The sequence below is a fragment of the Periophthalmus magnuspinnatus genome, chromosome 4 (genome assembly GCF_009829125.3).
Source record: "Periophthalmus magnuspinnatus isolate fPerMag1 chromosome 4, fPerMag1.2.pri, whole genome shotgun sequence".
Lineage (NCBI taxonomy): Eukaryota > Metazoa > Chordata > Actinopteri > Gobiiformes > Gobiidae > Periophthalmus > Periophthalmus magnuspinnatus.
The window spans coordinates 18,432,445-18,551,385 of NC_047129.1; the positions used below are offsets into that span (position 1 = coordinate 18,432,445).

The window sequence follows — 118,941 nt, forward strand, 5'->3', positions numbered from 1 at the left end:
AGATAGGCTGCAGACAGTGCTGCTAAAACACTTTGCTACAAGATTTACTATGAATAAAGCTGGAGTTTTGACAGGTTCACTGTGCAGATATGACAAAGAAAAACAACTTTAAAAGTCCTATATTATGCAAAATCGACTCTTGTGAGCTTTTAGCCATGTTATAATGTAAATATAATGTAAATATAAAACATACATGGAGTTATGTTTTGTTTCATTCACACATGTTTGAGTAACCCTTTATTATTATTCTGTCTACATCTCCAAAGCTCAAAATGCTCTGTTCCACCTTGTGATGTCATGAAGTGGTAGTTTTCAAGTTAACAACTATCTTTTTACCTTTAGTTCCATAAAGATTGGCTATTCCGTGGCTGAAATTACCAAAATGATTCAAGGTTGAAAATAGAGTTTAAAAACACAGTAGGGCACTTCCTGTATTACCACATGACATCACAAGGTGGAACAGAGTGTTTTCTGTGACTAAATATGCATATGACTTTGTGTGTTAAACATGTGTGGATGAAACAAAACACAACTCCAGGTCTGTTTGTGATGAGGAAACAACATTAGAGCACAAGTCGGAAAAATAGTGGCTGTTTTTGTTGGTTTTTTTGTACAATACTAGTTTGATTTTAATGCGTGACTTGTCAAAAACTTGAGAACACGATGTCACAGTTGTTACAGTGCTGTAGTCAGAATCCAGTGGAGTCATGGACCTTAATCGATCCTGTCGCAAACAATAGAAACTGATGTTGTTCCAAAAGTGTGCACCCCTCCCCTCCACAGATCTGCCACTCTGCTTTTCTGCCCCCCATTTCAAAAAGAACACCCTGTTTCTCATGAAAACCGCTAAATTATTCATCTATTTTTAATGAGACCTTGGTGTGGAGCAGCTGTGCCACAAATTACCATACCACCAGCTAATTCTTTATTTATTTTTTGTATGAAAGGCCAGCGTACCTTTGTCTGTTTTACTTGTTTCTATAGCGTCAAGCCAAAAAATGTGAAATCTACAAAACAACTCAACAATGTTCTGGGAGAGTAAGTCAAATCTAAATGTAATTATGACAAATCATTAACCCGGTTCACCGTGCCTGATGGACCACAAGCAACCTGACTTGACTCCAGGTGAGCAGCTAGGAGCCACAGTGACCCCTAGTGTCTATCTCTCCATGTTACATCTATAAACCCAATCCTATGTCCTGGAAAGCTTTTGCAAAACAGACAACATGTAACCGCTTAGGCCTGTCACTATAAATACCTTATCGTTCAATATATGATAAATGGAACAATCATTTTTGGGAGTCAGTTTTTATCGTGGGACTTTTTCTTTGAACTAGTGGGACATTTTTGGTGACCTATGATAAGATTTGAACAGTAGAAGGTTGAATTATGCACAAAAATGAACAGAAACCAACTACTTAAAAGGGCCCATATTACACATTTTTGACCTGTTATAATGTTTCCTCATCACAAACATACCTGGAATTGTGATTTGTTTCATTCACATAAGTTTAACACACAAACCCTGCAAATTTAGGCTGAGTTCTTCTCTCAAACAGAAAAAACCCTGTTCGACCTTGTGATGTCATGTGGTGATACAGGAAGTGCTCCACTGTGTTTTAAACTCCATAAACCTTGACTAGAACCTTTTGGATCATTTCTGCTCTGGAATTGTCTCTACTGAACTAAAGGTTAAAGTAGCTGTTATATTATTTATTATTTACTTATATATCACATTTCAAAATGTTATCGTGACAGATCTAGCGATCGCAACTTATTATATGTGATTGGTTCTGTTTGTGAATAAATACTCCTATTGTCAAGTCAATTTCATTCACAAATACTGCAGCCAACCAGCGCTGTGCCATCAAACACACTTTGTCCTTGGCTATATTTCAACATTGGGCCCTGTTTTGATTCCAAAAGTCATTGACATCTCTGAACGCAAACAAGAACGAACAAACTTTGACTTTTAAACCAACTCATTTCTGTTACTGCTCCTTATCCCTCTGCCAACATGGACAGAAACATAAGTGCGTTATTACTGCTATTATGGCATATACTGCTTGTGCATGGAGAAGCTTTGGATATGATGCCGATTGAACTTGCACCTATTCCTTGTAACGACAAAGCAGTGGAGAAGCTGTCCCGGCTGGCTATGACTTACATCAATGAGGATAGATCAGAGGGCTACAAGTTCGCTCTAAACCGAATCACCAATGTCCACCTTCACGCTCAGGTAAGGACGTCAACTTTATTCTTATTCATTCAAACCTTTTAGGGATGGGAATATAAACAATATTGTTTAGCGTGATTAAAGGGGTCAACAGGAACCGTTTGTGGGACATTTTTAAATAATAGTGATAATCGCCAACAAAGACAATTGCTCTCGCAGCACCAGAATGTGCAGTTATAACAAATTCTCTCCTACAAAGTTTTGTCCAGCTGACAGATTTTATATTTTTCTTTTGGTATAAATTCTGTAACAGCCCCCAAGAGCCCGATTGCATTTGTAAAATTTTGAGGAAAATCCCAAGCAGTAAACAATAATGTGTAGACAAGAAAACAGTATAGAAAATTAGAATTCAGTGAGCTCTAATTTTGAGTGAAAACCCTGAGAAAAAATAATGAAAGACGGCTCAGTAGCGCTACCTCAAAAATCAATTTACATTGCACCAATGGGGGACCGGCCCAGAAAAATGTCATTGTTGACAAATGAAATTTAGCATCAAAAACAAGTCACATCAGGACATGTAAAAAATTATATTATGGTCCCACCCTAAACCCTACTGGAAGTTGGCCATATCGGATCAAACCTGGGATTTACAAAATCACGTATCATAATCTTTTGACATCTCCTCCAACAGTTTTCATCAAAAACAGTTCAATTTTGACCAAAAGATATAAAGCCGATGAGCAATAACAGGTTATCAGTTACATTTTAAATAAAATTTGGGCGCGGTCATGGTGAAAAAAAAAAAAAAATCCATGTTTCACAAATGTTGATAGATTTGAATGGACCCAAACTGGACGAACTCCAAACTGAGGCAGCATCATCAGGACATATCTGGGATCAGAAGTTGTTAAAACAATTTACATAAGTCCCAGGGTGTGGTCATAAAGAGCTCTTAACAAATCAGCCATTTTGAGAGCGTAAAAAACCTTGCAACTTTTGTAAACATAATCTGATTTAAACTAACCCAATGTAACGTTTGTGTATTTTGATGGCCCGGACATAATTATGAATGAATTAAAGTTATATCTTTAAAAGTTTCTCTCCAGCGCCCCCTGCAAAATCAGTCTCAGGGTGAGGTCATAACAAGCTCTTAACGAAGAGGCCATTTTGAAAGCATAAAAATCCTGGCAAGTTTTGCAAACATCATCAGATTTAAACAAATACAAAATAGCGTTTGTGTAGTTTTATGACCTAGACAAAATGATACATGAATTAAACTTATATCTCTCTAGCGCCCCCTGCGAAGTTAGAATGGTAGCAAAAAATGTATCTCAAAAGTGACAGTGGCAATTTCTTATCAGATATCAAGCCAGGGTTAACAGAAAGCCCTCCCACTGAAGCGTCCCCTTCTGCGGTTGCAAGGGTTGCAGGGGCCCTTTATCACTGCTTGCAGCTTTAATATTAAAACTGTAATTATTTATTTTTATAAAATTTTTAAACTGTCAACAACGTAAATAGTTACAGCAACAATACACCAAATTTTAATACCATCCCATGACTTTAAGTATGCTCCAAAAAAGTAAATGAATATATGTCCAACCAGTATGATTTCATAATGACATATCCTATTGTCACATTACTAATATTTCAAACTCTATTTCAATACTAAGGAACAGACAGGAACTGATAATTAAAAAGCACTCTTTCTTTAGACAATAAAATGTGATTTCCAACATTAAATGGTAGTACTTTTTTTTTTTTTTTGAAAGAAAATTATGTATTTCACTGCTGTTTGGTTGTTAAATCGTGGTATTTTGGGTTTTTTCTATCATCATCACTTTTGATATCTTGACAGCCCCACACCTATGCCCAGGGAAGTCTCCAGGCAGACTCAAAGCACTGAAATAATGCCTCAGTGTGAGATTTATTTGTGATTAACTAGAGAACTGGACCGGGAAGCTTATTTTCTCATCTGTGGTTGTGGAAAAATCAAAACATTCGTAGCAGGACAGAAACACAGTGGTGGGGTTGACCAGCTGTGACCAATCTTGCTGTCAGTGGGAACTCGTTTGATAAGATTTGGGCTCAGATCGTGAACGCAGAGCAGTCTAATCAAAAACGAATGTCACTATTTGGTAACTGCTGGGATGTAGTAATCGTATTAAGATGAGACACGACAGGTGACGCGATTTAACTAAGATCGAATAATGAAGTTTCTTGAGTAGATTACTGCGACAAAATGAAACGATATGACTGCTAATTACTACAGTGTTCTATAAGTCTACGCACTATGTACCGCAAATGTGGGACTATAAGCTGCTACTTTTTCCCACGCTTTTAACCCTACGTCCTATACAACGGTCCGACTAATTTATAGACTTTTACTGGCTAACGGCCACCGGGGGGCACTCTCTAGCAGCAAATGCAAAAGTGAGACAGACGTGGGGAAAGATTATGCGCTGAAGAATACAATAGTTTTGGTTTTGAACTGTCATTTTGCTCATCATGACCACACCCTCATCATGAAAAACACACGAAGAAATGCAAATGATGCAGCTTTTAAGATCAAGACAATGGATCTGGCCTCAAAGAAGGAAATAGAGCCACTGCATGTGAGTTTAGCACCAAAGAAGGAAATAGAGCCCCTGCATGTAAGTTTGGCATCAAAGAAGGAAATGGAGCCACTGTAAGTAAGCTCGGCATTACGGAACCGATAGTGTGACATTGGAGGCGGTAGTGGGAAGAAAAACAAAAGCTTTCAGAGGAAATAAAAGCAGATGGCTCGTGTCGGTGCTGTTTTATTTTCTAAACATACAGGTATGTTCATCTTGTGTTGATCACATGTTGGTGCCAATTTTGAGGCACAGTTTTAAAAAAAAGCATGTCTTAAAAATAATAAAAAAAACCTTCGTGTACCATCTTTCTGTGTGAATATCTCATGTTACAACATATTTGTAACATGCAGCTTATATTCAAGTGCAGCTCATATATGTACAAAATGTATTTTCTCTTCAAATTTAGCTAGTGCAGTCTATATATAGTCCGAAATTTAAGGTAATAATTATGCTACTTAAAAAAAGCTTAAGAAAACATGTTTTACAGTATTTTTTTAAGCTGTAAAACCACATATTGCTGTGTTCAGACCATGCCGCGGTCTGTGAGTGCCTTTGGATGTTTTGTTTTCCCGGTCTCTTTGTGAAAGATGTCCAGGTTGAGAGAGTGGCTTTAGTGTATTTAAGTCAGTTCTGGGGCGAGGTAAACGACAACAATGAGGCTACCCTCCATTCTTTTTGTTCTGCTGTTTGTGGCTCCCTTTCCCTTTCTCCTCTTCCTTCCAGATAATGATGTCTCTACGTCACTGGAGCATAGTATCTGAATGGTTGATGCTTCCACCATAGACTTTGCATGTAAATTCAACGCCTATGGATTATTTTGATGCTACTATGGAACATCCTAGACAAAGCAATCCACAAGGAGAGAAGCGGGCGAGCGGACATCGTAAAGTTTACATACTACCTCTTTATTTCTGCCTGTAATCTTCAAGGTACACTGTAAACATGGCGTGTGTGGATCATTATGTAAATCCTTGGGGACAGTCCTGAAGTAGACTGGGTTTGATCCTGCTCTAGAACTGATTTAGTCCTGGTCTAATCCAGGTTTAGTCCGATTTTTAGTATCATGCCTTAATCTTGTCCTTTGCCAAACAACTGGACAACATGCGGGTGAAGAATTGCAATAAACGTGCAAGCTAGACAATCAATAACCTCTTATTAACAGAGTCATGAACGCTCAAACTCATTACTTTATATGGTGAGTCATCGATGTTCCAACAAGGACCAGAGATACTGTTATTAAAGCGCAGGTCATTTCAGTGCAGCACTGGAGAGCTGGGACTTGCACAACACACATTATGAACTCCATGGCTTTAAATGAAGGCCATCACAGCATAGATCAGCATTTACAATCGCCCTGTGAGAACGTGCCGCCAAAACATGCTCGAAGTGCTACCAGCAAATCAATACACGACGCAGAGAGCCCCGTCGGCCAAATTGTTCCTTTAAGTGTGCGAATGGCTGTTAGAAACCTATTTATCCCCATTCAGTGAAAATATGCTGTTAAAATCAACAATTGTCAACAATAATGTTTTTTTAATGTTCTACAGTTCTGATTTGAAATGTAAACTGTCAAAAGTTTGGACACGCCCTCTCGTATTTTTACTACTTTTTTACATTTTAGATACGGAAATTACACAAGATATATGGAGTTACGTAGTAAAAAAAAAGTTAAATACAGTAACTACTAAATGGTAGTACAGAGGTAGAATGTTCATCCTCTGATCCAAAGGTTGGCGGTTCAAATCCCGCTCTCAAAAAAACAAAACAAAAAAAACCCAAACGCACCTGCAACACACAGGTTGCAGGTGCGATTCCAGCTCCCCCAGGTGAATGCTGTTGTTGTGTCCTTGGGCAAGACACTTAACCTCCCTCATCCCCAGTGTCTGTGTAATCATATTAAGGATGAGACAGGTGATGGGATATATTAAAATTTGACCTATTATTTATTATTAAAATATTTTTCACAAAGCAAAGCCTGGCTACTTTGAGTATTTTAATTAAAAAAAATAATTTAAAAATATTTGGTAATGTCATTAAAGGTTTATTTTTCTTTACTAGATAATTCCATATATTTTACTTAATATATTTGATGTCTTCTGTGTGTATTTAAAATGTAGAAAGTGGTAAAAAAAAACAAAAAAACTGACTGACATGGTGTGTCCAAACCTTTGGTAGTGTATGTATTCATTGGGTTTGTGTGCTTTGTGTTGTTTACTCCAGGGCCCAGCAGGCAACGTCTATTACCTGGATTTGGATGTCCTCGAGACCAAATGTCACATAGGCAGCCCGAAACCATGGAAACGCTGTGACGTCAGACCCTTCATGGAAACAGTGGGTCAACCTTCCTCCTGGTTAAATACACACAACTTTAATCACCTCAACGTTTTACCTACTCACTAAAAACAACCAGAGTACATGATTTCTGAGGACCTTTAAGCAATGTTAAATATGTATGTCTTGTTTAGCAAATCTCTGGAAACTGCAACACGACCATCCTCCACACACAAGAGGGATACTCGTACCTCTACAGCTACGACTGCACTCTGGTCCCAGGTAATGAATCACACATGCATCAATATGTGAAGGTCCTATATTACACAAAATTAACTCGTATGAGCTTTAAGCCATGTTATGATGTTGTTCCCTCCTTAAAAACATGCCTGGAGTTGTGTTTTGTTTCATTCACACATGTTTGAGCAACCCTTTATTATTAGTCTAAGCTCAAAATGCCCTGATCCACCTTGTGATGTCATGAAGTGGTAGCTTTTAAGTGAACAGCTATCTTTCACCTTTAGTTCAGTAGAGATTGGCAATTCCAGAGTTGAAATCATCCAAATGACTCTAGTGAAGGTGTATGTAGTTTAAAAACACAGTGGAGCACTTCCTGCATTACCATTTAATGACATCACAAGGTGGAACAGAGTGTTTTCTGTTTGTTTGTGATGAGGAAACAACATTAGAACATCAGAAAATAGACTAATATGGGCCTTTTAAGTTAAAGTACAGACATTTATTGGCATTATAGCACAGATTTTTTCTAACTTTGTACAAAACTCTGGACTATACTGGATGTGAGGAAACAAGTGCACCCACTAAAAACCAAAAATTTGGGTTATAACTGTAAACACAATTAAGCCATTTGAAAATAAACAAATGTACTGGCAAAAATGTACCTAATAATGAGCTCCTATACATATTTTCCACAGTTAGAATCGCAGTTTCCTCAAATCTTGTTTAATTTCCAGAGAAACAAGCAGGTGGAGGCCCTTAGATAAGAGTCAGGTTTGTGGAGATGCATGTTTTATAGTGCAATAAACACAACCAGACTTGACATTACATACTGGGGCTTTAATCATTCTAGATGTGTTAAGTCTAGGAAAAGTCACACCTAAACCTACCTAGAATGAATAAAACCCCAGTATGTACCTTTTTTGTCAGGTTTGGTGGTATTTATTGCACTGGAAAACATGCATTCTTACTCTGAGCGGGCTCACATCTCCACAAACCTGACTCTGATCTGGATGAAGGCCTTCACTGTTTATCACAGAAATAAAATGAGCAGAATGTTGTCAACTGACGTTTAAAGGGGTCTAAAGCTGGTCTTAAAACAGCTTTACTTAGTTTATAGTTTGTTTGTTCCATTCAGGGATTTTTGCAGTGGTGGAATGTAACTCAGCCTGTCACGATAATCACTAGATTGACTTACTGTTCAGTATGTGAAACATGGAACAATATTTTTGGGAGCTCAATATTTATTCTGTGTACACTTTCTTTGCAAAAGTGAGGACTTTTTTCACCATTTTTCTGTATTATGATAAGATTTGAGCTGTAGAAATTTGAATAAATCACTTCTATGGCTAAGCATTGGTTCATTCTGCTATGTATTTGCTGCAGCTCAGGCTTTTTAATGTTACTGCCTATTTAAAGATTGGTTTACTGGGTTTATCCTGCTTTGTGTCAGCGGCATAAAGTAGCTTCAATTCTCGTTCTCGTGACAGGCCTAAATGTAAAAAAGTAAAAGTAGTAAAGTACAGTACTATACATTTTAGGTATGGCTACAGGTGGATAATTTTACTTTTACTTAAATAAATTTGAGAGCAGTATCTGTACTTTCTACTCCATTACATTTTTTAACTGGACTGAAAAATATTTTTATTATTGTCTAAGACCTGCTGAAAAGGCTTCATTTTTAACATGCTCATAAATAAAGCAAAACAAAAATATACAAAAGAAAACAGCTAGAAAAAAACTGTTGATTAAATTGTTTCAGCTGAGTAAACTTCAGCTCAAATCTTTATCAAAATTACTACATTTGAAGCTTAATTCGATCTCAAAATCTGCATGAAATACTTTTACTTTTAAACAGGTACCGTATTTTCCGGACTATAAGTAGCACTTTTTTCATAGTTTGTCCGGGAGAGCAACTTATACTCAGAGGCAACTGGTGTATCAGTATGACAGCCAAACAGGATGAAGAATTAGCGCTCTATAGTGAGATCCACAGTAAACTTATGAGCTTGTTTTTTATGCTTTATTTATCTGATTAACTGTTAATATCTTCCGTTAACAAACCAAACACGTGTTCAGTTCTGTCTATGCTTCATGTAGCTGAATAAATATAAATGTGTTACATTAGCACGCTATGTTATGTTAGTGTGCTGTACTGATATTCAGCCTGTTATTGTTATTATTATAACTTCCCTTCAAAGATAAAATATCTCTTCTTGGTCTCGGATTTTGTAAAATATATTTCCTCAAAAAATGTGACTTATACATGTTTTTTCTTCATTATTATGCATTTTTTGGCTTGTGTGTCTTATATTCCGGAGCAATTTATAGTCTGGAAAATACGGCACTTTAATATCTTTACTCAAGTAGATTTTTTCATGTGATAGTTTCACTGGAATCATTTTTTGCTGTGGTATCTGTACTTTTACTTAAGTAACAACATCAAGTACTTCTTCCACCGCTGTATTTTTGTAATGGCCATAATTATAATCAAGATAAAAAGTTGATTATCTGCACAGCCGTAACCCTCCAGCCCAACAAATGTCAGGCAGAATCTGAAGTCAAAGTTGTGATTACACCATGAGAAATAGGCAAAAATGTGATGTTTTCTTTTAAGAGGAATTAATCAAGTCTTGGATGAAAAAGGTGCTATAGAAAATGAATTCTAGCAGCTAAGCGTCTCTTGGCAGTTTAAGCACTTTACACTTGGTATGATATAAAACTAGGAATATGAAGAACAGCAAGTCCCACCTGCACACTTAAACAACAACAAAAATACCTCCTGCTCCGACTCCCACACTGCCCATAACAGAGGGATTATTAATAGTTTTACAATCAGCTAGGCACTGCTCCACTTAAGGTAGACTATGAAACTTTTCTGATGAAGGTCTCTTATGCATTTATTCAAGTATGGAGGTTTTTTTTAATGGTATAAAAGATATACCTTAAATGTCCTATATTATGTTCTTGTCAGCTTTTAGGCATGTTATGTCATTATCGCGTCAAAAACAGACCTAGAGTTGTATTTTATTTCATTCACATGTTTGAGTAACACTTTATTATTAGTGCATCTCCAAAGCTCAAAATGCTCTGTTCCACCTTGTGACGTCATGAAGTGGTAGTTTTACTTCAGTAGAGATTGGCAATTCCAGGGCTAAAATTATCCAAATGATTCTAGTGAAGGTGTATGGAGCACTTCCTGTATAACTACTCAATGACATCACAAGGTGGAACAGAGTGTTTTCAGTTTGAGAGAAGAACTCAGCCTAAATATGCAGGGTTTTGTGTGTTAAACATGTGTAAATTAAACAAAACACAACTTCAGATCTGTTTGTGACGAGGAAACAACATTAGAACAGAGATCAGAAAACAACGTAACATGGGCCCTTTAATAAACATGCGTTCTTACTATGAGCGGTAAGATAAATGGGAATAGATCAATTTAATGCCATACTGTAACATATTCCAGGCACAACAATACCCTCTCTACAGAGACAAGCAACTGACAGCTCCTCCACCAGAAAAGTTACCTAGTTCACCTTTAACTCATATATTTAATTTGCATGTCCTGCTATCACTTTATATCTTCTCCATCTAGATCCACCTGAGAAGCTGCAGCAGACCTGTCCCACTTGTCCCCTCTTGCTTCCCATAGACAGCCCACAGGCCGTCACTGCTGCACAAGTCACTCTAGACTCGTATAAGAGGAAGTCCCTGCTGGGGGCTGGACTGGGAGTGAAAAAGATACTGAGAGCAGCCCAGCAGGTAACCCACATATGGAACGCTATAACTTCTAGCCTCGATGAGCTTCATTTGACTGGAGCGAACGCTGTGGGTGACATCACACTCACTCAGTACACTTTATACAGACTATGAAGTACTGGTAAATGTTTTGTTTATTTCAAATCTAAAACAAAATAATGAGGTAATTTACTTACTAATCTGTTATGGTCCATTGTAAAAGATGACATAAACTCTTTGTACTCACTTAAGAGGTAATACCAAGATTGTCAGAATAAGCTCTAGTCTATTTGTACTCATTTAATTTTATGATGATCTCCAGCTACATTGCTACTAATGAGGGATGTAAAGATTATTTGGTTAATTAATAATCAAGATTAGTAAGGTCATAATATAACCGTAAGAACAAAAACATATTAATAATAGTTACAATAGTTTACCATTTATAAAGCTATCTTATAAGAATTGAGAAGTGTTAATTTATTAGATTGATTCTTGCAATTTTCCCAACATTTTCTCCACCATCTTTTTATATTTTGTTATGTTTTAGACTAGACCAGTGAAAAGCAGCTTTGTCGAGTACACTGTCCAGCAGTGTCCAGAGGGAACCACTGAATCAGGCACCTGCCAAAGACTGACCGCTGCCTCCGACACAGAGGTAACAGCACATACAGCAGCTGTCAGGTGCACTGCTCACCTGGCCAGAGTTTATACAGAAAATCTTTAGAAATGTTCTCAATAACTGCAGTATATCTGAACAGCACATTGTATAATGCACTTTACACTTAAAGGATACATATTACACTATTCTCACTATTCGCTCCATATAAGTCACATCTGTGTATAAGTCGCATCCCCGGCCAAACTATGAAAAAAGTGCAACTTATATTCCGGAAAATACGATATATAAGTCACACTGGACTATAAGTCGAATTTTTGGGGGAATTTTGTTTTACAAAATCCGAGACCAAGAACAGACATTTTATATTTAAAGGCAAGTTATAATAATAACAATAAAATAGAGAATAACAGGCTGAATATCATTACAGCACGCTAATGTAACACATTTATATTTATTCAGCTACATGAAGCATAAACAGAACTGAACACGTGTCTGGTTTGTTAACGTAAGATTTTAACAGTTAATCAGATAAATAAAGCATAAAAAACAAGCTAACAGGTTTACTCTGGGTCTCACTCCAAATCACTAAATCCATTGAATTCTTCATCCTCGGTGTGGCTTCTGAACAACTTCGCCAACTCTGGAAATAGATGAAGCGCCACTTCCGCTTCTGCATGGTTGTCATACTGGCAAACAAGCCTAGAGCGCCCTCGCGTGGTTGTGATTGTTACAATAACGAAGATGTGAAATTATATATTTTAATCATTTCACATATAAGCCGCATCTGAGTATAACTTGCATTCCCGGCCAAACTATGAAAAAAAGTGTGACTTATAGTCCGGAAAATATGGTATTTAAACTCCATACATCTTCACTAGAATAATTTGGATAATTTCAGCCCTGGAATTACCCGTCTCTGAACTAAATGTAAACGATAGCTGTTAACTTGAAAACAACCTCTTCATGACATCACAAGGTGGAACAGAGCATTTTGAGCTTTGCAGATGTAGACAGACTAACTTTGAGGACTTTTTGAGGAGGTAACAGCATTAGAACATGTCTTAACGATCACGAGAATCCATTTTGTGTGATATAGGACCTTTAAATATTACTGATGCAATGCTGTTTAATTGTCTAAAAGTAAATACTGTTTCTTTTTGTAGATCTCATAAAACATAGCTGAGAACATGAGCTAATCTGGCCACTGTACAACAGTGGGCAAATTCACTCATAACATAAGAGATTATTAGTATGAGTCTCCTTATTCATTTTGTGTTGTTTTGTGTTTAAAAAAAATAAATGAATAAATAACACTGTTTAATGTTTTTACCTGTTCTTCTAGACGACAGGTTTTTGCTCTGGATCTGTTCATGGAGACGTCAGGACCCATCCTGAAGTCCACGTGTCCTGTGAGATGTTCAAAGTGCAGGTACCTTACAATGGCAGTGTTCGCAGTGCCACATCAAATCAATAACATCTGCAGCTTTTTACCACCTAAAGAACATTGCAAAAATCAAAGGTATACTGTCAAAGCCAGACTTAGAGAGACTTATCCATGCATTTGTCTCCAGTAGGTTAGACTAATGTAACGGCCTGCTCACTGGCCTCTCCAAATGAGCCTTAACACAGCTGCAGTACATCCAGAACACTGCTGCTCGGGTCCTGACTAGAACCAGGAAGTATGAGCACATAAGTCCTGTGCTCAGGTCTCTGCACTGGCTTACTGGAGCTCAAAGAATAGACTTTAAAGCAGCTCTGCTTGTGTATAAGTCTCTCCATGGCCTAGGTCCAAAGTATATCTCTGACATGTTAGTGCCATATGAACCATCTCGCACACTGAGGACTTCAGGGACCGGCCTCCTGCTGGTGCCCACAGTCAGGACTAAACATGGGGAATCAGCATTTAAGTTTTATACAGCTAAAACCTGTAACAGTCTTCCTGAAGATGTGAGACAGGCCTCTACTTTGACAATGTTTGAATCCAGGCTCAAAACGGTTCTGTTCAGCTGTGCATACGACTGAAAGGTTTTTATTCTGCACTCTTCTCTTATAATGGTAAATTTATGATGATTATTTGTGATTATTTATGTTTTGATTTGTGTGATTTTAATGTCTTTCTTATTCTGTAAAGCACTTTGAATTACCTTGTGTATGAATTGTGCTATACAAATAAACTTGCCTTGCCTTCACAGTTCACAATTAACTCCATATTTGTTCCTAAAATGTTCCACCGTATAACATTAAACATATCTAGCAGATAATGCCTCCAAGCCAAATTACAGTTCATGTCAGATCTGTGGAGAGGTGACCACACTTTTTCAATGTACTTTTGAGCAATAAAAACACCTGTAATTAAATAAATGTTCAAAAGTTAACTTAAATGACATACTGCGGAACATTCCAGGCAAAGCAATAACATCGCCATGGAGACAAGCAGGTGGTGCACTTTTCCCAGTGTTCCTCAAAATAATCTGTGAATCAAGACAATATACTGATACTTTAAAGCTGATATTCCCTGGTAGTGCCATGCTAACTGTAGGCACTGCTCTGTCTGAAGCTCTGTTAGTCAACTTAGACTTTAATCTGAGTTTTAACACAATCTGACCAGAAAGAACTGACTTGATACAACAGGTGAGCTGATTTGTGCTGTTAAACAAGTCCCTCTCACATAACACTACAGTCACAAGCTAGCTAGAATTAGCCAACTGCTTTTCATTTAGTCGCTCTCACCTTTTTGTGTAAAATCAAACACCTAAACAGGACCATGAACGCACGGATTGATCACAGGCTCCTGAAAATGTGTTGATTATTATATCCTTTTGTATATTTCATGTGGGCATTGTGTCACCATGGTAACAGCTGAACATTCCGCTACAGACATACACGTAGAACACCCCTGAAGTGATGTCACTGTAGTGTTAATTGTGCGTTTCAAACAAAACTGTGAATATGGCCTTGTTTTTTTCTCCTGATTTGAGCTTTTTTGAGCATTTAAAATTTTGAGGTTTGTATGCTCATTTTTCAAGCGATGACCTTTGTATAAATGTCAGTGTTTACAGAACTGCTCCTTCTACGTGTCATGGCAGGGTTTTGATCAGTGTGATCGCATGATTGTGCTTTTGGTTCACCCATGAATATAAAAGGTGGTCTCCTTTCTCTTTGTGAATCTGGTCCTAATGTCACATCCTGGAAAGTCTCTTAGCTCAAAACTGATTGGATTTGTAACCACAGACCAAGGAAAAGTACTGGACCGGTGAAAATAGTGCTGCATAGAAACAATTTGCAGCAGGAATAAAATAGGACAATTTAAAAATGAGGGAATGCATATTAGATGACTTTATACTTAGCTAGACTTAACTACATCCCGATCCATATTCTGAAAAATGCTCAAAAAAAAAAAAAAATACAGGTCTATACAAGCGGCTATGAGAGGGATGCCAATTGTACTGGTAGATAAAGACATTAGTTGTAGTAATAGTAGTAGTAGTAGTAGTAGCAGCAGGAGTAGTAATCAGGTGAGTCGATAGGGAAAGACAAAGTGATCTGTTGAATAATTTTATTTTAAATCCAAGCTGATTTTAATATTAAAATAGTTTATAACCTCTAGAGCCTCAGCCCTTGGCCCTGTCACAGTCACTGATCCTGTCACACACTCACTGCTCATGTCACACACTCACTGCTCATGTCACACACTCACTGCTCATGTCACACACTCACTGCTCCTGTCACACACTCACTGCTCCTGTCACACACTCACTGCTCCTGTCACACACTCACTGCTCATGTCACACACTCACTGCTCATGTCACACACTCACTGCTCCTGTCACACACTCGCTGCTCATGTCACACACTCACTGCTCCTGTCGGGGCTAAATGTTGTCGTTGTTTTTTCTTTCAGACTGTGGATGTACTGAGACCGCTTCAGCCACAGGGTCATGACCTGGCACCGGACCACCCTATAATCCCCTCTGACGCCCCCTTTATCACCGACCAAGACCCACCTATCGCCGAGCCTACATTTACTCCAATTATTGTCCCTGCACCTGTCGCACCTGTCGCCCCTGCCACCCCTCCCCCACCTCCACCACCAGCTCCCCCTGCCCCTCCCGTCAAACCTGCCCCACCTGCACCCCGCATAGACCTACCCTCCGACCCCCTCACCTCATCCTCTAGTGAATCTTTTGAGATCCTGGTGCCGCGTCCTGCACTTCCTGGCGGTCCGGTGCCCCCTGCTGGTCCGGTGCACATGGCTTCGTCCTCTGAGGAATTCGGTGTTCCCCTGGCTCGCCGACCGCCCCATAACTTCTGGTACAAGAAGCGGGATGATCGCAGGAGACGTCAAGCGTTACCTTTGACCCAGTCCACTCACACGCCGGTCTTCCTCACTGACTTTCCGGATGGTTCCTCTCCTTTCCGCTCATGTCCGGGCCCTTCAAGATACACCACAGTTTAATAGAAGTCAATGGAATAGTTACATGTGGAAAAAGTAACTATACTAATCAGTGAAAGGTGATTTTTATTGAAAATTACCTCCTTGGTGCTCATGTAATAATAGTGCTTCTAAAGTGGCCTATAGTCCAATTGTCTGAACAATGTAAATCAGGCTGATGATGGCGCACTTGAACAAGGCCTTGAGCTAATGCTTATGTGCTTATATTACACAATAAAACGTCCAATTTGCCTCTGCTGTACTGTATTACTGTATAGCGTTTCATTTCTTGTTGCACATTATCAAAATTAGCCATTTTAAGGGAAAATTGAAATGATATTGTGAATTGCCTTTAGCGCTTAGTCCATTTGAACAATGTAAATCAGGCTGAAAACATTTGTGCACTTGAACAAAGCCTTGAGCTACTATGTGTGCGCTCATACCACACCATAAAACGTCCAATAACTATCAAAGTTAGCCATTTTATTATGTGTGTGCTTATGTAACACTATAAAATGGCCAATTATTACTTATTACATATTATCAAAGTTAGGCATTTTAATATGTGTGTGCTTATATGACACTATAAAAAGGCCAATTATTACTTATTACATATTATCAAAGTTAGACGTTATAAGAGGAAATTGAAAAGGTGTTGTACATTGCCTTTAGCACTTGCACCTGTTGAGAAATAAATAAAGACATCAAGATATAAAGAAAGAATGAATGAAAGCAAAAGAAAGGCAAAGACACAAGACATAAATAACAAAAGATAGAAAGAAAGAAAGAAAGACAAAGACATAAAAAAGACATGAAAAAAGAAAGGCAAAGACATAAGACATAAAGAGAGAAAGAAAGAAAGAAAGAAAGACATGAATAAAGAAAGAAAGAGCGCCAACCACTGCCATTTGTCATTAATGTGTGTACATTAATGACAAATGGCAGTGGTTGGCGCTCACGCGTAATCACGAAATTTGCCCCTATTCCCCCACCGTAGAAAGGCTATTGCTAACTTTTCCAAACAAAACCAAATAAACAGTTGTAGCCTAAACACAACCAAAGTCTGTTTTTATGTTTATTACTTTCTACAAGTTCCATAACTCATGTAAAATATGAAAATAAAGCGTTCACCAGTTACAATGTTTTACGTGCTAACAGCGCGGTTTAAGCTAGCCGGTTTAAGCTAGCAAATTCACACGTATAACAAAATACTTTTATCAACTTGTGATCAGGAGACACAGCTCAAACATTTATAACATACTCACCTGTTAAGTGCTTCACAAAATATTAGCAAAAATAAAGTTTATTGCATTAATAATTTGCGTTATAATCAGGAGCCCTCCTCACTGTACGGAAGCTTTTTTGTGTTATTTTATTATTTATTTATGCGACAGTAAAACACACAATACACACTAAAAATTGAAGAAACTGTAATAGATTCTTAAACTATAACAGATGTTATATTATAAAGTTGTTGTTTTTTCTTCTTTCCAATTTTTATGCAGTTTGCACGCTGAACCAACACAAAAATCAGCGCAGAAGCAGAGCAGGAAACACAAGAGATTTGTGCACAAAAACATATTTGGAATCACAATCAAGAGTTAGTTTTTAATTAGTTTTATTATTATTGTTGTAGTGCAACATCTGTGGTTAGTTTGTCGCTTAATTGAGTTTTCACGTTTGCTTCTGTCATTTAAATAAATAGTAAAATAAATAAATAGTAAAAAGTAAAAACAAATAAATCAAATAAACAGTAACAATAAAATAAATAAACATAATAAATAGTAAAAAAAAAAAAAAAAAAAGAAGAAATTAATAATAGAAAAAACAATAGGGAAAAAAAAAATCATAAAGTCAATACAAATTTTGAACGGCTCTTTCAAGAAAACGGATTCAAAAGATTTGGATCTCTCAAACGAGTTAAAGACGCATGCAAAGGAGCCGAAAGTCCCATTATAAGCTCGTATGGCTTCGTCACAAAAGTAAAGAAACGCTACATTACCCTCTGCTGGCGAACATAGAAATTACACCCTCACATATATGAAGCAGATACAAGGAATTATGTAGCAAAGAAAAAGTGAAATAATTCAAATAAATATGTTTTATATTAAAATCCTCAAAGTATCCACCCTTTACTTTGTCGACAGCGCTGCAAACCCTTGTCCTTCTCTCAATGAGCTTCCTGAAGTCTCCCACCCCAAACTTTTTACAGATAGCTTTAACTATACTAGTGTTCCACTTACAAAATGCATCCAACAGGGGGGGCTACAGTTCCACTAATGGCGGTTCAAGGAGTTTCTTTCCACTATTTGGCACATGTGGCTGCCAGACAAGTTACACATTTTTCCCAAACGGCTCATTTCTTCAGGACAAACGTTGCTTCATCGGTGCACTCCTGTCTCTCTCTTCTATTTGCCAGATAAAGCCAGTTTGTGTCGTGTTTGTGGTATCAGTATTTTGAAGGCAGAAACCGTGGCGTCCTAATTAGAGGCAGATTTTTGGAGCGGGGCGAGGAGTGGCTTCTCCAGGCGCGTTCATCTTCTGGGGGAACAGCTGGGGAAGACAGCGACAAAGACGGGTGTGGAGGAGTTTAGGAGTGATCTGACTTCTTCTAAAAGCCACGGACATGTTTGCGGATTGATGGAACGCGCGTGTATGTTCAGGTAGGTTTGATAAAGTCTCTGTCAAGCGCGTTGTTGTTTTTCCTCACTGTGCGTCATCCTGACTTTACGCACAACCCGAGCCTGTCAAACTGAGCTTTTGTCGTCTATTTCAAACACACTTTTCTTCACTTTTCCAGCTTTTTTTTTGTTTTGTTTTTGCAGCATTAGTCTTTCCATGTGACTTTACAAAGGTGCCAGTCCACATTTTGTATATTTGTCATCATCTGGATCCTGTTGGGTGAGAGCATGTGGCTGCTTGTCCTTTTCCAAACGCTTTACTCATTTGTGAATGTGGAGAGTGACTGACTGTAAACGTCACTGTTATGGTGTTATAAAACTTTCCAGTTCTGTTCTCTTTAAAACAACAAAGCCTGCTGTTATGGGATCTATGTTGGAAAAGAGGAATAAAAAAAAAATGCAATTCCAAAAGAATTCCAAAAATAAATAAATAAATAATAAAACCCAAAACATTGACCATTGAGTATAATCACCTAATACTACTGTTGAGTTTATTTTAGGGATGCACCGATCCAGGTTTTTCAGTTCTGATACGATACTCTATGAGATGAGATGTTTTGAGTCAACATTGGCCAGTAAATCTTCTTATTACACTAATTTATCGACAAAAATGAGATATCGACTGAACCGATATCTCGAAAGCCAATGATTCTTGGGATTGCTTGAATCTTGATTTTCTTATGTGTAATAATTTGGACTTGGAAAAACTGCTTCTTGAACTAAAACTACTGTAAATTATTTGAGTCCCAAGCTGAAAAATGTGCCAAGCTCCAGGCAGTTTGGAGAGGGGTGACTGTGAGGTCTGGACTGTCACAAGAAATAGCTGTGGAATGATCGAATCGCTTCCTCTTCCATGTCGTTAAATGAACCAGACAACAAAATGACAACAGAATAGGCGTGGAACGATTATCATGGTCAAAACAATTATGATTAACGATTATATCACGATAATGATTAAAACTGTTAGGGATATGAATAATTATAACTTTCACAGAGAATATTATGGATGAGCAGGGCCGTCGACTGAAATTTGGGGTCCCGGGGGCAATAAGCCTCACAGGGGCCCCTCTCTAATACAAATTAATATGAAGACTGTCCCATTGTGGGCCCCTAAGACCCTAGGGACCTGGGCAACAGACTTCTTTGTCCCCTGTGGATAAGTCGGGGTTTTTTTCCGCACATTCTGGTGATATAACGGCGATTATATTTGTTGGCCATTATTACGATTATATAAAATGTACCATAAATGATTATTGTCGACCCTTTTCATCACGATAAACGATATTACTGTTTATTGCCCCATCCCTACAACAGAGCTTCTCATTCATTGCATTAAATATACACGTTGAATCTGTGCTCGTTCCGTTTTAATCGTATGCGGCGGCGGTGGGTTTTTTGCATAGCTCCTTTTAAAATGCACATTCTTTGGAGAGTATTATTTAATTGCGCTGGGAGGGAGAGGCTGCAGGGCGTTTACATTCTGGGTTAGCTCTGCGTTCAGACACCATGCCGAGGGTTTTATGATGACCAGATGTTGTAATTTTTGCTCAAAGCACTTTCCTTGCGGAGAATAGCGAGGCTGAGGAGTTTTAATTATTTCACTAGTTCATTTAGTGCAGTTAAAGGCAGATTGAAAGTTTTGTTCTTATAAATAAAGATTTGTGAAGGTTTTTATATGTCTGTTTTATGTAATAGGGTTAGAGTTAGAGAGGGTTGTATGTGGCACAAAAGAGGAACAGGCGAAACAGTGGAAACAAACTTAGGATTTATTACATTATCACTAAGTTTGAAAACACCAGTGTATGAAGTACTCAATGTTGTTACTTAAGTAAAAGTACAGATACAGAGGGAAAAAGTTACGTCAATACTTTTACTTATGTAGATTTTTTCATGTGATACTTTTACTTGAGTGTCTGTTTAAAAATGTACTTATCCTTAAAGTGTAAATGTAGTGATATAGATTAAAAATTAGACATATTTTGGTCACAGTAACAATATGAATCTTAACTTTTCTTATGAATTTTGTGTATTTATTTTTGTTTGCTCAAAGCTGAAGCTTGAACTCCAAAACTTTAGCCAGGATGTTTCCACAAACATGGTAAAAATAACCCCTCAGATCATATGAAAAGTACTTTTTACTTTCAGTCCTGTTCAAAAATGTAGTAGAGTAGAAAGTACAGATACTACAAATGTAGTGGAGTAAAAGTAAAAAGTATCCACTGTAAAATGTACTTGAGTAAAGTACAAATAGGGAATTTTATACATGGATTTTATATACAAATCCTCAAAGTATCCACACTTTGCTTTGTTGAAAAAGTTATTTATTTAACTTGTTTTCTTTACTACATACTTTTATACACCTTACTTCATATATTTGATGTCTTCAGTGTGTGTATAAAATGTAGAGAGTAGTCAAACTAAAGAAAAAAAAAACATGACAGAGAGAGCGTGTGCAAACTTTTGGCGTGTATGTTTATAGAGTAACTGAGTTGTTGTTTTTTTTAGTTTTTTTTTTTACATTTAGCAGGTTTCCGTTTCCGTATAAATCAACAAGGAGTTTATTTCCCTACACCTCATCCATGGGTAATGTTGGTGTCATGGTTCAGGCTCGGCTTCCAATCTGAGGACACCGGTATTAGGAGGACAAATTAGTATGTGTACTTGTAGATTGTAAGATTAGAGCTGAACTTGTAAACTCTCTAGTAGAGCGTTTCAGGATGCATACTCCAAAGGATAAAGGATAAACCAAGAAAGTTCATATTTTAACTTTTGTCCATTTGCATCTCCTCAAAGGCCTGTCTCCATAACACATTTAGTAGTTAAATATATCGCTGTGAAGTAAATATAGACAATAATGAAACTAATTTACACAAAACCCAAGAGCAGATTTAAACCACAAAAACTATTCTAAATCTGCAATATTGTTAAAAAAATATCAGATTGAAACAATTGAGTCATTAGTTTGCATCTGTAACGAGTCAGACAAGTTATTAATTCAAGCTTTTACGGCTTAAATCTCTATATAAAGCTCAAAAATAACCAAAAACTTACCAGTAGAATAAAAAAAAAGTACACATGACCCCAAAAATATATAGTTCCAACTTTTATATATAGAGCAGTAAGTTGATATAGTGATTATAATGACAGGTCTACCTCCCTATTCCCTAGTATTTATTATATCTGTTTAGCTCCTTTCTATCCTGGTCAGTTTTAAATGTAGGGATGTAACGTTATCCAAAGCTCTCAATATGATATTTTCACGATATGTGTCTCTCAGTGTGATATTTATTGCAACATTTTGTAGAGGCTAAAACAATTGTGAACATGCAATCATAGACTATATATAAATGGACATAGCTAACCTGCTAGCTGCCACGTTGCAAGTAGAAAGTGATCATGGGTGCGCCTCTGGCTCCATCGACTCTGGCTCCAATTCACTTTCTACTGAAAAACTGTGTCCCCCTCTCTCTGTAACTGCTGTTCCAGGTTTTATATACTTAAGGATAACTTACATTCGATGAGTTTTGACCCAGTGTACTACATGGTTGCTAGGTAACATTAAGGAATGTCAGACTCGTCATTTTGGTCTTAAATGTTCATATTAACCCACTCTACATGATCCTGGGGTTTTTATTTCACAATTTTTTCCCTAAATCAAGATTTGAACATTAATAACAGACGAATCAATCATGGAACTGTGCCCCAAATTGGCAGCTATAACTGCTCTAGCGTCGATGAGCTTCATTTGACTGGAGCCAAACGCTGGACTGGATATGGTCATAATCCAAACAAATACATTTTAAAAGTGTTTATTAGCAGTTATGTCTTCATGTAGATAGGACTGAAAAGAGAAAAGGGTCATGGTCTATGTAGTTCTCTTAAGAGACACGTAATTCGACGATATGACATTATTTCTGTTATTGTTACATTCGTATTTAAAGGTGCATTATGTAAGTTTCTAGAGGAGGGTCTGCCACTTGTATGATGAAGATGTTATTGATTGCCTGAAATATTCCACAGTATGGCATTAAAGTAGGGATGGATGATATGCCAAAAGATGTATATCATGATTTCGATTTGATCATGATTCATGTTTTCTTTTGTATCTTTTATACAGGCTGGAGTTCTGTTTTATTTCATTCACACATGTTTGAGTAACACTTTATTATTAGTCTGTCTACAAAGCTCAAAATGCTCTGTTCCACCTTGTGATGTCATGAAGTGGTAGTTTTCCAGTTAACATCTCCTTTTACCTTTAGTTCAGTAGAGATGAACAATTCCAGGGTTGAAATTGTCCAGATGATTCTAGGGAAGGTGTTTGGAGTTTAAAAACACAGTGGAGCACTTTCTGTATCACTATATGACATCACAAGGTGAAACAGAGTGTTTGAGAGAACTCAGCCTAAATATGCAGGGTTTGTGTGTTAAACATGTGTGAATGAAACAAAACACAACTCCAGGTCTGTTTCTGATGAGGAAACAATATAACATACATCTGAAAACTGTGTAATCTGGGCCCTTTAAGATGTAACTAAAGCTACCGTGTGTTTCTGTTCACACTTCTCTGTGATTGGTTATATCCAGCTGTCACTCAGAGCACGAGGGAGGCTGACCAATAGGAGGAGCGGGTGTCGAAAGTGCCTATTTTTAACCGTAGAGCTGCTTTAAACAAAAAAATGTTGTGAGCGGGGTCGCGTCTCCACAGCTTCACTTGTCCTCATGCGGAAATGCGTAACACTATGGAACACCAGTCAAAGCGATCTCCATGGAGACGAGTAGAAACCATAGTACACCTTCTGAACGTGGCGTAGTGTGTCAAAATATTTGTAAAAGTTTTGTGGTTTGAACTTGTTGCCTGGTTAAACTCTTCCACAGGCACAGCGTAAACGAGATGCTGTCCTGACTTGATAAACAGCTGTTCCCTGGGGGGGGGGGCTGCTCATTCTGTGATGTTTTTTTTTTTTTTTTGACTGGCAACGTGGTGTGATGCAATAGAGCCACATCACACACACACACACACACACAGAGCTGACTGGCCTTTAGTCAGAGCTCTGAGAGTGAGGTCACAGGAAAAACCTCTTCATTCTCAGCCAGTCATTCAATTGAACTTTACAAGCAGACAGACTCGGACGTACGGCACGAGAACATCACAGTGAAGATATTTACAGAAGCGTCAGTGGGTGTGGAGCGTGGAGCTGAGGGTCTAATTTGGTAAGAGATTAACTTCTGTCTGTTTTGATGCTGTATTCTATTGTCATGGGACTTTAAACCGATTTTCAAAGGTGGTTCTAATGTGAAATGGGCAGAGCAGACAATATTTTTACTGAAGCAGGACAGGCGTGACATCAAAATAATATTACTCAAGTAGAAGTACAGAGTATTATTCTGGAAGTTGCCGTGGGCGCTGCCGTCGTCATTTGGGTTGTTTTATTTTGCATGGAGCTGCTGATCTTGACAGTAAATAAGTTTTATACGGACTACAGAGCCATTTTGAAGCTTCCCAGAGAATCAGTGCAGTTTGACTTGTTGTTGCACATAAACATTGAACATTTGACACAAACCAACCTACTTTGTATAATATTTTAGCGCTGAAACTTTTCCCAAATCCTCCATTGAAAGGAACGGCATTTCCACTTCCACAAGGACAATATTGAGGATAATTTGTGTTATCAGATTTTAAATGTCGTTCAATTTCCAACTTTGAATTTTTTAATGTTGGAAAAACTTGTTTGAATTGTTTTTATTCTGAATTTCAGTTAAGTATACGATTACTTTTATTATTTTACTTTTATATCATTTATATTATTATTATTATTATTATTATTATTATTATTATTATTATTATTATTATTACATTGTATTATCGCTACATGCTTATTTTTTTTGTATTTATTTTAGTCTTTCTTGTGCATTTATTATTATTATTTTATTTTTTATTATTATTATTTTTTTTTTTTTTATTTATTTTATTTTATTTTCTGTGTATATGCCCATGGAGTGTGGGGGAGTGGGTTTTGAAAAGGGGAAAGACCTGTATAGCTTCAGATCAGATCAATATTTGAATAAAAAATTTGATCACACACAAAAAAACAAGTTACGTATACGCTTCAATGTGTCTGAAATCTGCCCCCCCAAAAATCACCTTATGTTTTGAAATTCAGCAGCTAAAAAGCAGAGGAGGTGCATAGTATAAATACAGTAATCCACAAAATACAGTAAGCGCAGAAATGACAAAAACTCACACTCGTCGCACTTAAAATGTTGTGAACGATTACATAACATAAATTTCTTAGGGTTTATATTGTGCCCTGAATAACCACAGCTGTTGAATAATTGACTCCTTCGTCACACTTGTTTTATTCACTCATATTTTCCATGAGACTATATATTTATAACACCCTAAACTGAAAATGTTCTGTTCAGTCCTGTAATTTGAAGTGTCTATAACAGGCTTGAACGATTCTCAAATCTTTACTTACTTGATAAAACCTGTTATAAACATAAATTATAGTTTTACACCAGCCAAGAAGCAATTTGTGAAGAAAAGTTTAAATATATGTTGAAAATGACAGGAAGTAGAGTCGCACACTGATGACATCACAATGGGAGAATTCTATACAAAAGTTCAGCACAATTTATACAAGAAACACATTTTTCTGAGACTTTAGACATTATTTCAACTAAGTAAAGACATTTTCTAATAATAATAATGTCTGTGTACATTAGCGTCGACCTGTCACACTAACATTTTGAAGCACGACATATCACTACAGAGAAATATCACCGCGATAAACGATAATATTGAAACTACTTTATGCCACTGACAAAACAACCACGAAGCAGAATAATCTCAGGGAACCATTGTGTTAATCAACAGACAGCAGAATGAAGCAATAATGAGTCGTTATTATTACCATTATTCCAAAGAAAATGTAGACCTATGTACTCATGATAATATTAACCCCCAAAATACCTTGTTCCAGGTTTTATATACTTAAGGATAACTTACATTCGATGAGTTTTGACCCAGTGTACTACATGGTTGCTAGGTAACATTAAGGAATTCCCTAGAGTGACGTTATGAGTCGTAACCAGGAAGTAAAATTTGAAAGCGTTTTAGTATAATCTTAAAATCTGAAATGTGCCGATCTAAAGGTTGGTTATGAAAGAGCCTCTGGCAGATTGAACGACTCATTTTACTCTAACACACTCGTCAAATCCAGTCACATTCCACTATGGTTCCTGTGGAAAGTTTTTGGATTTTCCCTCAGAAATTTCCCACCCTCCTGTGATACTATTAGGTAACACTGTAGTAGTTTTTTTTTTCTCAAAGATTTCCGCAGTCGTCTTGGGACATACGTTTTTAAGCCACAAAATAGGTGGTAAATGGAATCCCTGAATTTTTAAGTAGTTGTAGTAGGACGCTTAATCAAACCTGTTGCTCGGGGGAAAAAAGCGCCGGATTTGTCTCTTATTAATGTTTATATCTTGATTTAGGGAGAAAATTACTAAATAAAAGCCTCAGGATCATGTAGAGCGGGTTAATATGAACATTTAAGACCAAAATGATGAGAGGGGACACAGTTTTTCAATGTAAAGTGAATTGGAGCTGGAGTCGATGGATCCGAAAGCGCGCCCATGAGCACTTCCTGTTTAGAACGCGGTGGCTAGCAGGTTAGCTATGTCCATTTATATTTACAGTCTATATATAATTTGGACATATAAATCAATGTATAAGACTAATTCCTGGTTGTATTTGGCTGAGAAAGCCTCATAATGTTTGAACTTTTATTTACTCAAATTGTTCTATAGTTACTTGACAGTGTTATATGTTGTATTTTAGTTGAGTTTTAAGGAAATAAATGCTGCTTTCAGTCTCTGCTCTGATATCGAGGATTAACAGAATCGCTATCAGAACTGAAAAAGCCGCAGCTCTACCAGTTTTGCCAGTTTTGATGTGTCTTTTTTTAAACCAACAGACTGTAAAAGATGAACCATCCTGTCGTCATGTGATGGTTTTCAGTATCAAGAGTCAATGTGTTTGAGGAACAGTTTTATTGCCATTTCTGTAAATATTCCATGTGGTTTCATTTGTGCTCCTGTGACAGATATAACGTCAAATAAGTTTCTAGTATAGATTTTGTTTTTAGTATCGCTCAATATCTGGATATCGATACTTTTGACACACTTCATTCATTCAAAGACAGTACTAATGTTATATAGTCTTTGCTCATAGTTTCAAATACAGTTTTTAAAGGTCCTATATTGTGCAAACTTTAGTCTTGTGAGGTGTAAGCCATGTTCTAATGCTGTTACCTCCTCAAAAACATATCTTTGAGTTTTGTTTCATTTACACATGTTTGCGTAATCCTGCATTATTAGTCTACACCTCCAAAGCTCAAAATGCTCTGTTCCACCTTGTGATGTCATCTCGTGATAGTTTTCAAGTTAACAGCTTCTTTTACCTTCATATATACTGTCTAGGTCTATCACAATAACAACTTTTGAAGTGGATATATTGAAGTAAACTGACGATAATGAAACTAAAGTGTAAAGCAGAATTATCCCCCCAAAACAACTCTAAATTTACAATATTGTTAAAAATATGAGCTGCAAGAAAAAAAAAAGACTTGAAGTAGTTTTTTTATATATATATAATGAGTCATACAAGTTCATAATTCAAATCTCAAAAGCTCTAATCTCATCATAAGCAGAAAAATAAACCAAATTATTCTACTGGTTCAAAGAGAAAGTCCCCATGATAAATAATATAGTTCCATCTCGTATGTATTGAACCATAAGTTGACATAGTGAGTATCATGACAGGTCTATAAACAGCAGGCTCAGAGTCCAGCCTCGCCCGCTCCCGTCACCTTCCCTGCTCCCGAGAATGAGATGCCTCTTATGTACATATGATAGTGAGCTCCCATGTTTACGCTCCCTCCACTTCTCCAGTTTCACAGATAAGAGCGTCGCGGATAGCATAACGCCTGGATTCTTTCATTGTTATTCACAGCCCAGGCATGGCTTTGCTCAGTGTTTCCTGATAACGGAGCAGAGGGATGAGGAAGTTCACGGGTATGGGAAAATGTTGACGTTCCCTGGGTTGGGGCAGGTGACTCTTCTGTGGTCCTGGTTCTGGAGACTGAGGCGTCATGTTTGGGATCGTTCTGCTTCACTGCGCTTTGGACCGAGAGCTTTTACTGCGGATAAGACGCAGGTAGGCTCACGGTGTTTGGAGATATCTGGATTTTGAAAAATGCAGTTGGTTGGTTTGAATGTTTGTGGTAATATGACGTTGCAATGTTCAGTTTTGTGGTGGTCGATTTAAGTGAGTGTAACGTCACCCACGGCGTTCGGCTCCAGTCAAATGAAGCTCATCGAGGCTAGAGCAGTTATAGCGGCCAATTTGGAGCCGAGTTTCATAATTGGATTTCTGACCGCGAGTATCATAGCAACCAAAGAGCCAATCCGAAGCGAGGCTGTTGATGGTAACGCCCTTTCCTGCTCGCACCACTGGTTTAGCAGGGAACTGGCACTTAGCAACACTGTCAATCAAACCTGTTGCTAACGCTACGGGGAACGACCTCGAGGAAAGAAGGCACATGATTTGACTCTTATTCATGTTTATATCTTTAATTCAAGGACAAAATTGCTAAATAAAAACCCCAGGATCATGTAGAGCGGGTTAATACGAACATTTTAAGACCAAAAGGACGAGTCTGACAGCAGCAGTTACAGAGAGAGTCGATGGAGACAGAAAGTTTGCTATGATCACTTCCTATTTAGAACACGGTGGCTAGCAGGTTAGCTATGTCCATTTATATATAAACTCTATGGTTTTACCAACATTTTGAATACAGTCATTCCTGTGTTTTAGTGGAATGGGAGTCTGCAGACACACTGTAGACTTGGGCTGGATACTTCCTGACTGTGTTTGCTTTTACATGAAGTCAACGCCTTCTTATAATTTTACACATTTGCTGAATTCGTGAATGTCTTTTCTTCCTTTTTAAAATCTTTCTGACAGACATGACTAAGTTGTTAAGTAACTACTGCTGTGTAAGTTAAACTTTAGGATAATATGGGACTGTTTCCTTCCTCTTTGCTGTTTTTGTGAGTGCTTCCTCATATGTGAGTGTTTAAAGGTCTTATATTATGCAAAATGGACTTTTGTGAACTTTAAGCCATGTGAGAATGTTGTTCATACCTGGAGTTGTTTTGTTTAACTCACACATGTTTGAGTAATCTTTTATTGTTAGTCTGTCTACATCTCCAAAGCTCAGAATGCTCTGTTCCACTCTGTGATGTCATGAGGCTGTAGTTTTTAAGAGAGAGAACAGATCAGAACTTTTACCTTTACTTCAGTAGAGATTGGCAATTCCAGTGAAGATGTATGGAGTTTAAGAACACAGTGGAGCACTTCCTGGATTACTGCATGATATCACAAGGAGGAAACTGAGCATTTTGAGCTTTGAGCATTCCTTTATTATTAGTCTGTCTGCATCTTCAAACATGTGTAAATGAAACAAAACACAACTCCAGGTCTGTTTGTGATGAGGAAATAACATTATTACATAGATCAGAAAATGGTGTAATATGGGCCCTTTAACGTGTCTGTAAATGATCTTAGCTCGTTATAACAGTAATCTGAAACCATATTGTCCCGTGGTTAATGGTGCTGTGCAGGAGGTCTAAGGCCCCGTGTAAATATTTCACATCAGAACCAAACACTGGTGAGGATCAGGCCTGATTGCAGGTTGCCAGATGCTGTTATTATGTGGCAGATTGCTTCACTGTATTGTAATGTGAGACATTATGTACAAGCCTTGTCAAGTCAGTGAAAGTCCTCAGAGCACACAGTGACAGCCAACACTGCAGTCTGCACTGAGTTAATAGACAGACTAAAGTAAACGCTCTGTTGTTTTTTCAGGCTGGAGTTAGACAACAGGTGTGTGTGAAGAGTGTGAGCCAAACAAAGTGTGGGACATTCCAGGGGAGCTCGTAAATACTATTCACTGCTCTCTTGGGGTACCTGGTTTGACTAATCTCATGACTCTTGAGTGGGATTTGGTGAGCAGAGGGAGCAGATTTAAAGTCCTGTGACTTGTGCCAGGGTCTCATTCACCCAGAGGGCATTTGGGACCAGTCCATTCTTAGTTAATTTCAGAGAAGTGGATTTGCCCGGATCAGCCACTAAACGTAATTAGTAATTACACAAAGGCCAAATATTGAACCGGAGCTGTCTCTGTTTATTAGATTATAGCTGTATAAATTACAAACAGAATAGTTACAAATGAAAAGATGCCATTGAATTTCCATTCAGTTTGAGCAGAGGTCACCTGCACTGTCATCCTGCTTGGTTCTAAATGATTATTTCATGGAGTGTTAAGCAAAAGGCTTTAGAGTTCACGGGAGCCACTTAAAGTGGCTATAATTATCACTGAGGCCTGGACTAATTGGAATTGACACACCATCAGGTGGCTTAGGCCTGGGCTCAGGACAGAATTGCAGCTAAAGGCTAAACAAGGGGCTTGAACACTCGTCTGTTGTCACTTTCCTCTGTTTCTGCTCGGTAACCACTTGGATTAAACCTACAGTCATCTGAACAAGTGTCCTGGACACTGGCTGCTAAGGACGAGGTCACCAGAGCGGATTAAGCCTTTGTTTTGCTATTGGCGTCGGTCAAGCACATTGGAGGCGAGAGGAGGCGGCGTTTTCTTCTGTCAGATTTGGGCTCTGTGTCGCGTTGCGTTATGTGTATGTACAAGAGGGAGCGCAGGGTGAAGTTTGCCACGTTAAAGGAGCTCTGTTTACTCCAGAGAATCATCAACAAACTCAAAATGTCTGTGTATCTGTCCAAGTGCCTCCAGTGCATTCGGATGAGGAGAGGGAACAGGTACGTTACCATGGCCGCTGGCGTCGTGTGTGTTGGCATATTTAAACTGTTCTGTTTGAAAGTTAAAGTGAGACAAAGTTAAGTTACTTGGGCTAAATCTGGTGCAGAAAGTACATGGACCTCCCGGTGTAATGACGGGATAGAGCGGCCCCTCCTCCTCAGCTCTCATTAGTGCAGTTCAACGACAGTGAACAGAGGAAGTGTTCGTGACAGACTGAAATGGGACAAGAAGTGACTCTGAGAGGTCACTCCAAGGTTTTAATTATTAGAAAACAAAATAACAGCATTCAACTATGTACATACCCTCCTTATTTGTAAAACTACAAGTAGGCTTGTCACATTAACACATTGCCAAAGTAAATATAGATGATAAACAATAATTCTGCTTTAGGATTTGGTTTCAGTATTATCTCAACGTCTCAAAGTAAATGTACAATATGACAGAATAAGTAACAGAACTCAACAATTAAGTAGTTAGCTTGCATTTATAATTTGTACTGTGCATGTACATTTTCTTTGCATTACTAGGAATTTTTTAAAATTTTTTAGCTAGATGATAAGATTTAAACCATAAAAGCAGAGGCGGTGCCAGGAGGGGGGCTTGAGGGGGGCCCTACGCTCCCCAAGAAGAGCTAACGCTCCTCCATAGTTCCTCCAAAGATTTCTGCCCCACAGAGAGTTCAAAATAAAACTATAGTAAAATAAAGAATTCCATATTAGTTTTTATAACTTACTAGAGGGGCAAACTACATTTAAACTTGTTTTAAAGCTGCAAAGCAAACATGGCAGACAGAGGGGGAGCGTTTGCATGCATATAAGAGTCTAAATGAACATGTTAAGTGAGTGCCCACTATTGAAGAACTTGGCACCCCCATAGCTCCCCAAAACAAAAATGTCTGGTGCCGTTCCCGTGTAAAAGTTTGAAGTAATGACTTGTATGACTCATTACAGAAGCAAACTAAGCAGTAAAGTGTTTGATTTTGCTGTTTATTAACAATATTGTAGATTTATAATAGTTTTTGTGGTTTAAATCTGCTCTTGGGTTTTTGTGTGAGCGGCATAAATTTGTTTCAATATTATCGTTTATTGGCTATATTCACTTCAGCGATATGTCAGACTTCTAAATGTGTTATCATGACAGGCTTAACTACAAGAAAATCTAGTCTGTCTACATCTCCAAAGCTCAAAATGCTCTGTTCCACCTTGTGATTTCATGAAGTTAACAGCTCATTTTACTTTTAGTCCAGTAGAGATTGGCAGTTCCAGGGCTGAAATGATCCAAATGATTCTAGTGAAGGTGTATGGAGCTTAAAAACACAGTGAAGCACTTCCTGTATCGCCACATGATGACATCACAAGGTGGACTAGAGCAGCCCTATTACTATGTTTATACTTTAAAATTGTCAATGTTTCATTATTATCTTTGACATAATACAGTGGTTCTTAACCTTGTTGGAGGTACTGAACCCCACCAGTTTCATATGCACATTCACCAAACCCTTCTTTATTGAAAAATATGATTTTTTTAAAATTCAAGACACAGGTATGTTTTACTGGTGCACAAAATGAACCGTGCATTAACATCACTGTGTTCAAAGAATAAAACCAATACAATGCATGAACTCACAACAAATTACATAAATACCTTTTTACAAAGACTTTTTTTTTTTTTTAATACTACCACACTGAAATTATTTTAATTTTTAACCTTATGTATTATAATAATGAACTTATTGTATTTATGCTATTTATTATTTTTAACATTTTAACACACACCTTAACTCCGCAATCAATTGTGCTCTCATGTAAATTCAGTCGGCGTCTCAAAGCAGAGACATGGGGCTCTTTAAATATGTTACTATCATTACGGTAATGTGCTTATGTCGCCCTCGAAGATGTCCAATCAGAGCGCAATTGTCGCTGGGATCTTCCCAGTCAACGCTGGGGCATCACTCTGGCCGTGTCTCATGCTGTGTCTCAATTCACCAAAGAACGGCACATTTAAGTTGGGCGGGTACTTCGATAGGCACATCGAAGGGTGCATTTGTAAAATTGGGACACGGGCTTCTGGAGACACTCGCAGTTCGCAAATCATATGAGTCAGGTGCGTGTCTTGACCTCCACCGAACCCCTGAGACTGACTCACCGAACCCCTAGGGTTCGATCGAACCCAGGTTAAGAACCACTGACATAATAGAACTGATGTTTTTTTTTTTCCTTTATTTTAACCTGTTGGACTGTCTCCTTTTACATGTCGCTGGTATTACACAGACACACACAGACACACACAGACACACACAGACACACACAGACACACACAGTTAACCCTGTATTCACGCTTAAATGCACAGCACACATTTTCATTCCTGACTAATTTTGGAATTTTGGAATTCCAGGCCTCAGTGCTCCGGCAGGAAATGGGTTTTAACTTTGGAGACTTTTTTTGGTCCCACATTTTTGTTTGTAAAAGGAGTTTTCAGTTTGGGAAGTTTTATTTTTGTGCATTGCAATGTCTCCATGAGGATGTCATTTGCTTTTCCTGGATTTTTTCACAGTATAGCACAGTATTATGTCTGTGGAGAGAGGGCTGGCCAAGTCACAGGTTAGATCTGTGGAGAGGCAAGCCAGTTCACCATAAGAGCAGATTGTTTTTAAGCAATAAAATGTAATGTATGATCTATGTTTTAATGTTGTTTTCTCATCACAGTTTTGTTTCATTCACACACACCCTGCATATTTAGACCTCTTTTCGTTCTTCTCTCAAACAGAAAACACTTTGTTCCACCTTGTGATGTCATCATGTGGTAATACAGGAAGTGCTCCACTGTTTTTAAACTACACCTTCACTTGAATCATTTGGATGATTTCAGTCTTGGATTTGCCAATCTCTACTGAACTGACAGTGAAATGTAGCTGTTCACTTGAAAACTATCACTTCATGACATCACAAGGTGGAACAGAACATCTTGAGCTTTGGAGATGTAGACAGACTAATAATAAAGTGTTACTCAATCATGTGTGAATGAAACAAAACACAACTCCAGGTATATTTTGAGAAGGAAACAGCATTATAACTCACATTATAGCTCACAAGAAACAATTTTGTGTATTATCGGACTTTAACAAATGCAAGAAAGACTAATATGTTTAATGTCACACTGGGGAACATTTCAGGCAAAGTAATAATAACAGCTCCATGGAAGAGTTACAAGTTAGATCACATTTATCTGTGCTGCATTTGGGATTACTCACTACTCGGTTATGTTTTGTATCTTATAGATCTCTAAACTTGGATATTGTGGAGGTTGGATACAAGGATGAGTAAAAGTTTTAGCTTCAATAATCAAAGTATAAATTACCAGGTTGTTACCAGGCAACAGCTACTACGGAACTTACTTGTCTGTTTAAATACAGACTGATTAGCCAAGTTTAGCCAAGCGGAGCAGTTTAGTCCGTAGATTAATCCAGTCCACACACTAAAGATAGCACAGCACCTGCCCCCTGCTGGGATGGTACGTCACAGTTTTTTTCTAAGTCAGCCTCTGTCTTAGGTCTGTCTTTATTGACCCAGTAGAGATATGTCTTCTGCATTTGACCCATTCTTCAACACCGCTGGGGACCCATCTCCATGATCTTGTTGCTAGGCTTCATCAGGACCACTTTTATCTGGAGGATTGTAGCTATTCGTGATGGACCTATGTTTTTTCATGGCTGATGTTTTTTATTGTTCATAATCCGGAGGAATCAGTGGCTGGTATGATCTGCCGATATTTTGGGGCTGAGATGTAGGACCAATTTTGATTATTTTCCCCAAATTATGTATTTTTTATGAGCTACAATCTCCTCCACAGCCCAGTTTTTAGGGATTCTTCTGTACGTGAACATGAACGTGTAAAAAAATTTAATCTTCAAAGTGTCTAAAAGTTAGCTTTGTAAGATTTAACCCAGCCTTGCTCTGAGCCTGCGCTAGCTCCGCTCTAGCAGCTATCGCTCTGATTTTGATGTCACATGGTGGGAGGCGCTCGTATTGAAGAAATAATATGGAAGAGTAAATCATTTTTGGGCCCATACGCCAGTGAGCACAGGCCAATGAAAACAACACGAAGCCATCTTGGGTTCTACTTCCAGATTTTATTACACTTCTATGATAAAGACCATAGACTGTGTAAAGAAGTGGACTGCGTGGAGTGTGTGTGATGTCACCCACAGCGTCCGGCTCCAGTCAAATGAAGCTCATCGAGGCTAACAGTTCCATATTTGATATTTTTGGGCCGATAAGTAGGACTGATTTTGACTATTTTCCCCAAATTATGTATTTTAAATATACTACAAACTCACCCACAACCTATTTTTCACCACAAGCCCATAAGAGAGCTGTGTTGTTATGTTTTGTGCAGATATCTCTTCATATTAAAGTGTTAATATGAAGCTTTGTGTGTATTGTTAGGCAGCAGATCAAACCAAAACAAAATATCGGCCTGTGCTGGAGATTTAAGGCCGATATCTAATACTCTAAAAAAGTCCAAATATCGAGCCGATATTTGGACTTTTACCTGTTGAGCGTGCTTTGGGTTGGTCTGTCATGATAATTACTATATTGATTTATACATGATAGAAAATGTCCACGATAAATATTGACGGCAAAAATAACTGTTCTTTTTCTTGGCACTAGTGGGGAATGTTTGGTGGTTATTCTGTTTTACGGTGAGATTTGAGCTGTAAAAGTTTGAATTTTGAAATCCTGGGTGAAATTGGAGTGCCTAACGAAACCCACCCAGGCACAGAAGGAATATGCAAACTCCACACAGAAATACTGAAGCAGGAGTGTCATTCAGCCGCTGTACCATCTGCCATTACCCGAGTGTTTACTTTTTGGGTTGTCTTTTTATACACACTCTATTAGTTTTGCTTATAATTGTTCATGTTCTGCAGAATGGAGACCTCTTGTCTGGACCTGGCTCTAGAGGGAGAACGGCTGTGTAAATCCGGAGACTACAGAGCCGGAGTGTCGTTCTTTGAATCTGCCATTGAAGTGGGAACAGAGGACCTTCAAATCCTCAGTGCCATCTACAGTCAGCTGGGAAATGCTTATTTTCACCTTCAGGAATACAACAAGGCTCTAGAATATCACCGCCATGACCTCACTCTCACCAGGTAAGAAGACCCCCCCCCCTCTGTCCTGGGGCAAGATCGATTATTGGCCAATACAGAGATTGGGCCCAGAAAGAATCCTCCCATAGAGCGCAATGCCTTTTTGGGGAATTCAAACTACTCGTATTCTGACAGGGCATCCAGCGTTCACAAAGGGACAATTTTGTAAGGATTCTTCTCTATTTTCACAACATGAACATTTAGACACTTTGAGGATTTAAAATTTTTTCAAGTTAGCTTTGTAAGATTTAGCCTAGCCTTGCTCTGAGCCCACACTAGCTCCGCTCTAGCAGCTATCTCTGATTCTGACGTCACACGGGTGGGAGGAGCTAGCTCGTTTTGAAGAAGTAATACAGAAGAGAAAATTATTTTTGACATTTTTTTTATTTTTTTCACAACATTCGGCTCCAGTCAAATGAAGCTCATTCAGGCCAGAAGTTATAGCGGCCAATTTGGAGCTGAATTCCATGTTTTGAATTCCAACCTCGAGTATCATAGCAACCAAAGAGCCAATCCGGAGCGAGGCTGTAACGCCCCTTCCCCCCTGCGCCGCTGGTTTAGCAGGGAACGGGCGCTTAGCAACGCTGTCAATCAAACCTGTTGCTAACACTAGCGGGAGCAACCTCAGGGAAAGACGGCGCCTGATTTGTCTGTTATTAACGCTCATATCTTAATTTACGGACACAATAGTGAAATAAAAACCCCAAGATCATGTAGAGCGGGTTAATACAAACATTTTAAGACCAAAATAATGAGTCTGACAGCAGCGGTTACAGAGAGAGGGACCACAGTTTTCTAATGTAAAGTGAATTTGGAGCCAGAGTCGATGGAGCTGGAAATGTGCCCATGATCACTTCCTATTTGGAATTTGGAACTACTAGCGGGTTAGCAATGTCCATTTATATATACAGTCTATGATAAAGACACAAACTTGTTTCCATTGTTTCCATTATGTTCTGTTTCCATTATCTTTCAGGACAATTGGAGATGAACTCGGTGAAGCCAAAGCCAGCGGTAACCTTGGGAACACTTTGAAGCTTCTAGGGAGGTACGATGAAGCAGTGGTTTGTTGCCAACGACATTTGGACATAACCAGAGCCATGTACGACAAGGTACGTTCCGGTAAACCTTTAAACACTTTCTGTTTGTAGGTGAATGTGTTTTCAATCCCATGTTGACATCGTGCTCCAAAACCACATTTTGGTTACATGGAGTTGGTTATGAACAGATGCACCAACATTAGAAATAGTTTGCCAGGCCACAAGAAAACAAGTCTGCTGTCAGTGTATTTTAAGCATATAATTACCACACTGGTCACCGTGGTTTCCGTCTGCTGTGCGTGCCGTAGGTTGGCCAGGCTCGGGCGCTGTATAATTTTGGGAATGTGTACCATGCCAAGGGAAAGAGCATCTGCTGGAGTGGAGCGGAGCCGGGCGAGTTTCCGGAGGAGGCGCGTGTGGCTCTGAGGAAGGCTGCACAGTACTACGAGTGAGTTTTATATACTCTTATTTCATACACTAATAACATTGATTGATACAGTAAAAGCCAAAAGTAAAATCTGTCAACTGGACAAAAAAATGTAGGAGTGAAGACGTTTGTCTGCTCATCTAAGACGCTTCTTCAGTTCTGGTTAGATTACTTCTGGACCCTGCCTTAGTCGTCCACCTCTGATCCATAGTAAAAGCCAAAAGTAAAATCTGTCAACTGATTGAGGGATTACACAGACATTGATATGTTATTATGACTGTCAGATTAGCAAGTGATACTTTTGATACTTCACGATGGGGGTGTTCCTCATGTGCAGCAGTTACCACAGAGATACAATAACAAACACGGTCAAAACAGTTTTAAGAAGGACTCAAGCAAAAACACAAAATGGATTTAAACAACTTTGCACTTTTCAGGAGCCTATGATCAATCCGAGCTTTCATGGTCCTGTTTACGTGTTTAATTTTCAACAAAAAGGTGACAGGGATTAATTGAAAAACTGTTGGCTAATGCTAATGTTAGCTAGCTTGTGACTGTAATGTTATTTGAGAAGGACTTGCACAAATCAGCTCTTTCCGGTCAGATCATGTTTAAATAAAGCTCAGATTAAAGTCTAACACAACCTGGGGGAGGGTCTGCCCATGCCCTTTCCATGGAAATGTTGTTCCTTTGGCTTTAATGTTCCACAGTATTGCATAAGCTTATTTATCTCCATGGAGAATGTTCCTAAGTGTGGTTTTAACATTCAGTTTCTATGGAATCATGCAGGTGATGTCCCACCTCCAGAAAGTAACATAATGTCCCTTTAATGCCAATCTATAGAGTTTTGCAATGAATCTGGAGATGTTTTAACATGTCACATCGCACTTTTCCATCTTAACAGAAAACAATAGAATAAAATAGTTAGAATACAATAGTTTTTAAAGGTCCTATATTACGGTACACAAAATGACTCTTGTAAGCTTTAAGCCACATTATAATGATGTTACCTCCTCAAAAACAGACCTAGAGTTGTGTTTTGTTTCATTCACACATGTCTGAGTAATCCTGCATTATTAGTCTGTCTACATCTCCAAAGCTCTGTTCCACCTTGTGATGTCATGAAGTGGTAATTTTCAAGTTAACAGCTAGGTTTTTACTGTTTGTTCAGTAGAGATTGGAAATTCCAGGGCTAAAATTATCCAAATGATTTTATTGAAGGTGTATGGAGTTTAAAAACACAGTGGAGCACTTCCTGTATCACCACATGATGACATCACAAGGTGGAACAGAGTTTTTTCAGTTTGAGAGAAGAACTCCACCTAAATGTGGAGGGTTTTATGTGTTAAACATGTGTGAATGAAACAAAACACAACTCCAGGTCTGTTTGTGATGGGGAAAGAACATTAAAACAGATCACAAAATAGTGTAATATGGGGGAAATAATTTTACACTTCATAAAAATTGGCATTAACACACTTTAAAAAATCTTTTTGGATCAATATTTAGTTTGAAAGTAAATACAAAGAAATGGATACCTTTTAAAAATGTATTTTCTCATTTCGTACCTGTTTCCACTCTTTAAACACAGGGCAAATTTATCCATGGTGAAGGAATTAGGTGATCGACCAGCCCAGGGTCGGACATATGGTAACCTAGGCAACACATACTATCTCCTCGGAGACTTCAAATCAGCCATAGCAGCACATGAGAAGGTAAGTGACCGACGTAATCCCCAAACCCTGACTCAAAGATGAAGGTTTTTCTATTAATCCTGAGTACTTTTCTTATTTTCTAGCGTTTGCTGATTGCGAAGGAGTTTGGAGACAGGTCTGCTGAGAGAAGAGCCCACTGTAATCTTGGCAACGCTCACATATTTCTCAACCAGTTTGACGTGGCAGCTAGTCATTACAAGTAAGGATGCGATATCAGGCTTCCCAGGATAAACGTAGCCAAGCCAAGTTTTTTCTAGTGAATTTGACTCATTTTAAACCTATACACCCTGTTTCATTTGTACTATAGTTGTCCCTCACTATATCACGGTTCACCTTTCGCAGCCTCGCTGTTTCGCAGATTTCTTTATTGAAATTTTGCATACTTTTTTAGTGTATGAACGTGCATTGTGTTCTGCGTCCTGATTGGTTAACCCTATAGCGTCGGATCCTATCGTCGCAGATAGAGCACGGTTGCGGACTTTCCAGCAGCGTAACTCTGCAACCAGTCATGTGCTCATGTAAATTCAAGGGGCGTCTCAAAGCGGAGGCATGGGCCTATCTAAATATTTTACCGTCATTACGGTAATCTGCCTCTCTTGTCCCTCGAAGGTGACGAATGAGAGCGCGGGTGCTGCGGGGATTTTCCCAGTCATTTATTCGATGCGTAAAAGAAAAAATACGGATGGATATGTAAAATAGAAGTAGTTGTGTTAAAAAATGCAGTAAATTCTGATACTTCTAAGATGATTATTATGGCTAAAAAAATAATAAAAGTCTAAGGACTGAGCACACTATGGGACAGTATAGCTCACCTAAAGGGTTAAGGGACTATAGACCATTGTCCATCAGTCTCCTCTGTGCCGTGTCTCCTGTACAGTACACAATGTGTTCAGACAAATTTACATACATGTTCGATCGCAGTGTGACTCTGAAGTGCTGTATGTTTGCAAGTTTTCTCCTCGACAAAACCCACAATGTCAATGAAACGTTCTGCACCGACAAAGGCGCCTACGAAGGTTTGAACTTTGAGAGTGTTTATACACAGGCATTAACATTTTCTGACATTTCTCTCTTGTTTGTGTGTGGTGAGGGGTTTTACAGCCTTAAAACACATAGAATAATTGTAAAAATAAAGCTGACTAATTTGCGGATTTCATTTATTGCGGGTTATTTTTTTTTATGTAACCCCTGTGATAAACAAGGGACAACTGTATTACTAATTTCCACGGCCCTAAAACAGAAGTTCAAAATCAATATACTGGCTTGACTTGGAAGTTTCCAAACTGCACACTTCCTGATGACATCACCCTGTTGTCCCGGAGGGCTCATTTTGTGATTGGATGAATATACACTGTAAATCGCTTATAAATAAGTTAAAATGGTTTGGATCTGTGCTGGTTTGAGGTCCTATGTTATGCAAAACTTACTCTTGTAGCTTTAATCCATATCATAATGCAGTTCCCTCCTCAAAAATAGACCTGGAGTTGTTTTGTTTCATTCACACATGTTTGAGTAAGACTTTATTATTGGTGTATCTCCAAAAATCAAAATGCTCTGTTCCACCTTGTGATGTCATAAAGTGGTAGTTTTCAAATTGGCACCTACCTTTTACCTTTAATTCAGTAGAGTTTACGCGTAGGACTATATTGAAATTCTGTGTGACGATTATCATAGCCAAATTAACGATTATATCATGATAATGATTAAAGTTGTTATGGATATGAATAATTTAACATTTTATTTAATTTAACTTTAACAAAGAATATTATTGATGAGCAGGGCTGTTAGCTGAAATTTGGGGGCCCGGGGCAATAAACATCACATGGCCCTCCTGTAATACAAATAAATATGAAGAGGGTCCAATTCTGGGCTCCTAAGACCCTGGGGCGCTGGACAACAGACCCCTTTGTCAACTCCCCTCTGGATAAATCTTTTTTTTTCCTGCACATTTTGGTGACATAACGATGATTATCTTTGTTGGCGATTATCACGATCAATAGATCTAATTGTATTTTATTAAAGATGAGAAACTTACATTGGCACCCTTGAAATAAGGAAAAAAATGTATTCATTCACTTTCAATAATGGGAAAAACGACGCCTGTTTTTGCAAGAAATTAAAATATACTGGTATCATGATAAATCAACAAAAATAAATGTAACGTCAAAGGGCCCATGATCTTGCTGTATACAGAAACATTTGTGAAATTTTTTTTTAAACATTTTCCAGTAAATACCATATACACAGTACTCATGTGTCCTGACCTCCTGAGACGCTCTCACATGATGGAATTTGAACACAAGCAAAACCATTCACTAAAGTTCAAACTGGTGCTACATGGGTCTTTGGAATAGCGTCAGAAGCAGAGACTGTTAGACTGTATATATATGAATGGACATAGCTAACACGCTAACCACCGCGTTCCAGATAGAAATGATCATGGGCGCACTTCTGGCTCAAATATAAGGGAGCTTCATTTGACTGGAGCCGAGCGCTGTGGGTGACGTCACACTCACTTAGTCCACTTCTTTATACAAACTATGGTCATTCATGATGTTCCTTTGACCCTTAAATTAGTGGGGGATGGAGTGTTTCACTGGGTCATGATATAAAATTACACATCAGGATCTTTTTGAGTATTAAAGGCCTTGTAACTGATTTTTTCAGCCTTGTATTTGAGTAAAATGTGTCTGGCCCCAGTACTAATATCCTCTAATATACTCTATTGTATAAGCAGCTCTTGAGGTCAAAATAAGTCTGCTGCGTACTGTCTGCATCTTATCAGAAAGCATTTTATTGTCCGCTAATCAGGAAGTTGTTCTTGGCTATACTGCCACTTTTTTTTTTTTTTTTTTTTTACTCATCACAGTGATTTTTTTGAGCACCTATTTCTGTTATCTTGCTGTTCCTAAACACTGGAATTGCCCTAATAAAGCCTCTCTTCTCTTATGTTATGTAATAATTAGGACGCTCTGAATGCATTAAGTAAGACAACAGCAAACCGTTTAAAATCAGCTAGTTCTGTTTTTCATTTGGGTAAAATAAAATGCTTTCCGATAAGATGCTGACAGCACGGAGCAGACTTATTTTGACCTTAAGACCTGCTTACACAATAGAGTATATCTGTACTGGGGCCAGACACATTTTACTCAAATACATGGGGGGGAAAATCTGGAAAAGCAAAAAAGACTAAAGCAAAAGCAGAAAAACAACACAAACAAGTATGCAAGTCCATATAAAAACATTAAAACAGATAAAAATGGATAAACTTCATACAGTGCTGTTTCCGTACACTTTTCCATAGAGACACAGCGATGGGTTTAAATCCATCACCTGTAATAAAACAAAGAGTATATTTGTTTTTGTTGACTTTTATATGAAGCACTTTGGTCAGCTGACGTTGTTTTAAATGCACTATAGAAATAAATTTGAATCTTGTTGACTTGACCCTTTCTGTGTCCTTCGCTCTGTCTACAGGAGGACGCTGCAGTTGGCTCGGCTCCTGAAGGACAGAGCTGTGGAGGCGCAGGCGTGCTACAGTCTGGGAAACACGTACACGCTCCTGCACGACTATGAGCGAGCCATCGACTACCACCTCAAGCATCTGGTCATCGCGCAGGACCTTAATGACCGGTAACGTGGCCCGTGTGGTGTTTGTCGCCAGCTCTCTTCCTCCAGTGGTTTTGAAGTTAATGAGTGCGTGCTGTTGGAGTGAAGGGGGCGGGGCTTGGCTGTAGTTAGCCGTTAGCGCCCTCAGGCATAAGTAAACAGCAGAATTACACAAGGCCACTGAGGAAACAGGATATTGTTTTTACTAATGACTACTATCATTCCCTAGAAGTACTTGTACTTTATATACTCTGTCTATGGCAGTGGTTCTCAAACTGTGGTGCACGGGCGTCTTCTGGTAGTTTTCACTTTTTAGTCGAGTGTTTAATTCAATCAGTTTGGTCTGGATTTTTTTTCCATTTTTGCTGTATTATTATTATTATTTATCTTTACACGCAATGAATATGCTACTGCTAGTTCTGCTACTATTATTACTACTGCTATTACCTTTATTATTACTACTACTACTTCTACTGCTGCCTCTAGTACTACTACTTACTACTACTTCTACTGCTGCCTCTAGTACTACTACTACTACTGCTGCCTCTACTACTACTACCAGCACTACTACTACAACTACAACAACTACTGCTGCTACTACTGCTGCTGCTATTACTGCTACTAATGCTACTGCTGCTACTACTACTACTACTGCCAACACTACTACTACTACAACTACTACTACTACTGCCACCACTACTACTACTACTACTACTACTGCTGCTAGTACTACTGCTGCTGCCACTACTACTACTACTACTACTACTACTGCCACTACTATCACTATTACCACCATTATTACTATGTATGTAACGTGTCTATACAAAGATGAAACCGCAAACCTCCGATCACGTATCTGTTTTTTCCAAATGAGCTCGTCAAATACTTTAAGTTTGAGAACCACTGCTCCTGCAAAACATTCCCACCTATTTTGTTTCACCATAAGCAGATTTCAGTATTATTTTCAGTGTGATACTATGTCACGTGTAGCTGTTTAAGTGAAGTTGTTGGTCCTGTTTGTGTGTGTGTTTGCAGAGTGGGTGAAGGCAGAGCTTACTGGAGTCTCGGAAATGCCCACACGGCCCTGGGGAATCACGAACAGGCCATGTATTTTGCAGAGAAGCACTTGGAAATCGCCAAAGAGGTGATTGTTTACATGTTTACCTTTGACTGTGTGTTCAAACGCTCAACTTTGATAAGGAGACACCGCCATCTTCTGGACACTAGAGGAACAACAACAACATACACAGACATGAGAATTTAGCTTTAAAGCAGATCTATGATGCAAAATCGACTTTTCAGAAAATTTAATCATGTTATAGTTGTTTTTTCTTCTCAATTACCCACTTGAAGTTGTTTTCAGAGTGATTCATGTTTGAGTATCTTTAATCACTTATTTTCAATACGCCATATTGCAAATCAACTCCTGTTTTCACCTCCACTGTGATGTATGCACTTACTTCTACAATTTTCTTTTCTTAATCTGTGATACTCATAAGATTCGGCAGCGTTGCGTAGTCATTTTGGTACCGATTTTTTAAGATCTGCTACGCGCGAGTGTGATGTGCAGGTATCCACAGGGGGCACCGACTGCTACACGGCTCTTTGTTGTGATGACGTTTTCACAGACGTCAGCTCCCATTAGGCACCACAGTTTTCTAACGCAAAAATCAGCGGACTTGTTTCTTTTATTAAGTCGTTTTAGGTGAATACAGTGGTCCCTCGTTTATCGCGGGGTGTCATAGATTATAACTATAGAGCAACACAAGCACAATATGTCTGATTTAACTTATTTCAAATATACTGGACTCTAATGTCTGTGGTGTACTTTCTTTTCGCAGACGGGAGACAAAAGTAGTGAGGTGACGGCCAGAATGAACTTATCTGACCTGCGACTCGTTGTGGGGCTCAAGTCAAATTCCAATAATCGATTAAACATTTACCACAACACCAACACAAACAGCTCCGCTCTACCTCCACTGTGCCCGAATTACACCAACGTCCCAGGTTTTTGGACACTTTATTCTTCCATTACAAGATTCTGCTCGTTTAAATTGTATTTTCATTGTACAAATGTTCAAAATTCAACCAGGGATGTTTTTCTTTTCTTTCTTCAAGGCGTAAAAAGTCCGGAAAAGATTAAAGAAAACTTGGAAAACTCCAGTCATAGTCCGGAAAAGGCTTTAACCGAGGATTCATCTGTGCACTCAGTATGTTTTCATTTAATTTTGATTCTGAATTTTAAAGTTGATTTTCAAAACGTGAAAGGAGAAAGTAGATACTTTAATCTGTATACCCTGCAGTGATGGAAGGTAATGAAGCACAAGTAGTAAAGTACTGTACTTAAGTAGACTTTTTAGGTATTTGTACTTTACTTAAGTACATTTTACAGTGGATTCTTTTTACTTTTACTTCACTACATTTGAGAGCAGTATCTGTACTTTCTACTCCACTATATTTTTCAACAGGGCTGAACAGTAAAAAGTACTTTTGATATGATTTGAGGGGTTATTTTTACCATGTTTGTGGAAACATCTTGAGTAAAGTTTTTGAGTACAAGCTTCGGCTTTGAGCAAAACAAAAATTAATACAGAAAATTCAGAAGAAAAATTACACTACACAACAAACAAACAACAAAACAACAATTGTAATACTTTTACTTTCTACATATAAAGTACATTTTTAGCAGGTACTTAAATACTTTTACTTAAGTAGATTTTCCATGTAATACTTTTACTTTTACTCGAGTAACTTTTACCTGTGTGTCTGTACTTTTACTGAGTACTTCCTCCACCGCTGTAACCTGTTCATATCTTTCACAGTCCTTTGCTTTGGCCCATTGCTTCAATTTTACATCACTCCCTAAAATCCCAGGTTAACATCTTGTAATTTCTGAATTTCCAGGATGAAGATGTGTTTTCAAAGCCTTCCAAAGCGAACACCATCAAAGCGTCTACAAAGCTGTTCCTCTTTCAACGGTTAAAAAGTAAAAAGCAGAAAAACAACAAAACACCCGCCAAAGGTCACCCAGAGATCACGGCCGAGAACCCGCCCTCAGAAATGGACTCGCCCGTCATAACGAAGGTGTGAACGTGCACTTAAACGCACCGCTGTTGTATTTTAAAAAATGTTCTGAAGTATATAGTTTTCAGATTTTTCCCATATGCAGAGACAAAAAATACATTTTGAAATTGTAAAGAGATTATATGGACACTGTAAATCTTACCTTTTTATCCCTAATTTGGAAATTATTATTATTTACACCTTTTTATGAGTGTTTTTACAAATCTTCTGCATTTTGGGTGGAAGTTTGGACATGACTTCCTGCAGTTTTTTTTTTTTTTTTTGTCTGCTCTTCACCAACTGCAACTTGACGCATAAAAATCTGATAAATATTCACCAGATGTACAGTCCCATCAGAATTCAAACCCTCTCATATTTTAATCCATGTTCTGTTTTATTCTCATTTTCTTTGTTCCTTTTTTTCTGTCCCCTGAATAACCCTCCGTGTCCTGTTTAATTCTCATTCTCTTATATTTTTGCTGTCCCCTGAATAACCCTCGTCTTGCTGCAGAGCGCGCGGGACACCATCGGTGAGGACGGCTTCTTTGACCTGCTGTACCGTTTTCAGGGCAGCAGAATGGACGACCAAAGGTGCACTCTCCTCGATGACCACAGCCCTCCCCCTGCCCAGTCCTCCCCTCTGTCCACCCCACCTGTAGCAGAAAATAAACGTGAGTGCGCCCCCTTGTGTTTGGTCTGTGTTCACACCATTTAAAAGTCTATTGGTTTTGTTCAGTACTCTGCGTAGTTGTATGTTTTCTATTTGCCCGTGTCTATTGTGGTCTCTGTTCCCACTTCATGTGACTTTCTTTGTGAGGTTCGATGTACGATTGCACGTATTTTTATCAATTATTTTATTAAATCTTCAGCTATTTTGGATCGCGAAGCCCCCTCTCAGGATCCTGGTCATTTCCTGGAGCTGCTGGCCAGCTCCCAGGCCCGACGCCTGGACGACCAAAGAGCCAGCCTCAGCCATTTTCCTGGCTTACGGCTCAGCACCTCCAACCCGCTGCATTCACTGCACACCTCAACAGAACCAGCCCCAGCACAAGGTGAGGCTTCAGGGCACAAATATCTCTGTGGTATAGTAGTCAAAAGTCATTGGCAACACAATTTTATTTGTATAGTACAGTTCGTACACAGTAATTCAAAGTGCTTTATAGAATAAGACATTAAGATCACAATACAACAAATAAAAACATAAATAATCATAAAATGAACATTAAAAGAGAAGAGGCAGAATAAAACCCTTTTAGTCATATGCACAGCTAAACAGAACCGAACAGAGCCTGGATTTAAACATTGTCAAAGTAGAGGCCTGTCTCACATATTCAGGAAGACTGTTCCAGGTTTTAGCTACAATGCCACATCTTGCATAAAATAAAAACAAGTTATTTATTTGGGCAGATATCAATATAATGACTTTTCAGAACTCACTGTATTGATGAATTGTGCATAACAGAGGGGTGGGACCATAGACTGTGTAAAGAAATGGACCAAGTGAGTGTGAAGTCACCCACAGCGTTCGGCTAAAGTCAAATGAAGCTAATCAAAGCTAGCAGTTATAAGAGCTAATTTGGAGATGAGTTACATATTTGGAATTCCACCTGTGAGTATCATAGCAACCAAAGAGCCAATCTGGAGCGAGGCTATCGAAGGTAACGCCCCTTTCCGCCCGCACTGCTGGTTTAGTAGGGAGCGGGTGCTTCACCACACTGTCAATCAAACCTGTTGCTAACGCTACCTGGAGTGACCTCGGGGAAAGAAGGCGCCTGATTTGTCTGTTATTAATGTTCATATCTTGATTTACAGACACAATTGTGAAATCCAGGATCTAAACTACACTGAACCACAACACATTTATATATATATAAAAAAATACTGTTTGTAAAGGAGACAGGATGGACAGGTGCTTTGTATATTTATTTCTCTATAGTCATATCAAAATCAGTATCAAGTTTTATCCCTTTGCATCTAATTTGAGTTTTTACCTTTAGTATTGTGACATCTACTGACCTGTGTTTTGCTCGTCTCCTCAGTCCCCACATCGAGTGCAGATCCCCCTCACACACACTCCCTGTACGACCAGCTCGAGGCCAGTGCTGATAAACCAGAGAGCGATGAGGTCTTCTTCGACATGCTCGTCAAGTGCCAGGTAAAAAAACCCAACCCTCTGTGGTTCTTGTACATTCTTCAAAAGGCTTTAAGAACATGCACACATTTTTAAATCTAACTCCTTTTGGGCGCACATAATACTTAGATTCGGAGTCTGTCGCCCTCTATTGGTGAAGCTGTAAAGCGGGCAGAGCGTCAAATGAGCGATAAGCTAGTTGTGTCATTAGGTGAATTTAAGATCTGAAATGAGCAGAATGAATCCAGGGATTACAGGATTACTTTTTCAGATATTCTAACTTTTGTTTTTTAATCAGAAAAAGTAAATTTGATTGATTCTGTGTCTCTGTAAATATTAAAAGAAAAAAATCTGTTCTGTCAGCTGGACAAAAAGTTTTTTGAGTGAAAACGTTTTGCTGTACATCCAAACCAGGTGCTGACTTTTAGGGATGTTCTCATAAGTGACCTGCAGGGGGAGCTCTGTCAGGGAGCTGGAGGACGTGTCTGAGGTGAGGGAAGGTTGGGAGTCCTGCTTAGACTGCTGCCCCTGCAACCCGGCCTCAGATAAGCGGGAAAAAATGGATGGATGGCCCAAGAGACAGTAGAGGGAGAAAGATAAGGCAGTGTCCACTAGCAATATGACCAGTACTGAAGAAGCTGCTTGGACGAGCAGCAAAAAAACCTTTTGTCCAGGATAGGATTTTGTTTTTGCTATGGATCAGACCTGGACGACTCAGGGATTACACAGACTTCTTTAAGTATGTGTTGCTCTCTTGAGGTTTAAAATTGCGTAACAGCGAGTCTTCAATGACTCATTTGAGGAACACATGTCTCTGTGTCTATTTTGTTTGTCATGCGCTACATCTACACCATGAATGTACAAGTTTAGCATAAAGTAGTCAGTGTTATAATTCTTATGTTTCTTAAATTTTGCAAATATTAATATCTACAACTTGAAGTGCATATTTACAAGAGAGAAATGATGGTTATTCTGTGTTTAGGGCTCCAGACTGAATGACCAGAGGTGTGCCGCCCCCTCCTCCACGAACAAGGGCCCCACTGTACCAGATGAGGACTTTTTCAGTCTGATTATGCGCTCACAGTCCAACCGGATGGAAGAACAGCGGGTAACGGCGCCCCCTGCTGTCACACAACCAAAGCCAGACTGACTTCAGCATATTGACCCCATATGGATAAAATATGAAGAAAGACTGCTCACTATTTTTGGATCTAACATAACAGGATGTACTGGACAGAAATGGAAACGATTTAACAACTGTGCTGCAAGAAAATGGTGGAAAACTGCTTCAGTCCAGAGATTTTTGAATTTATTTTGATTTGTTTACATAGTCTCCTCTGAGAATGGATGACTTTTTGTAGCTCTGGTTCAGATGCCGTCTGCCTTCTCTGGAAATCAGGCTCTGAGGCTGTGGGTGGTATGTGATGTGCAGAACCGTACTGCAAAAACCAGCATCAGGAGCCAAACCAAACCAAAGATGTTTCAGTTTTATAATTATAGTCACTTTATACTTAATACTCCACTGGATCATCCAAAAGGAGGAGTGACACAAGCTACATTTTGACTGGAAATATATGACTCATCTCATAACAGTCAGTGGGAAACCTCCCTGTCTCCCTGTCCGCCTATTGACTTTTTAAACTGTTCAGTGTAAACGTTTATCGTATTTGTAAATGCCTTCAACAATGATGGGATTTTTCTTCATAAGATTGTTTAAAAAGAGTTTATTCTAGCTTTTTATATTGAATTGCTTCTCCACATTTTGGAGAAATAAAACTCATTTGTTTACATTTCATTTATTTAAATACAGTGTTGTGAACATTTTAAGTGACATGTGCATTTTATATATAACAGTCCCGCCCATTTTGAAGACGGCGCCGGGTCCAGAAGTGCATTTTCCATTTGTTTTTCCCATAGACTTCTAAAAATTCTATTAGCTAACCAGCTACGTGCTAACTAATATCCATAACACAAGATTTGGCTTTGAGGTTTAAGATTACAGGTCTTGCGGTCATTTTTTTTTCCACATAGCTGGCTATCCCTGAACTTTCAAACTTTTACTATTAATTTCTTTTGGAAAGTCGATGGGAAAAATGAACAAGATCTATTATTTGATTTAAAATCTGCTTCTGAAACTTTATAAACTGCAGAGTAATTAAAACATTTAGCTGAATCTTGTGTTTTAAATGTACTTTTTGGGTTTGGATATTAGTTAGCACGTAACTAGTTAGCCTCCGTGATATCTTTGAGCTCTTAATATTTGAATTTTTCAAAAAGTCTATGGAAAAAAATTTATGGAAAATGTACTTTCGGAACCGGGACGGACTTAGAAGTGGGCAGGACTGTGGAGTTCCATTGGCCAGTGCCATATTAAACCATGAAACTCTATTATTTAAAGCAAAACTAAGTAAGTTTCAGCAATAGAGCTTCCCCTGCAGCTCCCTTATGAAATATACGTTTTTGTTTGTTTTTTTTTAAATAAGGCAGTATAATCACTTACAAAACAACATTAACAACATTGCCAAATTTTTAAAAAGAGCCAGGATTTCCCAAGAGAACACTCTTTGGGCCTGTTTTTCCACCCAGAGCCAGCAGAGGGAGACACTGTCCTGAGAAAACATATTTACTTCCTTTGTAAATCCCATCACACTTAACCATCAGAGACTTACAAAGGCATTTAATAAGGTAAAAATGTTACTTAGTACTGCTTTAACTCCAGAAGTTGACATAAATTTGATCAATGCATATTATTATATTGAGGTACAGTGCAAATTATTTCCATAACAACAAACTCTCACTGGTCTGACACCAAACGCTCCTGAGGATTTCTGAACCTAGAGAGAAAAAATGTGCAGTTATGTTGCTTTTTCTGTAAATGTTTATGTATTTTCAACACAAAAACAAAATATTAATCTGAAAAAGATTATTAGGCTCAATATTATAACACTTTGTTAAATTGGTTATAAATGGACGCAGATAAAACCCGCACTTGCACTGAGTTATCCTGCCAATAAAGTTAAATAATTAAATAAAATTAACCAAAAACATTAAAATAAATAAACAATAAGAAAGGTAAAATGGCACATTACCATCGTCTTGGATCGGCGCAGCAGTCCACACAGCAGTTTTTATCCTCTTCAAGTCGATACACACCAGATTTTGGTAAATCATTGCACTCAGACAAAAACTTTTGAAGGTCCGACGTTGGAACTCCATTCTGTTGTTGCTAAAAAGCAACAGGCATTATTTTATTTGTACGATTTCAGAAAGAGAAATGAAACTATTATCTGACACATCCTATAGCAAGCAATTTAAGTTGTGCTTTACTTGGTACTACAGTGCAATTGGGAGCAAGTTCATTTGTTCTGTGTAAATTCAGAATTAATGGGCCGTATTTATTTTAAAACAAAATGGACTTTTCAGAGCTTTTCACCATGTTATAGTTGTTTCCTTCTCATTTACCCTCTTGAAATTGTATTTGGAGAGATTCATGTTTGAGTAATCTTTAATCGCTTATTTTCAAGACGCCATTTTGCAGATAAACCCCCTGTTTTCACCTCCACCAGCACACGCCCACTGTGACACGCCCACTGTGACACGCCCACTGTGACATATTTACTCTGTTCTCCAAGTTTATTTTCAGTGATGGTTATAGGATTCGGCATGATCGCGTAGTCATTTTGGTACAAATGAAAAAATCTGCTGTTCGCTAGTGTGAAGTGCATCTATCCACAGGGGGCGCTGACAGACACAGCTCTTTGTTGTAATGACGTCATAACTATAGAGCGATACAAACACAATAGGGCTGATTTAACACAGCACATTTTCAGCCCCTCGTGTATCTTGTACTTGAATACATTTTGCAACTTGTTTTTTCTGTTTATTTTCCTGCAAAGAAAAATACTGGACTGAACCAAAGCGTTACATCCCCAGTGACTGTTTTGTGACCAGTTTGTTCCAGGAGAAATTCCCATTAATTTATCCCACAGAATTCCCCCCAAAAATAATATTAAAGTTTGGACTCTTGCTCATCAGCCATCAGCCACCACATGGTCATGCCTCTAAACTTTGATATTTGAATGGAAAAAATGGGTAGCACTTTAAAATAGGGTCCGGGACTTACGGTACATACAGAGGTAATGAGTAGATACTTGACTGGTAATTATGATGTAGTTACAGTGGTAGTTATCGTGGTACTTTCGCTGGTAATTATACTGATACTTACCAGTACTTTGGCTCGTACTTATACAGTATGACTACTAGCGGTACGTTGAGGTACAAGAAGTGATACTTACTTTAATAATTATTGGTAGTAGTACTGGTACTTATAGTAATATGTTGTATTAAGTGAATGGTTTATTATAGTGTTAGTTATAATGGTATCTATTGAGGGATGTGGTTTAGTGGTGGTGTTATTGCAGTTAGAAAAAAAGATTTCATGCACAATATTAAAGAATATGCCAAAGTACCCCCATAAGTACCATTGTAACTACCACTATAATCTACTAAGATCTGCCGTTAAGTTCCTAGCAAGTCCCGGACTCTATAAAGTGCTACAAAAAAATAAATAGTAATAATAATCATTTCTGAACACCCAAGGACACTGTACAGAACATGGCAAAAAGACAAAAACAGGTGAATAAAAACACACAGTATAAAACAAAACTGGATGAAGATGTAAAGGTCAATGGGAAATTTCTGAAACTGCAGCAGATTTCAAAGTTGGCGCTACTGCTGAGCTCCACAGAGATCTTTTAACTAAAAAAATATAGTAGTAAAGGTAAAATGTAAAATCTGTCAATTGGACAAAATGTAGTAGGAGTGAAGACATTTCCCTGCTCATCCAAGCCGCTTCTTCAGTTCTGTTGAAATTGCTGGTGGACAATACCTTATATCTGTCTGAAGGGAGGAGCTAACTACACTGAAACTGGAAACGGATTTTTATTAGTTTCTGTTTGTGGGCTAGGTCTATTGTGCTGCGCTAAGTTTACACTGTGCCTGAGACATACTTGGCATATTCATACAACTCTTGTTTTCACACTTATTGGCATCCTGGCTAGCTCTATTGTCACTTTGCTCTTTGTTTCCTTTGTTTGCTTTGGGTTTAAGGAAGGGGTTGTAGATGGATAGATTATGTCTCAGGCCCTCATTTCTGTTCAAGGAAGGATTGTCTTTCCTAACAAAAATTGCTTCTTTAACGCCCCTCTCAAACCATTTCTTTGCATTCATTCATTCATACATTTCGATTTTGTTTCAGTGTAGTTAGCTCCTCTCTTCAGTGTCCAGCAGTAATCGGACCAGAACAGAAGATGCTTCTTGGATGAGCAGCAAAACGTCTTCACTCCTCCGTTTTGTCCAGTTGATAGATTTTACTTTTGGCTTTTACTATGCATCAGACCTGGATGACTGAGGGATGACACACACATAAAAAATACAATGTAAATGAGTACCTTGATGGTGTCGTACGTGTCTGTGATGATGGTGATGAAGAGGCTGAGGACCATGTAGATGAAGAGCGACACAAAGGTGTAGAGGTAGATTCTGCTGAAGAGCCACACCAGCTGGCTCTTATGCCCCATGTCTTTAAACGTGGGGAACATGTCGTCTCCATTGATCAGTGAGAACAGGCACTCCGACACTGTGTTCAGCGTACGGAACTGACAATTCAAGAGGAATTACATTTTTTTGGGTTTTTTTTTTTTTGCATTTTGGTGGATGATGCGCCACCTGCTGGTTTGTGTGGTGATTGCTTTGCATATGACAGGTTTTGATGATTCTCTAATTTCTACTTAATCTGGTGAAATAAATATAAATTATAGTTTTACACCAAACAAGAAGCAATTTGTGACGAAACGTTGAAAAAACTGAAAGTAGAGCGTTCTTATTTAGAGAGTCCCACAATGATGACATCACACTGGACAATTTACATAAGAAATACTGATACTTTAAACATGATTTTGAGAAAATAAATGTATTTCCTTATAATTGAATTTGTCAGATAATATTTGTGTATAGCATGGTTGCCAGGTAACAGTTATGGAATTACTTTGTGTGATGTCACGATTTTCAACCAGGAAGTAAAGTCTGAAACTTTAAATATTGCCAAAGTGGAGAAATTTTTTTTTTTTAAATGTTTTGTAAAATCTTAAAACTATGCTTTACTAAAATGCAGGGTTTTTAAGATAGTTCAGTTTCAAATGATACATGTAATGTTCCCTCTGTAATTGACATTAAACATATCAATTATGCATTTATTCAAATTGTGGAACATTCCAGGCAAAGCAGTAACTCCATGTAAACAAGCAGGTGGTGGCCCCCCTCCAGAGAAGTTAGTTACAAAGTTACAAAGTGCACCTTATGATTTAATAAACCCATTTTGGAAATAGGTTTTACCTTTTCATGATATGGACCAAGGACAATCCAGCCACAGAAACAGTAACTGATGTAGATTATACCAGCGCAACAGATGAAGCGGATCACGTTTGGAAAAGCTGCTCTTAGAGTCAAGATGAGAATCTGAAAAAGACATATGAAAAATTCAATAACTTTAATCATTAAAGCCCCTTAATATGAGGCTTGGACTAAATCTGACAAACAGATGACAGATGAAGCCAAAGTGAGGCTAACGTGAAGCCAAAATGAAGCCAAAGAGAGGCTAAAGAGAGGCTAAAGTGAAGCTTAAGTGAAGCTTAAGTGAAGCACTGCTCTCAGCTCATGGTATGTTCTGGAGTATTTGATTACTAAATTGGTTGACAATTATTTCAATAGTTATATGAAATTGTTTTTGTATAAGTGTAAAATACTAAGCCTAAATATGCATCATCAACATACACTACCAGTCAAAGGTTTGGACCCACCCTCTCATTTGGTGTTTTTTTATATTAATTTTTACAACTTTCTCCATTTTATATACTGTACACACAGAAGACATCAGATATATGAGGTGAGATGTATGGAATTATGTAGTAATGAAAAAAGGTAAATATCTCCAGTATCCACCCTTTGCTTTGTCTAAAATATTGAGTTGACTTTTTATCTTTGCTACATAATTCCATATGTCTTGCTTCATATATTTTATGTCTTCTGTGTGTGTATAAAATGGAGACAGTAGTAAAAAATAATAATAAATAAATTATAACATAGAATGAGAGGGTGTGTGCAAACTTTTGACTGGTAGTGTAAATAAATCAATCATATCACTTAATCTTAATGCTTTAAATTTTGCATCTTACATTATACTTCCTGAAATATCCCAGGTAACGGACAACACCAATCCAAACAAACATGGTTCCTGTTCCGAGGAAGATGCTGCAGACGTCATAGCTTGTAAGGACCTACAAAAACAATGTATGGAAAATTGGTTGCAGGATATCTTTTTTCTTTGTCTTTTTATTAATTAATTTTTTTAATACATTTTTTACTTATTTGTATTTATTTAATTATTTAATTATTGTATATTTTTTAGTTTTACTTATTTTCATTCATTTATTTGTATTATTTATTTATTTATATATATATATATATATATATATATATATATATATATATATATATATATATATATATATATATATATATATATATATATATATATATATATATATATATATATATATATAATAATTATTATTATTATTATTTTACCATTTACCTTGGTCTGTATCTCAATTTTAAGAATGGAGCCAATTATCACCAACGTATCACTGGCAATGATGAGAATGTACCACCCGTTCACAAACTCCATCTTGTCTGACCAGGGCACCTCCCTCAGGGTGTAGCTCCTGCAGTACTGGCGGTACTCCTGTGGGGAAATTATTAAGAAGTTACGATACAGGGTTATAAAATATGTTAATTAGGGATGCACCGATATGGTACTGGACACTTGAATTGGGTATCAATTCAATGTTATTGGTTAAGCCGATATCCTGGTTGGACCTTTAATTTGATTCATTTTGGCCTAGAACATTTCAGAATGTTTGAGCTTATCAGCAACGTTGGTGGCGGCAGCAAGAAGAACTTGATTTGTCAATGTAAAAAGACGACAAAAGCTTTCAGAGGAAATAAAAGCAGATAGCCTGTGTTGGTGCTGTTTTATTTTCTAAACATTCAGGTATGTTCATTCCGTGTTGATGACGTGTTGGTGCCGATTTTCAGGCACAGAGAAGCTAAAGTCAGGCTGGCCAAAGGGAGGCTCATTAGAATGCAACTGTTCTTAAGTAATGTCATTATCTTACCTGTTGTAGTCGAATCCCAGAGATAACCGAGCGGAGACACAGACTGAAGGAAGTGATGCATGTCATAATAATGAGGCAGTCAAACAGCACGGTCAGGGTCATGTTTCTAGCGGCTGAAGGAAGAACAAAACATTAACTTTCAACATAAAAAGAAAACAGACTCATCTAGATGCACAAACGCACTCGCTCCAGTGACTTTCCAATCTCTGCATTCTTTGATTTCCACATCTGTATCCAGGTCTATTTTTATCCTTCCACTGTGAGCTTCATTGTCAAACGTAATCTGCAAATAATACAAAGAAAACACATTTACAGTGAAACTATTAACTTATATTTAAAGAGCCCATATTAGGCTATTTTCTCATCTATGTTCCGATGTTGTTTCCTCATCAAAAACAGACCTGGATTTGTGACTCCATTCTGTGTAATATTGGACCATTAAATATGCACAGTGTTGCGCAAAATGTCAAAAGGAGATAGTGTGGAAGTTGATTTTAAAGCAGGTTCTGATGCACACAAACACAACAATGCCCCTTATTGTCACCTACACAAACAGTGAAGTCGTAGCAGTCCGGCAGTTCCCTGTGTCTCACGGTTTGTAGATTTATCGCCTTTAGGACAAAGTTAATGTTGACCGAGAGCATCCTGAAACAAATGTAAGATACAAACATATATTTCTTGATGTAAAATTAAAAGATTTACAAAACTGTTTGACCTACCGTTTAAAATACAATTTAAAACCAGGGAGATGTTCACGCAAGTTTGGATACATGGGATAAAAGTTATAGCAGTCTGCAAGAGCAACGGAAAACATGAACTCATTGAGGAGAACCAGTAGGCTATGTGCACAGTAGCACGCTAGCTAGCTCACTGTGTTTCAAAGCTAACAGTCACTTTTATTAAAATCAGAAAATATAAAATAAACACTGATTACTATTCAAATGAATTAAAATAAAGACTACCCAAATATTTTATATGTAGAATACTTCAGTTTGTGGAGCTGTTTTAATATTTATTATGCCTCACAATTAGCATTAGCATTAGCACTGAGACACAAACATGTCTCTTTCTAAACACAAAAATGTCTCTGGTGAAGTATTGATTTTATTTGTGTCGTGTTTAACATGTTGTCAGTGACATCCACCTGCAGCTCCCTGTTCACTGTCTAACCCTAACACTGTCTAACCCTAACCCCCTAACCTCTGACCCCTGACCCCTAACCCTGCAGCTCCCTGTCCACTGCCTGATCTTTAAATATAGGGTGATTCTGCAAAAACCTCAGAGATAAAACTGGACAGGAAGTAGTGACACTAACAGTGAAGTAGCCCATCGCTATTGTGCGGTGCCTATTATCCTTTTTCACTCTGGTGTGAGAGAAGGGAACAGACAATAAACAACAATTGCTAATTGTAATAAATAAAAGGAAGCTAGTAATCTTTCATGTCATGTTCTGTATAATCAACATAATGGTAATGATGCCACCAGAATGTGAAGGAAAGGCTCCTTATCCATCATATTCTCTTCCACCTATACACACTGGGGGTAAAGTGGGTCTTGCCCAAGGACACAACAACTACCGGTACATTCATCTGTGGATTTGACCACTCAACCAATGATGTTTATGTCAAGAGCGGGATTTGAACCACCAACATTCACTTCTATGGACAAACACTCTACCATCTGAGCTACTGTGGCCCACAAGTACATCCTCATAACATTTTAAACTGTTCACAATTGTAATAATGATTGAGAAAACACAAAACTTCAATATTATTTCAAGCATTATTGTTCAGACTGGGTGAAGCTCGACAGTGATGGCTCGTCTCCTGTTTCTGAAACTACATTTCTCATTCATTTTTCTCAAAGAATTTCTGAAAAAATAAAAACATTAAAAGGCTGAAATATAATAATAAATAATTTATGAAAGTATTTCACCAAATCATGCATGTCAAATGTGCTTTTTGGACGTAGCTGATTAGCCTCTTAACATTTTAATGTTTTGAAAAGTCTGTGGGAAAAATGTATGGAAAATGTACTTCTGGAACCAAAGCAGGCTGTCACTGTTGAGCTCCATTATGTAATAAAAAACATAAGAGGTTCAAGAAATAATTGTGCTCACCATTTTGCACATCTGCATCTATTTCAAAGGTCTCGTTCCCGGGGTAAATAGTGCCGTTCCTGTAATAGGCTTGACATAATTCCAGTGGGGTGTAAAGGGTGCCATTCTTCTCATACTCATGGTTTCCAACTGTTGTGTTATGCAGCAGTCTGTACTACAAAAACAAGTGTATTTTTTAGAGTTATTCATCTTTTTTATACTCTTCAAGTTAGATCTAATACACATGCTTAAATAGGAGGCGCTTAAATTTAACCTGGTGCTGGTTTGTGCCCAGTTTCACCCTGGTTAAGTCCAGGTTTACTCTCAGTTTAGTCCAGTGGTGGATGAAGTACTCGTTAGTAAAAAGTTAAAAGTATCACATGAAAAAATCTACATAGGTAAAAGTATTTAAGTACCTGTTTAAAAATTTACTTTAAGTGCTGTAAACCTGTTAAGGTGTAAATGTAGTCATACAGATAAAAAATTATTCACATTTTGGGCACAGTAACAACACAAATAAATGTATTCATGTTTCTTATGACTGTTGTGTATTTATTTTGTTTTGCTCAAAGCCGAAGCTTAAACTAAAAAACTTTAGTCAGGATGTTTCCATGAACATGGTAAAAATAACCCCTCAAATCATATCAAAAGTACTTTATACTTTTCCGTCCAGTTCAAGAATGTAGTGGAGTAGAAAGTACAGATACTGCTCTCAAATGTCGTGGAGTAAAAGTGCTCAAGTAAAGTACAGATACCTCAAAATTCTACTTAAGTTCAGCACTTTACTACGTGTACTTTGTTACCCTCCACCACTGGTTTTGATGTGGTCTAAGTGCAAGTGAGAACACATCCTATATTCACACCACATAAAGAAAAAATACCTGTTGAATAATATAGTCGATGTGCTCGTACGTATCTGCCTGTCGGTAAACTGCGTACGTGTCCATACCCCCATCCTCATAATCCTTAAGGAAAAGGTGCTTGAATGTTTGCAGGTTTTCTTCTTTGAAAGTGACAACCATCTGGTTACTGAGTCCAAATGAGACCAACTACAAAACAAGAACAAGGACTGTTAAAAATCTCTAGAGAAATCTAAGGAACCTCACTCTATTTCCAGTCATAGGGTTGAGTGTCCCGTTATAGGATAGGACTTTTCACTACTCAAAATACTGGTAGGTTTCAGATGACAGACAGATCATGACTTTCTATAGGCCTTTTGTGGAAAAATACTGTAACTCTCTTGATCTTGGTGAATAATTAATCCTTTTGTGAAGCTTTCTTGTATGAAACACAAGAAAAGGTTTATTCTTTGTCATAACAAATATGGCCTCAGACCTGCAGCCTTCCAGCATACCAACCAAGTCTCTCTCCGAATCTCTCTGAGTCTCTTCCCCAGAGCATCTGAGGTCTGAGTATTTACACCAGGATGACAAACATAATACGTTACAAAAGCAGGGCCGCATCTGTTCACAGTCATATATTAAAACAGATAAAACAACAAAGGGTTTCCTGGAGGATGCGACAGAGCCTTCACACATGTTCTCACACACGTTAGTGCCATATAAATCATCTCGCACTCTGAGGACTTCAGGGACTGGCCTCCTGCTGGTCCCAGAGTCAGGACTAAACCAGGACTAAACCAGGACTAAACCAGGACTAAACCAGGACTAAACCAGGACTAAACCAGGATGTTCATTTTATGATGATTATTTATGTTTTGATTTGTTGCATTGTGATTTTAATGTCTTTCTTATTCTGTAAAGCACTTTGAATTACTTTGTGTATGAATTGTGCTGTACAAATAAACTTGCCTTGCCTTCTTCACAACATGAATGCACGTACATTTCCATCGCAGGCCAATAACACTTAATACAGATGGGGGGTTTCTGTTGTAGTACAGTGAGTTCTTGGGTCTAGTCAGTTATAGAAATGATCAGGTTCAGCATCTGTGCGTTTACCGTTTGTATATTTCACGTCAAAGTACAATGTAATCAATAGGAAAAACTGACTCTTGCCCACATTCTGAAATCTGAAACCCACCTTTATAATATCTAGTTAATAACTGCTATGGCAACACACCTGAATCGTAATAATGACGATTTTGACGAGCTGTAGGCAAAGTTTCCAGGGTTTCCTTCCTCGAGCGTAGAACTTTTCACACGGGTTCATGAAGTAATATTTGATTTTTCGCTGGAGAGCTTGGTGCTTCTGTTGCGCCCACACGTCCCCTTCATATGTGCCTGTAGACTCCTCCATAGCAGCTGATCTGATGGTGAACCCTTAAACAAACATCATTTATCAAACTGTAACATTACATAAACTGAAGATGACTGTAAATAGAAGAATGTCACTCTACAGGTTAACAGGTCTATTTGGTTTGATTTGTTAGTGAGTCATTTAATAATAATTGCTAATAAGTGAGTTTGGTTGTTCTGCAGTAGTTACAGTTTCAGTAATAATAACAATAATAATGTCATTACAGCGTTATGCCCATACTACTCAGAGCATATGGAAAAAGAGCTATTTTGAGACCATGGGAAAGGGGAAACATGACAAAACAACCAATTTGGTCACAAGATTTGGAAAATGTAGTCTATTTCAACAGATAGGATTTGTTTTGGGTGTATTCTTAAGCACCTGGTTTGACACAGCAGATCCAAATCCTGTTTCAAAATTACACTATAATCTGAAAGAGCTTCCTTGTTTTATTTTTTTTATTTGATTTCTAGTAAAGAGGAATAAAACACATAGCTCTTGCAAAAAAAGATCACTTGACTTAACAAGGAAGTCAGGTGTGTGCAGCTACCTAAGCTTGTGTTTAATTATTTACATGAAAGATCCCGAAACTCTATAGGCTAAGTTCTTAAAAGCAATCTAAACAGCAGATTAAAACAGCACATATTCAAATTGCATAAATACAGGTAGACCTATTTCAACAGACAACACAACAAAATAAAAAGCAAAAAGGATTACACCTACTTCAAAGGAACTCTCCAACTTGTAGAATAAATGTTAATTGTAAATCATATCCGAGGCTTTAACTTCTATTTAATTTGCATTTCACATCAATAAAGGACTTCTAAAACTTCACAGCGCTGTTGTGTCCCGTCTTAAAAGTTCTCAACTCAAGTAAGAGGTAGGGCAGGTGACTTTTGCCTACGTCATTTTTTAGCTGGCTCTTGATTGGACGCTGGATGTGTCAGTCAAAGCTTTAACCCCCCCCACCCTCGTAACCCGGGGCAACCAAACACACGTGCCGCCGTCCCGAGGAGTAAGAAGTGTGGAGTTCAACAAACTATGCTTCAAAATACTGGTAAAAATAAAAATCATATATATTATTTAAAATGATGTATTTGCAGATTTAAACTGATGTAACTGCCGGTTAAATCAAATCAAATACTTTTCATGTTGTGTTTACGTACGTTTGGTGTTTGGAGTTAGCACAGTTAGCTACATTTTTTTAGCTAACGTTACTTTCGCATGCGTTTATGTGAAGCAAATATATCTTAACTAATGTATTAACTTATTAAAATATAGTCAAATGCGTTGTTTTTAAAGTTGTACGATTTGTAAATAACTATTCAGTTGTAGTAATTCTTTAACTGACCACAAGATGTCGCCACCTTCATAGACAATGCTTCCTCTTTGAGCTATTTCTGATTCTCTCTTCTCTTTTATGGGATCCGAATCTTTTGGATCCATGCATTCGTTTAAAAGACTGGATCTTTTATTATTTATTTATATGACAGAATCCAATGTCAGAACTTATTTTATCTACAAATTGATCACACAGAGAAGTGACCAAGCCTCTGTGTAAAATGGTTCTGGGAGTGGTAGAGTGTTTACTCTTTGAAATAATTGCAAATGTAAATAAAATGTTGCACTGCCATAATATGTGTTAGTTTTTTTGTGCAAAAATATCTCACTGGTGTCACCTGCTCTGCTTCTGCTCTGATTGTTATGTTAGTTTAACGTTAATCAGTGTAAAAATACATAAAAACTAGAACAAAAAAGATTCAGCTCTTTTCAAAAATGAGACCTGGTTCTCCGTGTATGCCAATGCTGCCTTCATCTGCCATGAGATTTATGGTAAAAACGGTTTGTCAAGTGGGAAATTGTACATGGAGAGGTGGCAAATAATTTTAACGCACAAGTTGCCGAGATGAAAATAACCTTTGACCTTTCAAGGACATCAGTGAAGGAAGAAAATTTGCGTTTTTTTACTTGTTAGTTGGTTGTTTGTTTATTTAATTATTTATTAATGTATTTATAAATGTATTAATGTATTTATTATCTCAGACACAAATATTCAGTCAATAGTAAAAAAAAAAAAAAAAAAAAGAAGAATTTTTTACCATCCCTGTTTAAATTATGTTGCATTTAGAGGTTTAATGTACGTCTATTCTCACTTAATTACATTAAAAGCTGTTATTGTTTTTTTTCTATATATATTTTTTTTCTTCTGCAATCTCTCGTAATTACCATTTCACAAACAGAAAGGATCGTCTTCTCCATAGGACGTGATGAAAGCAGCATTATTTTTCTTGTTTCTTGTTTCTATATTAGTTCTCATGTATTGTTTTTTGTCAGCTGTTTTTCAGGTAGGCTTCTGCTCTTCTCTTCCTCTCTCTTGGTTTGATTCAGCAGCAGCATGTCTCCCAAGAAACCCAAGGGTAACGCAGGTAGAAAGGTGAAAGGGAAAGGTCAGTGATGATGATAAAAGCACTCAGCTAATATCATTCTGTGAGTGTAGTGAGGTAAGCTAACGGCTAATGGCTTTTGCATTTAGGAAAGAAAGTGAAAACTAAGGTCCCAGAGGCAGTTGAGAAACCTGGTAGGTAAACAGCACAGTCTATGGTAAACACACAACTAATGTCATTCAGGCGTCACTCTACTTTGTAATGTCAGGGTTAGTGACACAAAACTGTGTGACGTTACAGTGAGAAAGAAAATAGTTCCTGCACAGAATTTCTGTTGTTAAGGCTTACTCGTCAACTATTCTTAGACAAGTTCTTTAGATTACAAGGATTTAAGATAACTGCAAAATAAGGATCTTTGCATGCAGGCCTGGATCTACAGTTGCGCAAAAGGGTTCATTGCATTCTCATTTAAAAGTGTTTGCAGCCCCATTTTAGGCGTGTCAAATACCAACACCTAATGTAACAGTATTTATTTTCGTTGCACCCCTTTGAATCTAATGTTTGTCTGCACCCGGGCCTGTGTGTACGCAAATATCAGGAAAAAAATGTCCATTAATGTGTGGATGATATTGACAAAATAAATATCGTGATGGTTTTTTTTTTTGTTTTTTTTTTTGTATATCCCGATAACGATATTCAGACATTTTGTTAAACCATTGGAAAAAATCCCCTTATTTGTTTTTTGCATTTTGTTTCATTTAACTCTTTCTGCAGTATTTCTGTTATACATGATATGCTGTGTATTTCAGTTTGTGTTTTTTACTTGTGTCTGTGTACAGTCTGCACACCTGGGCGAAGGGTCTCACTCTTGGTTCTTTTTTTTTTTTTGTACAATGTTTTGGTCCCTCTGACCTCTGACCATATACCTGAAGAAGGAACCGAACCTGAAGAAGGAACTGAAATGTTGTACTAATAAAAGTGAACCAAGAGTGACTTTCCCCACTCTTTACCTCATTTCACACTTTTTCAATACTTTTGCACATTACACATTGGTAATATTTGTAAAATTCACTTAATTCTTCAAGTCAAACCTGTATCTTATTAGACTTAGTACAGAAGCACACTTATTTTTGGATTTGTGTGGCCCATTTTTGCATGTAAAGCCAATATATTTAAACTTACTTGACTTTTATTTCATATTCCCCCATAATGCATTACTTACCTGCCATATTGTTCAAGTCAAAGCTATACCATGTTTGACTTAGTACAGAAACATACATATTTTTAGATTTGTGTGGCCAATTTTTTTTATATAAAGCCAACATATTTAAGCACACTTTGCGTTTATTTCATTTTCTCCCATAATGCATTGCTTATTTGCCATATTTTTCAAGTCAAATGTATATTATTTTAGAATTGGTACAGAAACACCTATTTTTTTATTTATTTATTTTTAACCAAATTTTATACCATCAAGTCATTGGAAATCACAAACTGCTCAAAATTAGCTATTATTTTGAATTTATATTAAAAAAATGCTTCAAAGTAGTTACATGCCACAAACTCACTGTCAAAATGTCAAACTTTAATGCCTTTCTCGACCGGAAAACATCCAGAATAAAAATACCTTTCAACAGCCTCTCTTCTAATTACATTCTTGAGGGTTATGGGACATTTCACATCACTGTTTGTCTCTCAAGCAAATCCTTCCCGTGAACGCGAGTCCGTGTTCAGTTGACACATAGCCCGGATGAAATGAGGGGTGTGAGTTTCCACTACAATGAACTGGCATCAGGCCTAAGTGGCGTGAGCGGGTGAGGCCGACACACCCATTTGGAAGTGGTTACTTAAGCCGTACTTGAGTCTACCCAGTGTCCCCTTTGCAACCCGGTGAAGAGGCTTTGAAGAGCTGCACCACAATCACTCATTATGCACAAGCTAATGTTTACTACACAGTATTCATGAAAGAACTTACACTACGGAGTGCAGAGACTGATTTCTTGTGCGGTTGTGGGTTGGATGGCAGAAATGTGTTGAGTAATGAGCATCTTTGATTTGTGTTTTTGCATATCAGACTATAGCAGAGGCACTTCCGCACATTTTTGGACAGTGTGTACTTTGGGAGAGCGTTTCATCTAGTGATACTGCGGTGGTGGGGTGGTCCAGACGACAGGGAGGGGCTTTGAGAGAGATCAGAGGGGCAGTGCGTTTGATGAGCAGACCGCGGGGGCATAATCATGTCTCGTGTGCTATAACGCAAGCAAAAACAGTGAATTGAATGTGTTTAGCTTCAAGTAAGGCATGGCGTTTGGAAGTTGTTGCTGCTTTTGGGTGTTTTGGATGTAAAAATTGAGTCTGTGCCTACTCAGTTTGTTAAATTATTATTACTATAGTGATGGTCTAGGCTGCAACACATATGCTGAGCTCTGTGCCGTCTCAGTAGTAACTATATCGGCTTATTGTTGGAAATCGTTTTTTGCACTAGTGGGGAACTTTTTGATATTTTTCCTGTTCTGTGATACGATTTTGAGCTGTGGAAGGTTTAATAAATAACTTTATTGGCTCTTTCTAGATATAAACAATCAACTAAAGTGTCTCATTCTGCTGTTTATTTAGTGCAGCTTGTGTTTTTTTTAACCATATTGTACATTTAGAATAGTTTTTTGGGGATAGCTCTACTTTGGGGTTAATGTGTTTGTGGTATAAATGAGTTTCAATATTATCGTTTATAGTCTATGTTTTCTTTAGTGATATATCATACTTCAAAATGTGTTATTGTGAATGTCTCTCCCCACTCTTTACCCTCATTTTACACTTTTGTCAAATCATTTTACACAGTACACATTTGTAATATTCATAAAATTTACCCAGTTGTTCAAGTCAAAGTTAAACAAGTTAAACTCATTTTGCTTTTATGTCATTTTCCCCCATAATGCATTGCTTACCTGTCATATAGTTCAAGTCAAATCTATACCATGTTAGAATTAATATAGAACCACACCTATTTTTAGATTCATGAAGCTGATTTTTTTTATTTATTTAAAGCAGCTTGGTATAACATATTTGAACACTTGTATTTTTTCCTAGTACTGAATGCATTGCACTTGTCTGCTATGGTCTTAAATTATGCAAACAAAGTAGGACTGTAGGCTTTTAGTCGTTTAGTCGATTAATCAGTTGATGGAGTCTTAGTCAAGTCAAGTAAAATTTATTTATAAAGTGCATTTAAAAACAACCACAGCTGCCCAAAATGCTGCACAAATGCGACATAAAGTGCAACCTTATAAAACATAGAACAATACAAATACAATACAAGAGTCAGCTCAGCTCGTGTTAAAACCCAAAACAAACAAATGTGTTTTCAACAAAGATTTTAAAATGTTGTTCCAGAGTCTGAGACCAGCTACAACAAAAGCCCGGTCCTCTTGAGTTTTTTTTTTTTTTTTTTTTGCTTGTCATCCAAAATTTGTAATGATGAGTAATGATTTTATTTAGATGATAAGGATTTATATGGGACAACAGCAGAAGGAGAAGTGAGTGAGCTGAAGTAGGGATGCACCGATTTGACACTGGCACTGGAAATGAAAATTTTGGTGGATTGGATATTGGCTTCCAAGAAATCGGTTCTGTCGATATCCCATTTTGGTCTATAACACACATTTGGATCATTTTTACCGTACGCTGTTTGTGTTTAAAGGACATAAATTATATAAACAGTATCTTCCCTAGTATCGGTTGATATCAGGTATCAGGTATCAGCAGATATTTATATATTAAGTATCAAGATTGGTATTGGAACAGAAAAAGATGGAATACTTTATGCCTAAAATGAAGATTTGGAAGTAAATTATGAGTTTAATCTGCTTAGTTTTTACATATAAATACACTGTTTCCTATTACTATTTCCAGTTTAAATAGCAGTTTTTGCATGAGCTCCCCCTGCAGGTGTAGTCTTGCGAGCACAGTTTGGGTCAGATACACGGAGATACACTATAGTGTTGAGAGATTTTGCCACGCCCCCTTTTTAGTAGACGAATCGATCGGCAGCACACGTCTTCAGAATTAGCAAGAATTTCTTTACTCGACTACAGCCCTAGAATTAAGTAATCCCGTTCAAAATGTAGAAACACAACAATACTAACATTTGTATTTCTGTAACTCTCCTCTTCCTCACTAAGAGCACCCCGATGACATTTTCCCACTGGTCCTGACCTCCGTGACCCAGGAGCTGTTTGGCTGTGTGGGCGATGAGGATGTGACAGGAGACAGTCCCTACAAGGTGCTGCTAAAGGACGACATCCTACGAGACATCAGGAACAGAGCGGCCGTGTCCGACTTCAGCCCCGTGAAAAAGAGCGTGCAGGTGAGGAGGGGCGCCGGTCAGACAGTGGCCTCAGGATACTGTGACGTCACTGCACAGACTGACACTTTGGGTTCAATGTGGGAACAGCAGCGAAATCGAAACAGAAGTCTAGCCAAGGCAAGGCAAGTTTATTTGTACAGCACAATTGGTACACAAAGTAATTCAAAGTGCTTTATAGAATAGGAAAGACATTAAAATCACAATACAACAAACACGCTAATACACACACACTCTCACACACGTACACACACGCAGAGTCTCACACACACACAGGCACGCACGCATGCACACACTCTCACACACACGCACACACTCACGCACTCTCACACACACACTCACATATATACTCAATCTCACACACACATACACACAAACGTCTTATTTCCTTCTGATCACTCAAATCACGTTCATCCCTGGTGTGCACAAACTTGTTTAGATTTCAGCCTCTTCTTTGTCCGATCTGCAAACATTTGAAAATTAGCAGGTGACAATCTCTGTTAGAAAATGATTCCAGAGACTCACAAAAACAGGAAAATGCTGATCAGATCGTGCGTATTTGAATAGTTTTGTTTGTCTTGATCTATATCAGGAAGAGAATAAGACCACACGAGAATATTAAGACACTGCCAATATTTTGTGTTGAATAAATGTTGTATATCGAGCCTTTTCCTCTGTCCTGAAGCCATAATATTCACATGCAACAACCTGGGCTGAATGAACATTAATGTAATGACGTAGTGAATGAATTCACTTTGTCATAAGTGGTAAACAGGATGCACCAGGAAAAGGATGTAAAACCCATTATAACACACTAAACAAATTACTGTCCACTTAAAGGAAGTATTTTCTGGAACAAGCCCAAAATATTTGATTCAACATATAAACTTCTAACATGCACGACCACTCAAAAGTTTGAACTTGTTTGGACATGTTATTTATTTATTTATTTTTACCTCTTTCTACATTTATTTTATTTTATTTACATGTTTAGGTACACACAGAAGACATCAAATATATGAAGCAAGATATATGAAGTTATACATTAAATGAAAAAAGTATCCTGCGTTTGCTTTGTCGACAGCGCTGAAAACCCTTGGTCTTTTCTCAATGAGCTTCTAGATGAAGTCTCCTGAAATGCTGTGCCACGTCAGAAAAAGTGTGTCCAAACCTTTACCTGGTCATGTTTCGTCTCTCTTTTACCAGGACTACCCAGAAGATGAGCTGCTGCTGGTGTACGACAGAGACTTCACCTACGGTCAGGGCTTCTATCTGGTTCTCACACCCGAAGCCAAGGACAGATTACTCAACGTGAGCTTTTGCTTTGCTGTGGCGTTTATGTTTATTTTGTGCAAGTTTATTTTCATTCATGTTTTCAACAAACTGAGTCCTGAAAAAAGATAAACCATGTGAAATGAATCATGCCTTTGTTTTTGTCCTGTTCAGCCTCCAAAGCCTCCTACACCAGTGGAGTCTGTTATTGAAATCCCTAAAACCCCAGAACCTAAACCCTGGGTCTCTCTTGGCAGTGAGTTAGAGATAGAAGAAGAAGCTGTCAAAGATGCAAGAGAGAAGGTACTCCAGTTTACTATTCATACATTTATTTACATTTGCTATTAAAAGTACACTATGTAAGTTTTTGGCTTGTTTCCACGGAGATGTTATTGCTTGGCATGGCCTTAAGAGTATCTTAAAGGGCCCATATTACTCTATTCTCTGATCTGTGTTCTAATGTTGTTTCCTCGTCACAAACAGACCTGGAGTTGTGTTTTGTTTCATTCACACATGTTTAACACACAAACTTTGCATATTTAGGCTGAGTTCTTCTCTTAAACAGAAAACAATCTGTTCCACTTTGTGATGTCATGTGGTAATAAAGGAAGTGCTCCACTGAGTTTTTAAACTACACACACCTTCACTAGAGTCATTTGTGTAATTTCAGTCCTGAAACTGCCAAACTTTACTGCGTAAAAGCTGTTAACTTGAAAACTACCACTTCATGACATCACAAGGTGGAACAGAGCTTTTTGAGTTTTGGAGATTTATATAGAATTAATATAGAATAATATTAAAGTGTTACTCAAACATGTGTGAATGAAACAAAACACAACTCCAGGTATATTTTTGATGAAGAAACAACATTATAACATGGCTTAAAGCTCAGAGTCCCTCACCTTAAAAGTACCATAGTGCGTCTTTAAACCATTGCACATGCCTTTTGTTACTCCCATCTCCTTCCTTTGTTGCCAGGTTCGGTTCAAGTTCTCCCGAGTGCGACGTAAGTTTGGTGCAGCGTTGTGTTTCTCTGACCGCAGCACTGCAGATGTTAAAGATGGCCACCTGGAGTGTGCTTCATACCCGGACAGCAGATTCAGCATCAAACAGATCCAGAGGGACATGGGGATGCAGGCAGTGCCCCAGCTCCACAGCAGCAGCACGCAGACACTGTGGTAAACAGCCAGATTAGAATGTACAAGCTAAACACCGCTAATGTGTCTCCTGGGGCTACAACAACATATGGATATAAACGAGAGAATTAAAAAGCCCATGTTGCTTTTCTGAGCTATGTTATAATGTTTCCTCATCACAAACAGACCTGGAGTTGTGTTTTGTTTCATTCACACATTCACACATAAACCCTGCATATTTAGGCTGAGTTCTTCTCTCAAACTGAAAACACTCTTTTCCACCTTGTGATGTCATTAAGTGGTAATACAGAAAGTGCTCCACTGTGTTTTTAAACTCAGCACACCTACACTGGAATCATTTGGCAATTCCAGAGCTGAAATGATCCTATCTGTACTAAACAAAAGTAAAAAGGAGCTGTTAACTTGAAAACTACCTCTTTATGACATCACAAGGTGGAACAGAGCATTTTGAGCTTTAGAGATGTAGACAGACTAATAATAAAGTGTTACTCAAATATATGTGTAAATGAAACAAAACACAACTCCAGGCATGTTTTTGAAGAGGTAACAGTGTTATAACATTGCGAAAAACTCACTTGAGTCAGTTTTGCCTGATATAGGACCTTTAAATTTGTAGCATTATTACATTTAAATGTGTCTGAGGCATTGTTTTCCACAGTAGCCTGCTGGAACACTGCAGTACACTGTATTGATAAACTACAGTGTTAGAGGTTACATCAGTACAACAATCGATTTCAAAATGGTGGAATAGTGCAATCATGTTGTTTGCCTATATTATGCAACATTGACTCTTGTGAGCTTTTAGACATGTTAGTTCAGAATGTCCTCAAAAACATAATTGGAGGTGTTGTTCAGAATGCTCTGTTCCACCTTGTGATGTCATGATGTGGTAGTTTTCAAGTTAACAGCTCCTTTTACATTGTTCAGTAGAGATTGGCATTTCCAGAGCTGAAATCATCCAAATAATTCTAGTGAAGATGTATGGAGTTTAAAAACACAGTGGAGCACTTCCTGTAGTATCACATGATGACATCACAAGGTGGAACAGAGTGTTTTCATTTGAGAGAAGAACTCGGCACAAAACACAACTACAGTCTGTTTGTGACGAGAAAACAACATTAGAACATGGCTCAGAAAAGAGCTTAATATGGGCTCTTTAAAGATGCACTATGTAACTTTTCTGGTGAAGGGAGCACCAGCTACTGATCTTCATGGAGATATTGTTGTTGTGTCTGAAGTGGTCCTCAATATAGCATTATACTCACTTATCTCCATGGAGACAGCCAACAGGCCAAATTATAGATCAGCTCTGTGGAGTGATGCACCCACTCACAGTTTTCACAGTATCTGTAATAAAAAAAAAAAAAAAGATACGTGAAATAGATATGCTTACATTGTTGAAAAGTTCCATAGTGTGCCTTTAACACTATAAGAAACACATAGACACATATTTGTATATTCCATGTATTTGTTATTTGATCTCAAATTTACATAGTTTAATAAATGTATTTAAATAGTAAAAATATTTTTTATATAGTGTTTTTCACCTTTAAGGCACTGAACTTTACAACAAGGAACCATTCACCCATTCACACCCATTCATACACCAGTGTACGCAGACACTGGGGGTGCGATGGCTAAAGTGTCTTGCCCAAGGACATAACTACAGTAGTCATCTGTGGGAGCTGGAATTGCACCACCAACCTGTGGGTCAGTGGATTTACCTTCGATGTTTACGTTGAGAGCGAGATTCGAACCACCAGCCTTCGGATTAGTGGACGAAAACTCACCCCTGCTGGCTTCTATTAAATGATGGATTTATAATGTCCTAAATGTATACATAGGTCAGTCTTTATTTATAACAAACCTATTTACTCCTGTTTATTTCTAAAGGAAGCATCAGAAAAACATGTGCACACAGTACGAGCCTGAGCACTTACCAAGTGAGGAAACTGAACAGCTCATCCAGTCAGAAAACATGAACAACTTTTTGGATTTAGTGACTCCGAGGTAAAGCTGGTATAAATACTATAATTAGCTTTATAGAAACAAATTTTTGTGCTAGTAAATGTGTTATGTGTTTACAGGGTCATGCACGCGCTTCAGCAGGAAACCATTATGAATGTGTTCAGAGACGACTGGAAGGATCAGGCAGGAGACAACGATGAGAGCGACTGGTCTGTGAAGGCTACGGAGGGATTAATGCTGTATCAGACGTTTACTGACCACAAGCACATTAAAGACAAGAAGATCAGCTGCATAAACTGGCACCCAGCTATCTACGGTAAACTGCAAACTGTGGCATAGATGCTAAGGTTTTTGTTTTAGTGTTCTGCAGATATGATGTTATTTTATTGTGTTTTATTTTAGGTGTTGTAGCTGTCTCTACAATAGAAAGTACTGAGAAGGAGCCCCGAAAATCAGTAACACCGTCCCACATCCTGTTCTACAGCTTTGCCGATCCTTGTACACCTCAGGTACGAAGGTGATTCAAGTAGAGATGCACCACATACACTTACAAACATACCTTATACACTATGGATTAAAGGAAGTAACACCAGATGGTAAACATAAGTATAGTAAAAAAAATTTTTTAAATCAACTGGACAAAAAGCTGTAGGAGTGAAGACGTTTCGCTTCTCATTTAAAATTTTTCTTTTACTATGGATCATACCTGGTTGACTGCGGGATTACATAGACATACATAATAAGTAGCTGTTTAATTATGAAGTAAATGTAAGGCAATACAAGTTACATTTGACAAATCTGAGCCCCTTAAGTAGTTACAATAGAGTTGGCCACTAGCGACCACTAGTGTCTCAATTACAAATGACAAACAGGGTTAACGTTAATGCAGAGACATGCAAACACAAACAAGCAAAGACGAGCTGTTCACGATGATCCAGCTGCGCCAACGGGCAGGTATGTGGCACAGACAGGTGGAGACCATGGATTAGTGGTGCGGGAGAGCGTATCGTTAACCCAGAGGGTTGAAATGGCCCACCGCTCAGGAGACAGGATCACCGCCAGCATTTTTGTATATGAAACGAAGGCACATGGATAAATAGACACAAGGGAAGCGCAGGGTATTTAACAAAAACTAAAATAAAACTGATCCGAATGTGTTATGTAGCTGTGAACTAATGAGAGAACAGTTTTGTATAAATAAAAATTCAAACATTATGAGACTTTCTGGGCCAAATACAACCAGTAAACAGAATTATTGATCAATGTGTCCAACCAGGATATCGACTGAACTGGGGTTGTGCAAAAATATTGAAATACCAATATATCATATTGTTTAATTTAATGATACTGTTTCGAGTATTGTGGGATATTGATATAAACGGAAGATAAATGCACCATTAATGTTTATTTTTTGCAAAAATGGGGCTGGTTATTAAGGTTTGCAAAAGACTATATTTTTCACTGAATCGTATCGAATTGATTTGAAATATATCATATCATACTGAATCAAATCGAAAAAGTACTGTATTGAGATATGCATTGTATCGTGGTCTATGTATCGAGGTGTGTATTGTATCGACTAAATCTTAATGATACCCAGCCTTAGACTGAACCGATATCTTCAGTATCGGTGCTGATAGCCGATACCAGTATCAGATCATCCTTCATTCTAACACAAGTGAATGAACTCGTCTGGTAAAGGTCAAAAGCCAGTGTTGTAAAAGTTATGGACAGTCACTTTTTAGGTATCCTTTGGTAGAGTTGATTTGCATTTGAAGTTGGGTTGCAGATGTTAAAACAATAAAGTTAAAATAATAAAATGAATGCAATACAAAGATAAAAGTGTGCTGGGACTATAAAAACATGAAATACCAGGAAAGATATCTGACCAACTTCCTGTTTTCAATATTATACATGCAGATGACCTCAAAAGTAACTCAGGAACAACGGGTTTTGAATTTTGTGTGGGAAAAGCAAGAATACTCCCATAATACTATACTATAACTATAATTATTAAAGCTAATTATCTGCCATCTTCACTTTTGTGCGTTGTCATTCGATAGCACTGTTTGCTCAAGGAGAATCTGAGACACTGAATTGATTTGACCCAGACACTTAATCAATAAAACTGATCTGCCTAATGTCGCCGCAGTAACGTGAGTTGTGCATGACGCATGGCTTATTAGTCACGCTTTGGTTTCACTGCTGTCTGCTGGAGTCGTCTGACAAAATAAAACACTACCCAGAGCACGCCAGGGAAAGTTTAGTAGCAATACAATAAATCCTAAAGGTAACAGCTGCGGCTCACTGGATTCAAAATGGTGACCTGGGATGACATGAGCTATCATTTACTTTCAGCGCATCATATGACAGGAAGCCTTTTTAGATATATTACAAACTGTTTTTTAGTAGTAGGATCTGGCAACCGGTTATTTGATAAAGATGAACAAAATGAACAAACGTAAAGATAAACATTTTTGAGATTATGGTATGTATTTTGTGAATAAAACCTCATTACATTTGATTTGAACATGTATATGTATATGACACAGGTTAATGTTAAAGGGCTCATATTACTCTATTTTCTGATCTATGTTATAACCCTGCATATTTAGGCTGCGTTCTCTCAAACAGAAAACACTCTGTTCCACCTTGTGATGTCATGCCTCATGTGGTAATACAGGAAGTGCTTCACTGCGTTTTTACACTGCATACACCTTCAGTAGAAACATTTGGATGATGATGATTTCAGCTCTGGAAAAGGTAAAAGGAGCTGTTAATTTGAAAACTACCACTTCATTACATCACAAAGCAGAACAGAGCATTTTCAGCTTTGAGTGACCCTTTATTATTAGTCTGTCTACATCTCCCAACATGTGTGAATGAAACAAAACACAACTCCAGGTCTGTTTTTGAGGAGATAACAGCATCACAAGAGTCAATTTAGTATAATATAGGACCTTTAATGAAAAAAACAGGAACAAATCTTTGACTTTCAGTTCAGTAGCTGTAGCTGTGACCTTTATACTTTATATTCTTTACAAATCATATGTATAAAAATCATATATAGTTTGACTTTTTGGTTTGTGTTTTGTTTCACAGTTGCTACTGGAGTCTCCTGATGACATTTTAGTCTTTGAATTTTCCCCATCTGATCCCAACATTATAGCCGGTGGCTGCGTTAATGGCCAGGTAATGATCCAACTTATACTTTTCTTTTCTACGTATGATTGGAGTCTTAGTTTAGTATAGGCCTGTCACGATAACACAATTTTAAGCACTATATATTGGCACAGAGTTATACTGCCATAAACAATAATATTGAAAGTACTTTAAGCAACTGGATAAGCATTTTTGCACCAGGCTCACGTTCGTTAGAGTTTTTGGACAACTTTAATTACAGTTCTCAGTTTGGTTGCATCAAGCAGTTTTTAGTTTTTTGCCTTTTTACACACAAAAATAATCAATATGCTCCTTGTGTATAACGTTTTTAAATTAACATGCCCCTCGTTCAATGAAAAGTACAATGAAATTTAAAAATAAAAGTTATCACTTATCAAATTAAACAGTTTTTAACTATTGAAATGAAATACACGTTTTGAAATCAAATGTCATTTTAAAACAGCATTTTTTTTCTCCATAGTTTTAACTTCTAGTTTACTACAACACGAAAACAATAATGTAAGACATTTCCAGTGAACCATTTTTAAATGGACAGAATCAGGCCTGTGCTGCAACAATAAATACAGAATGAAGCAAGGATTAGCCATAAAAGTCACACATTCAACCCTTTCCAGCTCAAATGGAAATTGAATTACAATAAAAACAGCCCAAATCTCCCCATTTTTATGAAGAAATTGTACTCACAAAAAAATTGCACCCCTAAATAGTGTCCATAAAGTCTCTCTACATTTAAAAATGTATTACAAAGGCAGTAGATCAGATATATTAATCAGACTGTTGTACACAGTGGTTTCCAAAGTGTTTGACCTCATTTAATCCACCTCTATGGGCTCCATTAGTAGTACAACGCACATCAAGACGAGACTTCTTGCCGTGTTTGCTGTAGCAGAGCCTCATCAATGGTTCAATCACATCTGTATCTTTTGCTTTAGTTCAGTAAAGTCCCGTATCTTTGTTCCATACACAATATCTTCAACACAGCCCCACAGAACCCATGATACACAATATGTTTTCTTTTGAGGAGACATTTCTAAGGGGTTCATTCAAAAAGATGCCTCTTTAATCAACAGGAAGCCTGACATACAGAAATGCAATGCAATTAAAAAAGTTTATAACCACTGAGTACAATAGAACAAGTCTAATTAATATCTCTTATCAATTGCTTTTGTAATTACATTTTAAAAACTTTGTGACACCCTGTATATTGTTGTTAAGTCGATATAGTGATTATCGTGACAGGCCTAGTTTACTACTGCTATTACATTACACCGTTATGTCATGGTGAAGTCCTTATTTCTCTGAACTCTTTGCTTTCCTTTCAGTTAGTTTTATGGGACATCTCTGCATACGTCACTCACTTACTAGGAATACAGCCTGGTGGGCGAAAAGGGTCCGTCAACACTAAAGCTTTTGTAAGTAGAAGTATCTGGACACAAAAGTGTAGTATATTGTGTCATTTTGAAGTGTACATGTGTTCTCAGTTACTCCTGAAGTCCTTTGGCAGCAGCTGGTGATGTCACTGTGGTTCATTCAAAAAACACAGGCATATTTAGAGATGATCACATGTTGACTGGGTTCGTTTTGCCTGTCTGCTCTGTCATTAAATGTGAATATGAGACCCTAATGCTGCTCTAACTATCCACGAGCTGTAATAAACTGTCAAATCTAAATCCGTAAAAGGTCTTATACAGAATACACTGCACATATGAAACCAAGATGTTGAGGCCCGTTAGCGGAACAGGCTAAAGACAACAGATTACAGATATAATAACAAAAAGGACAGCACACTGGTCGATTCAAAATAAAAAATATTGGGTTTATTGAAGAGTTACGCAAGAGAGCAGTCAAGCAGGCACCAGAATTCACTTCACAATCATGAGAGCATAACATGGACTAATCTATATACGTTTTAACATCTGAATGTCTGTCTTGTGATTTTCGTCTGTTGTCTTTAATCTGTGTTCTGTGTGTGTTAGTATTTTGTATCTCATTGATCATTAATGTCTCTGTCATGTGTATGGACCATAGACTGTATATATGAATGGACATAGCTAACCTGCTAGCCGCAACATTCCAAATAGGAAGTGATCATGGGCACGCTTCCAGCTCCATCGACTCTGGCTCCAATTCACTTTACATTGAAAAACTGTGTCCCCTCTCTCTGTAACTGCTGCTGTCAGACTCCTCATTTTGGTCTTAAAATGTTCATATTAACCCGCTCTACATGATTCTGGGGTTTATTTAGCTATTTTCTCCATAAATCAAGATATGAACATTAATAATAGACAAATCAGGCACCTTCTTTCCACAAGGTTACTCCTGCTAGTGTTAGCAACAGGTTTGATTGACAGTGTTGCTAAGCGCCCGCTCCCAGCTGAACCAGCGGTGCAGGTGGGAAGGGGCGTTACCTTCAACAGCTTCACTCTGGACTGGCTCTTTAGTTCCAAATATGGAATTCGGCTCCAAATTAGCTGCTATAACTGCTTTAGCCTCAATGAGCTTCATTTGACTGGAGCCGAACACTGAGGGTGACGTCTCACTCACTTAGTCCACTTCTTTATACAGTCTATGATATGGACTGAATGTTTTGTTCCTATGTCCTGTTTTCTGTCTTGCCATCAACTTGCCAATGGGGTTAACTCTGGCACATTTCCCTGCTGTACTAACACACGCTAATTAACGTGTGCTGTCCCATATTTGATAAACAAACATAAACACAGTCATTACACACATTACACAGTTACAACAACATGTGTCTAAATTAGATATTTCATTTTAATATTACAAATTTACCTCCAAACCCAAATAAATCTGACCCACATCATGAGCCCAACTTACCGTGCAAATACCACTAGGCCGGTCATGATAACACATTTCGAAGTACAATGTTTTCTTGAAGAAAATCTTTACGATAAACGATAATATTCAATGCCATTATGCCATAGACACAATTACCCTAAATCAGAAATATCCCCAAAAAACGAATCTGTATATACAGTATTTTTTAATGACCATGAGCTGCATTATATCAATAAAACACTTAATGAGTCATAGACATTATTTATTCAACCCTTTACTGCTCAAACCCTCAGGAAAATTAAGAAAAATGTCTCCACTAGCACAAAGAAAAACAACCCATGATAAAAACTGACACCCAAAAATAACTGTTCCATCTCTCATGTGTTAAATGATCAGTCGATATTGTAATTATTGTGACAGGCCTAAATACCACAATTTTATACCATGATTTTATATATGATATTTACAAGTTCAAAACAAGGCCAAGTACAAATGCACTTCGTTATAAAGCCAAAACAGAGTACAGATACAGTGATAAGTAAAAGTACTCAAGTAAAAGTAAAAGTGTTTAAGTACCTATTTAAAAATGTACTTTAAGAGCAAAAAGTAAAAATATTTTACACAAGTGTTGTTCATTTGTTAAAGGCATATTGTAGTCATATTGATTAAAATGAGACATATTTTGGTCACAGTAACAATACGAAGCAATGTCTCAGTACTCAACTTTGTTACTTAAATAAAACTACAGATACAGAAGTAAAAAGTTGCTAAAGTAAAAGTATTTAAGTACCAATTTAAAAATGTACTTTAAGACTAAAAAGTTAATTAAAGTTTGTAAATGTAGTGATACTGATTAAAATGAGATGTATTTGGTAACAATACAAATCAATGGCTTAGTTTTCAACTTTGTTACTCAAGTAAAAGTACAGATACAGAGGAAAAAAGTTACTCAAGTAAAAGTATCACATAAGAAAAACTACTTAAGTAAAAGTATTTAAGTAGATGCTATTAACAACTTCAGAGCAAGTACTTTGTTCTAAATCCAAAACATTAAAAACTTTTTAGTGGTGATCTCCAGAGCAGCAGTGTTTTGTGTTATATTACCCCTGTCCACAGCCTGACCCTCCGTGACGCCCTCCACTGAGCCGCCTAATTGAAACGGCCACATATGCCTCTATCATGCAGCCCTCATTTGCTTTGTGTGTTTTATGGGCTCTACAGTGGAGCAGCTGTCCCGCTCCCACTCTGCTCTATACTTCTATACTTCTTCCTCTCGTCCTCTTCCTCTCCCACCCCTCGGACCTCCCTCTATTCTCTTCACCCTTGTTTGCTCTTCATTCTCCAGAGTCAACAGCGTGGGCTCACACGGTCCAGCTGTTACACAAGCCCTCCATAGCACACATGGAAATCAGTTCAGCTTTGTGTTTGCACTGTAAACATCAGCCAATGCTATCGGCTAAAAGCTTTTTACATTGATGCATGGAGCTGAGAAAGCCACGCTCGCCTAGCACCTGCTGCTTATCAGTGAAACCACCAATTACACTGTTTCTGAGCAGATCTGAGCCGTGTTCACATGAGTCCAAGGGGTCATAAAGCTAAAGCAATGCTTCAACTATATCTATATCTGTCTGCATTGATTTTACACCAGATATGTTTTGTATTTCTTGCATTTGCCAATTTGGGTGTTTTGAACAAAAGAGACTTAACAGAAGGACACATTTGGTACAGATTCAACTTTTTATATGCAAATTGACCTAATGAAATAGGATTATTGATGCTGAATACATATATTTGACATGATAAGGATGTCTATAGAGAATCAGAATCAGAATCAGAATCAGAAGACTTTTATTGCCATAGTCTGTGAACACAGTTCACAAACTAGGAACTTGATACGGTAAAAAAGTGCAACATAAACACACTGAATAAATACAAATACAAATAAGAGCATGCACAAAGTTAAAAAGAGGCTTTATATTGCACTTGATTGGAATTTAGACCTGTCACAATTCAAATTTCCTCTGTGTGCATGTGTCTCCCTCTGTGTGTATCTGTGTGTCTCCCCCTGTGTGTATGTCTCCCTCTATGTGTGTGTGTATGTGTCTCCCTCTGTGTGTGTGTCTCCCTCTGTATGTTTATGTTTATGTTTGTGTGTGTGTGTCTCCCTCTGTGTGTGTCTCCCTTTGTGTGTGTGCGGATGTCCCCCTCTGTGTGTGTGTATCTCTGTGTGTGTATGTCTCTGTGTGTGTGTCTCCCTCTAGGACCTGTTTGACACCAAAGAGAATGAGACGCCCGTCGTGCGGCACTCTGCTGTGTCTGCTTTAGAGAACAGATACAAAGCCCCAATCACCGACGTCCACTGGGTCCCACAAACATTTGAGGTGAATATGAGCTGAGGGAACAGAGAGAGCTACTGCCAGGGGTGGAGCAAGTAGTCAACTTTCTTACTTAAGTAAAAGTGCAGATACAGAGGTAAAAAGTTACTCATGTAAAAATAAAAGTATTTAAGCACCTTTTTAAAAATGTACTTTAAGGGTAAAAAGTAAAAGTATTTCAGACAAGTGTTGTTCATTTGTTAAAGTGTAAATATACAGATATTGGTCACAGTAACAATACAAATCATGTCTTAGTACTCCACTTTTCTTACTTAAGTAAAAATACAGACACAAAGGTATCTTAAGTAGTCAGTAACAATGCAAATCAATGTCTTAATTTTCTTACAAAGTTTGTGTATTTATTTTTATTTACTCAAAGCCGAAGCTTGAACTCGAAAACTTTAGTCAGGATGTTCCTACAAACATGGTAAAAATAACCCCTCAAATCATATGAAAATTACTTTTTACTTTTCAGTCCTGTTCATAAATGTAGTGGAGTAGAAAGTACAGATACTCAAAAAAGTGAAGTAAAATTAAAAAGTATCCAATTTAAAATTTACTTAAATTGGGTTCAGATACCTAAAAAAAATCTACTGAAGTACAGTACGTTACTACTTTTACTTCATTACCTTCCACCACCTGCTACTCTGTGACCTGAGCCAGTGTAATAGAGCTGATTTTACTTACTGCAATTTATTTACTGATGGAACAAAGCACAAGTCAACTATTCTTTTCCTAATCTCATCCAGCCCACATACTTTTGATAATGTCAATGTTAGATTTTTAGATATCAAATGTACACAATCCAGCAGAGTTTCCCAGGTAGGAGGAAGTCAGGCTAATTCAATGTAGAGAGAACTCATTTGGGGAGTTATTAACAGGCCACTCCGGTTGTTCCTTATGCTAAACATTTTCAGAATGTGAATTTGGATAAAAAAGAAAAAGCTCCAAATACAATACTGTGCTTTACTAAAACATAAACACTATAACACTGTTTTAAGTATTGCTAAGTAGAAGTTTATTCCCTCTTTGATCCTGTCTCTTTAGGTGACCAAAGCAGGAGTTCCCATGGAGAACAAGTATAACATGTCAGTTCAAATCGTCACTTGTTCCCCTGACAGGTACGCTCTGTACAAACCACTGACTGTATAAAGAATTGGACTAAGTGAGTGTGATGTCACCCACAGCGTTCAGTCAAATGAATGCTCCAGTCAAATGAAGCTCAAGAAAAGAAGGCGCCTGATTTGTCTGTTATTACTGTTCATATCTTGATTTACGGACGGGTTAATACAAAAACGTTAGACCAAAATGACGAGCCTGACAGAAGCAGAGGGGCAACAGTTTTTAATAGAAAGTGAATTGGAGCCAAAGTCGATGGAGCTGGAACTACGTACATGCTCACTTTTTTTTTAACGCATTAGCTACTTATGTCCATTTATATATGCAGTCAATGGTACAAACCTAACACTTAAACATTCACTATGTAACTTTGTTGGGTCTGCTATCTGCTGTCTCCTCTATATATTGATTGTACTGGTGTTTTTATTCCTCAAAAATGCCTTGAAAAACATGCATACTGTGAGCAGCCTCACTCTCCAGAGATCTGATCTGTAGCTTGGCCTAGAGCTTGGCCTAGAAGCGGCATCTTCTTATTTTATGTAGATACGTTTAATGCCATGTCATGGAACACTCCAGGCAAAGCAATAACATCTCCATGGAGACAAGCGGGTAGTGGACTCTCCACTAGACAAGTTACATAGTACTTCTTAAATAAGTATCGTGTTTATCATTCTTAAACATTTTCTTCATATTCTACCTGTCCAGTTATGTGTTATTCTGGGACATCAGAGTAGCGACCTTGCTAACTCAACCTGTGACCGCCAAAAAGCAGAAAGTGGATCAGACGTCCCCCTACAGCGCCCCTGAAACTTTCAAACACCTGGACCGGACATGGACTCCACTGTTCCGGGTAATTCCTCCTGATTACAGCCTGTGATATCAAACCAAAACACAACGATGCTTGTTACTTAATTAGATTTTTAATAAAAGCTGCTCAGCCTTTAGACTTGATAGCGGCTCTTCCTCTGCTCTGTCATGTGTCAGGTGTCTCTGCCAAAGATCGAAGCCACTGGAGACTACGCACCTTTGAAGTTGAGCTTTGAAGACTACACCTGTAACAGTAAGAAAGGGAAGCACACAGGTGAGGAGTTCTGACCTGATGTTAACTCTCGTTATCATCTCGTTATCTCTCAGATCCTCCAAGCCTCAGTGAGTCAATGAAGAGTTTATGGGAACACTATATTACAAAATCTAAATCATGACCAAATATGTCGTTGCATAATACCAAAAATGTAGCTATTACAAAATGGAGATGATATAGCTTTGCCTGAAATGTTTCTCAGTGTGACATTAAACTTGTATCTTGCATTCATTCAACTAAAAGTGTTGTTATTGCTCAAATATACCTTGAAAACATGCATTCTTATTGTAATCTGATTCGCCTCTCCACAGATCTTGACTTTGTGGTGCCACCTACATGTCTCCATGGAGATTTAAAAAAAAATAATAATAATGTCATACTTTTAAAGATTCCAGGCAAAGCAATAGCATATCCATCAGAAAAACATTATTGTAATATATAAAAAAAGTCTTAACTTAAACAAGGATTAAAACAGCCTATCAAGTTGAATATATTTTAATGTGTTGTTTTGTCAGTTTTAATGTGTAGTATCCAAATTTTTGTATTGTTTATCCCACCAATGTCTACATATAATGTAACAGAAATATGATTTTCTGCTACTTTCATTCATGTTGTCCTTGTGCTGTTTTATGTGGTGAGCCAAAGATGAATTTCTACCTCCATAGACAATAAAGATATTCTATTCTATTTTAATTTATTTTATTTTGTTTTTATTTTTATTATTATTTTATTTAATATTTTATTTTTATGTATTTATTTTTATTTTATATATTTATTTTTTGTTGAGATTAAGATGTGGTTCTATACGAGGACTTTTCATTTCATTAGGACTTGCCCCCGGTGTCTTTATACTATACCCACATACTCCCCTGTGTCTTCCTGATCTCTCCTCCAGTTTCATAGGCCTATATTAAGTGATACATCCAAAACAAGGCCCTCATAGTCGCGGCGCATTAGGCTCACTCACTGTCAGCTCTTTGCAATATGCTGCTCCTTCTCCCTGTGCTTCAGACGACGGCAGCGTGTGTCCTGACTGGGCAAGAAGAAGCCTGTCTTTGTGCAGTGAAAGGGCGGTCTGTGTAATCATAGCTTTGGCCACTGGGGGCTGTAGAATTAATACTCTCGCTAACTACAGCAATAAATCCGTGGCTTGTTTTTTTTTTTCAGTAGCCCATAGGCACACTGTTATTATGGTTTAATCAAGTCCCCATGTGATTTAATATGGTTCGGCTGTGTAATGGGTGGGTCCTGATGAGTGAGGAAATGACTATGCTTTTTTTAGCATGTGGACATTTTGTAGTGCCATTGTATAATAATAATAATAATAATAATAATAATAATAATACTTATTATTATTATTATTATTACGTATTATTATTATTATTATTTTATTTTAATGTTATTATTTTATTGATTTTTTTATTTGATTGCATTTTGTTTTATATTGTATTTATTATTATTATTATCTTTTTTTATGACCCTTCATCCCCCTAGTAACAGAAACAGAAGTTTATGGGTACTGGTGTTTTTTTAATCATCGCAAAATCTCAGATTTGTAGTAGCTGCTCTAAACTTGCATTTTGAAGTTATTTTATTCCAATTATCTTTATCGTGGTTAAAGGCACTGTACCTGATTTTTACCATCTTCAAAATGTGAAAAACAGAACTGGACCATATTAAACAGTTTGCAATGGTTCAAAATTATTCCTCGCTCAACTTATGCATCCCGTGCATCCAAATTATTCACTGTGATGAGTTGAGAGTACTGTTAACAACAATTAGCATGCTAACATGCACTTCCTGATTATGGGACAATAAAATTGTGTATAATTAGACGCAGACACCACGCAGTGGACGTATTCTGCCCTCCAAGAGCGACTTATACGATATTGATACTTGATCTACATGTATCTCAAATAGCAAGTCAAATTTATTTGTACAACACAAGTCGTACACAAAGTAATTCAAAGTGCTTTACAGAATAAGAAAGACATTAAAATCACAATATAACACATCAAAACATAAATAATCACAAATAATCATCAAAGTAGAGGCCTGTCTCACATCTTCAGGAAGACCCTTCCAGGTTTTAGCTGCACAAAACTCAAACACTGATTCAACATGTTTAGACCTGACTCTTGGACCAGCAGGAGACTAAACCAGGACTAAACCAGGACAGTTATCAGTTAATCAGTTATTTACAATCAGATTGTGGTCAAATAAAGTTCAGATTAGTGCCTGCAGTCACTATCACACCATCAGGTCTGTACTGGGGAAAGACATTTTGCTCAAAAATATGTGATAAAACAGGCACAGGGGCTTTAATATTTTGGTCCACCATTCCAGTCATTGATAACTGCTGAAGTGAATGCATATGAGCCCATGTTATCTGTATGGTTGTCTATCTTTACATCCATCTTAACAAGGAAAGTTTGAGGATGTGTGAGCTGCCCTTTGTGAGCTCATTTCACAGACTTCACAGAGACTTGAATGGGAGCAGCCTGCTGATAAGAGGTGGAACAACACTGCCCCTATCAGAGTCAGACTGTGAGCCTTTTGTGTGGGAAAGGCTTCTTCTCCTCCATCCTCACATTATCAATTTTTACAATTGAAAGTGTTTATTTGTATTCTTCACCTTAACAGCAGAAACAGAAATAGGCTAAAATACACCACATGTACCGGTATTAGTTGAAGTTTGTTTTAGACACGTGTGAAAAGCTGTCAAATTACCCTCAAAGGTGAAGTACTGTGACTTTATACCTTTTTGAAAGATTACCACACAAGCTTGTTTGATTTGTATTTGTGAAAACGTAGCATTTTGAGAAGCAACATTCATAATATTAATGATTTGATCAAACCCCCACCTCTTCTTTCAGCAGTTAGTTTTTCCAATAAAAGTCTGGGATGGGTTTAGGAAGAAGTCCAGTCTTGAGAAGCAGGCAGAGTTACAATTAGACAAACCAATGCAAAACAGTTATGGAACAACTGTTTTAACGGGAGCGTCTCAGGCCAAGATCAGCATCATGTAAATCATTAAACTCTCCAATAAGTTATTTTGTTTGAGAAGCGGCTATGTTGAGTTTTTTGTGCAGTTTTATGTGATGAAGACCAAAGATGTATTTTAACTACTATTTTAACTGCAGCGTCTTAAATTCTTCTCTCAAATAGAAAACACTCTGTTCCACCTTGTGATGTCATCTGCTAATACAGGAAGTGCTCCACTGTGTTTTTAAACTCCACACACCTTCACTAGAATCATTTGGATGATTTCAGCCCTGGAATTTCCGACCTCTACCTAGTAAAAAGTAAAGTGTAGCTGTTGAAAACTACCACTTCATGACATCACAAGGTGGAACAGAGCATTTTGAGCTTTGGAGATGTAGACAGTGTAATAATGCAGGATGACTCAAATGAGTGAATGAAACAAAACACAACTCCAGGTATGTTTTTGAGGAGGTAACAGCATTATAACATGGTTTAAGGCATCTAATTTGCGTCAATCTTTTGGTTTACTTTAATACTAACTAGAAATGTGTGTTACCATTATTTTCCAATTAAAGTTTCACACCAAAATTATGGCTATATTGTTAAAATCCTACATTGTTTATGCTCTTTTGTAGCAGATGAAAATGGAGATGAGGCTTCGAAGGTCATTCCAAACTACAGCGAGCTCAGAATACCTTCAGCGAAATCACTCACTGCGCTTAAAGACGTCAACACGAAGCTTTACATTGGAACAGAGGTGAACTTTGTGGCTTTCAGATAATAATACCACAAAATATATTACCTGATTAATAAACATTTGTTCTATTTTGTTTTTCCTCATTGCTAGGATGGAGAAATAGTTTATACTGACTGGAAAATGGAAAAGGATGACTCAGGTCAACCACAGAGTAAGTTACTAAGACACGTAACCTTGAGCCAGTACCAAAGTCAATCCGAATCAGCCTGAAATGTATTATTCATGACCCCAGTACTTTCAAAATAACAAGTTCGAGTGATATCAGTGAACCACAACTGCGCTCCTGCTGTGGGGCACCATGCTGACCTTATAGCTAGAATTACCTCAATCAAATCTGCTCTCCCCCTGAAGCCAAAGTATATAGACCATAACTACTGCAGTTTGTGACCTTGATACCAATTGGTCACATCAGTCTTGGCAAATGGGCACATTTTTATTCAGTATTTTTGCAACTTCAAGGCACTCAAATCACTTCACATCAAGGAACTACTCACCCATTCACACACACATTCATACGCCAGTGTGCGCGGACACTGGGGACACAACGCATTAAGTGTCTTGCCCAACAACACCATGAAAGCGTTCATCTGTGGGAGGTGGAGTCGAGCCGCCAACCTTCAGATCAGTGGACAAACGCTCTACCATAGTCCAATGAGGATCATCATCAGATTATTTTTCAGACCAAGGTTTAGTTTGTTTTCATCCCTGATCGTTTGGACAGCTCACTAGCGCCTCAGAGTGGTCATGTGATGTTGCTGTGACGTGTCTGGTGCAAAAAAAAACCTCAATATAACTCCAAACTTGTTCTAGATTTTAAAGTAGAACTAAACACTACATCCACATTTTTCACAACTGAACTGTGTATATGGAAGTCAATGGGAGGTCATGGAGGTCATGAACTGCAGTAGTTATGTTTTATATACTATCCATGGGAGTGAATCTCTCCTTCACTGTGGTTCTCAAGGTTTCTCTTTTTCCCACTGGGTTTTAAAAAAAAGTTTTTCCTTGCTGAGAAGGAGGGTCTAAGGACACGGTATGTTCTGGGACACTTCTCCATTTTCTTGTTTTTTGTTGATCATTTTACTTCTCTGTTTCTATTTCGTTGTTGATTTTCTAACTTTCTGTTGGTTAAATCAATTATCATATTCAGCTCTAAGAGGTGACTGCTATAGTGCTTTTGGGCTTTACAAAAATTGAATTGAATTGAAATTGAATATGGTGTTTGAATCACTTTATCTACTCTTCCTAGTCATTTTTTGGCAGTTTTGAATAAAGAATGTATTAAATTACAACGTTCTACCAACTGAGCTATTGTCATCCCAATTGCAAGACTTCCCTTATTTCCTATGGGTGGTAATGATGTCATGACCTGAGTTTATTGGATGAAAAATACAAACACGTTAATTATTCTGCCATGTTTATCACGTAATTGCTGCTAAATGACAGGATGTGTATCAGTGTTGTGACGTCTCCTCTCGTCCCAGGTGCCAAGCCTGTTCACTGCCTGAACGTTCATCACTGGTTGGTAAACACGGTACAACGCTCGCCATTCTTCAGGGATATTATTTTATCAACAGGAGGCTGGAACTTTGCCATCTGGAAGGAAGGAGTCATGGTGGGGATACATGCCATTTAACATGTTTCATAACTAGCTACTAGTACTAACAACTAGTATATATATATCTACTACTAGTACTGTAACTTTGTATATACTGTATATAAAAACATCATCGAGACATTTAAATTATGATCAGATTGGGGCTGCACTTACCTGGGATTCAGAACACACACTTCTTCAATACTTTACGAAGATGTGAGTCTCATTGCCGGTGAATCTCCCTGTTTTAAAATGGTGTGATTGACAGGTGGATTAGCCAATCAGGGACAGGCATGGTCTGTCCAAAAATAAAGTAAAATAATACATGTATCAGAGGGAGCTTTCCAGATTTTTCAAAATTAATGAACAAAGCCTAAACTGTGTTAATCTGAGCTGAGAGAAATTTGATTTTATTTGTAAATCATAGGCAACCAATGAGCTCCTTCATGTCACACTTGTCATTGAAAAACAACAAATCTGATTGGACGATCATGTTTGCCCGGGTTTGAGACACAAAAGAGGACAAGAAGGACCAGACTGATGTGAGTGTGTATAAAAAACAACAGAGATCAGTGTGGATTTGCCAAGGAAGGGCTGCACAACAAGACAAAAAGAAAAAAAAAAATCTTATAACTGGATTTTGCAATTAGACTCACAAATTGTTTTCAAATCTGGATTCAGTTCACAGTCTAAATTTTAAACAGGCACAGGGGCATTAACAGAAGAGTTATATATGGATTGCTTAACTCTAAAAATCACATGCATTTGAGAATACAGTTTATAGAGGTTGAGAGCTTAACAGTTATGTTATGTAAGGAAATTTAGTTGTTTGCATTGGACATTCTATTACAACCTTTGCCTTTTGTATGTTTTGTGTTTTATCAGTATTTGCGTTATTATTATCGTTATTTTTTGTGTCCAGGATACGCCTATATTCCAGTCGGCCTATTCAGAGCAGCTTTACACAGTGGGGTGCTGGTCTCTGTCCAGACCAGCTGTCTTCTTCGTGGGAAGAGATGACGGCGCCATCGAGCTGTGGAATCTGCTGGAGAAAACCAATGAGCCCACACAGATCCTGGCTCACATCATCAACGCCCAGATCAGATGCATCAAACCATGGAACGCATCATGTAAGTCACTAAATTCCTCGAGGAAGTCATGTTTGGGAAGCGGACACTTCGAATTTCTGTACACAGGGGTGTCGGATTGGAAGGGTAAAGAGTACTGTTTACCCAGGGCCCAGTACAGGTAGGGGCCCCTCACAAAGTCTGTAATGTGCATTATTCATCAGTGCAGGCCCAATAAGATGGTTTGTACTGAAGCCTCGAATTTGGTGCTACACTCCTGTCTGTACCGGTTTGTGTAAAAACTGTTGGATCTGAGTGGACACTGGACATTTCATCCCAATTACATTATTAGACTAACATTTCATCATTAACATTAGCAGTAAAACACAATGAATGTCCCCATGTCCAATACAATACAGTTCATACCAATTTAAAAATCAGTTATATGCAGTGAAACAGAACAATACAAATCAACTAGACTGATATCAGGATAGGCAAATATAAGCCTTAGCTTCTGCCTATTCCTTTTTTGGTTATTTATTTGATTGTGGATTTGATTCTACCGATTTTGTAAATTTACCAAAATAAACCATTCATTCATTCATTCATATCAACACATTTTATTATCTAACATGTACTTTTTCAAATTTCTAGTAAAAAAACTGAATTACAACAGAAATTTGTATTTTATAGAATAGAGACTGTCTTGAAATTGTTCTAAATAGTTTTGAAATTACTTCTATAAATAAAAAAAAATAGCTTGGAACTTTCTGAGTACATCCAAACTGTATGACTTGGACTATGACTATGACTATGACTATGATTAGTCATAGTCTTTGTCATATTCAGACTGATTAACTGTTTTTCTTTGTTTTTTCCCCCATAGCCAAACAGCACTTCCTGGCAGTGTGTGACGACCTGGGAATGATCCATGTTTTTGAAATCCCAAGGGCTTTCTATGTACCAATAAAAAACGAGGTAACACGCTGTACCACAGATAACATAGTTTGAATTGTACAGAGGCCAATGAAACTCTACTGTAATCTCTAACTTTAACTATTCTGTATTGACAGAGTGTAAGTGTGCGGAAATACTTTGAGTTAGAACAAAACTGTAGAAAGAGTCTGATGACAAAGGAAGAGACCTGGGCAAAACACATGGGAGAGAACGAGCCCAAGACGAAGGTGGTAAGATCAGTTCTTTGGAAAAGTCAAACCATTTCATTTTCAAGCTGTCCTGGGGAATAAGCTCACAAACAGAGACTGACAGTTTTACTTTGCAATTTCCCATTACATAGGTTTGATTGACAGCGTGCTCTGACAGCAGGTGTCTCTCTGTAATACAATAGATTACATCATACAGACGACCGCTCACTGCTCAGTCAAACTGATCATGTTTTATTCACACAAAATGTCATTTGATCTCAGTCTTAGAAAGATATATAAGTGATAGTCCTGTTAGTTTGTCTGGCCTCAAGTTTTCCCATTCAGTTGTGTACTACTTTCCATTTGAATGTGCTGATTTGGTATCCAATATTAGAGCTGATCCTGAAAAATTTGATGGATCAGATATCAGCTACCAAATATTGCTTCAGTCAGTATCCTGGTTGGACAGATACACTGATGTAATAAGACTGTTTCCTGGTCATAGTTGGCCCAGAAAGTCTCATAATGTTTTGTTTGTGAACTTTTATTTATACAGTTGTTCTGTAGTTACTTGAGAGATAAAAAAAAAAAAAAGTAACACATTTGGATCAGTTCTGTCTCATTTTATTTTTGTTTTAAGGAAATAAATGCTGTTTTCAGTCTCTGGGTATTGGCTGATATCGGGCATCGGCAGATACTTAAAGCTATAGTATCGAAATCAGTATCAGAACTGAAAAAGCTGGGTCGTTGCATCCCTATTTTGAAATGTAAATATTGCTTATTAATATTCAGTTGTACACAGATAAAGTGTCAATATATATATATAAATATATTTTTGTGGCTCTATATTATACTTTGAACACAATGTAATGTTTGTAGTTAATATATTTATACTTTTGTTGTTTGCAGGAGCCTGAAAAGTCGGTTAAAGTCCCAGAGGAGAGTGAGGAGGAGAAGGTCTATGGTGATTTTATGAACATGGAGGAGAACATTCTGAAGAAAATGGGGCTGCTGACAGAGGCTGACCAAGAGTAACACACCTCTCACACTCACATCTCATATTTATACAACACAAACTTAAAATATGATTTGAAAATGCAACCACTATTTTTATAATAAACATTTTTACCAGGAAAAATACCTCTGTCTATGTAATATTTGCTTTGGGACTTGGGGGATGCCAGTGGCTCCACAGGCCTCAGATCCAATTACCAGGTAGTGCCCTCTCCTCTGCTCCTCCCACCGGATACACTCACAGAGGAAGTGCTTTTATGTACATTTAATTTCATAATGTTTCACTGTTGTTGCTTATAGATCCCCATGGTGCATTCACTGACTTTGCGTTTCAGTGATACATGTTTTTCAAGGCTAATTTAAAGTCACTGTCTGTCTGTTTTAGGCTTAAGAAAAACAAGTAATGGTGACTACTTACATTTGTATACGAGTACAAACATAAATTGTATATATAAATCGGCATAGTTAACCAGGTAGCCGCCGCATTCCAAATAGAGAGTGATCATGTCGCGCTTCCGGCTACATCGACTCGAAACTCCTTCCTTCCTCTCTGTAACTGCTGCTGTCAGACATGATCCTGGGGTTTTTATTTTCGCTATTGTATCCATAAATCAGGATATGAACATTAACAGACAGACATTAACATCAGAACACACAAATCAGTTGCCTTCTTTTCTTGAGGTTGTTCCCGCTAGTGTTAGCAACAGGTTTGATTGACAGTGTTGCTAAGCACCCACTCCCTGCTAAACCAGTGGTGTGGATGAGAAGAGGTGTTACCTTTAACAGCCTCGCTCCAGATTGGCTCTTTGGTTGCTATGATACCCGTGGTCTGAATTCCAAATATGGAACTCGGCTCCAAATTGGCCTCTATAACTGTTAGCTTGGCTGAGCTTCATTTGATTGAAGCTGAACGCTGTGGGTGATGTCACACTTACTCAGTCCACTTATTTAAACAGTCTATGGTTACAAAATAGGACAATTGAGCAACTATTACTGACTAAATCTGCCATTTTGAAATGCTGAAATGCATTAATTTAAGCAACATAGAAAAGAGCAGTGGAACAACCCTGTAAGCTGCGGGATCACTACTAGTAAATTCTTGTGTCACTCTGTAGCAACTGAAAAATACTTTTGAATGAATGTTAAGTTTTGTATTTAGCGTCTTAAAATCTCTGTTAGTTTCAGCTCGTTTGTGATGGCCTTAGACTGTATATATAAACCTGCTAGTCACTGTGTTCCAAATAGGAAGTGATCATGGGCGCGCCTCTGGCTCCATTGACTCTGACTCCAATTCACTTTCTATTGAAAAATTGTGGCCCCTCTCTCTGTAACTGCTGCTGTCAGACTCGTCATTTTGGTCTTAAAATGTTTGTATTAACCCGCTCTACATGATCCTGGCATTTTTATTTCACTATATTGTCTTTAAATCAAGATATGAACATTAATACCAAACAAATCCGCCTTCTTCCCCTGAGGTCGCAACAGGTTTGATTGACAGTGTTGCTAAGTGCCCACTCCCTGCTAAACCAGCAATGCGGACGAGAAGAGGTGTTACTTTCAATAGCCTCGCTCCGGATTGGCTCTTTGGTTGCTATGATACTTGCGGTCAGAATTCCAAATATAGAACTCTGCTTCAATTTCCTCACTGTAACTGCTAGTGACTGGAGCTGAACACGATGGCTGACATCACATTCTTGTAGTACTCTTCTTCATACAGTCCTGAGCGCTATACGTAAAAAGCAAATGCTATGTTATTCATGCTGTTCTCAAATTACAGTTAAATATTTTGGTTTCCGGGACTCAGAAACATGATTGCACAATAGACCCTTTTTCTTGTAAACAGATTTGTTCTAGAGTATGTAGCGTATGTAAGCCAGGTGTTCTGTTAACAGTCATGTCATTTTTGTAGCACCCACAGCCAGGCCCTGTCCAGCCTTTTACTGTAATAAGTGGCTTCCGCTTGGGCCATGTGAGTGGGGCACCTGTGGGAGTTGCTTAGCAGTGTACATATAATCAGGTAAGACACGGCTACGAATAACCCTCTGTGGTTTGGAGCCCAATTTAAGTTTGGAACAATAAATAGTTTGAGGTTTACCTTTGTGTGATTATAAAGAGGGTGTATTTTACTTCTATGGGGGATTGAAGAGGGGGTATTTTACTTCTACGGGGTATTAAAGAGGGGGTACTTTACTTCTATGGGGCATTAACTGTGAACACATAGCATATTTAGCTCACCCTTATTGTTTTGGAAATGCTAAATGTTATAATTTTCTCTTTTGTTTTTGACGCTCTGAAAAGTCACACCTCCTTGACAGTGTTATCATGTTAATGAAACTACTTCACATCGCATCAGATTTGTGAAGTTGTAGTGTACAGTTTTGTATCACATTTTTGTATATTTATGGAGAATTGTCGCGTGGGAGCATGGGTGATGTAGGCTTGTGGGCGGAGCCTTGGACAAATCTTACAGTTAACTGTAAAGAGGGTTCGGATAGGGCCAGAGAGAGATTGTTAGATTACTCAGACATGCATGGATGTCATCTACAACCTCTTCAGGCATGTTTTTGATGAAGGAACAATGTTATAACAAAGTAGAAAACTCCAAAAGCGATTTGGCACAACCTCCTCTTTAAGGATAGATGTAAAGCCTTTCTTGAAATACTGGCAACACTTGTAACTCATGGATGGGTAAATTTTTATTTATATTTCTGTCATTTCCAGTATACTTTTCTAGTACCATTAGCCATCACCTCTTTTTGTGTGTTACAAGGTCCTCTTAGCTCCATTAGTCTCGCTCCATCATTGGACAGAACCAGGCCCACTGAGGAGCTGTGGTCTGTCCCAGGTCAAGAGCAGCTCAGCCAACCTGTATTCACCAATGACAGCCCCAGTATCCCATTGCCAGGAAAATGGGACTCAGGCGTAGAAGGAGGGGGGGCCGCGTATTATACAGGAGGGGAGCTGTCCAGTGGCTAGTTCCACAGAGCGCGAGATTCCATACAAGGAAAGAATATGTAGGATGGATGAACAAACGAAGCGGGATTGTGTGGGGAGAAGTTGGCTAACGCTGCTTCCATGACTCATTGATACTTGCCTGTCCTGTCACTGAAGAATGGGCTGATGTGAGGGGGTACAGAGCCGAGCGCATGTGGCCCCAGAGGGTGACAAAAGGGGCCCCCAGTTCTGTACTTGTCCAGCTCCAAAACACTCTCTCTGTCTTCCTGGGAATTCCTCTCTGCCGCAGACTGGGCCTCTCTCTGCCCTCTCACTTTCTCCCAAGTACACATAGGAATGTGCCTTTTGGGAACACAGCAACCCGCTCTGGGAATGTCCTCATGTTCGGCTATTATTGTCTTGTACGGATGTGGAGGATGTTGCATAACTGAGCATTCATGGCAAAGGAAGTGATTTCTGTTGTTATAAAACCATATTTGAACCAGTGGCCATTTTTTATCTTTGTCTAGATTTAGTTAAGTAATGCTTTACAGTGTTTATCTTGTAGTAGTTGACAAAATATCATGCTGGAAAGTACATTCTTGTATTCAAGTAATAATGGTCTGGTCACATTAACATTAGGGATGGGACAAGATCTTGTGCCACATGCAAGATAAAACTGGTCAAAACTAGAGTTACATATTGGTGAGTTACATCAATATAGTTCCAAAAGCAGTATTAGAATGCATGGGAAAATGTGAATTAAATTCAATACTATTGTGAGGCCAAATAATAATAATAATAATAATAATAATAATAATAATACAACATAATATTCTTTCCATCCAGCTTTTTCCGCTTATCTGGGGTCACTTCAGTCTAAGCAGGGACTCTTAGACTCTAGGCCAAGAGACATAGTCCCTCCAGCATGTCCCCGGGACCTGCTTCCGGTGGGACATGAACCCCTCCCTAGGGAGGTGTCCAGGAGGCATCCGGAACAGATGCCCGAGCCACCTCATCTCAGCTTTACTCTGAGCTCCTCCTGTATGACTGAGCTCCTCACCCTATCTCTAAGGGAGCACCCAGCCACCCTGTGGAGGAAACTCATTTTGACTGCTTATATCTGCAGGGCTAAACCAGGTCTAAACCAGAACCAAACCAAATCCTCCCTTATAAAAAAGACCCTGAGATACTTGAACTCCTCCTCTTGAGGCAGAGACTCTACACTCATCTGCAGAGAGTGAGACAAATTTTTCCGTCTATGTTGTCCCTTATATTAATTTTTTGGGGTGTTTTGTTGAAAAATATCTGTGCTTTGTCATAGTTTTAGACACCAACAATTATTTTTAATTTTACCTACTAACCTACTAGTCACCACGTTCCAAATAGAAAGTGAGCACGGGCGTACTTCGAGCTTCATCAACTCATTTTGTATTAAAAAACTGTTGCCCCTCTCTCTGTAACTGCTGCTGTCAGGCTCATCATTTTAGTCTTAAAATGTTTGTATCAACCCGCTCTACATGATCCTGTGTATTTTATTTAGCTATTTTCGCAAAAGATTTAAAAAAAAGAAAAAGATATGAACATTAATAACTGACAAATCAGGCGCCTTCTTTCTCTGAAGTCACTCCCACTAGTGTTAGCAACAGGTTTGATTGACAGCGTTGCTAAGCGCCCACTCTGTGCCAAATCAGCAGTGTTACCATCAACAACCTCACTTTGGATTGGCTCTTTGGTTGCTATGATACTCGAGAATTCCAAATATGGGCCTCAGCTCCAAATTAGCCGCTATAACTGCTCTAGCCTCAATGAGCTTCATTTGACTGGAGCGAACACTATGGGTTACATCACACTCACTTAGTCCACTTCTTTATACAATTTCTTCATTTAAGCCCAAGCGGAGATGTTCCTGAGGAGGCACATTTTGAATTTTCAGTCTTTAAATGTTTTCAATCTAAATGCTCAGAAACAATTTGAGCAGGTGCTGTGCAGAAGAGGCAGTAAATCTGGCCTTGGCATTGTTCCGTCTGGCCTCTTCGCCGCTCCTACTGGGCTGCACTGGGGGGACCTAACATATATTTCACACATCAAAGGCACTTATCCATAGACGCCTTGAATTACAACCTCATTTACCATAACACTGCATAGCCTTCATTTTCCTAAGTCATCCTATGCATATAAAACTCAAGTGTAGCTAAAAATATCCCAGTAAAATCATCAGCCCATAAGTTTCATCGCTGTAAACCGCAAGCTGCTTCTCTTTTAAAACCAGAGAGGCCGCTGGTAAATTTCATTAGTTGAACTTTGACCTTATAGGAGATCAGGTGACCAGGGCAGTGCTTAGGAATGTTCCCTCTTGACTCCTTTTCATTTTCTAATTTCAAAGCTCCCGACAGTTGGGATTCTTGTCATTTTCGCGGCCCCCTCCCAAAGAGCATACCACCCCAGTGTTTGTACAACTTGTCAGAATGATGGCACGTCAAAGCCGCACAAAGTACTGCGTAGCTCATGGTGAATTTGGAAACACATACATTGCGAAAAGCTGTCGACGGAGTTATGATTTCAGAGATACCATAATGACAGGCTTTTTAACAGATTCCAAAGCCCCGCTGTGTCCTTAAGAGTTAGATAAGACACCACCAGGAATGTGTCAGTGCTGCTTAAAATCAATATCAAGTACACGTCTCCATAGAGATGTCATTGTTTTGCCTGGAATGTTCCACAGTATTGTGTTGAACTTGTTTAACTTGCGATTATTCAATTATAGGTGTTGTTATAGCTCAAAACGTGCATTATTCCTGCTTGTCTCAATGGAAATAGATATGTTTAATGCTAAGCTGTACAACTATCTCTCTCTCAGTCTATCTGTTAAGCTACATAGTGAACCTTTAACATTCCAACTTTGCTATCCTATTCGAACCATCCTCCATTGGATCCAGTAATAGGCAAGTATTAACTATAAGTAACCAGATAGAAGCAAAAGTACTTAAGGAGTAAAAAGTATTTCACACAGATTTTTGAGATGTAATAAAGCTTTTGATAAAGACTTGAGCTGAATTTCGTTCAACAGAAACAATTAGATCAGTCCTTTTTTCTTTTTGTTCTATATATTTTTGTTTGTTCAAATTACAGTTGTGTTAAGAATGTACTGCTGACAGATTACTGCGGTGAGAGACGACAGCTGAACCATTCGGAAGTACGGTAGCTTATTTACTTTATTTTTAGTAGACGTTCATCTATACCAGTTGCTTGGTTACACCTTATTAAAGATCCACTATATAGTTTTCTGGTGTATGGGGTTTGTTGCAGGTTTTATCTCCATAGAGATGTCATTGCTTTGCCTGGAATGTTCCACAGTATAGTATTGAACTTGTTGAACTTGCGTTTATTCAATTACAGGTGATGTTATAGCTCAAAACGTGCATTATTATTCAGAGTGGGGTCACCTCTCCACAGATCTGACCTGTAACTGGTAACATCATCTGCTTGTCTCGAGGGAAATAGATATGTTTAAAAATAAACCCTCAGCTTTTTCGTCAGGTTTCAAATTATAAAAAAAAATAAATAAAAATACTTAGTACTTTCTACTTCAGTATATTTTTGAACAGCACTGAAAAGTAAGATACCTGCTCTCAAACAGATTAAAGTGGGTACTTTTTACTTTTACTTCACTAGATTTAAGTACAAATTTTAGGTATTTTACAAAAGTTAACTTCATTACTTTTACTTCATTACCTTCCACCACTGGTATTAACTATAATTAACTGGCTAGAACTGTAATTTCCTCTTTTTTTTAACGTTTTTTTTTTTTTGGACAGTGAATGTAAGTTTTTCTACACCAAATGAGAGTTACAGAGTTAAATGAGAGTCACATTTTCATATAGCGCTTTTCCACCTTCAATTCACTCCGTTCACCCATTCACACACATTCATACACCAGGGTACACAAACACTGGGAGCGAGGTGGGTTAAGTGTCTTGCCCAAGGACACAGCAGCAGCATTCATCCATAGGAGCTGGATTTGAACTGCCAACCTTCAGATCAGTGGACAGTCAAGTATCCATTTTGAATACTAGTTTTAATATTGATTAACCTTTGGGAACTGATTTTCTGAGTTTCTGTACAACCCTACTTTGAACTGACTTGGAATAATCTAGCACTTTATGACCAGTTTTTTCCAAGTAAGTTTACAGAACAGAAAGAAAAGGCCTTCACTGAGAGAGGATCCAGAGTAATCGTTCATCCAAAGTTTTACATTTGTATCTGTAACCCTAAGTGCACTTGCAAAAGAACTGTTTAACTCCCCATAAATGTTCCAAATATAATACTTTTATTCCTTTATAATGCAGATTCTCCTCCGTTCCCTTTCCAACTACTGCAGACTTTCCAACTGCTACCACTGAATCCTTTCTCTTTGGAAATTCTATCTGGGGTTTTTGGGGTTTAAATAAATGCTTGGATTTCAATCTATCAGCAAATTTTTCTCCAGCTCCTTCCACATGAAAACCATAGATGCATCAGTCGTCTGAGCTGGATCAGATACTGAATGGAAAGCCCTCATAGCTTTTTCCTTAGTCCGTTGAAATGATGTGTTCCTCTGCACATTGTCAGCTTAATAACAGCTATAGTGGAGGGGCCCATGAAAGGCTGTGTCAGAGATGCTCACATATAAAGTACAAGTAGAGTTTGGGTTGTTTATGAGGTTTTCTGCTGACAGATTACTGCAGTGAGAGACGACAGCTGGACCATTCGGAAGTAGCTTATTTGCTTTATTTTTTGTGGACGTTCAGTTACAGTGGTCCCTCGTTTATTGTGAGGGTTACGTTCTAAAAATAACCCGCAATAGGTGAAATCTGCAAAGTAGTTAGCTTTATTTTTTTATTATTTTATATGCTTTAATGCTGTAAAACTACTCACCACACACTATACACTTTTCTCACACAGGCATTAACATTTTCTCACATTTCTCTCTTGTTTAAACACTCTCAAAGTTCAAACCTTCGTTGGCGCCTTTGTCGGTGCAGAACGTTTCATCGACATTGTGGGTTTTGTCAGGGAGAAAACTTGCAAACATACAGCACTTCAGAGTCACACTGCGATCCAACATTTATGTAAATTTGGCTGAACATGGTCTCTACTGTACAGGAGACACTTCACGAAGTAGAGTGATGGAGAGTAGTCTACAGTCCCTTAGCCAATCAGGACCTAGAACACAATCTATGTTCATATGCCGTAAAAACATGCAAAATTGAACAAAAAAAAATTGTGAAACAGCAAGGCCACGAAAGGTGAACCACGTTGTAGTGAGGAACAATTGTATACCAGTTTCTTATTAACCCGTTACTACCTAAGCCTATTTTGAAGACAAATTTTCCAAAAATGTATATCCATTTATAAACTGGTCTATTTCAGCAACCCCAAGGTGGATTTCAATGATTTTTGTGCCATTATAAAGGGATCATTGGGCAGAATAATTTGATATGTCATTTATCCATGTATGTGTTACTGATAAAGAGAAAAATAGGATGAAACACAGCAAAAATTTAGATTTTTTTAGCTTCGCCTAAAAAAAAACATGTTTTATGATGAATAACTCTTTGGAATGTTGCTAACATAGCCTTTTTATTTCATAAAATAGAAACCAAACATGTGAACATTATCTCTGCAAAGGTTGAAACTGATTAGATGAAGCAGATCAAAAAAAGAGAGATTTTAATACAGGTATGTCAGGCGAGGTGTCAATTTTGGCACCATTTGGCACCATTTGGCACACATAGTGCCATTTGCATTTCTGTCATGTAAAAGTTATATATTTCATTTTTATATCACTAATGGTGTTCAGTAGACCTAAAGAAAACATTTTTTGGCATTTTTAATTTTTTTGTATTAAATTAATAATTATTAATTAATAATTATAATAAATATATGTGTATATAAATGTTTCCCCTACAAATAAAATGACCGCATAAAGCATTTGAATGATTTATTAGAGATGAATTTAGTGAAAAAAGCAAATCTAAGTTTGTCCGGTGCGCTCTGTGTCCTGTGCGCAAAGGCGCTGTTACGCACACAAGCGTGCTTACTGTACGCGCGGACTTTACTCCCCAGCGGATTGGTCAATATGCATGAGTGACACCTCTCTGGAATCGTGAAAGCCAATAGAATAAGGCTATAACTTGCAATACAAGATTGACAACACAGTCAGCCAACCAGAAGGGGAAAAAGAAAGCCATGTGAAAGTGCCACGCTCCTCCATTGGTTTACAGTAAGCGCTTGGTATGACCTATATATCACTATTGTACCGCTCAGAGTGGCGGAAGTGACGGACAACAGCCGGGGCTAACAGGAAATAGCGTTTATTTACAAATGGAATAAACTTTTCACGGCAAGACGACAAAGGTAAGACAATTTTTACTAATGTGGTTTTGAAAAGCAATGTTTTGTGATCTGATGCGCTGGCTTATATCTCCGCGATGCTTTGGTGTACAGTGCTGGGGCTTATATCTTTGGAATCTCTGCTTTCTTTTCAGGCTTTCTTTGTGTGGCTAGCGTGAAGTACAGCTGTTGTGGAGCCGTAAATGCGGCGAGTGGTTTGGCCAAACTAAGTTTGGAGGATTTGGTTTTGCGGTGTTCTCTTGGGTGTCATCTGAGTTGTGTTTGTGGACGGTGAAAATAGTGATGTGCCACATTAATATATTTTCCGTGATTAATGTGTTGGCTCATGGCAAAACAAAAATACATTTCCCAAAGTCCCCCATTTGGGGGACCCTCGGTAGTAACGGGTTAAAGATCCTCTATGTAGTTTATCTGGTGTACAGGTTCGTTGCAGGTTTTTCTCCATAGAGATGTCATTACTTTGCCTGGAATGTTACACAGTATACAACACTGAACTTGTTTGTGGTGTTTTAATGTTTATTATGTCTCACAGTTAGCATTAGCATTAGCATTGAGACACAAACATGTCTCTTTCTAAACACAGAAATGTCTCTGGTGAAGCATTGTCAGTTACATTAACCTGCAGCTCCCTGTTCACTGCCGGATCTTTAAATATTTACTCATTTTAGCGTGACTTGGCAAAAACCTCATGGAGATAAAACTGGAAAGGAAGTAGTGACGCTAACAGTGAGGTTGAGGGCGCTGTTGTACATAGAGTCTCTACCCACCAACTGGAAATCCCCGATCTTTAAGATGACTGAAACACATGCTTTCTGCTAAACCAAAAAGGCAATTTATTCTCAAAGGATGAGCAAAACTGACAGTTGCTAACACACTTGTCACCATACTTCGCCCCTCCGTTGTCTGAATGCCCAGTGAAAGTCCACCACCTGTATAAAGCCTCTATATCGCACAGTCTAGAATCCTCCCTGGACCACAGCTGGTGTCTGCCAGTGTCCAGTGTCACCTTTGACATTTTACTCCCTCTTGAAGCGTAGAAGTCCCTGTCAACTCTCACTCTAGAGCCGAGGTGAAGAGCCGCTTCTACCTGTGCCTCGGATTAGCCTTATTAAAACCAAATAGTCCCGTCGTGAGTGACAGATCACTGAGCAGAGGGCTGTTTGAGGATCAGACGCGCCGCCATTCCTCACTTTCACCTTTCTCTGCCCGTCCTCACCCCCCTTCCTTTTCTCCCCGACTGCCCCCTTCCCACCTACCCCCACCTACCCCCAGCATAATCATCGGGCCAGTGCAAAACAGGCCAATCTGTCAGCATCCTGCGCCTCTCTGATGGGTTGCCAACTGCAGGGCTGGAACGCATGGGAACAAAAGAGGCTCGAGGAGGAGGAACCGAGAAGAAGAAATGAAGGATCTTGGTCAGATGTGTAGTGTAGACGAGAGAGATGCATGTGTGGAATGTGTGGGTCAGAGTGTAAAGGCGGGCAAAGCAGTATCTATGTTTTATTGAAGGATTATATCAGTGGATCTCAGTCCTGCTCAGCTCTTCAGTTTCAGAATAATTTTTTTAATCCGTAGAACTTTAGAGAAAAAAAAAATGTTCTGGTGGATACATAATAAAGTCACATTAAAATCTCTCTGAAATTTTAGAAAGATTCAGCTATATTTTAAGTGTTGATTTATTTATTTTTTCCTGGACAAAAACTTGTATCATGGAACAGACGTCCCTATTGAACCAGGACAGTCCCAGTTTTGAGCCCGGTGTCCCCTGTCCCAGCAGATTTATACAAAACCATTAATTTGTCCCAGTTTTATACAAGAAATTTTTCTTTTTGACCAATCCCGCCAACAGTGAACAGTTAATATACAGAAAAAAGTGCTTGAAAATGATCAGAACACAAAGAAAATGTTGCACTGACAAAAGTCTCTCAGATTTTGCACTCATAAATCATGAGTGGACCAGTGGACTAATGGACCAATGGACTAGTGAACCAATGGACCAGTGAACCAGTGTACCAGCTGACCAATGGACCAGTGGACCATTGTGGACCTGTGGATCAATGGACCAATGGACCAATGGACTAGTGAACCAGCGGACCAGTGGACTTGTGGACCTGTGGACCATGGAGTGCGTAACTACTTCGCTTAATAAAACATCCTTTTCACAATTTTATTTCTACCAACCGCCCCAAACCGGGGGTGTCCTAGTTTTTGATTGTGAAAATCTAATCACCTACACACAAATACACCTCGCCTTTAAACTAATACCATTTTTATTTGTCTATGGGAAATATGTAAAAATAGTTTGCTTTACTACAAACTCTTCCTGCCTGTTTTTCTACTCTATTCTTCATCCATTGCCCACTGTTGTTGTGTCCATGGGCAAGGTAAAAATGAACGTAATGTGTAAGTGAGTTGCTTAGTATCACCTCGTGGGAAGAAATAATGCAACTGTGCTTTGCGAATCAGTAAAAATGACCACATAAATCCAAGATATTATTAGTATTTGATGTCTTGCCCAAGGACACAAAGGCACAGTGTTTTACCAAGAGTGGAGATCGAACACATTTTGTTTTAATAGCTGAACGTCTTTAAACTAAAGCTCTGAACCATAGATTCTGTGAATGTTTCGTGAGGTAACACACATTTGGCTCTCTGACCAGGCCAAGAATAACAGAGGAATTTATTTCATTTCACAGCCTGAAGAATCCAACTACAACAAATGTCAGAAGTCAGTTGTTGCTGTTGAAAAGCCACAGTGATGCGGGACTCAGAGGGAAATAGATCTGCAGCTGTAGAACAAGAGCTCTCAGCACTTTGGTCCAGTGAGGTTGTGTTCAATTTACTTTATGTGAGCTGATTTCAGTTAAAAGCAAAAGACTAAATTGTAAGTAAGCAGATTACAACAGCATTAAGTGTGCTCTCTGTTCTGTTTAAGAAAGGGCATCTGGAGTAAAGCCTGTGTCTCATGTTTAATATTAACAGTTTAAATTTATATCTTATGAACAAGAGTCAAAGTTGCCCTGGGGCGACTTACGGAAATGTGGCTGCCAATCAATGTTAACAAGATCTATTACCAACAGCCATCATTCACTTAGACAGGAGTCTGTGTCTTGCCCAAGGACACAAAGTTGTTGCAAGTGACCCAGCAACCCCCATATGACTGTATGGAGTCAATGGAAGAAAGTGGAGACAATATTTTAGCCTGAAAACCTCAGTGTTGTCAGCCGAAAGGACTTAATAAGATTAATATGACAAGTTTGTGGAGCTGACAGTGGTGGAACGCAACGGAGTAAAGTAAAAGTAGTGAAGTACTGCCCTCGAGTAAAAATTGTATGCATCTGTTCTTTACTTAAGTACATTTTACAGTTTACTTTTTACTTTTCCTTCACTACATTTGAGAGCAGTATCTGTACTTTCTACTCCACTACATTTTTGAACAGGACTCAAAAGTGAAAGTACTTCTTATTATTGTGTGAGACCTGCTGAAATGTCTGAGGGTTCATTTTTAACAAATTCATATCTTAAAAAATACACACAGAATAAAATGACCAATTCAGTTGTTCCTGTTGAACAAAATTCAGCTCAATTTTTTATCAAAATCACTACATTTCAAGCTTTATTAGACTCTATGTGAAATACTTTAACTTTTTACTCTTTAAGTACATTTTAAAACAGATTCTTTATTACTTTTACTCAAGCAGATTTTTTCACATGATTTTTCACTTTTACTTTTGCTTGAGTATTTTTTTTGGCCCATATATCTCTACTTGTAACAAACTTGAGTACTTTTTCCACCATTCAGAACCAAAACAAAAAATACTGATAGGGTTAAATATTTGTGGATCATAAGTTTTGCTATTTCCTTCAGAAACAGTGACTCTCCCACAGAGTTTATATAGGCCCCGCCCTCCATCTGAAATTATGACATCATCAGATTATACAAAGTGAATGAAACCTAACTTTACAGTAACCTTATTGAAAACTGGACATAGACTGTATGAGGAAGTGGACTGTGACGCCACCCACAGTGTTCAGCTCCAGTCAAATGAGTCCCATCGAGGCTAGCAGTTTTAGGTCCAGTTTGGATCCAATTTCCATATTTGTCCAGCTGCAAGTATCATAGCAACCAACGATCCAATCTAGAGACCTTCCCGCTCGCAAAACTGGTTTAGCAGGGAGTGGGCACTTAGCAACGCTGTCAATCAAACCTGTTGCTGACGCTAGCAGGAGCAACCTCGGGGAAAGAATGCACATGATTTGTCTCTTATTAATGTTCATATCTGGATTTACAGACACAATAGTGAAATAAAAACACCAGGATCATGTAGAGCGGGTTCATACGAACATTTTAAGACCAAAATGACGAGTCTGACAGCAGCAGTTACAGAGAGAGGGGACACAGTTGACGGAGCTGGAAGTGCTCCCATGATCACTTCCTATTTGGAACCTGGAGGCTAGCACGTTAGTTATGTCCATTTATATATACAGTCTATGGAACTGTTTTATCTACTCCTTGTTCATTCTCACTATCACAGCTGACTGACAGTGCAATCTCAAACAAAGACCGCGCGTGTGTGTGTGTGTGTGTGGGTGTGGGTGTGTGTGTGTGTGTGTGTGTGTGTGTGTGTGGGGGTGTGTGTGTGTGTGTGTGTGTGTGTGTGTGTGTGTGTGTGTGTGTGTGTGGGTGTGTGTGTGTGTGTGTGTGTGGACTGAATCAAACGAAAGGTCAGTGTAGATGAACACAGAGGAACAGGTCTGCTCCACACACAGGTGGCTGTCAAGGATGTTTACCTAAAGAGACTCATATCTGCTCTGAGCCAGAATTAGAAAATGTACAAAAGTTCAGCTGAGTTCGCCCAAAGCAGACGCCTTGTATCCGTGACGACCCTGACAGTCCAAACACACAGATATTATGTCTGCTCTGTGTTCAGATGAGGCTTCATTCCACCACCTAAACTGGACCAAAATCTATCGAAACACTATGTTTAAATTGCTATTCCAACGGGGAAACTTAAATAGACAAATTATGATGCAATTAATAGGTTTTGAATGGTTCTTGGGATTTGGCAGATGGGAGGACCACCATGACTGGAGGCAGAGAGTGTATCTATAGGAATTCAGTTCAATTCAATTTTATTTCTATAGCACATTTAAAGTAACTTCAACTGTCCAAAGTGCTTCACATAAAAGTCAAAACAAACATACAGAACAACAAAACATCAAGATATCCTGTGTAGCTAGTGTTAAATACCAGGGAGAAGATTGGAGTGACTTATAGACAGGCAAATCCACAGTCTGGTGACAAGAGTTGGGAATTAAATTAGACCTGTTGTGCTTGTGTCGCTCTATAGTTCTCTGACACTTGTGGATTGTTATGTTATAATTACACATTGCACATTTTAAATCACAATATTCATCTAAAACGACTTAATAAAAGAAATAAGTCCGCTGCCTTCCGTGTTAGAAAACTGCAGTATCCAATGGGAGCTGACGTCGCCATAAACGTCATCACAACAAAGCGCCGTGTAGCTGTCGGCGCCCCCTATGGATAGCTGCACATCACACTAGCAAGCATTAGATTTTTTTTCACTTGCACTAAAATGACTACCCGACGCTGCCGAATACGTATGTCACGATGCCTGTTTTGCCTGTCCTCCTGTGTCCTCTCCCCCTCCCCTACCTGTCTACCTGGAGCTGGGAGGAGTCCCTGACTCCTCCTGCACGCACCTGGAGCGCATCACCGCAATCACCGTCACCTGCTGCCGAGTATTTGAGGGCTCGGCAGAATACACTCGGAGCCAGATCGTCCGCGTGTAAACATGCCTGTTCTCCCACTCGTTCCTGCTCCTGCCTGGGTTCCCAGCTCATCTCCCGTCCTCCGCCTTGGCTCTCACCTGTTGGATTATTCCTGCTCGGTCTCTCCTGGTCCTGTTCCTGGTCCCGTCTTGTCCCGGTTATGGCTATCTCCGCTCCCGCTCCGGTTCTGGTCTGTCCTACCTTGTCCCGTCCTGCGCCCGCCCGCTCTGCCTTCTGCACCTTGCCCCCAGTTGTGACTATTACTATTGACTTTGAATCCCGCACCTTGTAAATAAAACACTGTAAATCTGTCCCGAGATCTGCATCCTTTGGTCCGCACCTACACCCACTGTTACGACATCCTGATACTCCCAGATGACTTTTAAAGCTGACCTATTGTGCTTGTGTCTGCTCTATAGTTTTAATCTCTGCAAATTATAACAATGATCCACAGGTGTCAAAGTTTAAATCACAATATAAATGTAAAATGACTTGATAAAAGAAACAGATCCACTAACTGAGCTGACTTCGCCGCAAACGTCATCACAACGAAGAGCTGTGAATAGGTCTTTAATACATAAAATTGCTAATGTAATCACAATAAAAATACAATTGGCACGTATAGTTGGAGATGTATATTTGGAAGAGTTTCTCATTTAAATTAGGTACTTTTATTTTGAAACAGGACTTTCATAATAAATATTGACAGATGTTCATGGGCCTGTCACGCTAATTAACATGTTCAGTGTATGGATGGAACAGTCATTTTTGAGGGTCAATATTTAATTTCTTTGTACTAGAGGGGACCTTTTTGTCATTTCTCTGTGGTATGATGAGATTTAAGCTGTTACGGTTAAATAAATAACTTCTCTGAATCATTACTAATTCAAATTAGTTTTAATATTATTGTTTATCTGCGTTTTCTTTAGTAATACATTGCACTTCAAAATTTGTTATTATGACAGACCTGTGTGTGTGTGTGTGTGTGTGTGTTCACTGGTTCATGTTTAAACTCTCCTGTAGAGATGTAATAGTCATAAACTGTATATATAAATGGACATAGCTAATGTGCTACCTGCTGCGTTCCAAATAGGAAGTCATGGCAAAAGAAAGGAAGGAGAACATAACTACTTGCCAACGCATCAAATAGTTTGTCTTGCACAGTGGTGATGGGCCCCATTCCATAAGCCTTACACAGCTTCTTAGGGTGTCTGTTTTTCACAATGTCATTTTTATATATCGACGTACATATGTAAACAGAAATATATGTGTAAAATATGCACTTATGTAGTATGTAAGAAGCTTAAGTGTGTAAATGTGCATCTGTATATACTGCGTGTGTATGTATGTGCCTTATATATAACGTTGACCATTGTGAAAAAAATAAATTGACTTGAATTGATTAAGCCTCCAGTTCCATCAACTCTGGCCCCAATTCATTTTACATTTAAAACTGTGGCCCCTCTCTCTGTAACTGCTGCTGTCAGACTGATCATTTTGGTCTTAAATTGTTCATATTAACCCGCTCTACATGATCCTGTGGTTTTTATGTCATTATTGTGTCCATAACTCAAGATATAAACATTAATAATGGATAAATCAGGAGACTTTTTTTCCCCAAGGTCCCCATTAGCTAACGGTTTGATTGACAATGTTGCTAAGCCAGTGGTGCGGTGTTAGTGAAAAGGAGCGTTACCTTCAACAGCCTCGCTCCAGGTTGGCTCTTTGGTTGCTAGAATACTCGTGGCTTGAATTCCAAATATAAAACTCAGCTTCAAATTCACCACGATAACTGCTAGCCTCGATGATCCTCATTTGACTGGCGCCGAACGCTAGCCTCACAGTGCCATAGTCCACTTCTTTATACAGTCTATGAATAGTCTACATAAGAGTGTACATCGACGCGCACGCTCCAGCCCTCTCCGAGCAGACCGCTGTGTGCTGGGCCCTGATGAATAACTTATTAAATAGTGTAAATCCATATCCCTGTCTCTGATCTTCACACCTTAGCTGTGAACATTCACAGTGAGCTCTCCTGTTCTGTTTTGAGACAAGCTTGTTGGTCACCGCCGCAGTGAGTCACGTCCCAATTTAGTGTGAATTTTGAATCGAGCCGGTCTGGACCAAATGTTTGGGTCGGGCGATGTGACCTTTACATCGGCTTTAATATGTAGAGATCCGGTATGTGTTTTAAAATAAATGTCTGCAGATAGATTAAGAGCATTTTCAAGATGTCGGCGAAAACACTTCCTCTGCAGCCGCTCACGTCTCACTATTTTGATCTTTTGAAATGTTTTGAAATGTTTTGCTGCATATTGTTTAAAAAAGTGGGTGTACTGTCGCCAAACCTGGACTTGAACTTATGTGATTTTCCAATGACCGTTAATGGTGCATTATGTAACTTTTGGTGCAGGGTCCGGCATCTTCTTGTCTCCACAGCGATGTTGTTATTGCTTTGCCTAGAAAATTTCATGGAATAATATTAAACATCAATCTTCAAAACTATTTAGCATTTGACATGACCAAAACAAGCTGCTTGCCAGTTCTGTGGAGTGGCGAGTCGGTTACATGATTGTTTAGTCTAAATCGATATGACTGGGTTCACTGCAGTCTTTGTCTAATTTAAGTTGCACCAGAAAACTATTTTTGGGTCATCTACATAAAAAATATACTATGCATGAGCATTAACATGCATTGTCCCAATCAAATAAATAAATAAAATAAATGTGCTGCTTCACTCATTAGTACTGTCCCCTCTGTGAAAAATAATATTTATTTTACCAATTTGTTTCATGTAACTGTACTGTTATTCAGGTATACAAGAAATCCTTTAATTTAGTGGTAACTGTGTCAATTTCTTCCTATTGCACCTTTCGTCCATAAAATCCCTTTTTTTTTTTGCCTTATGTTGCACTGAAAATATGTATTTGAGAGAACAGGCTGCTCATAGCTCACATGTATTTTAAACCAACGGGTTTATTTTAAACATACACACTATGCATTATTAGTAATTGATATATAATAAAAACAAATTGTTTCAAATGCAATTTTGTAAATAAACAAATAAAATCTGCCCCACATATTGTGATGTCACCATAGAAACCTGATGAGTCATCGCGTTGTCATGGCAATCGGAATCCTTTATGTCAAAGAACTTTTGTGTCTTTGTGTCTTTGTGTGATGCCACGACACAAAGACACCAGAGATAGTACTGGTAGAGCACAGACAACCGTGCTCAACGAAAAGATATTCACAAAGACAGAAATCGCACATTTTTTACTGAAAAACATGGCTGCTAATGTAAACATGGCAGAGGCTCTGACAATAAATGCTAGCTGTAGCTTCACAATTTTAAACATAGCTGCAAGCTCAGACATGGCAGAACGTTTGACAATAGACGACATCGCTATTGGTCACACTCTGCAGGGAAACAACTCCACGTACACCGTGCTGGAGTTTCTCGGACAAGGCGTGTTTGGCAAAGTAGCCAAATGCCAAGATGTCCAAACTAAGGAGATGGTGGCGATTAAAATAATCAAGGACCCTAATGCCATCAGAAAGACTGCCAAAGAAGTGTCCATGCTGGAAGCTCTCCGTGTTCTGGACTCACACTGCTACAACCTGGTGAAATTCTTCGGCAGGTTTGAATACAGAGGCCTCACCTGTCTGGCATTTGAAATGCTGGAGATGAACGTTTTCGACCTGATCAGAAGCCGAGAATGGGAGCCTCTTACCCCAAGCGAGATACGACCAATTGCTAAACAGCTCCTCGTGACTTTGGAAGGTCTGAAACGTCTTGGTGTCATCCATACAGACCTGAAAATGGATAATATGATGCTGACCAATGTTAAGGAGAAGCCGTTTAGACTCAAGGTGATTGACTTTGGTGAAGCCAGGTACTCTCATGAGGTCAGACCTGGCATGCGGTGCCAGCCCTGTGGATTTAGGGCTCCTGAAGTTTCACTCGGCAACAAGTTTAATGAAGCCATCGATGTCTTCTCCTTGGGCTGCAACCTGGCCTTCCTCTATCTGGGCTACTACTTATTCCCCATCAACTGTAAATATCAGATGGTCAAGCGAATGGTGGAGATTCTGGGATATCCACCCAAGTACTTATTATCAAATGGAGTTAACACCAAGTTCTATTTTAAGGAGGTGATAGACTATGAAACGTGGTCATCAACGTGGACTCTACGGACACAAGAGGAATACGAGGAGGTTACGAAGACCAAAACGGAGGAGTACAAAGGCTATGGCTGCGAGCTGAAGTCTCTGGATGACCTGGTGGACGCCTTTCCCAAATGGGAGGATGCAGAGCACGAGGACCGGAAAGCTCTGGTAGATCTTCTCAAGGGATTGCTCCATCCAGACCCTTGTTTGAGACTGACTCCTCAACAAGCTCTGCAGCATTCTTTCATTACGATGTCCCATCTGCACAACCTGGACAGCTTGGAGTATCTGAGGCAGTCAGAACCATTTGAGGACATATTTGAGGATATGTCCTCAAATGGTACCTCAGAAGAGGTACCATTTGAGGACATATCTACTGTTCCTGGGGAACAGACAAAAACTATGGAACCAAAGAATGAGCACACTCAGCACATTGGTTCTGGTTCACCTGCCTCTCAGCTGTCAAGTTCAAGCTGGTGTGAAACAGTTTCCCTGGAGTACCTTGAAGGTCCTAACTCAAATGTATGGGATCATAAAGATGTTTTGTGGGACCTAGTGGCCTCCATGTCTTCATCAGACCAAACTGTTCAACCTGAACACGTACTCTGCTACTCTGAGAGTAATGCTAGCTGTAGCTTCACAATTTTAAACATAGCTGCAAGCTCAGACATGGCAGAACGTTTGACAATAGATGACATTACTATTGGTCACACACTGCAGGGAAACAACTCCACGTACACCGTGCTGGAGTTTCTCGGACAAGGCGTGTTTGGCAAAGTAGCCAAATGCCAAGATGTCCAAACTAAGGAGATGGTGGCGATTAAAATAATCAAGGACCCTAATGCCATCAAAGAGGCTGCCAAAGAAGTGTCCATGCTGGAAGCTCTCCGTGTTATGGACTCGCACTCCTACAACCTGGTGAAATTCTTCGGCAGGTTTGAATACAGAGGCCTCACCTGTCTGGCATTTGAAATGCTGGAGATGAACATTTTCCAAATGATCAGAAGCCTACAATGGAAGCGTCTTACCCCAAGCGACATACGACCAATCGCTAAACAGCTCCTCGTGACTTTGGAAGGTCTGAAACGTCTTGGTATCATCCATACAGACCTGAAAATGGATAATATGATGCTGACCAATGTTAAGGAGAAGCCGTTTAGACTCAAGGTGATTGACTTTGGTTTAGCTATGTACTCTCATGAGGTCAGACCTGGCATGCGGTGCCAGCCCTGTGGATTTAGGGCTCCTGAAGTTTCACTCGGCAACAAGTTTAATGAAGCCATCGATGTCTTCTCCTTGGGCTGCAACCTGGCCTTCCTCTATCTGGGCTACTACTTATTCCCCATCAACTGTAAATATCAGATGGTCAAGCGAATGGTGGAGATTCTGGGATATCCACCCAAGTACTTATTATCAAATGGAGTTAACACCAAGTTATATTTTAAGGAGGTGATAGACTATGAAACGTGGTCATCAACGTGGACTCTACGGACACAAGAGGAATACGAGGAGGTTACGAAGACCAAAACGGAGGAGTACAAAGGCTATGGCTGCGAGCTGAAGTCTCTGGATGACCTGGTGGACGCCTTTCCCAAATGGGAGGATGCAGAGCACGAGGACCGGAAAGCTCTGGTAGATCTTCTCAAGGGATTGCTCCATCCAGACCCTTGTTTGAGACTGACTCCTCAACAAGCTCTGCAGCATTCTTTCATTACGATGTCCCATCTGCACAACCTGGACAGCTTGGAGTATCTGAGGCAGTCAGAACCATTTGAGGACATATTTGAGGATATGTCCTCAAATGGTACCTCAGAAGAGGTACCATTTGAGGACATATCTACTGTTCCTGGGGAACAGACAAAAACTATGGAACCAAAGAATGAGCACACTCAGCACATTGGTTCTGGTTCACCTGCCTCTCAGCTGTCAAGTTCAAGCTGGTGTGAAACAGTTTCCCTGGAGTACCTTGAAGGTCCTAACTCAAATGTATGGGATCATAAAGATGTTTTGTGGGACCTAGTGGCCTCCATGTCTTCATCAGACCAAACTGTTCAACCTGAACACGTACTCTGCTACTCTGAGAGTAATGCTAGCTGTAGCTTCACAATTTTAAACATAGCTGCAAGCTCAGACATGGCAGAACGTTTGACAATAGATGACATTACTATTGGTCACACACTGCAGGGAAACAACTCCACGTACACCGTGCTGGAGTTTCTCGGACAAGGCGTGTTTGGCAAAGTAGCCAAATGCCAAGATGTCCAAACTAAGGAGATGGTGGCGATTAAAATAATCAAGGACCCTAATGCCATCAAAGAGGCTGCCAAAGAAGTGTCCATGCTGGAAGCTCTCCGTGTTATGGACTCGCACTCCTACAACCTGGTGAAATTCTTCGGCAGGTTTGAATACAGAGGCCTCACCTGTCTGGCATTTGAAATGCTGGAGATGAACATTTTCCAAATGATCAGAAGCCGACAATGGAAGCCTCTTACCCCAAGCGACATACGACCACTCGCTAAACAGCTCCTCGTGACTTTGGAAGGTCTGAAACGTCTTGGTATCATCCATACAGACCTGAAAATGGATAATATGATGCTGACCAATGTTAAGGAGAAGCCGTTTAGACTCAAGGTGATTGACTTTGGTTTAGCTATGTACTCTCATGAGGTCAGACCTGGCATGCGGTGCCAGCCCTGTGGATTTAGGGCTCCTGAAGTTTCACTCGGCAGCATGTTTAATGAAGCCATCGATGTCTTCACCTTGGGCTGCAACCTGGCCTTCCTCTATCTGGGCTACTACTTATTCCCCATCAACTGTAAATATCAGATGGTCAAGCGAATGGTGGAGATTCTGGGATATCCACCCAAGTACTTATTATCAAATGGAGTCTACACCAAGTTCTATTTTAAGGAGGTGATGGACGAAGAAACGTGGTCATCAACGTGGACTCTACGGACACAAGAGGAATACGAGGAGGTTACGAAGACCAAAACGGAGAAGTACAAAGGCTATGGCTGCGAGCTGAAGTCTCTGGATGACCTGGTGGATGCCTTTCCCAAATGGGAGGATGCAGAGTACGAGGACCGGAAAGCTCTGGTAGATCTTCTCAAGGGATTGCTCCATCCAGACCCTTGTTTGAGACTGACTCCTCAACAAGCTCTGCAGCATTCTTTCATTACGATGTCCCATCTGCACAACCTGGACAGCTTGGAGTATCTGAGGCAGTCAGAAGAAGTAATGCAAGTGTGTCCAACTGGTGGTTCTTATCATGAGGTCCCATTTGAGGACATATCTACTGTTCCTGGGGAACAGACAAAAACTATGGAACCAAAGAATGAGCACACTCAGCACATTGGTTCTGGTTCACCTGCCTCTCAGCTGTCAAGTTCAAGCTGGTGTGAAACAGTTTCCCTGGAGTACCTTGAAGGTCCTAACTCAAATGTATGGGATCATGGATTATCCAATGATGAAAGTTATGACGTCTTAACTAGTTTGGGTAATGAAACGGTTGGTCGTTGGGAACCAAAGAATGAGCACACTCAGCACATTGGTTCTGGTTCATCTGCCCCTCAGTTATCAAATTCAAGCTGGATTTCCCTAGAGATCCTCAAAGAAGGTCTTGACTCAAATATATGGGATGAACATGAATTACCTGATGCTGAAAGATACAACTGCGACTTGCCTGGTCCTGATACCCGGCCTCTTGAAGATCTGAAAATTGAAAGCTCAGACATCCCAGTCCCATTTGACAGTTGGTTGTCAAATGATGGTCAAATTCCATTACAGAATTCCAAAGATGGGACTGTGAGCTTCAGCTCCTTTGACATTAGGTTTTCAGATGATGCAGTTTGGTCTGATGGAGATGTAGAAGCCAACACACCAGGCCAATCTCAACAAACTGAACATAATCCTAGCAGTAGCTCCACAGCTTCAAGCAATGGAGACCATGCAGAATTTAACAAAACCAAAAGACCAGAGAAGAGGGTCCGACCTAGAGACAGATTTGTAAAATATTATACAATATGCATTTGGTCAATGCACAGAGAAGAGTTTCTCCACAACCTACCATCTAATGCTCCAGTGGAAGTTCTCGGCTTTGTCCGACTCGTCTGGGATCCTGGAGGGGAGGGGGAGAGGGGGGTACACTGGGTGGGGTGGGGGGAGGGGTGTGGGGTTGGAGTGGTACCAGCAGAGGCTGGTACCACTCCAACTGGTGTGGTGTTGGAGTGGTACCAGCAGAGGCTGGTACCACTCCAACTCCACACCCCTCCCCCCACCCCACTGGGTGGGGTGGGGGGAGGGGGAGAGGGGGGTACACTGGGTGGGGTGGGGGGAGGGGTGTGGAGTTGGATTGGTACCAGCAGAGGCTGGTACCCACAGGCAATACCTGCAAGGGAATGCCTTACAGGGATTGCCTCCACCCATGCTAAACTTCTTCATTTTGGAGCATATCATTGCTTCAAGATTTTGAAGGTTTACTGCCCACAAAAAATAAATAAAAATAAATAATAATTATGTAGAGTGTGTGACTTTTTGTTTGGTGATTGTGTTTTTTAACCTGAATACTGTCCGTGTAACACCCAGCTATATGTGTGACAGACACAAAAAGCCCTGTTGCATCTTTTTGAGAAACCAGTTTCTAATCCATAATGGCAATCACCTGGTTCTTGCCAAACTCTTCAAAAAATTCCAACTTCCACAGATATGGCCTCCTAAAGCTGTCTGAAAGTAATATATATCACAATGCTTGTATAATGTATAGAGTGGTCTACAAACTAAACAGTCGATTGTGTGACCTTATCCCACTGCACTCATCCTCTCATCAGCACAATACAAGGTAAAAGTCCCTGTTAAAAGAGAAATTTAGAAAATTAAAATGTACCAGCTTCAGTGTCTGCAATAGAGGTCCACAAATATGGAATGAACATTGATATTGTCTGTTATTAATGTTCATATCTTGATTTACGGACATAATAGCTAAATCAAAACACCAGGACCATGTACAGTTGTCCCTCACTATAACACGGTTCACCTTTCACGACCTCGCTGTTTCGTGGATTTTTTTTAGAGCAATTTTGCATGCTTTTTTTACAGCGTCTGAACGTGTATTGTGTTCTGTGTCCTCCTGTACAGTACAGAATGCGTTTAGTCAAATTTACATAAATGTTCAATCACAGTGTGACTCTGAAGTGCTGTATGTTTGTAAGGTTTCTCCACAACAAAGGTGCCTACGAAGGTTTGAACTTTGAGAGTGTTTAAACAAGAGAGAAATGTGAGACAATGTTAATGCCTGTATATAAAGTGTGTGGTGAGGGGTTTACAGCCTTAAAACATATAGAATAATTGTAAAAAATAAAACTGACTACTTGCGGGTGTCGCCTGTTGAGGGTTATTTTTAGAATGTAACCCCCGCGATAAATGGGGGACCACTGTAAATAAAGATCTGCATCCTTTGGTCCGCACCTACACTCACCATTACGACAGAGTATCACCGATTAAGACTATGAAGTTGGAGAGGGAAGTGTGTACGTCGCAGTGGGCGTGTACAGTGGTTCATCTGAAAAATGGCGTCTTGAAAATAAATGATTAAAGATTACTCAAACATTAATCACTCCAAATACAACTTTGAGAGAGTAAATGAGAAAGGAACAACTATAACATGTTTAAAAGCTCTGAAAAGTCCATTTTGCAAATTAGATCTGATTTAAGTGCTCTTTGCTTGGAGTTAAATCGGCAACTTAAAGGTCTGCTATGTAACTTTTTGTTGCATACTATTTTTTACTATCTTACAGTTTGATTCTTCACTGGAGGCAAGGTAGGTAAGGTGTCTTGTCCAAGGACACAACAGCAGGACGCTATAGGGGCCAATTTCAAAGAAGGTATCAGATTTGTCTGCGGCGGCTAGCATTTTAGCTATGTCCATTTGTATATACAGTTTACCAGATAAAGTCAAGACTGTGCAGTTTATGAATGAATCAATATAAGACTTTAATCTACCTGGATTTTGCAATTTGGCCAAAACCATTTTTGCCCCGTCCAGGTTTGAGAAATATTGTGTTGTTTTGGATCCCGTTTACTATACACCTATACGCATTCAAGGTAGACTTCAAAAGACAAGTGTATTTTTCCATCTCTGTATACGACGCTCACACTGGGCTGACAGACGAGAACATTATAGTCTGTCTGTTTAAATTATATACTTTTTTAAACCGTTAGAAAAGAATTTGGCTCAGTTTCAAAAGGAGGCATTTCTTCACGTTCACGCAGTTTTTTGTCAGTAATGTGCATAAAACAGTGCCGCGGGGAAGAAACTCGGATTGGGAACATTCTGTACCATAAAGACAACACAAATCTGTCTACGGCAACTTAAAAAAAAATGATGTGAGCCTACGGTAACCGCAGAGACATCAAACAAGATTGAAAACCATTTAGTCCAAGTGCTGAAAGGCAGGTCTGTGTTCTCACGAGCAGTGCCAGAGATTTGTATCAGTTTGGGGCTTTTATTTTGAAAAGTTAACACAACTCTTTACGCACGATGTAATTTGAAAAGGAGAGCACTGAGATGTATTGAAATGGATCTAAGACGTTTGGTCAGAATCAAGAACTGATAAGACGAGAGAGCAGCTTTTGATATAAATCCATAGACTGCATATATAAATGGACATAGCTAACCTGCTAGCCACCGCGTTCCAGATAGGAAGTGATCATGGGCGCACTTCTGGCTCCATCGGCTCCAATTCACTTTACAATGAAAAACTGTGGCCCCTCTCTCTGTAACTACTGCTGTCAGACTCATCATTTTGGTCTTAAAATTCTACCAAGAGGTTGAAATAATAATAATATCCAAGTATATTTTCCTTATCACAAACAGACCTGGAGTTGTGTTTTGTTTCATTCACACATGTTTAACACACATACTCTGCATATTTTGATTGAATTCTTCTGTCAAACGGAAAGCACTCTGTTCCATCTTGTGATGTCATCATGTGGTAATACAGGAAGTGCTCAACTGTGTTTTAAACTCCACACACCTTCACTAGAATCATTTGGATGATTTCAGCCCTGGAATTACCAATCTCTACAGAAGGTAAAAGGAGCTGTTAGCTCGAAAACTACCACTTCATGACATCACAAGGTGGAACAGAGTGTTTTCAGCTTTGGAGATATAGACAGACTAATAATAAAGTGTTACTCAAACATGTGTGAATGAAACAAAACACAACTCCAGATCTGTTTTTGAGGAGGGAACAGCATTAATATGGCTTAAAGCTCACAGGAATCAGTTTTGTGTAATATAGGACCTTTAAGAGTCAATTACTCTTCCTGGGGGTCCTTCTTTAAAATGAAATGTACATAATATTATGATTATATGTGTGACAGAAATGACAAACATACTAAAGTACATGGAAAAATAAGTGATGCAAGTATAATAGTAATGACAATGTATTTGAGAAAACATCTTGAAGTAAACGTAATTGGACAGAAGTTAACATTAATTAATAATAGACATATTTTGGTATTTTCAAATGATAGTTGATAGAAAATTGATAAACTAAAATGCAGTGTTGGTCAATTTGGTTACTGAAGTAAAAGTACAGATACAGAAGCAAAAAAGAAAAAAAAAAATCACATGAAAAAATCTACTTAAGTAAAAGTATTAAAGTACTTGTTTAAAAATGTATCTATCCATCCATCCATTTTCTTCCGCTTATCCGGAGCCGGGTCGCGGGGGCAGCAGTCGTGTCCTGGGTCTTCCCCGGGGCCTCCTCCCGGTGGGACATGCCCAGAACACCTCCCTAGGGAGGCATCCTGAGCAGATGCCCGAGCCACCTCAACTGGTTCCTCTCAACGTGTAGGAGCAGCGGCTCCTCCCGTGTGACCGAGCTCCCAGCGCCCAGCCACTCTGCGGAGGAAGCCCATTTCGGCCGCTTGTATCCGCGATCTTGTCCTTTCGGTCATTACCCAGAGTTCATGACCATGGGTGAGGGTAGGAACATAGATTGACCGGTAAATCGAGAGCTTCGCCTTCCGGCTCAGCTCCTTCTTTACCACAACGGACCGATACAGCGACCGCATCACTGCAGACGCTGCACCGATCCGCCTGTCAATCTCACTCTCCATCCCTCCCTCCCCTACTTAACGTCTATTTGAGGACTTATAAAGCTTCAAACATAGTGATTCTGATCTTGATATCTATTTTTATTTGTATATTTTTGTTTTGCTCAAATTGTACACATTTAAAAAAAACAACCTCAGCCTTTTCAGCAGGTCTCAAACATAAAAAAATACTTTTACTTTTCAGTCCAGTTCAAAAATGTAGTGGAGCAGAAAGTACAGATACTGCTCTGAAATGCAGTGAAGTAAAAGTAAAAAGTACCACTTTAAAATGTGCTCAAGTAAAGTGCAGATACATAAAAATTCATACTTACTACATACATACATACTACTTTTACTTACTATAATCATGTCTGCAGGCGCGAGGAAACACAGCTATTTAAAGTATTCTACATTGTCATTAAAGTGTCTGTCAAGTACAAGTAAAAAAGTATCTGAAAAATACAGTTTATTCAAAAAGTTACTCGAGTAAACTCACTCACTCATGTGTTACCACAACAATAATCCATGTGTGCTGTTTGACCGGCTGATATAGTTAGAAAGTACGAGCTATAGTCGTCTAAGAAAGGATATTTACAAATCTGCTGGTTTTGTGGGCCTCGCTGAAAAAGCAGTGAGTAGATTTTATTGGTTGGCTAAATCCATCTGCTTCTTGGGAATGTCCCCGTAGCACAAAGTCATTCCGGGAGATTCCCACAAATTCCCCGGATTTATTTCTCTGCAGTGTAAAAGCAGGAGTCGCAGCACGGTCCGGTTTCCTCATATTAAAAGTGTCATTAGTTAAAACAAAGATGGCAGTTAATAGAGTTTGAGATGTTATAACAGAGAGATAGGATCGGAACATAAGCACGACGTGTTTGGGATCAAATA

The 118,941-nt window shown here is 38.6% G+C and overlaps 4 protein-coding genes across 4 annotated transcripts; 3 read left to right on the forward strand and 1 right to left on the reverse strand.

Annotated features, from left to right (window-relative positions):
* The first annotated feature begins 1,891 nt into the window (after positions 1-1,891).
* Positions 1,892-16,349, forward strand: si:ch211-262h13.5 (uncharacterized protein LOC571127 homolog). The gene is made up of 7 exons (XM_033965617.2): positions 1,892-2,239; positions 7,012-7,122; positions 7,257-7,344; positions 10,898-11,064; positions 11,591-11,698; positions 13,005-13,091; positions 15,563-16,349. Exons 1-7 carry the CDS (start codon positions 2,018-2,020, stop codon positions 16,115-16,117), a joined length of 1,338 nt encoding a protein of 445 aa, XP_033821508.1. The 5' UTR covers positions 1,892-2,017; the 3' UTR covers positions 16,118-16,349.
* Positions 16,350-18,343: 1,994 nt separating this feature from the next.
* LOC117370050 (G-protein-signaling modulator 2-like) lies at positions 18,344-49,631 on the forward strand. The gene is made up of 15 exons (XM_033965404.2): positions 18,344-18,756; positions 35,606-35,827; positions 36,801-36,936; positions 37,173-37,312; positions 38,883-39,006; positions 39,090-39,205; positions 42,484-42,639; positions 43,651-43,759; positions 44,457-44,622; positions 44,734-44,825; positions 45,520-45,699; positions 46,190-46,349; positions 46,548-46,730; positions 47,718-47,833; positions 48,792-49,631. Exons 1-15 carry the CDS (start codon positions 18,734-18,736, stop codon positions 48,957-48,959), a joined length of 2,091 nt encoding a protein of 696 aa, XP_033821295.2. The 5' UTR covers positions 18,344-18,733; the 3' UTR covers positions 48,960-49,631.
* A 943-nt stretch (positions 49,632-50,574) lies between these two features.
* mcoln3b (mucolipin TRP cation channel 3b) lies at positions 50,575-61,268 on the reverse strand. The gene is made up of 14 exons (XM_033965191.2): positions 61,121-61,268; positions 60,221-60,420; positions 59,023-59,190; positions 58,163-58,316; positions 56,763-56,835; positions 56,592-56,688; positions 56,227-56,326; positions 56,044-56,156; positions 55,461-55,610; positions 55,042-55,143; positions 54,203-54,325; positions 53,260-53,466; positions 50,899-51,035; positions 50,575-50,643 (listed from the first exon to the last, which is right to left on the reverse strand). Exons 2-14 carry the CDS (start codon positions 60,395-60,397, stop codon positions 50,604-50,606), a joined length of 1,641 nt encoding a protein of 546 aa, XP_033821082.1. The 5' UTR covers positions 60,398-60,420; positions 61,121-61,268; the 3' UTR covers positions 50,575-50,603.
* Positions 61,269-62,792: 1,524 nt separating this feature from the next.
* Positions 62,793-90,681, forward strand: dnai3 (dynein axonemal intermediate chain 3). Its single transcript, XM_033965192.1, has 22 exons — positions 62,793-62,844; positions 62,931-62,975; positions 66,960-67,144; positions 68,348-68,452; positions 68,588-68,716; positions 69,392-69,591; positions 71,464-71,580; positions 71,658-71,854; positions 71,941-72,047; positions 74,641-74,730; positions 76,044-76,133; positions 79,782-79,901; positions 80,943-81,016; positions 81,720-81,864; positions 81,999-82,095; positions 85,716-85,837; positions 85,928-85,988; positions 87,322-87,452; positions 88,357-88,564; positions 89,388-89,479; positions 89,575-89,688; positions 90,556-90,681. The coding sequence occupies exons 1-22, from the start codon at positions 62,793-62,795 to the stop codon at positions 90,679-90,681; spliced, it is 2,607 nt and encodes an 868-aa protein (XP_033821083.1).
* Positions 90,682-118,941: the final 28,260 nt, after the last annotated feature.

Coding starts and splice junctions, on each gene's coding strand:
- dnai3 (XM_033965192.1), top strand. CDS start 62,793: ATGTCTCCCAAGAAACCCAAGGGTAACGCAGGTAGAAAGGTGAAAGGG. Junction 88,565..89,387: donor CAAACCATGGAACGCATCAT/GTAAGTCACTAA, acceptor TTTCCCCCATAG/CCAAACAGCACTTCCTGGCA. Junction 89,689..90,555: donor ACGAGCCCAAGACGAAGGTG/GTAAGATCAGTT, acceptor TGTTGTTTGCAG/GAGCCTGAAAAGTCGGTTAA.
- mcoln3b (XM_033965191.2), bottom strand. CDS start 60,397: ATGGAGGAGTCTACAGGCACATATGAAGGGGACGTGTGGGCGCAACAG. Junction 56,836..58,162: donor AGATGCAGATGTGCAAAATG/GTGAGCACAATT, acceptor TTGCTCTTGCAG/ACTGCTATAACTTTTATCCC. Junction 51,036..53,259: donor ACACGTACGACACCATCAAG/GTACTCATTTAC, acceptor GTTGCTTTTTAG/CAACAACAGAATGGAGTTCC.
- LOC117370050 (XM_033965404.2), top strand. CDS start 18,734: ATGGAACGCGCGTGTATGTTCAG. Junction 39,007..39,089: donor CCATAGCAGCACATGAGAAG/GTAAGTGACCGA, acceptor CTTATTTTCTAG/CGTTTGCTGATTGCGAAGGA. Junction 46,350..46,547: donor ACCTGTAGCAGAAAATAAAC/GTGAGTGCGCCC, acceptor TTAAATCTTCAG/CTATTTTGGATCGCGAAGCC.
- si:ch211-262h13.5 (XM_033965617.2), top strand. CDS start 2,018: ATGGACAGAAACATAAGTGCGTTATTACTGCTATTATGGCATATACTG. Junction 2,240..7,011: donor ATGTCCACCTTCACGCTCAG/GTAAGGACGTCA, acceptor TGTTTACTCCAG/GGCCCAGCAGGCAACGTCTA. Junction 11,699..13,004: donor CCGCTGCCTCCGACACAGAG/GTAACAGCACAT, acceptor CTGTTCTTCTAG/ACGACAGGTTTTTGCTCTGG.